Genomic DNA, 144179 nt, shown 5'->3' on the forward strand with positions numbered 1-144179 from the left:
CACCATTTTTCCTTTTTGTTGGTTCACTAGCTGCCCCAGTAAAAAGTAATAAAGTCGCTAGAATTAGTGGCCCTTGCCTGTCCATTTTAGCTCGTTAAACTGTAGAACAGAAATGTTTGTTCTTGTCATCTCGCTCTTCATGATTTTTAGCTTTCCCAACATTTCAAGTGCCTGTCCTGATCTTGATTTGCCAGGCCTTTCTTTCGGAACTGGCAACCTCAGTCCCTGAACTTCCCGAAAGTTTGGTCGAATGCTATGACAATGCACAGTCCTACTTGTTACAGCTCCAAGCACTTCTCGAGTAGCAGGTGAGTTGCCTTCACGTCTGGGGCCCTCATCCTCCAGCAACAAAACTTTCATACTTTGGGTCTATCTCATGGTGTTTTCTTGGTAAGGAGTAAGGGAGTAGCTTGCCATTATATAAACACACACACATGTATGCACACACACGTGTGTGCGTGTGTATACGCGTAATGCCCTCAATGTCGCATATACGACATAGACATATGCAAGGCGCCAAGGGGGAGGTGGGAGCAGGTAGAATGAGTCAAACGTATCTCTTATATAAACGCGATAGAAGCGTACTACATATCAGTTTTCAAAACTTCCCGCTTCGGCATGCTGTGTATCCCGGAGGCCATGTATCGTGATTACATCATTACATCCTGAAGCCAGAGCGCATATGTGGGATATGCTTGAGCAGGCTTGCTCTGTGTTTGTGGTAAGTGGAGAGCGGTGGACAGCCTTTCTGCCGGAAGCTCCTAGCTGTGACTGCTGCTGTGCCAGTTGTGTTATCCACGTGCAGCGCATCCTGTGCCGTCCTCGTATCTGATCCCGTGACCTCTGCAGCCCCTTCACTGCCTTCACATCGCCTTAGAGCTTAGTCGTACTCATGTAAGTATATCAAGCTTTTGTTTTTCGTGAACTTTTGCCGAGCGCGCGCAGGGAAGAAGCGCGTGTGGGCCGTTCTGCATTTATGTGTCCCTCCGTATGTCTCTCTGCCTGCTGTTGTACTTCCGCGCTCTGGTTGCTTTCTCTGAACTGCGCTTGGAAACAAATCAAACTGCGCATTCTTCCTGGGTGTGTGTGAACTAAAGACACACACTCTTTCGAAAGATGCATTTCCCGCGGGCAGCTTCTTTATGGGTTGCTTACGCAGACGTGCATGCATACAGAGAAAAAGAGAGCGACGTCTGCATGCTGTGTTTCTCTTTCACCTTGTTGGCCTCTTTTTCCGTAGCCGGAGCGTGGTGTTCGCCTAGCAAGTTCAGATGCTTAGAGCTCTCAAGTGTCTTGTCAGGACATCCTCGAGCAGATACGCTCCCCTTCTGGGGTCCAAAGGGCTCCCGATAAACTTCGTGTCGACCGCCTTCTATTCAGTCACTCAGGTACGGTTCGAATTTCGCATGTGTGCACGCTTTTACCGCGCTTGTATCTCGTTCGTAGACTCGTAAGGAAAACGTGCGATCGGTCCTATTTCTCCCGCATGTTTTGTCGTATGGTGTAATATTCGTTAGAAACCGAAACAGACATATGCATGGCACCGCTAACACCGCATCTTACAGACGTAAAGAAACGTGATGAAAACGCTACAAGTGTACCGCACAGTACACTTTTCTGCTTTAAGTACTACATCGTCCGTAGTCGGATTGGGCGAAGTTGTTAGCGTGTGGATGTGTGTTTTTTTAAAGAAAAGCTTTCGTGTAGATGGAAAACTAAAAGCTTTGCGTGCCTGGTGTCTTTGTAGGTGTGCCTGTACCATTAGAATAGTCCTTGGGTTGAGCAACTGAGGTAACCCAACTTCACATATGTTACGATTATGCACACTCCACGTTCACTTCAAAAGAGAATACAAAGCGTATGGCAAACAATTGAAAAAAATTAATGAAAAATTCCCGGAACTCTACTTTTCTTTTTATTTTAAATCATGCTCTACCACTTGTAATTAGGAAATTGCACACATTTTATAGGAGTTTTAAGTCTGTGGTATTTCATTTATAAATGATCTTAAAGGGATTAGAAGAATACTAAGTTAGCATGGCTATTGATAAATTACAGTTCTGGAATGGAAGTTTATTGCATACAGGAACTGGAGCAGAGACCAAAGGCTACATGGCCTAACAAAAAAAGCATGTGCTTCTGTTCCAGTGCAGCACAGCCACAAGCCTTTGTACATTCTAATACATATATTCTAATACCTTTATGTGAACACAGGAAGAAAGAAAAGTTTAGTAAATAGCATGGCATAAAACTAAGCATTTATATATATATATATATATATATATATATATATATATATATATATATATATATATATATATATATATATATATATAGGTGTAATACAACGGAGGCGTTGTCAACAGTGATATAAATATTTAATTCCCAACAGTTTCGGGAGGGGTCCTCCCTTCTTCGGGGGATAAGTTAAAACTGTTGTCGGAGTGCGGTCTTGCTTCTTGCCGCGTCGCTCTCTCGCCTTCAAGGACATTTGAGAGAGTGGGGGAGATAGATTACGAGAAAAAGAAAGAAAAGGGAAAAAGAAAAAACGAAAAAAAAAGGAGAGAGAAGAACACCGACGAAGTCAGGAAACGAGGCGAGGAAAAAAAAAAAAAAAAAACGCTAACTGTGTATGGCATGAAGTCGTGGAAGGTGTTTCTCGGTTCGCGTCGGGCGCGAACCGAGAAACACCGCCAAAATGCTAAAAGCGATGTTGCCGGCCCATTCTGTTCCCGGTCGCCTCTATCTACTCCCTAAAATACACAAAGCAGGCAATCCGGGACGTCCGATAGTATCCAGTAACAGTACATCAACAGAAAATATATCAGAATTCATTAATTCCCTGATAAAAGACATCCCACCGACTTTTCCCTCTTACCTAAAGGACACAAACCATTTCATCCGCGAAACTTCTAGTCTCAACATCCCAGCTGATAGCTTCCTGGTGACCATGGATGTCTGCTCACTGTACACTAACATACCCCACCGCGACGGAATTGGGGCTACGGTTTCTGAGTATGTGAAATTTGACTCATCGACCGGTGTAAGTGGCGAGGTACTGTCTAAACTTCTCGATCTTGTACTAAACCATAACCATTTTGAGTTTAATGGCAAGCACTTCCTTCAGGTCAGTGGCACTGCAATGGGCACAAAAATGGCCCCGAACTTTGCGAGCACCTTTATGGCATCTCTTGAAATCCCATTTCTTGAGGGGCGCGCCTTGAAACCTTTGTATTACAGAAGATTCTTGGACGACATATTCATTATATGGAACCACGATGAGGGGAGCCCTCAACAGTTCATATGGGATTTCAACGAGCTCCACCCATCAATTAAATTCACGCATAGCATTTCTAAAACTAGCATTAACTTCTTGGACGTGACTGTTTCTGTCAAAAATGAATGCCTTTCAACAAACCTTTACAGAAAGCCTACAGACCAGCAAATGTACCTACATTTCAACAGTAGCCATCCAAGACATTGCAAGACGGGTATTCCATATTGTCAGGCCTACCGGTATCGAAGAATATGCACCGATATACAGGAATTTGACAAACACGCAGAACGCCTAAAGAATTCCCTATCACAACAAAATTATCCCGAAGACATTATTGACGATGCCATACTACGTGCTCGCAACGTGAACCGGAATGACATAATTAAGGAGCCAAAAACAGTATCCAAAACAACTTCCCAAACAAATCTTGTACTAACTTACTCCTCATCGGTGCCACGAGTTAACAACATACTTTCCCGCCACTTCAACATAATTAGGCAAAGCAAACGACTGACTTCCATCTTCGCGGAGCCACCTCGCGTGGTGTACCGCAGGGATAAAAACCTGAAGGACATTCTTGTCAGAGCAAAAACAAACCCCGCCAAAATTGAGCCAGGGTGCCGCCCCTGCGGAAAAGCTCGTTGCAAGGTATGCCCACACATGGTCACAACGCGTGAATCAAAGGCAAGCTTCTCAGATTTCAAATTCAACATCACCCAAAACCTAAATTGTGACTCCAGCAATGTGATATACATGTTACATTGTAACGTCTGCGGGCAAGAATACATCGGCCAAACGGACACTCCATTTCAGCTGCGGTTTAATAATCACCGGTACCACGCCACTTCACTGCCGAAGCTACCCTTATCCAGACATCTGCGCTTACCAAACCACAGCTTTGAAAATATCAGCGTAACTCTTTTACAGTCCGGTTTCCAAAACACGCGCGCGCGCGAACAACGTGAGGCATATTTTATCTTTAAATTTAGAACATTAACAGCCGGCATCAATGAGGACCCTGGAAGACTCTCCTGCCTCCGAGAGATAAGCCAAAATGAATTTGGCAACACGGAATCATAATTGGGACCATGCCTGTTTCTTGACTGGCTCGTACGAGTGCAGTGTCGTTTACTTTCTTGCTTTTCTTTTCTCCCCTTTTTTGTTTATTTTTTTGTTTATTTGTTGTTCATGTTTTTTCACTACTTGTACAATGTAAAGTGCTTACGCTCCTCCACCACTTGGAGCCTATTCACAGGGAGCGGGCAGAGATGAAAGGCGGTATGCCGACCCATTAAGGGGACGCTTCCCTCAGGTGCCTCATTCTGCCCTCCGCGACAACAATTTTGGGTGGCCCTGCGCCCGACGCGAACCGAGAAACACCTTCCACGACTTCATGCCATACACAGTTAGCGTTTTTTTTTTTTTTTTTCCTCGCCTCGTTTCCTGACTTCGTCGGTGTTCTTCTCTCTCCTTTTTTTTTCGTTTTTTCTTTTTCCCTTTTCTTTCTTTTTCTCGTAATCTATCTCCCCCACTCTCTCAAATGTCCTTGAAGGCGAGAGAGCGACGCGGCAAGAAGCAAGACCGCACTCCGACATCAGTTTTAACTCATCCCCCGAAGAAGGGAGGACCCCTCCCGAAACTGTTGGGAATTAAATATTTATATCACTGTTGACAACGCCTCCGTTGTATTACACCTATTACCCAAGAAGAACTGGCCCATTGAACCATATCTACACTTATATATATATATATATATATATATATATATATATATATATATATATATATATAATATTGCACAGCATAAAATGTTGTAAAGGTATATCAGAGGCACACTAACAAGAAAGTAATGTTATCCATATTTGTAAATTACCCTTCCACAGTGCTAAAAAGTGCCACTGTTATTACTGCTAAAAGGCACTTGTTAGAGCCAGAAAAGGTGCAGATAGGAAGGAGACTGCAAAGTTCGTGCACAAGCTCATTGTGACATCGTGTGCTTTATAACTTTTCCTCTACCGCCGCCAAATAGAGCAATGTAAACCATTCATGGCTACAATCGTTAAATTGCGTTTAGTTGCAGTCCTTGACACTGGATCTATAGCTCCCTTAGCAACAGCCATGAGTGGTCGTTACATGCATCGCTTAGTGGTAGATGCAGGCGGCAGATGCTTTATCCTCTTGTTTCTTCTGTTTTCCCTTACCTCCTCCTCTGTGGTGTCGAACTGCACTCCATTATGGGCTGCAGGTGGTTTCTTAACAATAACACCCTCCACTAGATGGCCACGCTGGTTGTGTTGTGCCTTTCTGCCTCGCCTTTCTCATCATTGCTGCATCCGCTGATGCCTGCACAGGAAACATATGACTGGTTTAATGCAAGCCACATGGGAATAGAAGCACAATTCAAAGGAAGTATTTTGATGACTTCTTGTTAGAAGACAGCTCTGTTAAGTTCGCTCAGAAACGGAAAGTGACATTTTTGTCTGTGCGGACTTAGATGATGGTAACGAGTGCCACACACAGAAGCATTCTTCAGGTGTTCGTTTCACTCAATTTTGGAAATAAAGCAGCGGTAACATCTTGCAGGTTGGTGACCCATCTTGCTGACTGACGTGCTGAGCAAGGGGTGAAACTTACTGAATAAGAAAATTGTGGTATAGATTGTTCAGAAAAAAAAAAGACTTGAAAAATTTCTGGCAAATATAATACAGTTTTTATCACTTTTTCACAGTTGAGAGAGGGTTAGAGCTGTCTGCTAGCATCTAGCTAATTCACATTTGTAAAAATCGACTACATTCTGTTATAAAGGAGCCACAAATTGAACACAGTAAGTTTAAGGAACTTTTGCTGAGCCGATGCGGCACAAATATGAAAAAAATGCTTTAACATCCATGACATCGCACTGACATACTGCTGTAGAGGCTATGGCATGGAAGTAACAGAAATTGTTACTTTGCCCTTCATTTTCTCTTCTAATAACCAATGCATTATCATGACATTAAGAACAACAGTGTTTTCAAATTGTACTTCAGGAGTCTGGGCATATTTAGTGTGTCTCATTAGTGCTCATGTGGTGCTGCCCTGATGCTCTGTCTGCTTAAGTTTGAGAGGTCGTTAACAGTAGGGCGGTTGGTTTCCGAGGCCTGAACACACACTACGTTACGTAAACATAGGAGATGTCCATGAGTGGAGTTTCAATGCTGTTTGCTATGCTGCTGTGTCATCTGTTGTGCTGCTTGCCTGCATAATATTGACACTGTTACAATGGAGGGTGCAGAAAAATTGTGCACCATCCTTGTATCTATCCTGCACCTTTTGAAATGAATGATGTGGCTCAATGGGGGTGGGGGGTGGGGGTGGGCTATTGCTGCACTGCTCTGGAACCACTGAAAGGATGCAGCAACTCGTGTAGCAGGTGGTCCAGACAAATTGACTCAGCCTATAATTTGATACAACAGCTTTCCGTCATCCATTTTAGTTTAGTTTCTAAGGGGTTACTTGGTTATGACATTGTGACGCAGTAGATGGTCACGTGTGAACAGAATGTGAGAAGGGCTAGGGTGCCCACCTGCACCAATAATGTCACGTGTGAACAGTAGATTGTGACATTTTGGCATGTGCTCAGATTTGCTTGGAGGTCAGTTATGTTGCTATATCAGACTGTGTGATGAGTAGCAGCAGCCAGAGTGAGAGTCAACGTCATTGTGATATCCTGTTTCCATGTGACCATGTTCTGTGTCATGACCTCGCAATGCACAAATTTTGGGAAAACAAGGTCAAAACCCATTTTTGAGGGGCTGTATTGAAGGTATCCAGAGGCTTGCCAGTATATATTATTTCTAGGTTTTCGTGGTCCAGTACCTGCATGTAGTACAACAAATAGTCGAAAATGTCATGTCAGTAACCCTTTTAACTAGTTGCATTGACAACATCAAGTGTTTGCAATCATTTCCTGTAATTCTGGAGCTACAACCTTCACTTTTTGGATATTTGAATGTAATTATATCTGGTGAGACTTTGAGTTTCTGCATGAAAAACAAAGATGTAATATTTACACATGTAAGGTGTAGCCCAATGCAACTGCATCTAAGTGCCTGTCTTTTAACATATACTGCCAGCATTGGAGACACTTTGCAGCTAAAAAATTAGGAGAAGAAAAACAAATGCTACTACTGTTGTATGTTGATATCAGTGTGTACACCAGGGCCAGCCAAGTTCAGCCATGGCGAGAGCAAACGCTCTGTACATATCATAAAATTTTTTTACTCTATGTCTTTGGTGATATTATATTTTGTGTAGTGTGTGGTCTCGGTAGAAAACCTTAAAACCCTGGGCTGTGAGAGCTTCATCATGTAAAGATTTCACAGGAAAGTGTGAGCTTTAGACAAGTAAATATGGTTCTGCATAGGGTCAGAGAGAGCGGCTTATTTGCAGAAAGGCAGAAGTTGGCCTAGCTATAGGTTATCCTGTCTTGCTACTCTGCACTTGGGAAGCGGGACATGGAGAAAAAGGAATGAGTACTTAGTACTGTAATCAACGAGAAACATGCTGCAGCTACCATGCATGTTTAGTTTCAGGGTTGTGCTAATGTGTTCAGCCTATGACATTTCTGTAATGCCAAGCAAAGGTAAAGAAGCAAGAACTCTGAATTTTTAATGTGTATTCTGCTGGAAAAGTTCTTGGGAGTAGTGTCTGAGCCTGCACCAGACACTTTTTATCTTTTCCATAAAACACGATTTATAGCTGTCTTCAAGAGGCTCTGCAACAGTGGTACTGGCATTTTTGCTCTAATTCTGTTCCCAACATGGCAAAGTGTTAATATAAAAACAGCAATAAAAAGTTGTGCATGCAGCAATTTATTCAATCGGCAAGTTGCAGGGTTGGAGAAAATAACAGGATATCCTCATCTCACCTTTCGGCAGCTTTCATTCTCACATTTTAAACTTTGTCACATTTCACCATGCATCAAAGCAAAACATTGCAAGACATACAGAGGCACCTGAATTCCTTGAACGCTATTTCTTATGAATGTAGCTCATCTCTCTGTCATTACAAAGACATCGTTTATTTTTTTCATGCTGCACCAATTTATGACTGATGAAAGCATCCATTTAAATACTGTGGGAAAGCACAATTAGATCTGAATGAAATAGCCAAACAGAGGAAGTTATGACAGTTGTTGCATAAGTTCAGCTCATCTATGTGCCTAATTTAAAGAAGTACAGTCGCACTCAATATGACTTGTGGCACGGGAACGCGTGGCCTCATGAGTTCAAAGATTGCGCATGGGTTCAGCTTGTTTTCATCTCAGCAACTAAATAATATTTTCTTATTTGGAATCATCCCCGAGTGCAAGAACAGCATTTAGTTATGGAAATAAGGGCTAGTGGAAGCCATGGGCAGTCTTTGAACTCGCGAGGCCACGCGCTCCCGTGTTGCAAGTCATATTGAGCGTGACTGTACATTCTATGTGCCTAATATAAAGAAGTAGGTAGTCATTATAGTTCACTAAGCAGCAAAAGAAGGTGGTAAGTGTGAAAAGGAAAGTGGGAAAACAACACTATCTTGATTTTGTGTTACTGGAGTCAAGAAGGGGAGTAGCAAAGAAAGACATGAAAGTTGCAGTACACTGGCGAAGTTTACTTTACATCAGTGCTTGCTAAGCATGCAGTATCCAGACACTTAAGGAGATGTTGCACGTACAATGCTAGATTTTTCTTGCTTTACTATATTGTTTACTGTAGATTACGTGGGTGACTCATTATATTGTCTCTTTTGTAGTAGCCTACTCGTGCAGCAAATGACTACTTAAGTTCTTAAGTTATTTGTTTGGTTGAAAGGAAAAGAAAAAGCTTAATTTTTTTACCATGTTCCTGAAATGCAAAGTGCATGCATCTGTCAGGTGTGCAATGTTATAGTGCTTGTTTAACCAGACTTAGCTTAATAGCTTTCTGGCTACACCTACAGTCAGGTTTTGTGCATTACTGGCACCGTCGTTATCATCGTAATGTTTTTTTTTAGCTTATGTATTTGCCTTCCATCTGGGCACACAGTGCTGTTGTACAACAGTTCCCATTATTTTGTCTTAGTTATTGCCGTTGTTCTATTTTTGACTCCACGTTCTTTTTGCTTGATATTCATGGGAAACTTCCTAGGCAGGTTGTTGCTAATGGCTCTCATTTTGCTTCTTATATTTCAGAACAAAATGGCCAAGATGGAGGTGGCAAAACGAGTCCAAGGAATGCAGGACAGTGTGTGGTGAGTTTCTAAGCAGCTGTTTTTTTAAGATGTAATAATGGAAGGCCCTTTGGCAATGGCACAGTTCAGAAAGAGCAGCTTTGGGAAATGTAGAGAGAGATGATCTATCATGGAATGATGAAAGGGTTGGAGCATTAATATAGTACTGAAGCAGCTGAATTTTGCATTTGTCATATCCAATACTTATTCCTGTGTCCAACCGTGGCTGAACCTTATCTTGCAGTAATTTTCCAGGTATTATTGGTAGAAAGATGAGAGCAGTGTAGGAACAAATGAATCAAATAGTGAATCATTCAGTCAAGATATAAACACCACTCATCAAGCTGGAGTGGTGTTTTGTTTGATGACTTGTTTTTTTTTTTTTAAAGGTAAACTGCAATGAAATTTACCTTTGGCTAAATTGCTTTTAAAGCAGTAATATGTACAGTGAAACAATATTGCAATAGATGCAAGGCTTGCGATTATCAAATTTTTAACACGAAAGTGTTTTATGCTGGAGTCCACCAAGATTTTCATGACGTGTTTCCATCACGGAAATACGTCATCAAATGAACGCCACCAAATGGCAAAGAAAAAAAACTATAAGAAAAAGTTCCGCTGACAGGAGTCGAACTCATGATCTCTCGGTCCGCAATGATGGCTGGCAGGCGTTTAGCCCACTGCGCTGCGAAAGACATAACGGAGGCTACATGAACGCACCTTTTATCTTTCACACTTTCCTCTCGCAGTGCTCTTGCATGTATGGATGCTATGAGCGTCCTCTTTATAACGGGGTTGTGACATGTGTGCCACCAGCCTCGAAAAACAAAACAAAAAAACTCGCCGTTGCTGCGACTGTCCCATTCGGCGCGTTTCCAATAAAAGTGTAATTTCGTTTAACACACAACGAGGTGTGGCTTCTACCCAAGCCTCGCTCATAGCGTCCATCCATATCGAAAAATAGGTCTCTGACGCTCGCCTGGCTGTCACACCGCGTTCCCCGCTCGCCCTGTGAGAATTAACTGCCAGGCTAGAGGGAAGACACAATGCGCGTAGCGTTTCTCTTCGCGTTTCACAGCGCTTCGGAGGAGTGCATACCGAGTATCAGCGTTTATTATGTGCTTGTTGATGCCATATTTGCGCGGGATTCACCATATGCGGTGTCTACGTCTATGTTAAGAACTTCAGCTACCGCAAGGGTTAAATCATGAACACGAGCGTTAGTCGTCGGTACGGAGATGTGCCACTAGGCGTCAACGTGAGTGCGTCCACATCAGGCGGTACTACATCTGCCAAATAACAATAGGCATTATACAAGCTCTGATATACCAGTGCACTAAAGCATTCAACTACTTCTGTGACGACACGTTTACGTTTCGTGTTATACCGATTCCTATGACAGAGGGATCAACCATCTTTTTGTTGTTGCTGGGGGTGGAGGAGGGAAGAAGGGGAGATGAAGAGACAAGGGATGGCCAGAGACCTTGCAGTCTACGTAGGGCCCCCTTTCAAGTTGAGAAAATCCCCACAGGTAGCCGAGCACCAGACTGGGGGACATCTCTACCATTAGAAAATCTATTGGTGTCCCAGTAGTACGAGGATTTGATTTGAGCATCTTCTTCACACAAGATGGATGTTCTACCTGAAAGGGACGCTAAAGAGAAACAATGAATTGGTTTAGATTGATAAAGTGTGCTCGGAGAACTCTTGTGTAGTTTATTTCACCACCATAGGTTTGTTATTAGAGGAGAAAACCAAGTTCAAAGTTTCATTTTTAAATTTCGGGCCGAACATTGTGATTCGTGACGTAAAAGACTTCAAAGAGCATTTAACGTATTTTGGCGCCACTGGCTCGACGAAATTTCCTCAAACTCGTTATGTCAAGTCTCTGGCCCCCTCAGAGGACAATGTAGTTCGATTTAACCGATTAGGAACTACGTAGGCCCAATCAGGCGCATTCAAAAATATGTGACGTCACGGCAAATGGTGCGGGAATTCCAAAGTGGCGTCGCCGCCTGTATTTTCTTTTTGAGCATTTTCTCGCTTATTAAGCGTCTTCGCGCAGAAAGCGAGGTGTTTTTGGTATCGTGGAAGACTACTTTTTTTTTTTTTTGCTCTTTAGTGTCCCTTGAAGGCCAACACTAGTTCTCTTATTAAAAGCTCTTAAGTAGAACCTAAAGTGATGATGCGTACACCTGGTGGTTAGCAAGTGCGGTGCAAAGGCGGCCAATAGCCGTGCATAAGTTACGCTGTTTGTGAGTGTTCCAGGTTCTGCATCATTTTTGGCAAGTGGTAATGGCAGTGCTTTTTATAGGTTCATTTTAAGAATTGTCTGTTTTTGCTAGCTTTTTGTGATGGGTCCATTCATATTTTAATCACAAAATATTAAACAAAGGCTGCACTATACAGTGTGTCCAAGTTGACTCAGCCCAAGCTAAATTAAAAAAGGGGCAGTGAGATTGTACAGGGATAGGACCAACAGTGTTTTCTTAGCCAGCTCTTTGCACAAACTGGCAATGTTTTCTTTTAGCATTGATTACTTGATTAGTTATGTGTAATTACTCTGAATTGCTAATTACATAGTTGCCCAAGCTGGTATGTCGAGTTGTGCATAACGGCCAATCGTTTCATGCTTGCTACATCTTTCTCAGTTGGGTGATTCCATGTAAGATCAAACAAACGATGGCTGGTCAACCTCTTAAATTTATTTCAAAATTTTATATATTATTGCCTGATGAGTGGAAAGAAGATATCCGCAATTTGTTTTGCCGCCAAAGATTTTTTCGAAGCTCAGGAAATCAATAATGACAAAGAGGTGGAGTGGAGCGCTCATCCGCTCTGCTGTTTTGGCCAACTTTCATTATGAATTGCGCAAAATATATTAAAGTTAGGTAGCTGAAATTTATTTAACTAAATATATGCATGTTTTTGCTTCTGCTCAGGTATTTTTATTTTTTATGTGTAGTGTAGATGTTTTTATAAAAAACCGCAAAATTGGCCCAGGAAACGTTATTTTCTTTACTTTGAAGGTCTTTATCTAAAAAAAGCCTTGTAGTAAAGCAACAAAAATTCCGCATTACGTTCTTCGCATGCTTATCTACCAAACTGCCGAATCTTATATAACGTTTCAGTAAAGAGATATGATAGGGCTAAGTTCAAGAAAACACCGAACAATGGAAACTTCTGACAACAGTTAAAAAAGAACCCCATTTTTTACATTTCTTAAACTTTGTCCACTTATTCTCCTCCACATCAGCTTTCACAATCATTAAAAACATGTTGCATAATGTCGTTCCACTAATAGTTACGGCCCCTCCAATAAGACCCTTAGGCAAGGATTGGCAATTCCGACTTCTTGCCCAGCAAGTGTATAAAATGCAGGCAGGATTGAACTTTTTTTTTATTAAAAGGCCAGCAAGTACCGAAAAAGGTGTCGCCGGCACTGAAGACGTTAATTTTGAAATTATTTGGTCACTGCAGCGGCCACAAGCGCGGGGCTACCGAGCAGGCGCGCGCGCACCCGAGATGCTCGTTGTAAGAGACGGCACAGTGAGAGCTCGTTTTCACGTCCTCAGACCTATTGAGTTCAAAACAGCAACACCTCTCGGGTGACTTGAATGCACGTGCACTGGGGCTTCGCTATTCTCTCCGCCCTCTGTTCACATCACAGCTAGGCGCTGATAACACGGCAGAGATGGAAGCAAGATGAAAACTATAAGGGAACTATGAGCACTCGCTTCACGCACGCTGCTGCCAAAGAAACTGCGCTGCGCCAGTTGCGATCAGTGGAAAGCATGAACGTGGCGCTCCAGTGGCAAAGCAAAATATGGAATGTCAAAGGAAAGAAAAGCAAAACTATCGGTAACCAGACACGCTTGCCTATCTTAGATGTCGGCAGCAGACGGCCTGAACTGGCCGCGCGTTCGGTTCACACTTCATTCGGCGTGGATAGTTCTTGTGCTTAGCTCTTGCTCTACTCCTCCTGTGCGTCTCATGGCAAGAAAGTATAGCTCTGAATGAGTGTATTGTGGAGACTACCTTTCGAAGCACAAGAAGCTTAAAGGAGTACTGACACGAATTTAAGAAAATTTAGGATTGTTGCTCTAAATAAAAATACTGGTGTCGAGAAACCTAAAACAACTATTGTGGTGCCTGGGAATGCATCGTATATATTTTAATTAGCGCCACCTTAAAAAGACACTTTCGGTTTCGATATCGAGGGGGTGGCTTCTCAGTGACTTTTCATAGCCGTGTGACGTCACAGGCATAGAGTTTCCTACAATACTTACTAGAGGGAACTCTGGCGCTAGTGTCTATGGGAGCTGCAACGCATGACGTTTCAGCCAGCATGGGAATGATGGGTAGTACACAAATTTGTCTAAACTTCGTACTTTCGGCTCCGTTTGGCTCCGCGTCGGCTGCGTCCGCTTTGTTGCAAAACAAAGTTCAGCAAAAGTCAGCAGTTTCACTTCGCCACTTTAACTTCTTTAGGCTAAACGACTCAAATCTGGTCACGAAGTTCACAACGATCCATTCTTTAACCGAAAGAAAACCAAAACACAGCAATAAACAAAGCCACAAGTACGTTTGAAGCCGCAAGCATGAAGACTAGGCAAATTTGTGTACTACCCATCATTCCCATGGTAGCTGAACGATCGCAGCGCCAGAGTCCCCTCTAGTTAATTTTAGGAAACTCTATGGTCACAGGGATACAGAAATTCGCAACGTACTAGCGGTAAATCCGCCATCTGCTCGTGTTGCACATAAACAACGATGAGTGAATTGTCGTCCAGTGTCCCCGACAGTGATTTCTATGATTTATCTATAGTCTGCATGCAGGACGCAGAACTCGCAAACTCGGGGAAACTGTCTTGACTTGTCGGGATAATGTCCTTGCAGTGGGGCTGGCTTGCAGATGATCAGCGACGAGTTGTCCACTACCTGAACTTGCATTCATATGCTGCAAGTTCAGGTAGTGGACAACACTTGGCGGTGTATTGTAGGTCGTGTGCTAATTGCAAGCCACTCTTTGAGGAAACAAAAGTGTTGGGGCGTGCCAGAGAAAAAAGGGCACGTGGAATATTGGAAGCGTCTGTGATCTTGAGGCTTCGTCCAGATAAGTGCGTGAGTGAACCCTCTGTTTATCTACACAAAAGAGAGCTTGAATTTTTAGGGTAGGCGAATGGCCTTGAATATAGTGTGTGATACTGTCGCGAGTGCTTGTGCGCATCTGTGTTGTCAGAAGTGGAACTTTGATGTTTTCAATAAATTCACTTGTTAGTCTGCACCCATGTGCCTGTACATTCATTTGACATAAAATATTGGCTTATATTTTTGATTACATGCCATGCATGTTGAAGGTCATCTGACACCCATCATTCTATGGTATTCCTTACTTTTTCCATATGCCAGGGTGGAGTTCATTCAGCTTGCTCTGGAAACAAAGCCCATTAATCTGGGTCAAGGGTTCCCGGACTTCCCTCCACCAGACTTTGTGGTTAAAGCCCTCCAGGAAGCCGCATCAGGCAACTTGCTTCACCAGTACACACGAGGATATGTGAGTAGTCAATGCTACGGCAGCCTCTATTATATATTTTTTTTTCATACTTTACATGGTCATATTGTTATCATTGCATTCTGAAATGTGGTCAGTTAGTATACTAGTGTTCAACCCCTAAATTAGTGGTATAACATATTCCTCCAAACTTGGTACATCTTTTCCTGATACCCGGAACTGGACTGATACCATGCATCAGCCTTGATCGGCAAATTATTACTGTTTCTAACGAGTGCACTTGTTGGCGGATTTGACTTTGCTAGCTTAAAAGAATTCATACTCAAATAGGAGGTTGCGTGGCATAAGTGGATAGCTCATACATTTTTTGTCTTATCTTTGATGTATGTCAGCTGATATGCAGTGATGTAAAAAGAGTAAGGTAGGACTGCTTTATTTCCAAGCATTGTTTTGAATGCTCATTACCTCTTTGGCACGAGGATATACCATTATCATCTTCCACTAGTGGTGGAATAATGGCAAAGCTCGATCACATCTGGGAGCATCCGCTTCTGCAGCATAGAGCTTCAAAAGTTTCATCATGTGAATGTTGAAACAAGACGGAAGTTCTGGGGAAGACGGAGGCTTGAAGTGATAAAAATCGTTCAACATGTGAACGTCACTGGAGCCAATGTTTCAACAAGTGGATTTGTCTTTGTCAAGGCAGCAGTTTGCTGCCCTGACTAAGGCAAGTCATTTTGTTGAAATGTTGGCTCCAGCAGAATTCTCTCTTTAATGATTTTTTATTCATATGGACGTGCAATTTTAAACGGCTATAGTGAGTTGGTGTGACATTTCTAGGATCAGGAGCGAAAAACTTCTCAGTAAAAAACTACACCAACGAAAGAAACACAACGATAAATATCTGTAGCCCATGTGTCATGAATAGAAATATTTCACAACAAAATAAATGCCTGCACCTAAAGTCTCCAGAATGTGCCCTCCATGGCAAATACAAATTTCTGCTCTGTTAATGCATGACCTTTTTGAATGATTATATATGTATCTGTGTTGAGTCGCAAAAGCCACTACACATTGATATTTTTAACTCGAGAGCCTTGGCCTAAGTGCGAATTATGCTTTTCCATAAACCTGGTATCCTGGGCGCTTTTGTCCCCCTAGCACAGTTGTGTGATGCACTAAGTCAGGGCTACTTGTTGAGTTGAATGAGCCAACACAATCCACATTTAGAAAGAGGAGGGGAGGGGCACCAGCTGGCTCCTTGATGATATTAAAGCTCTGCCAGTCATCGTGGCAGTTGTGGAACATCCATTATGTGTAGGTGTGACATGGTGTGCTATCTCGAGGAAAGACAGCTGGCCAATAAAAGTTGTAGCGAGGATAGATAGTCCACTGAGACACATAGATCTTAACATTCAGCATTCCTTTTCGTGCAGGGTCATCTGCGGCTGGTCAATGCATTGGCCAAGATGTACTCCCGGCTGACAGGTCGCCAAATTGACCCTCAGAAGGAGGTGCTGGTTACTGTGGGTGCTTATGAGGCGCTCTACACCACCATATTGGGTCTTGTCAACCCTGGAGAGGAGGTAAGTTATGTGTTGCCTAAATAGCCTTTCTCTTCTAAGCGTTGTGACTGCATGAATCTCATTTCTGTGGGGCAGAGCTGCAAGAAGAATGTCCACTGAAATTTTGATGTCTAAACTGGATAACACTAAGGCAGACTTAAAAAAAGATTCAAGACACTACTCTTTGGTTGTGTTATAGAAATTTGCCATGTACATAATGAGCACTGATATAACAAATTATTTAATGTAAATAAGTAGTGCTCAAGCTAACAACTTTGAGCTGTTGCCACTGTGTGCTTATAAATTGCAATAAATGTTGGCTATAACGATGTTAGCTTCTACTGCTGCATATATAACAGGGGCTGCTCCACTGGAGCCATCCATGTTCGTGGGCGAAAAATATTGTGCAAAGTCAATTAGTAAAGGTGGGCTTGGTACAATTTGAGTTTGAACCCAATTCAACTAATAAATTCCTTTTAAGAGAATACGTTTATTTTTTCACCTTCAAAGCATTGCATATGTGCCGCATTACTTGTAACGGTCATATAAACAAATAAATAAATAAAACTAATTACCTAATGTTGCAAAGCTGATATCACCGATAGAGGTTGAAGGGACTTGCACCCACCCAGAACATGTCATCTGATATTGGCGTAACTGGAAAGAATATGAATTGTAATATAATCATTAATGCTTTTCCTGAGTTAGGGTAAGTAGAAACTAATTTTAAGTTGCCACATATCACAGAAAAATACCACTATGTTGTGCCATCATGCAAAAAGCCTTGGTACTGTATGACGCAGGCATTCAAAATACTTTACCTAGTTGGCTTTTACTTAGTGCCACCATAATTAGCACTTAATATTGCAGTCTTTACATTAATAGGCATTAGTGCTTTATTCTGCATATTACGTGATGAAAACTCTCATGCTGAAAACCAGCACTTCCTCTGTGGCAACGAGTGAAATAGCAAGCTGTGGTGTCCATCATCATAGTTGCTTTAGGTCCCTTTAACGTGTTTTGAATGGTTCTTAAAGAAAAGGCAGAGGTGGGAGATAGGCTGTAGGAGTATACAGTATCTAAGCTGTCTCTTGTAATACCATTAAGTGTTTGTGAAGCTAAGCATCTAAAGCTGACCTTCCATTGTTTGCCATGCAGGTGATCATCATTGAGCCCTTCTTCGACTGCTACGAGCCCATGACCCTGATGGCCGGAGGAGTTCCTGTCTTCATACCTCTTCGCCCTGTGAGGCATTTATCTCGGAACTATCCTTTAGCAATAACTCTCATAGGCTTTTGACTTTCTTGGATTTGCGCAGTGTCAGCGCTGATGTCTGTCATAATGTGCTAAACGCTATATAAGTTAGCAGTGGTGTTATGTGTAGTACCAGAGTCATTCAATTCTCTTTATGGTCACGAAACTGCACCGTCACGCTATGGGCGAGCTTCATACGCTGTTCGAAAATGCCGCAACGAGCCGCCGCTGCGCCACAGAGGCGATCGTCTGTGCCGTCCACGTATTGAAAGACTCACGCAGTGCGAGACAAGCTGCTGGATATGATATGTTTAAGTTAGCAGAAACGTTGTCTCAGTACTAGAATGTCTAACAGATGTGGCGTGCCGCGGTGCCGTTCCGGCTACAAGGGAACCAAAACGGTGTAGTTATTTTCTTTACCATTAGACAAGCAGCAGTGCAAGAAATGGAAGCGGCCCATACCGCGGCAGGAAAGTGGCAATTTTAACTTTGAATCAAAGTATACATGTGTGTGTGCGAACCATTTTGACGCCTCGGACATTGTCCCTGTGTATGACTTTAACATCAGTGGCGACTCCGTGTCCCTGAAGCATGACAAACCAACGCTGAAGGCTGACGCCGTTCCTTTGTATCTCACGAAGTGCAAACCTTGATCTCGCTCATCGACAATGTGACCACCATGCAAACGACCACGTGAGTCGTCGTGTGAAGAGCTCCGAGCATCGCCAACACCCTGTTTTGACTGCACCATAACCACACGAATGGGCATGTAACAGCTCGTATTTTCGCCTATGTTTACAACTGGCACCACTGGCACTTTGCTGCGAATGCACGGTATTTAACTTGGGCATGTAACAGCTCGTATTTTCGCCTATGTTTACAACTGGCACCACTGGCACTTTGCTGCGAATGCACGGTATTTAACTTGATGGAAATGTTAAAACGCTGTACTTATCGTAGTGTCGTAGTGTTGAGGCGAAAGGAGCTTGCGAGGCCGTGGCGGTTGCATTTCGATGGGGGCGAAATGCAACAACACCAGTGTGCTGAGAATTAGGTACATGTAAAAGGACCCTAGGTGGCAAAAACCATTCAGAAGTCCTTCGCTACGGCGTTCGTAATTATATCTTGGTATTCTTTCGTTAATCTCGAAATTTTTGTATTTTTTCGGCTGATACCACCACGAGCTGCATGTTTTGAGGTGGTTTTTTCCTCCCGGGTGCTCATTTTAAAACAGCAAACGCATTCAGGAATGTAGCTATGCATGCTGAGTGCTAAAAGTAAAAGTGTGAAAGCAAAGCGACCGTTGTCGAAGTTTAGAAAGCTAAAACACCAAGGCTGTCCCACACACAACCCCAGCGATAGCAGTGTTTGCATCGCCTCTCAAGCACAGCTGCGCCTCTGGCGGCGGCCGCTGGCTCCATATGAAACTGACGCGGCAGTTTCGTGACCATAACAAGCATTGAATGACTCTTGTAGTACCTATTAGACAGCAATTATGGGTGGTGAACTGTGTACCTATACATGTGCCTTCCATGTCACAAACAGTCACATGAGTTATTAGACTGTATGCATGAGGTCATGTTCCATGTCTCATTTAGTCGATGCACATAATGTAGTCATGCTCAGTATGACTCTCAACGTGGGATCGCATGGCCTCACAAGTTCGAAGATTGTGCATGGCTTTGACTTGCCCTCATTTCCACAACTAAATGATATTTTCTTATTTGGCATCATCCCTAAGTTAGAGTACAGCGTTTAGTTTGGGAAACGAGGGCTAGTGAAAGCCGTGGGCAATCTTGGAGCTCATGAGGCCATGCAGTCCCATGATGCAGATCATATTGAGTGCGACTGAACATTGCATGCACTCGTTAATTCGAATTCCACGGGAACGCTGAGCAATTTCGAATTAAACAAAATTCGAAATAATGAAAGTGAGCAAAAATGGGTGGATTTCGGGGGTGGGGGCACGAAAAATATTTATTGGCCAAAAAAGTCGGTGATGACCATCTGCTTCTTTTCTCTGCGCACCGGCTCAAGTAGCCGGTGCGCAGCAACAGGCTGCGCACCAGCTACTTGAGCGATAATGTCCTCATCAGTCAGGGCACCACACACCGATGCACCGGTGTCAACTTCAACATAATCGGCAAAACGTACGCCCCGAAGAGTGTCGCGCAATGCCACTGGCATGAGCTCCTCAGCCCCGTCCACGTCGACGTCACAACTATCCTGTGCACTTCCAGCTGCAAATCCACTGTGGCGGAAACAGCTTGCGATTGTGGTCGCGGTACAGTGTACTAGAAGGGGAAGTGTGTCGTGCGGCGCCGGAAAGAGGGTCCTTCTTGCGATGACCGCTCCGCGCGCCACCAAAGGGCGCTGCTGGCCACAGGAGCGCTACGCTCGCCGCGGTGATACCTCTGCGAGTGGTTTGTGTGGCTGTTTTTTGTATCGTTCAGAGTTGTCGCCGCGCAAGTGCGGCTGTTTATGCGATTAATAACCACTGCAACGCCACCTCATCAGGAAATCTAGCCCTTCCACACAGGCGGCAGCAGTTTTCTCGCTAAAACGAGCGTGTACAAAAAGCACCCGATTACAATTTGTTCTCGCCAGTCGAGCCTGTCTTTTTTTTTTTTAATTCAGGAATACTATCAAGTAGTGACATACCTTCAAGTGGTATTGGATGAATTTTAACGCATTAACTCATAGAGCTTAAACATCTCTATTTAATGCATATGACTGTGTTCGGTAATGCATGTTTTATATCTTTTATATTGCTTTGCATGCTAAACAGTTGGGAAGCTTCATGCGGATGCATCTGCGTGTTGCTTCTACTTTTGCGACTGGTCGCGCGCAAGGAAAGACACCGACAGACAAACATAATTCTGAACTTTATTTCTAATTCAAAAATTTTTTCATCCCAGCTGTTCCTTTCGATTAAACCAAAATATCTTCACGAGACACAAACTTATCGAAAGAATAATATCGTGGTTTCCCACGTAGAAACCCAGAAATTATCAGTTACTACTAACCCCACCTGTCAAGAAAGCAGCTCAATTACATCGCCTCAGCTTCAGGTGTTTCGCCTGTTGTCTCTTAGAGCTGCGCTCCTTGTTCAATGACTTAGCATAGAATCGAAAACGAAGAAGTACATAAAATTTCGCTATACTTAGTGTCAGCTCTTTGTGATGTGTGTCACACCCTGGCTTTGGCAGGTCAACACTTTGGAGGAACATGGCAAAGTCTTGCATGCTTTCTGCGTTCATTTTCTTTGAACTGAAGAAAACGGTAAACGACTCTTCTAAAGAGCTCACAAGACCGGAAAGCCCAGAAGATGAGTATAGCAGACCGCCATAATCACAATGTGTAATGAAGTCATTATTGGTATTTGAATGGCCCTGCTCTTTGCTCACTGTCAAGAGCCCATTACATGTACTACAAGCAGTTTTTCTGGCAACTTTCCTAGCAACATAGCCTGCAACATAATGTATTAGGCGGCTTGAGCTGTGGTGAGTGACACACCTGCTATGATCTTCAGGTGGAAGAAAATCCAAAACAGCTTCAACGTCATCGAGCTTCCCATCATCAACAAGGCAGTCAAGTGCATTTATGGGGTTTGGCTTATCCTGGCTTGACCTGGTATTGCAGTGGCCAACTAGTGAATTGATCACTTCAGGACTGCAGTTTCCTGTTTTTGGTGGCTGTGCTACACCGTAAAAGGCCAGTGCATTCACAGTGACCAAAAATTGGGTAGGTGTCGGGCATTGTCGCACAATCCCAAACAAGTTTTCCAACTTGTCCTGACTCAGCCTACAGGTTAGAAGATAACGGAAACTGCACTGTGAGCTAAGGTACTCTGCAATATCCAGAGTTGAGCGAATGGTAACCCGTAGGCCGTCATTTTTTTTTTCATTCCCGTAGACAAGCGCAGAAACCACCGCCACTTCTTCACTCAACTACAGCACAATGCGGCGAGAAGTACGGGCGACGAAGCACTGGTCCCGCGTAAACAGCACCACGGCCGCTACATAAAAAAAAAAAAAAAACAGGTGCGGCCTGCTGCGTGGCGCCGAAACGGCGTCCGGGGCCTAGTTCTCCTTGCGCCCGCTCTGGCGCCACCACACCGGTCCAGCTGTTCACGGAGAAGCGCTTCGACAGCCGCGTTTGTACGCGCGACACTTACTCCAATCAGGCCGTAGATTACGCGTTTTATAGCTGCACATTACAGGTTGACTATTGAAGTCGTTATTAGAAATGCCGATTACCCCACATATGTGAACAGTTTGCCCTAGGACTACCAATATTTGTAGAGTGGACCTCAGTACTCTTCATGAAGGTTGCCCGCTTTACTCACCTGAAATTAAAGGAAGTTCTCGTTATTACGAATTATGCTGAGTATATTTACGTGTTTCTTCAAGACGAAGTAGTGAGTTATGCAGGCGCTCAGGAGGGTGGCCGCCTTTTCTCCCGAAATTTGACTTTTCCTCTGGCTCTCTATAACAAGCGCGGCAGGTTAGTAAAGGTGCATGACATGAAATCAGTAGCACATAAAGAAACGGCGGCAAAATAAGATACACAGAACTGACAAGCGCTTGTTCTGTGTACGTTTCTTCCTTTTGTCTCCCGTTTTTTTTTTTTTTTTTTTCTTGCGCAAGATCTAATGTGGTTTGGCAGGCCTGATCTACAGGAAAGCTACGTTCTGTGCTCGGTTCTGAGGCCGACTGTGGAACGCACGCTTCGATCTCGTCTTTCACAGGGTGCGAGGAACTTTTGATCTTAGGGCTTTCTCCTGAGCTTTCACAATCACCTGCCCCAACTATTGCGTCATCAGCTGCATTCATTCGCCAGCGTTTTCTGGGCTGCGCGTTCTTTTTTTTTGCATGTAGTGCGGATAACCGGGAAACACAGTCGGGACTACAGTCGGAAGCAAAATCCTAATCTTCGTGTTCTTTTTATAGTCATCCTCAGTGAAATGTAATGAACATACCAGCGACCTGTCGCTTGGCTCCCACATACTTGCTTTTTCTGATGGCCCTTGGCGAGAAATATTCTTCAGCCACGCTTCGCGACGCTGCAGATCGCTAGGGAATTCGTGGTACTTCATAGTAGCGTCTCTTCTCGCGTTTGAATTGCACAGCGGCACACAACAGCTTCGCGGCATTTCACCGCTGGAAAAAACCGTCCGCCACAGACGCGCACGCCAAATAAACGCACTCAGGCGCAAGAAACATGAGGAAAGCTACTCACACACACAATCACACAAAAAAGCACACGAACAACGCATAAATTCCGAGTCGACCACATTGTAGCACCACGGCCGCTGCATAATGGTAGCACGAACTGGCCTCTGCTTTGCGGACCGCGCTAGTGGCGTCCTCACCAAAAACTGCGGCCGCAACTGTGAACTCGACCGGGACGCGCTTGCCCATTGACGGCGACGCGACGCAGCAGGCCGCACCTGTTTTTTTTTTTATGTAGCGGCCGTGACAGCACAAACTGGCAATGCAACACGTGCTAACACACACGCTCCTCTGGCTCGCAGCGCCCCTAGCGTCCCCAAGCTGTACCAAAGCTGCTTCATCGCTGCGAGGGCCCCCTCACCTCCATTGTAACGCGCCGCGCACGGCACACTTCCCCTTCTAGTACACTGTAGTCGCGGTCACCTGTTCCCATGCGCGCACCAACATGTGCATGGCAGCGAGCAGCGTAATGCCGAAGTCCTTCCTGTCGCCCGCGCACAAAATCATTCTCTCCAGCATGTGACGCCTATAAAAGCACTTGATGTTCCTTATCACACCCTGGTCCATTGGCTGTAGGGCCGCAGTCGTATTTGCTGGAAGGAACACTAACTTTGTTGCTCTCAGCTCAACGTCGACTTTGTGCGCCGAACAGTTGTCGACGACAAGAAGAACGCGTCTGCCGCCCAGTTCCATTCGCCTGTCGAATTTCAGTAGCCACTTCCTGAATAGGTCACCTGTCATCCAGGCTTTCTTGTTTGCGGCGTACTCCGTCGGCAGTGACCGAATGTTTTTGAAACACCGTGGCTTGAGTGCTTTGCCAATCACAAAGAGGGGGACCTTTTCCGAACCGGTCATATTTGCGGCGACCAGAACAGTGACACGCTCTTTGCTGCGCTTGCCGCCGGCACAGCTGTCTCCCTTGTAGGTGATCGTCTTGTCTGGCTGCAACTTGAAAAATAACGCTGTCTCGTCAGCGTTAAACACATCCTGTGGTGAGTAGCTCTCCAAGTACTGCTGCAGGGTGTCGCTTCTCCAAGTAGCGCATGTTTCGGCGTCCACTTCCTTTGCCTCGCCGGATAACGTGCGGAATACGAGATTGTGCCGCTCCCTGAAACGATGAAACCATCCCTCGGAGGCGACAAAGTCTTCAATGTCCAAGCGCAGGGCGAAATCGGCTGCCTTGGCCATGATGATAGGGCCGCTCAATGCGATACTCTGGGCTCTCATTTCTTTAACCCAGATAATCAAAGCTGACTCCAGTTCCGGGAACTTCGCTGTCCTTAGCCTTTTTCGACTGGCGCCAAAATCCTCGGCTTCATGCAGTAGTTTCCCCGCGGCATCTTGCAACTTCGATGCGGAATAAGATGGCTTGACGGCGTGAACGAACAACGTGCTCGAGGAACAAAGTGATGCTGCCGGGTGCGGCCTAGGACTGCTAGGACTACTCCGCCGACTCCTCAGCGTCCCGCGGGTCCCGCGTATACAAGTCGCGCCAGGCGCTGAGATAGCGGGAGGGCTACGGAAAAAAAAAAAAAAAAATTGCTCCCTGGATTTCGGAGGCCATACTTTGCTCGTCCTTTGCTCGGAGGCCACTTGAAGCTCGAAAAAACCGGTCGTGCCACCTATCGTTCGGCCGTAAAAGCTTCCACTAGTGTTTGACGATGATGACGCTCGGCGGCGCGCGCTTCGAATTATCCGTAGAGGCGGCAATTTCTGTTCAAATTAACGAATCGTTTTACACATGGTCTCCTATGCACTGCGGACCGGACTGCGGCGACCATTTCGAATTATCCAAAATTTCGAATTAATGAGGTGTGAATTAACGAGCTTTCACTGTACATTCAAACCTCATTATAACAAAGTCACATCTGCCACGAAAGTAACTTCGTTATATCCGGAAATTCGTTATAAACGTTCATTTATTTATTTGTAGTACTGTTTCTATTTGTAGTACTGTTTCTATGACAAGACTATTCTTCATTTAGTTCGTTATAACCGATAATTCGTTATATCAGTGTTTGTTATATCGAGGTTTGAGTGTATTTATTAGTTCATAAGAACGGACTTTTGCTCTAGTTGGACTGAAACTGGAGAAACACAGTTCTTAAAGGAACCATGCAACACCTTCATAAGTGATTGTATACAGTCGATCCCGGATATATCGAACTCGAAGGGGACCGCGAAATAGTTCAATATACAGTAAAACCTCGGTGATACAAATCTCGCGGGTTTACCAAAAATATTCGTATCATCCGAAATTCGTATCACCAGAAAACATGGAAAATAAGTATGCGACAAAAGCGTGTTGGCATACGTTTCGATTTAGTGTTTCTCAGGGCCGCAGCGACGTCATGAACAGCTCTGAATTATTGCCAGTAGTTTTTAGACGTCAACGATCATACTTGTACTCATAAATATACGGTGCATGCGCGTGTGTGTAACCAGATGTGTTGTGACCCGTGATCGCTAGTAGCCCCTTCCTAATCTTACTACGCTGTTCTACATGACACAAGAGTACTGTGGCGAATGTGACTTAAGAAGCGCTTTGCACACGATAGGTAGAGGCCAAGCTCCTTCGCCAAGACCGTCCGCTTTGTCTCTTGGGGTCTTCGTCCTCCTTTCTTGGGACTTCATGACGGACCCGCAACCCAAGTTTCAATATTGTTTCAGAGAACGTCTGATTGCGGGGACATGGCTTGCATCGACGTGGTAGGCACGTGTTAACACAGTACAAAGACGCTGCTGCCTCGAGCACAGGAGCACGCTTCAACACGTCGCGAAGAAAAAATCGCGAGGTCAACGTCATCTGTAATCTAAACGCGAAGGCGCATTAAGGCCTCAAAGGTTCGCGCGCACTATCTCTGAGGCAACGACGCACCATGCGTGACTGCCGCGTCTTCCGCGACAGCGCGGGCAGCACCTATTCGTTCCTTTGCGCTAGCGTACATTCGTATCAAACGTCGCGGGATGCAAATCGGTTCGCAACAACCGTGCTCCAATACATTGCAGGCTAATGGGCCTTGACCAGGACCACAGAAAAATTCGCATCGCCCCGAAATTCGTACGAGCCGTGATCGTATCACCGAGGTTTTACTGTATTGATAATTCGAAATACGAAATATGCGCATTTAAGGCTTTAATTAAAGCACTGCAGGCCTCGACACAGTTTTCTGAAATCGTAAAAAGCGCGAACATGACAATTCGCTCACATATGCTAAAGAACAAGGCGAGAACTTCTTTTGCAAGTTAGCGCACTTTATTTCGCATGAAAAAAGTCCATCAACTTGTCTTGCTTCTTGCGCGCCGTGCATTCATCAAGTCATCATCAATATCATTGAAGCTTTCCAAATAAGTAAATTCAGCACCTTCCGCCACAACAGCGGTGATCGACGCTGAACGCTGATGCGAGCTCTGTAGCTCGGTAAAGGGTTTAGCGGTGGCAGCGGTGGCTGGCATCTTCAAGCCGCACGGGTCCATTTCCGCAACACCTGCAGCACCGGCAACGTCAGCTATGATCTTGGCAACGATGCAGTCAGAAAGGGCTACGTCGTTATCAGCACCGATGAAGTCACTCGCTGTGCTCCCGTCCGATGCGGCGCCTGGAAACGCTAATAAGTCGCAAAATTCACTGATGCACCATATGCCGTAGTGGGCGGTCATGACGCGCCCAAAGTTGTCACCTGGCACCAAGGCCTGTAAGGAAACAGTGCGCGACGGAGCTTTACTTGACGTCGTTCCAAGAACCGGTCATCATTTTTATCGCTACGAGCGGGACAATGTTTAGTTCAAATTCCGAATGACGATTTATCAAGAACGAAGCGCGAAGTACACATTCCGCAAGAGACAACACTGCACGAAGAAACATTTCTCCACCGTCGACATGTTGGCGATACCGATGGCACTTGTGGCTTTGCAGAAGGCAGCCGAGGCAGCCGTTATTTTGACGAGAAATGCGAAAAAAAGCGTAGCCTCTGAGATCTGCGTCTTAAAACGAAAAACACTAAAAATACGTCACGAGATTGCGGATCTCGAAGGCCATGCTTTGCGGGCCCGCATGCCATCGTGCGCGAACAGACAAGGGAATGCAAACATTACAACAAGGCTGCCAAGTCACTTCGAATTCTCATTTTGGTGCCCTCGGCAATCAGCCTCTTTGAAAAACACTAGCCCGTGCATTAAAACCTGCAGACCACGCGCCAAATATACCGATGAACTGACATGCGCTGCGCAACAAACTAGAGCAACGCAATTTCGTCACCTGCACGCGACGAGGGATTGGAACTTATAAGAACGCGGCCGAAAAATGATCTGTAGTTGTTAGGAAAAATGCACTTTCTGGGCTTCGGCGCGGGGCAGCGTTCGATATAGCGGATGTTTCGCTGTGCGGGAGTTCGATATATGTGCACACCAGCCCCATACTTTTGCATGGGAAATTCAAGGGGATTTCTCAACTGTTCGATATAGCCAATAATTCGATATATCCGAGTTCGATATATCCAGGATCGACTGTAATCACCTTTATATTGAGTTCTATTGCATCACAAATCTCGTGGTGCGAAAGTTTTTCGAATCTGTCAAGTAGATGTGGACTTATAGAATGAGCTAAGAACTTGCTCCTTTCATCGCCATAAGTGCGCTGGAAGCTACACAGGGGGCAATGATTGTTTCCAATCTTAAAAAGTAATTGTTAAATCACAAAATACTAAAAATCATAATTGATTATAAATAATTATTACATATCTGAGCTAAAGAAAAGAAAAAGTACTAGGAACAAGACCAGGCCTCTTGTCTTCATCTCGTTCCTAGCGTTGTTCTTTCTTCAAGTTGAGTGATGTACCAACTAGCCAAACTGAACACGCTAATACCATTATTACATGTAATTTCTTACGTACAAGTGTGCTTGGGATGCCGAGTTTCTGTCATGTTACACCAAAACAATTCCACCAAAATTTTACTTTGACTTTTTTGTTCTTTACTAAATAGGATGCCAGTTGCTTATATAGTGGTTTCAGTCCTTGTTAGGGCTGGTATTTTGCAGCAATGCCTTTTCCAATGCTTATGCCCTTTCGTGTTTATTTTACCTTGGCCAGCAGTCAGAGCGGCAGTCCGCCCGTGTAGTCAATTGAATCAGCCGGTTATGAGCTGTGAATGAAAGACTAGCACAGAATTGAGCATAATGCATTGCTACAATATACCGGCCTAGTGAACTTCTCATGCGATTTGTTCTTTTCTAATATGGAGTTGGGAAGTTTTGCTTGGTTCTGTCTTTTTAAAGGCAGTGTCTTTGGCGACTTCATATAGATGTGTGGTTTGTGATATCTAAGTATCTGATTTCGACTTTCTGATTTGAGACCTTAGAGTGCATGTAGGACAACAAAAAAGGCATCAAAATGAATCTTGGAACAAAAAGGATGACCAAGTTAACGTTAACATAGGGCTATATACAAAACAGTGGAATACGTACTTGACACAATAGGGCCGAAATCTAAGCTGTGCACGTCTAGAGCTGGAACAAGAACCGGGACCGCAAGCATGGCTTTATACTCAGCTAAGAATATGGGCTCATCCCGAAGGGTGTGTAGTCTAGGATAAAATAAACGGCTCTATCTAAGAGTAAGGTAGTGCTAAAGCAGGCAACTCAGCAGTGGTTGACATTGAAGGAAGACAAGGTCTTCTGGGGTAGTGTCTCTTCACTCCCAAATAACAAGATGGAACAAAAACCACTTGGTACACTTGTACACTAATGCACCTGAGAACTTTGTCCTTCCATTTAAACCACTATTTGCTTACCTTTTGCTTGGCACTTTTTGGTCTGTTAATGGCGGATGTTTTTATTTTGAAGGAAAAACATTGCTTTCTTTATTGCAGTTTTTTTTTATTGGGGGGGGGGATGTTTGGGAAAGCAACCTCTGCTGTGTAATTGCCTATTTCCTTGTGCTTTCAGAGAAAGCAAGGGCAAATTTCTAGTGCTGACTGGGTGCTAGATCCAAAGGAGTTGGCTTCGAAGTTTACCTCCAAGACGAAGATGATTATTGTCAACACGCCTCACAACCCAATTGGGAAGGTCAGCCACTTTCTGTATACCTCATAACATAATACATCTTATGCAGCGATTGGTGTTCAGTGTTCTATTATGAGATTCATTTGGAGGGCTTTTGTATTAGTCATTTAAAAAAGATTGCAAAACAGAGCAGCTAGGTTTGTCTTGGGCTTGTAGGGAAGAAAAGAAAGTGTCACCCGTATGAAATACAAGTTTGTCTGGGAGCACCTTGCTTGCTGATGATGGAAATGGGATCTTACCCAAGTTCTTCATCCCAGAAAGTGTACAATGCCACATCATTTAGCTGCCTCATAAGGCTCATGGTTACTTCTTTGAGACTAGAATTTCGAAGTACTAGTTACATATTGGAAGTTGTCACCTTCAGCTGGTGTATTCTTGCATTGTGAGGTTTCTATTAGACAGAAATGAAATTATCGTGTTTTTCTGGCTTTATGAATGGTGAGTGAGGGCAAATGTTTATTGTACAGCTTTGTTATTGCCTTATCACAAATCAATTTCAGTGTTGTGCTAGTTTACGGTTCTGTAACCCACACTGCTCAAGTCCTAGGCATGAAATCAGTGAGCATGACACCAAACTTATCTGTTATACCTCTTTCTCAAGACATCTTTTTTTGTCAAGTCATCTTATCAGAACAGACGCAATATCTGATAATATTGATTGGGCAGGTTTTTTCTAGGGAGGAATTGGAAATGATTGCAGAGCTTTGCAAGAAGCACAATGTGATCTGTGTCATGGATGAGGTTTACGAATGGATAATTTACGAGGGTGCCAAGCATATCAGAATGAGTAAGTATGTGTACCTGTGACTTCATTTTATTCAATATGATGAGCTGCATTGATTCAGTGGCTACAACATCCTGCTGTTAATCATTACAAGGGCTTGAACTCAACTGCTGACTGCAGCAGCCTATTCTGATCAGAGTAAAAGGTGAAATCATTTACAAGCGTTTGTGAGTATCAGAGGACCTTAGGTGGCGGCCTAGACTTATACTCACCAGATGAATTTTTGGACGTGAACAGGCCCACAAAATGTCTGAATAATTTGGCAGTCTGAAACAATGAATTTCACTGGTAAACTCAACTTTGTTGATCTTTATTATGCCAGCATAGTGCAAAATTTATTTACAGACTCTCTGTCAGTGTTATGCTTCACTAAAACAATATCTGCTGGAAATTTGATGACTGCTGGTACAGTTTGTGTTAATCTTTTGTGAGGTGTTCACTCATCGTGCCTAATGTGAAGATACCTATTGTACATGTGACCTCGACTTTGTGACACTGCACAATTTGAAGTGCCTTCAATTAGCCAATTGTGAAGCAATGTCTACCAAGGCATCCAGCTCAGCAGGTGCATAGAAGAAAACTAGTGTGCTCTGGCATACGTACCAGTGGTTTTGGAAATTACGATATGGATTGGTCAGCACTGTCATTGCAGGCTCACTATGAGACCAGTGACTGATGCAGGCACGTAGTTTTTAAAAAAGTAGGCATGTGGTACGCAGAGTGCCCCCTCTCATGAATATAAGAGGAAATGGAACATTAAGCAGGCGACCATCTTTATAAAGCCCAGAAGAGCAAATGTAAATTTTTTTTAATTCTTTGTGATAACGCAGATATGTATACTTATCATTTCCTTAACTAAATATTTGCAATAACGCTGTTACTGAGAATGCTTTCATGATCAAGAAATTATCCACTACCTAACAGGCCCGTTTGCTACGTAAAACTACTTGCTGCATAGTTGGCGACAGCATTGCAAACAAGGGAGCCAGCGATTTTCATGTTTTTGGCATGCAATTATAAATTCCCTGTAAGGGCCCCTCTAAGTTTTCGTGAAGACTGCAACACTTTTTGAGCGTGGTCAGAAAATCTTGCCAACTTGTGGTCATGGCTACTGTGAACATGTGAGCCAAATATTATTACACTGCATGTAGTAGGAAACTCACAATTTCGTGTCCAAAACATCCAAAAATTGCTTCTTCTCTCCTTCAAAATTTTCTCCTTCGCTATGCAACTAGTAGGAGTAAGCACCAGCAACTGGTATTGGCAGATTTTGTGATTGCAAGAATATTTTCAGTGATACTATTATTGCTTACTTTTAGCTAAATGAAAGTGTGTCTGCAATCTCAAAAACAAGTGTTTCATCTCAGCTTTGCTGTTCCAGTCTCAGTCAGCAGTAATCTGCTCAATGTTTCATTTTCTCCTACAATCATGTGAGGCTTTGTCCAGTGTATTACATGGGTGTACTACACTGCATGCTTGAGTCGCTATGCATATGTACTAGGTGTAGTACTTACCTATGCATACTGTTGCCTTCTAGACCACATGCATTCCTGCCCGTGTGTGCTAGCTCTCTTCTACATGCCTTGCATCGGTCGTTCCTCGCAAGCTAGACGTTGCTTTGTGTGGAGCTAATTAGTGGCACTTCATGATTCACAATCTGGATTTGGCTACTGTCTGTCAGTCAAGCTGGTGCAGCACAAAGCCTGTCTGCACAATGTACTCGTGTATGTTAGCAAGACTGGAGTGCACAAGATCGTACTTGCGTTTCAGCCTTGTTGTACACATATGTATCAAACTTTGTGCTATAGGTACTGCACTTGTGCATATAGCACAAAGCGATAATCTACCATATAGTGTAGTGTGTAGTGAAGAGGAGGAAGAAGCCACGCTCGATCTTCTGTTGCTGTGCGCGTGATCTGCGTTCCTGTTGGACTGGCGCTACTTCGACTGCACAAGTCGTCAGTACTTTGTTAATAAACCGTCATACGACATCTGGTGGAGGTTGCTGCAATCCCTGACCTCAACCTGGAACTTCACAACTGAACATTGCCCGCTGCTTCAACCGCTGCGATGACCAACATTGCCACCAGTCAGCCCGACACCGCCGCGGCTTCCAGCTCCAGCGGCGCCATTCAGCGGTACCGTGACCCTCCTATCTTTAGCGGAACCGGTGAGGCTGACGTGGAAGATTGGCTTTCCACCTATGAGCACGTCAGTGAGACCAACAACTGGGATGACCCGGCCAAACTCCGTGTCGTCATCTTCTATATTTCTGACGTCGCCAACCTCTGGTTTCACAACCACGAGCGTGAGTTACATACCTGGTCTGATTTCAAGACAGCGATTGCAGAAGTCTTCGGCCGCCCGACTTTACGAAAGCTGCGCGCTGAACAACGTCTACGCCAGCGTGCTCAACAGCCCGATGAGACGTATACAAGCAACATCGAGGATGTCGTAAACATTTGCTCCCGCGTCAATGCCTCCATGAGCGAAGAGGAGAAAGTGAAGCATATCCTCAAAGGCATCGAGGACGAGGCATTTCAGATGCTTCTTGCATGGAACCCTGCTTCTGTCGCGGACGTCGTAACTCTTTGCCAGAGTTTCGATGAGCTGCGTCGACAAAGGGCCCTTGCACACAGCGCTGTCGCAGCTGCTGAACCACTCTCGAGCCTCACGCTAGCCTCCCACCCGTCGCCTGCTGCATCGCTCTCTAGCCAAATCAGTCTTTATTCGGGAGGAGGTGGCGCGCCAGCTCTCTATGCTGCCTCTGAGCGATCGATCCCTACAACCTGACGCATCGTTGGCTACTCCTATCAGGAGGGCTATCCGCGAGCAACTTGCCAAATCGGTACCTTTGACCCAGCCATGTTTGCCTGTTGCTGCACCTCTGACCTATGCCGCGGCCGCCGCGCGACCTCCGCCGCCGACATTCGCCTACACTGAAGCAATGCACCTGCGAACAGCCCAGCCTCCTGTGCCTCCTCCAATGCCAACTCGAAGTCAATATGCTCAGAACCCCTGGCGCACAAGCGACAACCGGCCCATATGCTTCGCTTGCGGTTTCGCCGGCCATGTGGCGCGCTTCTGCAACCGTCGCATGTCACCTGTTCATCAAGCTGCTGCAACGCCCGGATACGGCTACCCACACGCTACTGGCGACCATGGCACGCGTCTCAGCTCCGACTTTTCGCCGCCTCCACGACAACCTTTCAGCAACCATCGCTCCCCGTCACCCCATCGTCGCTCGCCTTCACCCTTACGTAGTCGGCAGTCCCTTAGCGAGGGAAACTAGTTGCTGCAGTTCCGCAGGCACGAACTGCCAGCTTCGCGACTTCTACAAGGCCTGCACAGTCACCACGCAATTTACTCGACGTCATAGTAGAAGGAACTGCCGCAACTGCGCTTATTGACACTGGGGCTGCGATTTCAGTCATAGACGAGAACTTTATTCGAAAACTACGCAAGGTCACAACGCCGTTCTCCGGCATGCTACTGCGCACCGCAAGTACGCAGCCCGTAGCACCGGTTGCTGCATGTACCGTGAGGGTGGTTATTAACGGCACGCTCTATATCGTCGAATGCCTTGTGCTCTCTTCATGCTCACACGACATCATCCTCGGCTGGGACTTCTTGTCTCAGCATCGCGCCATCATCGACTGTGCCCGGGTCGAGGTGGCGCTCTTCCCGTTCTCTGATGCCGCATTGCCTGACCTTTCTAAAAGTAGAGCCCAAAAGCTCACTGTTGTGTCCGACACGGACATACCACCCGCAGTGTCAGTGCTTGTGCCCGTCTCTTGCTCCACCGCGCCGGATGCTACCGTCCTTTTTATGCCATCGCCTATTTTTCTGCATCGCAGGGCTCTCCCTCTCCCGTTTGCCATCCTCACTACTGCATCTGGATTATCGGCTATGCTTGTGTGCAATCCGTTTCATCACCCCGTCACCTTGCTTCGAGGAGAATCTCTTGGTCGTGTTCATCCTATCGATCCGTTTCACATCATCGAGACTTTGGATGACACGCCTTGTTATGAGCTCGACGCCCTTACTTCTCCAGTTCAGCGCACGTCTTCTGCATCATCATCAACTTCTCCTTCATCAGACATCTTTGATTCTGTCTTGGATGCCGACCTGCCACCTCCGTACCGCATGCAAGTCCTCGCGCTTCTGCAGAATTTTTGCGCATCGTTTGATTGCGATCAACCGCGCTTGGGCCGTACGGCGAACGTCAGTCACAGCGTCCACACAGGTACTCATCCTCCATTACGACAGCGACCATACCGTGTGTCGGCTGCCGAGCGTAAGGTGATTAACGAGCAAGTCGATGAAATGCTGCAGCGTGGCGTCATTCGGCCTTCCCACAGTCCTTGGGCGTCACCCGTGGTGCTGGTTCGCAAGAAGGACGGGTCAATACGCTTCTGTGTGGATTACCGTCGGCTAAATAAGATCACTCGTAAAGACGTCTACCCGCTGCCTCGCATAGATGGCGCACTCAACTGCTTGCAAGGAGCGGAGTACTACTCTTCTTTAGATCTTCGCTCTGGCTATTGGCAAGTGCCGAAGGCTGAAGGTGACTGCGAGAAGACGGCTTTTGTGACGCCCAATGGCTTATATGAATTTACCGTAATGCCTTTTGGGCTCTGCAATGCGCCCGCTACTTTCGAGCGCATGATGGACACCATCCTTCGTAACTACAAGTGGAAAACGTGTCTGTGCTATCTTGACGACATCGTCGTGTTTTCATCAGATTTTCCGATGCACCTTGTTCGCTTGCGTGAGATACTGACCTGCCTCACCACTGCCGGCCTCCAGCTCAACATCAAAAAGTGCCGTTTCGCCGCCCGCAAGCTAACCATATTGGGACACGTTGTATCGAAGGATGGTGTGCTTCCTGACCCAGCCAAGCTTCGCGCCGTCACCGAGTTTCCCAAGCCCACAAGCCTTAAGCATACCTGCCAAGTCTCCCGGATTACCCGGGAGACTCCCGGATTTTGAATGTTTCTCCCGGTTGTACGGATCATAAGAAAATCTCCCGGAAATCCAGTTTTGCCCCGCGCGTCCAGTGCTTTGTCTGGCCACATGAGCAAAGTTGTCTAGCCACGTAGTAGAAAGGATTCTTCTTTTTTTTTTAACGATGGTAGAAAGGTTCAACTCAGTTTCATTGCGCATGAAGTAGCTGTGCACTTCGCGCCGCAGTGCTGCCAACGCAAGCGCGTCATAGCGCTGCCGCCGCGTCTTGCCGGTGATGCGCTTCTGAGTTTGGCCCGAGGAATTCAATTGCTTGCGCTTCGGAGAGGCACGTGGGGCCCGCAGAGCTTCAGCCTTGATACGCTTAACTGTTCGCTCGCTCACTGCGGTGAGCTCGGTGACAGTCCGGCACACTGCATTTGCAGACGAGTCACGCTGACGGCACCTCACTCCAGCGTAGACATTGCAGATAACTTACTTGGTCTGTTTTGATAGCCAGTTTCTGTCACATTTAGTGTACAGCTTCTTCGGAGAACGAGACGGCGAGTTTGCGGCCGCACACGGTTCAGTCGACATCGCGGACACCATGTTTACTGAGAGAGCAGGCGTGAGGAAAACGTGTTGGTGTCCGAAAAATAAAAAAGACAGAAACAAAATTGAAGTTTACAATAACTTTTTTTCACAAACGGCTTCCCATACTTGTTCTATTTGTGTAATGAAGAAATCGTTATTTATTCGAGCTAGGTAACTTTTCGAATTAGAAAATGTAGGTACTACTTCTTGGCGCGCGCATGCAGGCACTTTGGCTCTGTAGCTTCAACAGTGCTTTTACTCGCACGTGAAACAGACGATGCGTAAGCAATGTTATCAGTTTGGACTCTGTAGAGGTCAGCGGCCACCGCAAAATCCCGCTGACAGTGTCCATATAATTTGCTATCGCAGTACCCCCCCCCCCCTGCGGTCGGCATACTTTATCCCGCCCCCTCCCGCGGTCGACATATTTTATACCCCCCCCCCCCCCCGCCCTTGTTGAGTAGATCTCCCGGATTCCGTTTCTCCAAACTTGGCAGGTATGCTTAAGGCGCTCTGCAGCTTTGTAGGCCTCTGCTCGTATTTCCGGCGCTTTGTACGTAATTTTGCAACCATCATAGCACCACTGACGAATTTGCTTATGGCCAGTAACGGCATGTCTGCTTGGTCAACCTCGTGCGACGAAGCCTTCAAGCAACTACGTCGCCTACTTACTTCACCGCCTATCCTTCGACATTACGACCCCACAGCACCTACGGAGATCCATACCGACGCTAGCGGCATCGGACTTGGTGCAGTCCTAGCTCAGCGGAAAGACGGCTACGACGAGTACGTCGTCGCCTATGCCAGTCGCACTTTGAAAAAGGCCGAAGCGAACTATTCTGTGACAGAAAAGGAGTGTTTGGCCATAATTTGGGCTCTCGGCAAATTCCGTCCATACATATATGGTCGTGCTTTTGACGTTGTTACCGACCACCACGCCCTTTGCTGGCTTTCTTCGCTGAAAGATCCGTCGGGTCGCCTCGGCCGATGGGCGCTTCGCCTACAAGAGTATGACATTCGCGTTGTCTACAGAACGGGCAGGAAGTACTCTGACGCCGATGCGCTATCTCAATCGCCGGTACCTTCCGATGTAGCTTCCCTACAGCATAGTCTACAGCATACCACCCGCAAACGAACGGCTTGACGGAGAGGTTGAACCGCACACTCGGTGACATGATCACTATGTACGTCGTAGCGGATCACAGTAACTGGGACACTGTTTTGCCATTTGTCACTTACGCGTATAATACTGCCTCACAAGCTACCACAGGCTTTTCGCCGTTTTTCCGTACGGACGAGAGCCCTCTTGTACCATGGACACAATGCTTCCATACCGGCCCGACGCTTCCGAATGTACGCCAGTGTCTGAAGCGGCGACATACGCGGAGGACTGTCGGCAGCTCGCTCGTAAACTTACAACCGCCGCTCAAGGTCGCGAAAAACTGCGACATGACAACGACGTGTCTGCGCCAGACTTCCCGACTGGTTCTCTCGTTTGGTTGTGGATCCCACCTCATAGCCCTGGGCTTTCAAACAAGTTTCTTCCACGCTACGATGGCCCCTACCGCATCAAAGGCCGCACGTCCCCTGTCAACTACATAGTTGAACCCTTGACACCACCCCACAACCTCAGACATCGCGGTCGTGACACGGTTCATGTCAGCAGACTTAAGCCATACTATGACCCCTTGATGCTGCCTACGCCTTGAGACGCCAGGATGGCTCATCTTCTCTCCCGGGGGCAATTGTAGTGAAGAGGAGGAAGAAGCCACGCTCGATCGTCTGTTGCTGTGCGCGTGATCTGCGTTCCTGTTGGACTGGCGCTACTTCGACTGCACAAGTCGTCAGTACTTTGTTAATAAACCGTCATACGACAAGTGCTGTGACTGCCACCAGGTGCCATGCTGAGCCTTGTTGTTGCTGAGATGCACTGATGCACTGACAGCTGTGTGCTCTGATTGGTCTATGTGGGTGACACACCTCCAAGCATTTGCACACCTGAACTGGAAATAGTGGCCAACATATTGTAAAGAAAAAGTTAAAGAAATGGTCAAAGCCATGACTCATACCGATGTCATTTTTAGGCAGGGCCTTGCCATCTTGCCATCTTCCCTGTGTAGCCTCCATTGGACTAGAGGAACGTGAAAGGAGAGCGAAAGCCATGCAGCAGTGCAATAGCAATCTCTGGAAGTTTATCCACAGCCATCCACCACGGCGTCCCCCTAGACAGCATTGTTTCACGATGTTACCTCGGGAATAATTTGTAAATCAGTGAAGAAACTGCTACTGTCTCAAATGCTTCTGTGGAATGCTTCTGCTAATCTACAGGGTGTTCTTTTTAGACAGTACAGATTTTTAATAAAAGTTCTATGACAGTAAGGCTCCTGTCGTTTTTGCACACAAACTCTACGTCGAGGCGGAAATGCTTTGCCCCTGCTGAAATGACGCTGTTGTGACTAACTTACAAAAACTCGTTCATTAACTTTTTCATTATTGTCTTGAGGGAGGTCGTTTATATTAGAAAGTCGGAGTGCGTGCCAATTTATGGCATAACCATTTTTTATTAATTGCAAAAGTTGCATGTAATTCGAGATATTTATTCATCATCAAATTTTAAGGGCGATACTGAAACTGACGGCACCTGGCGTGCAGGAAATGCGGCCTTTCTGTTACATAAGACCGGAACTGCACGTGACAAGGAAGTGACTAGGTTTGAATCAAGGCGCGCCAAAGCAGAACCTGGTCAAGAAAATTGGCAGTCATTCTGAAATACACGAGTAGACAGCTTAATCTTTGGGTGCGATCTGTGATGCTTATCTGTTTCTTTCATAAACTATAAACAGGTGCGAAAACCTATTTCACATGTCTTCAAGAAGACGTGCTGCAGTGGCTGCTCCTGAGTTTTAAGTTTCACAGATAAAGAAAATGTCGATATTGCGCTTTTTTTGCACACAGCTCAAAAGAAACAGATAAGGACCAAACACCACATGCAAAGGTAAGGCGATCCACTGGCGAAAGTGAGATGAGTTGCTGCTTTTCAAGAAAAGATACAGCCATGAAGCGCCTTCATTCAAATTCTGTCACTTCCTTGTCGCGGGTAGTTCCGGTCTGACGTAACAGAGTCATGATGTTTCGTGCACGCCGGGCGGATATCGCCCTTGAAATTCGATGATGAATATCTCGAATTATGTGCTACTTTTGTGATTTATAAAAAAGGGATACGCCATAAATTATTATGCACAACAACTTTCTAATATAAACAACTGCTGCCAAGTCGATAATTTAAAAGGTAATGAGCAAGTTTTTGTTAATTATTCACAACAGTGTCATTTCAACTGGGCAAAAGTATTTCAGCCTCTACGTGGAGCTTGTGTGCGAAAAAAACAGAAGCCTTACTGTCATAAGGTTATTATTAAAATCTGTACTGTCGGAAAAAAACACCCTGTATAAAAGCCACATAGAATAGGTTGGTTGTACTCTTGCTCCAGAGACCCCTCAGTAAGCCGACAACAAGGATATGATCTGTTATAGAATATCGTTCTCTGAAGCCAGACGGTTCCAATCGCCATTGTTAATGCGATAGCGTTAGAGAGCTTGTTTCGCAGAAATGCCGCCGTCGGTGTCTGCGTCGCTACGTCGCTTGTGAGCAAAAAATCGTCCGTGACCGAAAAATCGAGAAAGATGCAAATAAAATAAACAATAAAAATCTTTGGTCCCATTGAGGATCGAACCCGGGCCATTAGCGTGGCAAGCAGGTGTCCTACCACAAGGCCACAATGTTACTTGCAACTGCTTCGGGAAAAAAACAGTACATATAAATGCCATGTAGTGGAAGGAGTCTCCTTAACGCATTTTGTTCGGCAGGTGTCACAACGAAAATGAGCCCATTCAGCGATTTGTAGGCGCATTGGCGAGGCCATCAAACTACATTTTTTGCGCGACGCTATGCTTCGAAAAAAGCCGGGATAGTGCAGCCATCGCTGCTAAAAACACACGAACTTTCAAAGAGCTCCAAAAATGGACAACTATGTCCATCTAGCGGAAAACATGTCAAGCCAACGTCTCCTTTTATGGCCTCCGAGATGGCGGGCACGCGGTGTCCCCGCCATCTCGGAGGCCATGCTCCTTTCTAGAGGAGGCGTTGATCAAGCAAACAGCAAACATTAGATAATGTGCTGTCATCTGTGAGGCATTGTGAGAAATATGTCTCGACTCTAGCACAGGGAAGTGCTTTAGATCGAAAACCTGTACCAGTGCCTGTACCATTACTATAGGTACATAGCGCGCGCATGTGTCTATGTGCGTGTTTGTGTAACAACACACATTAATAAGTATGCATTTAGTGGTTGAAGTGCGCACTGGGGGCCGGATTTCGCTGTCACGTTCAACTCTTAAAGGCAAAGCTTAAGGGTCCACCAATTTTTTTACATTCATTATATATGGCAATTTATTTTGCTTCAGACACCCTTCCAGGAATGTGGGAAAGAACCATTACCATTGGTAGTGCAGGGAAGACATTCAGCATCACTGGTTGGAAGGTTGGTCCACACATACTGTGCCCTTTCATAACATATCCAGCTTGTTATTTGTTGTTCATTTGCAAGCTCACATATTCTTCAGCTGGTCATAGTGGAGAGAACACTATGTTTACCTTACATGAACTAGAGCATCATATACGCACAACCATAATGTGCTTTCACGGTCCTGGATGTTACCTTTGTATTGCTAGTATATGGCCAGCGGTTTCATAAAGACCTTTTGGTTACAATGGTCCATAAATGTTAAAGGTACACTAAAGGCAAATATTAAGTCAATGTTGATTGTTGAAATAACTGTCCAGAAACCTCTTAGTGCTACTTTTGTGCCAAGGAAGTGCTTATTTTGAAATAAAATCATGTTTTAGTGGTTTGCATCGAGTTAGCGCACTTCAAATCACCCATCTGAAAGTGGTCTTTCTCATGTCACTGTTGCCGTGCCCAATGTTGCCCACCTTTACTGTGCGGTGGCGTGCACTGGCGGCGTGCACCATTCGGGCATCCGGCAACATCACATGCATGCGCCATTTTGTCGAACTTTCTGTCAGAGCAACTTTCACAAGCGCGCAAAACACACACGGCAGTACGCGATACCGAAACTACCACTGAGACGCGACCGCGTGAGCAAAGCAGGGCGCCGGGTGAAGCGCAGTTCGGCGAAAACGGAACCTTTGAACCACGCGCGCCGTTCCCCATGGCAACGCCAAAGAGGTTCTTTTTTCCGTGAATCAAACAGAAACGAACAAGCATCATTTTATTACGTCTGTTGATGCACGGAAGGTTCTCTTTTTTTTATTGCAGCTAGTTTGATTACGAGTGATTAATTGTAGTCGGACTCTCTCACGTCACCAGGATTATTTCCAAAATGTCCCACTCGTGGCGCTCATCGTGGGATACATTTAGCTTAATTTCTCGCTAAGTAGGGCACTGCTGTTGATAATATTGCTGTTTTAGACGTCATACATTGAGCTTTCACTCTGACATAAATTGCTATTTGCCTTTAGTGTCCCTTTAAGACAGGTGGTTGTAAATCAAGCATGTTGTAAGATTTACTAATACTCCAGCAGAATATTTTGTGTTGTGATTGTGTACGTCAAACAATTTCACAAGACAAAAGGCTGCTGTAGCCACTTCATGAGGGTGGGAGGGGAGTGGTACTGGCAACATTGCCATTATAGTAACAGCATCTCTGCCATTGTCTCCTTTCCCCTTTCTTTTCAGTGCAACCCAGTTTTAACATTTATAGATTTTAAAAACTGGAATGTCAGTAGCACTTGAATATTGTTATAAATGGGTTCAACTGTAGTTACTTCCACACGTTCTGCAGTGTTGCCTGCCAAGTATGAAATTAGGTAGTTTTTTTTTTGTGACTTGGTGTCTTGAGGTTGCAGCACCTGCAATGTGTACGCAGGTTGGATGGGCCTATGGTCCTCAGCACTTGCTGAAAGGGCTGCAGCTCATTCACCAGAACTGCATCTACACTCTCAGCACACTTCTCCAGGTAGGTTGACAGTTCCATATTTCTCTCTGGGCAGGTGAAAAGTTGAGATGTGCATATTTTAAGCACATACAATAGCAGCATAAAAAAGAAAGAAAGAGCGAGTGACAAAAATGTAGTCAATATATGCATGTCATGCTGTTCTAGGTTCCTGACCCCCTCTCATGCTTACTGTAGAGGCCCTGCTTTCTTGCTTCCATAGCCTGCTGCCATCTGCTTACGTTTGCAATATTATCAAAAAGTGGCTGATTTTTTTTAGCCTGTTTACGACTGTAATATCAACACCAATCATTCTGATTTTTAAATTTGTGTTCAGTTTGGTGCAAGACTGATTTTCACAAGAGTGCGATTGCTGATTGATTTTTCATGTTGTAATTTATCAGAACCATATGATTATTGGGCCTGTGCTGCATCCTTGTTTACATCGAAAGCTCATGAATGGGGTGGGTCCTCCTGGATGTACTATATGCAGCCAACCACAAAAGTGTACGAGACAAGGGTTCCTGAAAAACCTGGATCTCCGTTCTCTTAAAGGGGCTCTGCAACACTTTTCCAAGTAATCATCTAATGGCTTCATTAAATGAGCTTGTTGCCTCATGAATCAACTGCCGCAAAAATTTTTAGAATCCGTCAAGTACAAGCAGAGTCACAGGGATTGGCTGCACGCTTTGAGTGCTTTTTCCCTCTCTCTTAGTACCAGCGAGCACGCTCAAAGCTACGGAGGTAGAGGAGTGACAAGGGGACAAGAAGAGGCGTCTCTTCGTCAGCGCGCGTCATGACCTTGAGTACTTTCTTTTCATTTTTCCTTCGAACGCACGGCTTGTTTTCAGTGTGATCGCGAGCAGCAACGGTAACTATGCAGCTTGCCATGATGAAATCAGCCAACGGCCATGGACTTGGGTATATGGCACAGTGATTTGGGTGTATGGCATCATTTGTGGAGAGGAGAGGGAACGATTTCTAGCTAGCTTTGAGGATTAATTGTAAATTCCAGGCTGCATGCTGCGCTGTAATGTTTGGCTCGTATGTTCTCAGGAGCCTGGACTACTGATCAGCAGCGTGTTCTGACCATGCTGAAAAAGTGTTGCAAGGTCCCTTTAAGGCATGCAACTATTTGAGGCTATGTGCGTATGTGAATTTGAGGCTATGTGCCTGTGCTTCATGAGAGTTCAGGTTTTTCACAATTCCCATGTCCCATAAACTCTTAATGTCCAACTGTACCAGACATCTTTTCGGATGCTTTGATTAGGCTGGACACTATCTGAGTGACTGCTTGTTCTCAGCGAATATACTATGCTTTAGGCTGACTGTTTCTGGTTAGTTTTCTTTATCGCTACCACTGTTCTGCATCAGTTTTGTAGCGTTAGCTACACTTGCCTAGCCGGAGCCGATTTCGCGTGGAGGGTCATGAGCCGTGCTGCGCATGCGCGAGGATCAGTGATGTCACACAGCTGGGTCACCGGAGCTGGCATCTAACGTGCTGTCCAACACTGCCGCGCGTGGCTCGCCGCTGCTGGTCTGTGCGTTCGGGAGCAGTGGCATCGTAGGTGCGGCAGACACGCTGGCACCGGCACGCGCGCAGACTCCACCAATGCCGCGCGCGGCTCGCCGCTGCTGGTCTGCGCCGCATTCGAGAAGAGTGACGTCTTAGCCATAGACACAGTGGCGCCGGCGCGCGCGCACCTATTCGCCTTCGCTGTGCAGTCGCCGTCTGACACTGCGCTGGGGCCGCTTGATAGCGCCTCTGACCGGCATTTGCAGGTGGGTAACGCCATGGAGAAAGAGAGTGCAAATGCTGCTCGACGGCGCAGAAGAGCCAAGAAGCTTATCTCATCGGATCCCGAAGTAGTTGCCTGGCAATTAGCGGTTCAGCGTACGAAAAATGAACAGAAGAGGCTAATAATCCTAGACAATCTGGAAAGCTAAAAATAATCAGCTGAACCTTTGCGAACGCTACGTATATCCTGGCATAGCCGAGCTAAGCCACTGCAAATTATTTTTTCTTTCTCATTCACTTCATTATCACGAAGGAGCAGCTGTTGGAGCAATACTGATCATATAGAATTATAGATGTTTAGGTAAAAGGCATGAGAACGACAACAACACATAAAAGAAAGACACACATACAAGGTGCCTTGTGTGTTCCTTTCTCATATGTGTTATTGTTCTCATGCCTTTTACCAAAAAAAAGAAGTCAGTTTCGCTGCAAAGGCGAAGCAATGAATGCGATAGCAACAAATTGGAATGTCATACGAAAAAAGGCTAGCAACTCAACAAACACAGCCGCTGCAGCAAGCAAAGTGACCTTTGTGCGGTCTATGGCTTCAATGCAAGCTTTGTGGTGAAAGCACAACACGTACAAACCTCCCCCCTCAAGAGATAAGCACGCGACCATGGGCGACACGCCCTATAGGTCAAAGTACAGGATGGAGGCACGCATCCCAACTCTAATGAAAGACAAACGTGGCGACGACCTATAAAGTGCACCCTTTGCGCCAACTCGCAGGTGATAGTGGACAAGCCTCTGGCACGCTGAAGCACCTCAGAGCTCTGCGTACCGCCAGCAGTAAAGGGTGTATATAAACAGCTCGCCACTAGTATGCTGGAGAATGTATGCTGTGTGGCGGAGTGGTTTAACACATCACGCCGCGAAGCAAGGAGTCACAGGTTTGAATCCCCAGTCGCGTGCTTTCGAAAAATTTTCTGAACTATTTTTCTTTGCGGTGCTTTATATATATATATATATATATATATAGTATATATACACACACACACACACACACACACACACACACACCTATACATCTACAGAGTGGCACGACGGCAAAGAGCCGCCAAGCATGTCCATATAATTGATATGCACTACAAAACATGCCCAGATCTTCATCCTAAAAATGATAGACTTCATATGCATGTCGTGCTGATGCATTGGCTCTTGTCTTTTTGTTTAATGTGCTCCAAATATGAAAAGTAACTTCTGCGATTGGCCGCGAGATCGAGCGGAGTTGCCCCCTAGCGGCTTCTGGCTGAACCGCGCCTAGTGTGGAATGCTCTATGCGTCGTCTGCTAGCCCCGTTGTGTTTGCATGTGCGCGTATGTCATGCAGATCCTCAAAAGGCGGTTTGTTCCATTGTGTTAGTGCAACTTTAACAGCACGTACGTATGCCTAACACGATGTAAAGAAGCATTCGGCCTTGATCGGCTGTATATGTACTGTAATAAGATCAGAGAATGCACTTGTTGAGAGTGCTGTGTGTGGTCGTCGTACCCTCCGTTCACGAGAGTCATATCAGTGCAGGCGCCGCTCTGTGGTTCAAGCGCATTGCAAAGTGTTCTTGGCATTGCCCTAAAGATGAGAAGTATTAAATCTCATGTGAATATAGCCTTCTAGCGGCGCTGTGGTAAAAAAAAAAAAAAGGCTCGCATGTTTGAGCGTTGTGGTTAGGTGTTGTTTATACGAGCTTTAGTTGTGTACGGTCCTGGTCTCACTAGAGAGAAATATTTCTGTTAAGTTACGTCTGACACTTCGGTACTTAAATTGTCCCCTAGAAAGAACAGAAAATGAAATGACACGGAAATCGCAAAACTGAGTTGCCTTGGGCAATTTTAACTTGTGGCAAAATTTATACAAAAACACCTGTGTACTTAGATTAAGGTGCGCGTTAAAGAGTGCTGATGGTCAAAATTAATCCAAACGGCATAGTTTACATTTATGTCGTAGTAATTTCACGCGAAGCCACACCTTTTTTTCTTTACACTATCTTGAGCGTTTGTGTTGCGTTGTTTAGATTGACGGAAGGCAGCGGACATTATTCGTATGGAAAAACGTACTTTGGTCCCGTTAAATAACCGGACCTTTGTTCCATTACTGTCGTGCAAGTAATCAATCGAAGAAATTTCCGTGCTGTACAGTTACCTTTGTGTACTGTTACTGGAATAAAAACAAGCGTGTGTGTGTTAAACGTCTCCGTAACGCCAAAGCGCTGTCAGCCACGTAGCTTTCCTCAGTAAATCCTATAAACTGTCCTACATTTCATGGAAAACTGAATAAGAAATGTGAATGAATATTTGAGCACGCAGTGCACAAAGTGCTATTTCAACTCATCGTGCAGGAATACGGGCTTTCTTTTTGTTGAGGGGCATCTCAATGAACAAGAAGTAAATAGTTAATTCAGTCGCGCTATGCAGCAGTGCGTAGTAGGTGGAAAACAAGCTAAACATGTACAAATAAAACAACAAGAAAACATCACCCATTGCGAAAACGCTGACTGTCGCCGAAGGCGAGCTACCCGTTCGTTGGCAGAATGCGCTTCTCTCACAAGTAATTGTAACGTTTGGTGCGCTTCGTGCATTAATTCGGGAATGAAGACCACAAAGCTGCAGTCAACGCATTTTGTTTGCCGGAAATCGGGTCACATCACTCACAACGAAGTGCTGTTGTGCACGTTTGTATACGCGCCGACAACCGCCTATCCACACTAGCGTGGCGACGGTGCTGCCACCTGTAGCCCAATCTCGCGGCGAATAGCCTGTGAGGTGAATCAAGGCTCTGCAGAATTCACATGCAATATTAATGGCCATGTGCTTTGAGTGTTAGAGCGATTTGCTCTCACACTGCATAATGGCATTGTAAAAAATATAGGCCAGATTTGAATAAAACTTGAAAAGCAATTTGATGTCATCATTAGTATAAGTATCTGGGCCAAAATTCATTATTCTCAGTCTACATTTGGAGAAGTTGCAGCTGGTATAAATGCTAAGTCACTATGCTTGTTCAGGAGAGCTTATTTAAACGTTTGAGAATTTAATGATATAGCATAAAGGCTAAACTTTTTTATGGTGTAATAATACAGCTAAAACTCGATCTAGCAAAACCAGATTTTACGTAGTTCCCAACCTAAGAAAGAAATTTGCATTTCTCGGCAGGTACTCGTGAGGTTCAATGTTGTCGTCAACCCAAAATAACGAAACTAATTTGAAACAAAAACCGATTCAGTTAAATTTTTTCTGAAATGAATTAGTAAGAAGAAGCGCTAATTATTTTCTATTTTTTACACAGATGGCTTTTTTTTTTTAAGTGCGGTCACCAACGCTATTGTGTTAAAACATCTGTCACCCATAGTCACTAGGCTGATTTTATTTTGACAAGGCTACACTCCACTGACATGCACGGAACAGTGGACTCAACGGTCGCGCTGTTACATACCAGATGGTACTACGGGTGCCGGCGGTTTATTGTTCCTGTCAATGCTCCTGCAGGAACACTACTGTGTGCTTTCGTTATTTCATTAATTATTTGACAGATGACACTGATCGTCTCCTCGCAACTCTCTTGCTCACCCTACTCGCATAATCACTGCATTCGTTCTCCCTGTCTTTGCATTTCGGCTGCGTATCATATTTCACATGACTGTCTACCTGGCCTGCATTGCCTGGACTACATATGTGAGCTTCAATGTTCGGTACACCTGAAAAGACTTTTCACACGAGCATGCGTGGATTAGCAGTAAAAACAATACTGTGGTAGATTTTGGGTGTCTCTATGTTACAATTTGAGGTTTCGAAGGACTGTAAAACCCATTTCTCGATTTTACAAACTTCCCGATTTAACAAAGTAATTTGAGCGTGGTGACGACTTCGTTAAATCGAGTTTCAACTGTATGTGTATAAGTTCGATAAATTTAGTCAGAATTTGAAAATTTTTTATAGTAACCTCATTTGGATGCCATTTTTTAGTCCTTGAAAAACGTGACAGGCCCTTGAAATTCGTTGAATATTCTTGAATTTTCTCCTTTGAAACCAGTACAAAGCCTGTTCGTTTAAGGAAAGCCCACTGTGTAACTGTGCAGTTTTATTTTTTTATGTTGCTTTTTTTTTTAATGAGGAAGAGGCTACCTTTTCGGTTTTTCATCCTACCTAAACAATTCTTAACCCTGCTGTAGTAGCCCTGTGGCCATGGTATTATGCTGCAGAGCTTGAGATTGCGGGTTCAACATCAGCTGCAGTGGTTGCATGTTGAGGAGGACAAAATGCAAAAACACTTGTGTACCTGGTGCATCATAGAAACTTCAAGTGATCAAAACCCAGTCTGAAGTAACAATTCTGAAGTAAAAATTCTAAAATGTGATGCTTTATGGTTGTTTTGAAGAACTGTAATTTTAGTTTTGACAGGTCTGCTGAATATATTTTAGCTATTTTTTCAGCAATATGGGCAGGGCATGCTCTCTACTCACAAAAGATTGAAACCGTTCCCATGGCTTGCTCCACTTCTTAGGCCAGTATTTTTCACAAAGACCCATGTTTTTTTCGGCTGTACAAAGGGCATTCATATGGCTCATACTATTGCCATGAAGGAGCAGACATTATGTGATGAGGCTTAAGTGGCAGTTCACTCTTTTTAACACGAAAGTGTTTTATGCCGGGGTCCACCACGGCTCCACTGACGTATTTCCGCCACGGATATGACGTTGTAAAATATAAAGACTAACAGTGGGCAAAGAAAAAAACCAGAAGAAAAAGTTCCGTTACCGGGAATCGAACCTACGACCCCTCACTCGGCAGCGTGCAGCGCGAAACGATTCGGCCACGGACAGCACGTCCTTCGCAATGCTAACGGCGAGCTATTTATATAGTACACCATTTGCCGGTGGCGGTACTCGGAGATCGGTGTTACAGCGTGTTTTCGTTATCACTAGCGAGATGGCGCGAAGGGCTCGAAGAGCGCGCTTTAAAAGTCGCCGCTATTGCGACAAGCGCCCGCCTCTACAGGGTGTGGTCGCTCATGCGTGTGCTTATCTTGTGATCGCGGTGGTTCGTACGTCTTGAGTTGAGAGCACAAAGGTCACTTGGCTCACTGCAGCGGCCGCTTTTGCGAAAGGAGCGCAGTGCTCACGCAGAAATAAGTTACAAATGTGACAGTTTGCTCTCATCCTGTGTATGTTCGTTCCGTGCGTCCTTTCTGCTTGAGCAACGCGTTGCAAGTGTCGAGCTGCTTGCCATTCTTCGCGTGACATTACAATTTGTTGCTGTAGCATTCATTCCTTCGCCCTTGGGGCGAAAGAATGCACAACAAATGCTCAACTACGTCTGTGAAGACACCTTTCGCTTTCGTGTTATACCGATTCCTATGACAGAGGGATCAGCCATGTTTTTTTTTTACATATTCTCCCTCCAAGGCCTTGCACTTTTGTTATGTGTAGACAAGCCACTGCACACCATCATTGTAGCACACCTGATTTTGATAGTTCAGGAAGAGCTCCGCTTTATTTATCACTCCCGCATCATCCCAGAAAATCAACGTGCAAAAATTACTCTTTATGCGAGCATGTTCGAAAAATTGGGCATCTGAGGAACCACCGTTTGCTGTGGGTGCCTAAAAAAAGTGCCGTCCGTAGGTAGCCGCCATGTAGTGCATTATGTAGTCCTGTGATCTTCCTTGGTTAACTCTGATGCACTTACATTTTATTTGTTCAGCCTAACCTTATTGTATGGTCTGGTCTAGGTTTGCCTGATCGTACCAAACTCAACCTAAAAGCATGTGTCGAAACACAAAGTGATTTAACTAGTATAAGAGTTGATTAAGCATTACCACATTAGTGGAAATGTATTTTGTTCCCTGATCGAAAAATAGCAGCAAGGACCTTGGCTCTCAAAGAAAATGTAACCAGCATTTCCACATTGAAAATACTTGCTGTGCGTGTGAATGCTCATGGCTGTTTGCAGTTTACCTGTATTTAGGTTTCTTTGGAGAGCTTATGAAAAACGACCAAGAATCAGATGGAAAGCATTCATTTTAGTGTTCTCTTTTCTTGTGGCTGTGCACACTTTTTCAGGAAGCGATAGCAGTGGGCTTAGAAAAGGAAATGGAACGAATAGAGGACCCTGAGGGATACTGGAACAGTCTCTCAAGCTCCCTGCAAAAGAAACGAGATTTCATCTGCAGCTTTCTCAACTCTGTTGGTATGACGCCCACAGTGCCTGAGGGAGGCTATTTTTTGGTCTGCGACTTCTCTAAGCTGGGTAAGATGAATACCTTCATTAAATGCGCTGAAGCGTTGAATGAGAATGCCTGTATTACGGTGCAGGCTCTGTCCTTTTGCTTATATCCGTTAAAAATCTGAGCGTTTGGGGACATTAAGAAGGGATTGGCATATTTGTTATCCATACTTTGTTTTATACCCCATGACAGGACTATTTGAGGATTGGGTGATAACTGGATTTATAGGCTTACACAGTAGTCGTGTTTATGCAAAGAGGACAAAAAAATAGAGGCTTAAGCCTAAAACTGGAAGAACAAGATGCAATATAATTTTAAAATATTCATCTGAAAGCATGGTAAGAAAAAGTACTAGTGAGAATTGTTAGAAGCAAAAAAAAGGCTTAGTAATATGACACATAACAGCTTACAAGAGCACCTGGAAGCTTTACCATGTCTCAAACATATTTTTAAAACTTTTTAAGTTTATTTCATGCCTATGGAAGGTGGTTGCAAAAGTTAAAATGCATTGAGCAGTGAAAAGCAGAAAATCTAGTTACTTTATTTATGATAAATGACATAAGTATGCCTGTTTTGTCAACAGTCATAACTCTCTACTGCAGTGAAGAAATTAGTAAAGAGTTTGGTTGTATTTAGTGCTGTGTGTTAAGCAAGAAGTGAGAGTGGCAGATGAGTTTTGTGGTGCCCCACAATGTGGAGTGAAGTTCATGAAAGGGAAACTTATCCACCCTACTGCAGCACAAAGCTACAAAGAAACCAGTGCAGGTTTCTCTGAAAGGAAGCCTCGCATTTGTGTAAAAATTTGTCCTGGTCCAGAAATCGAGCCCTGCACCAATGCCTTTCCGGTGCGGTCACTCTACTATCCAAGCTTAGCAGGAGTCTAGTGTATGCAACGCAACATCTGATTAATAACTCGAAGCACAGATATGGATTACTGTAAATCTGTCTTGTAGAAGCCCACTAAGTGGAGTAGGGTTCATGAAATTGTACACTGTACGCGTTTCCTTGGCTTGTATGGAAAACTCGTGTTGGATTCCTTTGAGGCTTTGTACTCAAAGCGTGGACACAAATTATGGCAAATAATTTTTTAGAAGCCCACAAACTGAAGTAAGGTCTAAGGAATTAAGAACTGTATGCACTATAACCCACTGATGCTTGTTTTTCGGTCACATGATTGATTTTGTTTAGTTTTTTTTTCATCTGCGTATTGTTTCTTTCTCAAGTATGGTTATTTTTTTTAGACTGTGCACAACAATGGGAGAAGCTAGCGAAGCATGTTTTCTTTGAATAAAGTCTGCTGATAGTCGGTGCTTATGCAGTGCTACTGGTTTGTCCTTCATTAGATAGTGCACTGTGGTTGCAAGATGATTATGTTTTTGAGCAGTGATTCCTAATTCATTAAAAGATGGGATGCCTGCATTCAGTGTTTGTATGGGTATTGACACATTTCTAGGTTTAAATATTTCTTGTGTAACCTTATTTATTGGCCTGGTGTGCGACCGATGGCGGCGCGGCGAACGGCGCCTCTATGACGTCCGAGCGGGGATTCGCGCAGTTTCGTCTGCTGCGTATAGGCCCAGCGCCGTGTTGAAACCACCATTGTTGTAAATCTCAACAAAAAAGCACTTCATTTGGTTATCTTGCGTATGGTGGCTACTGACGCTGTTCGAACAACCGTTGGTTAGCTTTTAACGTTCATTTAGAACTACAGCTCTTTCTTTCGTAGAACTGCGGCCACTTGTCTCCGCGGCAAGTACTGCGCAATGGTGAAGTACTGCTATGTGCCTCAGTGTACTTCGTCCGCTCGTGAAAAAGGCTTTAGCCTTCACAACTATCCTAAGGACCCAAAGCTGAAGAAGGAGTGGATAGTCAAGCTCAGAATGGGACAACGCGCCACGCCTTCATCGACCGTGTGCAGCAAGCACTTCACGGACAGGATTTCTGCTACCAGGGGCGTAGCCAAGGGGGGGGGGGGGGGGGTTGGGGGGGTCAAACCCCCCTCGAAATTTTTCAATTTTTCTTGCGCATGTATACACGCACACATACAAACGCACGCACGAACATACATAAAGTATGGTTGAACCCCCCCCCCCCCCACCCCCGAAAAAAATTTCTGGCTACGCCCCTGTCTGCTACCCACCGTATGCGCCACTCTTAGGTAGGCTTGTGACCACGTTTAAGCGCCTCGCCAATACTTAAGGCGCTTATTGCGCGCAGGCTATAAGCATAGGCGACTTACACCAGGTGCGGTGCCGTCCCACAACCTGCCGCGAAGGCCCCTATAGACAAGAAGCGGACGGCGCGACCTCCGAATCGCCTCGCAGGTAAGCGCGCCTCGTGAGCTCAGCTGAGCGGCGCAGGATATCTGAGACTACGGCTGCATTTGGATGGTGTACATACGTGTTTTACTTATGAAGGCAAGCGCGCGCCTAGCGGACTGCTTACCATAAAGTCATAAACGAAACCTGTTGCCGCTGTTTAGTGCACATTCTCTAAAAGTTTTCACCTGAGGCAGCGCAGACATTTTTTTAAAAGCGGAGCTCTTTAAGCGTTTCGTTAGGCTGCGTGGCGCGAAACTCGACCGAGCTTGCCTTTGCCACGCTCATCTCTGTGGCCCTGTGCATGTTATAATCAGCGATTAACTATTTGTTATACTCTAATACCCATGCGACAGTCCTGTGTGGTATTAATATGTACTACGTAATATCGTTGTCACTGAACCAACGTTACGAGACAAACGTGCGATCATGGGCATGGGCAGGGGGATGTGCAACAAGGCGGCACTTGCGCACTTGTTTGCAGGACGAGAGCTCCGACAGTGATGCGATCTCCGTTGACGGCTTCGACCGCGCATTCAACAACAAACTCGCGTCGTACACCGCCTCGCCCTCGATGAGGCACCGCGACCTTTCACAAGCTTTATCTACATACTTGTAGATGCTGGAGAACGGCACGCTTATTGAAATATCGGAAGAATATCGGAAGAAACACCCAAACTAACGAGTATCGTACGGCCGAAACAAGATAACGAGCGAGAACACTCACACATAATTTCACTTTTTTACCAGCAATGCGGTCGGTGGCATCGTCGCACTCATCGGCCATCCGGGGGATTTCTTGGCCCTGTCGATTGGGCCGCAACTAAAACAAGTTCAAGATTACACTCGAAAACATTTATTGCAGGCGTTAGTTGACCGTCGCGAGGCTGTTCGTTCGACAAAGTTCTCACCTGAAGCAGACGATCAGCATACAGGAGCAGCGGCTGCTGCAGCGCGGTTGGGAGCGGAGTCCCCGCTCTGACGTCACACGCGAGAGGGCGCCTCTCCAAGATCTCGAGGCCAATTGCAGACAAAACTTTTTTCTTGCTTTTGTTTGCCGTTTCTTTCACTAAATTAATTTGTATTCATCTACCACAGCGATAGCATGGCACTTAGATTCCAAGAATTTCAGTTATGTGGACTCACGAAATGACCAGGCAAAGCATGCCCAAATAAGGAGCACTGATTATGCAAAGAAAATCCAGAAACAAGTGGAACGACAAGTGCGTTTACATACTGATACAAGCTGTGCAACATTCTGCATGAAGTGCATGGTTTCTATTCATATATCCTGGTCCTTAAAATGTTTTTATGTGGGCCGCCTTGATGGTACAGTGGTTACGGTGTTTGGCTGCTGACCTGAAAGTCACGGTTTTGATCCCAGCTGCGGCGGTCGCCTTTCAATGGAGGCAGGGGTTCAACAGCTGCGCCAATTGCGCCAATTTGATACAATTCTTTATATTTGTGCCAAGCTGAGCCAAAACCATGAAATTTGTTGAAATTGCGCCACGCTGAGCTTCAAAATTTTCTCAGTTGCGCAAATTTTAGGGAGAAATGGAGGCCGTGTTGGTCATCTGAAGTGTGGGCATCATCCAATACCGGCGCGCAGACCCTACCCCACCCCCCCCTTTGCGAAAGAAAAGAAAAAAATCACAGTTTCACTTCAAGGACGAAGCATAGAATGCAATAGCAACAAATTGTACTGTTACACGAAGTGAGGCTGGCAGTAAACTCTTTTGTATCCGATCTCGCGTAACTCTACAAGACGTCGGTGGAAGAGAATACAGCCACTCCAGGGAAAGATGCTCTTTCTGCAGTGTCTTCGCATTGAGAGTGCAGCACATAGAAAGGTATACGAGCCGCCCACTGATGGCTGCTGAGATAGCACACACCAGCGATCGTGACCACGCCCTTAGAATTAAAGTTCAAAGTTGCTGCTCGAGCGACACCCCCCTCTCGCGTCTTTTCATGCTCGTTCAAGATGGGTGGGGCGTCTCCTCTCTGCTTCGACGCCTCCCGAGTGGAGCGGTGTTAGCGCATGAGCCCTCTGAGCGACAGAGATGGGCTGGCTCATTTCATCTCTGCTTCAGCCGCGTTCGTCACCCGCACTCGTGCGCTTTTACCCGCGGTAGAACATACTACGCGCGGGGGGATGCTATCAATTCGGACTTTATACGGAATATGACGGCAAAAACCCGCCGAGTGTGTTCATATAATTGCTATCGATATAAAAAAGGACAGTGGTTCTCAAATTTCCTGATGCTTGTTTTATTGCATGCAGGACGCTTTTCAAGCCACTTTTGCCACAGTACACTGGTGTCCTGCGGGATAGCGTACTGAGATTTAGAAGGGGCTATTAGTACTAGCTGGATTCAGAGCCTGAATGTCCAACGAGACGGAATGTACAACGAGACTGAATGTCCAATGGGTCACGTGACCGGCGAGACTGAATGTCCAACGAGACGGAATGTCCAACCGAGACGGAATGTCCATCGAGACTGAATGTCCAACGAGACAATGTCCAACCGAGACGGAATGTACAACGAGACGGAATGTCCAACGAGATGGAATGTACAACCGAGACGGAATGTACAACCGAGACGGAATGTCCAACGAGACGGAATGTCCAATTTAGAAGAGATAAACGTGTCCTCGTTTGAAATTTCTCAGACAACTGATTCATTGGGTTAAGATAGCCTAACGAAAGATAGCATTTTTTTGTGTGTGTTTTCCAAATATTGACTGTCTGTGGCGTCGGGCGTCGTATTTTTGTTTCCGTATTCGCTTTCCTGCATTTACCATAATTTCAAATTTTGTTAGTTTTATTTCTATTTTGTATTTTTAGTTTTCATATGTATATTGAATATGTTACTTTAATGCTTCATTTTGGTTGTTTGCATACTTTGCTGTTCCTGTTTATCTTTGTCATAAATCGGACATCACAGCCCCTTAAAAGATTACGAGAGAGGGCGCTCCCTCGTCCACTCTGTGCGGTATCTATCTGCGTTTAATCCCTGAGAGCGTTACCAGCGCCACTCGTAGCTAAGGCGGCGAGTGTGAAACACTATTTTTGCCAGAAAGCGTCACGAGGCAGGACGAATCCCTTGCTATGTAAGTGCGAAAACTCAGTTATTTGTTAGAAAACCAACAGCCAATTAAGCCAAATAAAACATTGGGGACATTATTTGTTGCTTTTTTTTAACTTCGATGTAATAATTATAACCCATATGCAAAGGAATCCAAGCAGACGAAAAAACACCCTTTCCATCGGTGGGATCCGAACCCGCAACCTTATAATTACGGCGGCGATTTGCGCTTGCTAACAATCCCAGGGATCAAGCTCACGTAAATACCCAACAAAGTGGACGAGGGAGCGCCCTCCATCGTAGCTTAATTGTTAGAGCATCAGACGCGTAATGCGAAAGTTGTGGGTTTGAAACCCACTGAAAGAAAGTGTGCTTTTTCGTCCCATTTAAGTCCTTTCAATTTAGGTCATATTCATTACACCACAGTTAAAAAGATCCACAAATAACGTACCTATGCTTTCCTTAGCTTGATTGTTGGCTTTCTGCGAGCCCCTAGAACAATTCTTCTTTCCTCTTAAAGAATGCGGGTCGAAGAAGCTAGGGAGGAACTTTTCCTTTAAAATTACATTCTTTGGTTTTACGCGCCAGAACCACGAAATGATTATGAATCATGCTGAGTGTGGGATATTAGTTTTAGTTTTGACTACCTTGATGAAAACATGTCATGGCATTTCGGCTAGAGAACCGCGGGCCGGTATAGGAAAGACTAGGCCATTAAAGAGGTGGTGTCACCAAATTTTGAGGCTATAAAAAGCCTGCTGTAGGCTTTCTCTGTAAACAAGGACGCTCAGCACGAAGTATTGCACGCAGCAAACGTTTAGAATATATTTTAATTCACTTCCAAAGTCTGTATAAATACTCATTCTCGCGATCGAGACCCATCGCTAGCGCGTCTGACACCGACGTCACTGTGTAGGAAGCGTAACGAAAGTTTTAGTGACGTCACACCACATTAGAGTGACGTGCAATGAGCGGTGACCTACACCTCCGCTGCACCGGGCCAGTCAAGAGAGCATCAGGCCATCCGCTGCGAAGTGCTCATTTTTTCTGAGCTTATTGCCGAAGTAGCCAATCTTGCTCGCGTTTTGCAGTGCTTCGCGTGAATAATTTTTTATTACAACACATAGCATACAGGTAATCGTTGGCGACAATAAAACCGTTTTTATGATGTTTAAAATAATTTGAGGACTTTTCAGAACCGGCCTGAACACGAGCTTTTCTATTACTCTTCCAATGATGTCGATATTAGTGCTGTGAAGCTCAAGTGAAAAAAAAACTGGGTCGGGAACAGACTTGTACGCATTACAGTGAAAGAGCGTCAGCGATTACAATTACCTTTTTAAAAAAACTAACGGATTACCGAGAAAAAACTGAAAGCTAATCGATTACTCAACAAGGTGAGGTACCGGGCTTTTTGGTTTTGCATAATTGTTAACCCTTTGATGCCCACTGTTGCTCTGGGGCAACAACCACAACAATATTTTTTTCAGCAAACGCATCCTGTTGTGTGATACTGCTGGCGCCATCTGTGAAAAGAGACAAAGTCTACCAAGCGTCCTAAGCTTCAAACGAATACACACAGATGATAGCAACGCCTGTTTTTTAGTGCTTTGTTCGAGCGTCTGAGAGGTCGCAACGCAAGCTCCACACACGTCAGTAAATTTATTCTACTACAACGGAACGGGACGCTACTACGAGATATGTTCGACTTAAAATTGCGCATAAGGCGTTGTAGAACCTTTATGAACAGGCTGAATGGTGTGGGCGCATGTTACGCGTTAGAAATATTCCCGCCAAAAGCGCTGTTGCTCACGAGCAACATTGGGCATTTGCGGAGGTGCAAGCAGATATAGGGTTATACGCTTGTTGTGTTTCTCTGCTTGACTGTATGTAAAACCAGGCAATAACATAATCTTATTTCTACGAAATACGATAAGTGATAGTTATAAGTCAATATTCTTTTTTCTTTCATGTATAGATGGTGATGTCAAAATAAAAAAATGGCTGACAGATCAAGAAATACCGGAGCTAATCTTCCTTCCGGATGGTGAATTGTCCGATGTTGATTTGGGAGGGACCCAGATGACCCCGAATATGAATCTAGAGATGATGAAAAATTGATTGATTCCTGTCCGCTTGAAGTTGTGCTAAATCTTCGCGATGAGCATCCGTGAGAAGAAGACGACGGAGGAATGCCAAGTAACCCTGTTGAAGCTGTTCCGTGAACATCCCGCCACTCGGCTGCGCAGCGCAGAAAAATGAAAGAAAGCGCTCGCTGAAAATGGACCAAAAAGACCTTATGGTTGATGACACAGCCTGAAAGGAGGAGCTTCCCCACCACCCGACGATGTGCTAAGTCCATACCAGTACTTTTGTGCCTTATTTGATGAAGAGATGGTAGACACACTGTGCAATCAATAAAATCTGTATTTTACCCAGAAGAATGGCACCTGCGCAAACAACATCAAGGAGAAGATGAGGAAATATCTTTTCATATTAGTGATTTCGGGGACAGTCAGGGTGCCTCATTTCTGGATGTTCTGGCAGTGTGGAACAAGTGGATGTGAGATATGAGGGCATGAACCACTGGCCACAGTACGGCGTAAAAGAGAACCGATACGAGTTCTGCAAGTTCGGCTGCACGTTTGTGTACTGCGCTAAGTGCAACATGCACTTGTGCCTCCTTCCAAGCCGCAACTGCTTCAAGGCATTCGATGTGAAGTAGTGCCTCAAGTGCCCAATGTTGCTCAGGAGCAACACCTCATTACTCACCTATAAATAAACATAATTTTTTTCTGACAACGTAATTGACATGGTGTGACCTTTCTTTATGCATGCCAGAGTTTTCTTCATGTTTTGCATTGAAACAAAATTTTGGGCATCAAAGGGTTAAAGTGTGGTAAAGTTACAGGTACATATTTTTAGGGAGGACGCACATAACAAAAGCATGAAAAGCGCAAACTTTCAACTCGATTTGTTGAAAAGGCATCAAGTTATATGAACACGAGCAAACGGGTGCAAAAGGGAGCTCTTTAAATATTTTAAATGCAAAGCATTTCTTAGCGAACCTCTGGCACTTTGAGCGTTTCTATCTACGTATCTATCTATCTATCTATCTATCTATCTAGCCGCCTACGTCTGGGTGCTCTCATGATCGCCTCCTTAACTTGGTCTAGACCAAAATTTGCATGGTAGGGTAAGAGGATTTGACGAATATGACTGTCGGGTCATGACATGAATAACGTTAAAATCCTGTCGCGTACGTCGTCAAACCCTTTCCACTAGACACGTGTGGCACATACCCGTTTACCACGGGCCGCGGTGTACGGGTATGCGCCACAGGTGATTGACAGTTTATATCTTTCCTGGAACGGCGACAACAGACATTGGTAACTTAAATGCTAGAACGTTAAGGAAAACCAATGTCGGCAGCGTTGACTCAAAGAATGGAAAGAATGAAAATTAGGATCCCAGCAGGAATCGAACCCAAGCATTCTGCGTGGCAATCAGGTATTCTACCACTGAGCCACGCCAGGTCTATAAACTGGTTTGGGAAAACAGCCTATGCAGGCGTAGTGTCGGTGCAACGTCAATTGTGGTTGTGGTGCTGGCTATCTAATTTTACAAGAAAGCAATAGACACTACAAGATACTCCTACGATGTGTACTTTACGATACAGGCGTCATATCAGATTAACGTCTGTAGCTCCAGTGTTGGCTCCGCTTTTATAGCAGTATAATAAACATTACGTTTGTATTCCTATGATTCAGGAAGCTATATTGAAGTATTGCTTGACCCCGGAGGTATACATTAACGAAAGTTACATATGATATCCACATCACCGTACGGTAAAGTGCACTTCGTCCACCAGAACGACGCAGTGTCCTCTTCATTTCTTACGAGGTTGGGCGATGGCCTCATGCTGACCGAGGATGATGCCAGATTGCTTGATAGCCGCCTTGTAGAATAGGCTACGTAGGCCCAGGTAGTCTACGAATACGACAACCACCATCCACTGATGTTGGTCTACGTAGCACTATCCAGGCCTACCAGCCTCCCTCACCAACACGAAGGGTGGCTTCAGGTTCCGACATGTCGCCGGCTCTGTCGACAGACAATTTGTCGACGAAATGACCGAGGCATCCACGAATTCCAACAGCTCTACTATACCACATACTTCACTACACATGGACCATTCGTCACCACGATCACGACCGGATCCTGTAATAGGTCATGACCAGCTGCTGGTGCTCGCTGATCACGGTGATGATGCCCTTGTTCAAGAACTGTCAAGAACTTCTTGCACACATGCACACGGGTTCGTGAAACGCTCGTGCGTTCTCGGGACACGTATAAGCACTACATATCAGCTTACCGCTTCTGGTGTTGGTAATACCCACGTTGCCATATATATATATATATATATATATATATATATATATATATATATATATATGTGTGTGTGTGTGTGTGTGTGTGTGTGCGCGCACACAATTTATACAAATCTTTAGCGTCATTTTGTACGTGTCGCTAAGTAAAAAAAGTTACGCCACATTCACCTACCCGCCGCATGCTTCTCATAACGACGACTCCCACGGTACGTGGGATCTGCCGAATTTTTTTTTGCGTCTTGTTTCCTATTTTATTCCCTCGTGTCTTTGCGCTTTCTCTCTCTCTCTCTCTATATATATATATATATATATATATATATATATATATAGACCGGTCCTCCGGTCGAAACCGTTGGCAAATAAAATTAAGACAACCGCTTAGTTGTGTCTCTTCTCTTCCCAAGTACGTTTGGCCCATTGGAAAAGCTTATTCAAATATATATATATATATATATATATATATCCTTGCCGTGCGTAATACGCAGTCTCAGCGCACGTCCTATCACGACGAAACGAATTTTCACGCACGTCGCAAATGTTAGGGCACATTCGGAAAATTTTCACAGCAAATATTGGGATGTGTGGAACGAAAACGGAAAAGTGAAATTTGTGACCGGGATGGAATGTCCAACGAGACGGAATGTCCAACCGAGACTGAATGTCCAACGAGACTGTATGTCCAACGAGACTGAATGTCCAACCGAGACGGAATGTCCAACGAGACTGTATGTCCAACGAGACTGAATGTCCAACCGAGACGGAATGTCCAACGAGACGAAATGTCCAACGAGACTGAATGTCCAACCGAGACGGAATGTCCAACGAGACTGTATGTCCAACGAGACTGAATGTCCAACCGAGACGGAATGTCCAACGAGACTGTATGTCCAACGAGACTGAATGTCCAACCGAGACGGAATGTCCAACGAGACGAAATGTCCAACGAGACTGAATGTCCACTATTGGACATTCAGTCTCGTTGTACATTGCGTCTCGTTGGACATTCAGGCCGCAAGCGTACTAGCTGTCAGGGACACAGCACATTTTGTTCCTTCATTACTCATTCGTGTACGTGCCGTGTAATTACGAGTACTTGTATGATCGCCGACACCTAAAAAATTATTGCCAATCATTTGGAGCTGCTGTGTATGGCGTTTCTGCGGCCTTGAGAAACGAATAGACAAAAACGTACACCAGTTTTCTTTTTTCACCACCCCCACTTGCTCCTGCTTTACGAATCTCCCGAATTTCGAGGTTGCCAGGTTCGCAGGTCCACATTAGCATTTGCAGTGCCTGTCGAATTATTTTACAGGCCCTGCAAATGCTAATGTGGAATTATTCATTGTTCGCACTGTAGGATGGCTCAACACACTGCTTTTATTGAAATAGCAGTGTTCACATGCACTGTGCACAAGTTAGCTGATTTTTAATGGTTTGTACGTATTTTTGTTTTCTTTTCTAAAGGTAAGCCTTCTTTGTTATACTGCTCCAAATTTGGGATTTCCTGCTAAAAAATTCAGGCTTTTTCTTGTGACGTGCTCCAGATTTGGATTTTTGTGCTCCAAAAGCAACATTTTGCTGCTCTAAAAATTGCTCCAAATCCTATTTCAGCCGTTCCAACCCTGTGGAGGCAAAATGCTAGAGGCCCACGTACTTAGATTTGGGTGCACATTAAAGAACTCCAGATGGTTTAGATGGTTTAAATTTCTGGAGCCCTTCACTACAGCATGCCTCATAATCATAATCATGGTTTTGGCATGTAAAACCTCGGCAGTTATTATAATATTTATGTTTTTATGCATTGTTTGAAAGATAGCTCATTAGCAAAAAGAAAAATATAGGAAAAGTCAGAAACTTATCGTGATGTTTGATTATGACACTATCTTAAAGGGGACCTGCAACACTTTTCCAAGTAACAATCGAATGGCTTCATTAAAAGAGTTTATTGCCTCACAAGTCTACCGCCGAAAAAAAATTTCTGGAATCCGTCAAGTACGAGCGGAGTTGCATGCTTTAATTGCTTTCTCTCTTCTCTCGTCCCAATGAACGCACTGGAAGCTAAGCAGGGAGGGACGGCACGGGGGAAAGAAGTTATGCCGCGCGCGTCATGACCTTGAGCACTTTTTTTTTCCCCCTTCGAGCGCACGATTTACTTTCAGTGCGATTGCGAGCGCGGGCACGTGGCGACCTCTCGCAGCGGCCACGGTACCTATGCAGCTCAAGATGTTCAGATCAGCCAATGGGCATGAATTTGGGTATATGGCATCGTTTGTATAAAGAAGAGGGAACCATTTCTAGCTGACTTTGAGAATTGATGTGCTGCGCTATAATGTATGGCCCAAAGACTTAAAGGTGAACATTTGACAGCGTTCTGTCTGGTTGGGAAGAAAATGCCATTGAAAAAGTTACACCAACCAACGAATTATAAAAGTAAAAACTTCTTTTACTTTAAAAAACCAGACGTTTCGGATCCAACTCGGATCCTTCCTCAGGGGTGACTGTGGGGCGCCAGAGAGCAACAGAGTTTAAAAAGGAAGGAAAGAGCCTTCCTCTCTTTAGGTCGGGGTTCACGCTTGGTTTGAATGACGTGCCGTAGTCCATTGAAATACACACTTGGCAGCGCACCTGCAGACCGGTTCACGTTGCCGGGTGTTGCCTGAATGTGCCAGGATTCCACAAAAAGTCGTTTGAGATAATTTGCCTCGAAGTCGACGACGCAGGAGTTGTCAAAGGCGATGCGGTGGTCGTTCACCTCGCTATGCTCAGCTAGCGCACTCCTTTGTCTGTCGAACTTGCGGACGTCGTTTCTGTGTTGTCGCAACCTTTCTGGGAAGTTCTTCGTTTCCCCCACGTATGAAGCGCCACAATCTGCACAAGGAATAGAATAAATCACTCCTTGCGCTTTTTCCTTGGGCAGTCTGTCTTTTGGGCATGGGAAGAAGCGGCCAAGTGTGGAAGTTGGCCTGTGCGCGACTTTTATGCCCTGCTCCGACAAAACACGTGTGAGCGCTTCGCTGGTGCCCTTAACATAGGGAATGCAGACGCGGACAGGCCTGTGAAGCGACGAGTCAGAGTCCTCTTGAAGGGGTCTGCGGGGGCGGGCGTGGCGGCATGCAACCCTCTCAATGAAAGCTTTGGAGTAGCCGTTCTTTAGAAGGTCGCATCTGATCTTCCGTTCTTCATCCATCCACTTATCATCCGACGAACAAACCCTTCGTGCACGTGTGAGTAGTGAGGATACCACCGCTGATTTATGGTGGAAAGGGTGGTTGGAGCCAGCGTCGAGGTAGCGACCGGTGTGGGTTGGCTTTCGGTATACCGAGAATTGCAGCAAACCACCCATCTTTTCCACGAGGACATCGATGAATGGCAAGTAGTTGTTTTTTTCCCGTTCCACGGTGAACTGGATGGCCGGCTCAATAGAGTTTAGATGGGCTGTGAAGGCGTCTACGGCAGAAGTTTTTAGGATACAGAAACAGTCGTCGACATACCGCAAAAATATTTTTGGGGTGATGCCGGCCGTCTGCAGTGCTCTTCCCTCCACTGCCTCCATCACGAGGTTTGCTGCCATTACAGACACAGATGCCCCCATTGCAGTACCAGTTAGCTGTTTGTAGTATTCTTCGTTGACGGAGAAGTACGTGTTGCTGAGACAAAAGTTCAAAAGGCGGCTCAGCTCGTCGACGCTCAGGCCTGTTCTTGCCTCGAGGTTTTCGTCACACTCCAGCACTTCACGCGCTGTGGTCACTGCTAATTGGACAGGTATGCTTGTGAAGAGGGAGACTACGTCGAATGACACGAGGCATTCGTCTTTGCAAATCGGTATCGGGGAAGAAGCTCAACAAAATGGCTGCTATTTTTCACGTGCGTCGGCGTGTTTTCCACGAGAGGGGCCAGAATCCTGTGTAAGGAGCTCGACAGGGCTCGAAGTGGCGAAGATGTGAAATCCACAATCGGCCTCAAGGGAACACCGGGCTTGTGGGTCTTGGGAAGCCCGTAGAATCCGGGAGCACTACCGTTTCTGCACATCAAACGAAGGTGCAGAGCTCTGGCATCCGGGTGTTTCACGAATACGTCTCCTAGGAGCTTGTTGAGGTCTCTCTGTACCTGCGCTGTAGGGTCCTTCTTAAGTTTGCTCTAAGTGCCACTAACAAGGTGGTCTTGGACCTTGCGGTTGTAGTCTCGCCGGTCAAGGACGACAGTAGCATTCCCTTTGTCCGCAGGCAAGATGACAATTGTGGGGTCCTCGCGCAGCTCTCGTAGGGCTCGGTTTTCCTCCGGGAACAGATTTTCACATGTTCTCAGGAGCCTCAACTACTGAACGGCAGCATTTTCTGACCATGCTGAAAAAGCGTTGCAGGGCCTTAGGTGAACATTTTGGCAGCTCATTCTTGAAAAGGGCTACAAATCTAAATGAATGCTGCCCGAAAATTTAACCATGAGAGAGAAGCTAATAAACACAAGTATATGCACAAAATCTTTTTGTGTGTTGTGTGTGTGTGAGCGAGAGAGAAAGAGATAAAGACCTAAAATGTCAATAAGCCCCAAGGTATTGCAACCTTAACATGTGGAACTGGTTGTTTTGACCCAGGTAAGAGCGGTGATGTGCATTCTGTACACCACTTGAACAGTACTATTTGTAAGGAGAGAAGTTAGTGTAAGGTGATTGTTAAATGTTTTTATTTCTTATCTCCTTCATCAAATAATTGAAAAATGTGCACTGCTGAGCAAGTTACCCTCAGGGTGACTTTCTCAAGTTTGAACTCTCTGTGTGCAGACAAGCATGTAATATTTATTTGTCTCCTTCAAGCATCAACACTGAAGTTGGAAGGTAATGAGCCAAAGGATTACCTTTTTGCAAAGTGGCTGTCTAGAACGAAGGTCAGTATGTTGCATCATTATTTCTTTCTAACAATTTCTTTCTGTGTTAACCTACATGCTCTCATTGCCACATTCCTGAGAATTATAAGGAATTTTAATTGGTGTAGTTCAGTATTTTTCAATTTTAATGTGAAAAATCTTCAATTTTCTTACCTTAAAGGGGTCATGAATAACTTTTCCAAGTAATGATCTAATGACCTCAGTATCGGAGTTTACTGCCTCCTGAATCGATTGTCGCAAAAATTTCTCGAATCCGTCAAGAATTAGCGGAGTTACGGAGTTTGGGCACACGCTCTCAGCGCTTTCTCTCTTTTCTCGTGCCAACGAGCGCACTGGAAGCTACACGGGGAGGGATGGCACGGGGGAAAGAAGTTACGTCAGCGCGCGTCATGAAACGCGATCGCTCTCCCGCTGTGATTCGCGTGCGCGAGCGCGGCTACCGTGTACTGAGGAGTGCGGCGCCGGCAAGTGGCGGCACCCCGTGGCAAGAAACGCATCTGATCCGAACGCCGCTCTCGATTTACGTCGGCTATCGGCCAATGAGGATGCTATGTTTTTTGCGACGCGGCGATGCAGATTGAGACGTCAATCGACAGACGCCCCGCCCACCGACGACAGTGAGAACCGGCCTCTGTTTGAAAAGAGGGCGCCTGCGAAAACGGCAACTTTACGTTCCGCTTGTAGCCTTTACGCGGCGCGCACGACTGCAATATTTGGCTGAGCAGTTCATAGCCGTATCAGCTTTCCGCAGGATGTGTTTTTTCAACAAGCCCAAGGGGTGCTTCATGACCCCTTTAAAGGTGTGCTGGTACAAAAATTCTTGTATCTGACATATAATTTTGTTAAATTTATATGTCTGTATTGGATACTCATCGACCCATAGCTGTGCTATTAAGCCTCAATTCTCCGTGAGCACAACAAATAATTATTACCATAACTATTATCCAATGTATTTCAAAATGTGCTTAGGGTAGTGCTGCTTCAGATGTGAGAAAGTAGACTTGTCAAATTATAGAAACTTGTGGTGATCTTATGGTAGTAGTAGAAGCCACTGACATGTAATTGTAAACACACATTATGGTCGTGCTGCCAAACTGAGTCCATTTTGAGCACTTTATGGGACAAGAGGGAACAGCATATCCCTTACGTGTTTCAGTAATAACACAAAATTAGAATGGACAGTTTGACAGCTTTAAGCTGCTGTTGTATGGCCCCCAAGCAATCACACCAGACTGTTTGGTGGGCTCATAAATTGTTTGTGTTACCATGCAATGACCGCTCCTGCTTTCAGTGACTTGACTTTCCGTTTTTGTGCCTGAAGTCATATTGCGCTTTATGTGCATTTTGAACAGGTTGCGTAAAAAGTGCTGTAATGAATTATTCGTGGTGCTCTCAAGGAATTGAGGCTTCATGCTGCAGTTATGGTAGACAATAGACATGCATTAAAGTGGGGCACAACATTTTCGTGTCGGTACTCCTTTAACGATTGTACTACTATAATAAAATTACTGTGATGTGTAACAAATAGCTATAATCTCTTTAAAGCAGTCACATTAACATGCACTCCAAAAAGCAGTGCATCTTTGCGGCATATTGTTTGTTGACAAGGGCCTTTCTATACATAGTGAAAATCGGAGGTTGTGGTCATATGGTGTCACAAATACACATTAGCATGGCGCTGTGGTCACAAGCCACACTCACTGTAATTTTTCTTACATTTGATACAAGATCAGCTTGGTACTTTGCTGCTACTTCTCCCACAATGTACAACATCCTTCTCACCTTCTGTTGCCTGTTATTCTGCCTGAAGCTTTTGGTAAGGTGAACACAGTGTGGCTTTGACCACTGTCAGTGGTCAAAGCCATCAGTGGTATCACGTCACCACAACCCCCAATTTTCGTGATGTGTTAGAACCTCTGGTCAATAGCCTGCAACTTCGCTACATTCAACACGCTTGTAAATTTTTGCAACCAGATGCTTAACCAAGCACAACCAGATGCTTAATCACACCTGGTTGTGCATTAACCCTTTCAGCCCTAGATTTTTTATTTTGGTTGGAGACTTTTTTTTGTGCGTGTTTTCCTAATAGGTCGGATCTCAGAAGACCACAAACGAAAAATTGAGCCAGTGGTGCAAGTATTAATGGATTTACAGACATGGCATCAAATTAGGTCATCAGGCCTCAGCAGTTGTAAAATGAGAAAAATGGCTTCTCTTTTCCTGCTACTCACTAGAGCATACAAAATGTGAACCGCGTCTCATTTTTCAGTGTAATACTGATTGAAACAGCTTCGGTACGTCTCATACCTCCACTATGCCTCATACCTCCACTATGGAGACAGTAACTAACAAAGCTAGAAAAAAAAAAAGTCTCCTTTAATGCTTATGGGATGTGCCACTGGTGCTCATAGTATATTCTCATATTTTAATTTCCTATTGACAAATTTAGGAAAAAAAAACTTCGGGCTGAACTTTTCAAGTTGCATCAAAGTTGGTGTGTTACAGGAATTGCAAAATTAGCAAAGGGACAGACATTAACTAGTGCCAGTCTGTGTCTATGTCCCCCCTTTCTTTTTTCTCTTGCCTATGCTGTGCCACATCATTTCTTCAGCATTATAAACGAATTTGCCCAGCAACAACTCTTACTGTGTGCTCGAGGCACCTTAATTAAAATCCAGCATTACGTAATCATCGTGTCTGTTGTATGACATGAAATTGCATACTTCTGTGAATTCAGCTTAGTTATGCATCCGAATGTTCAGTTATTCTGCACAATGTATATTAACTACATGAAATTGTCACTATGTGCATTGCAAGACCCAGCCATGTGCTGTATAGTAAAAAATGACTTCTTTTCCAGAAGCTGCAGGGGATTCCTCCCAGTGCCTTCTATGGTGCAAACAACAAACATCTTGCTCAAGACTTGATAAGATTTTGTTTTATCAAGGTATGTGCCAAAGGAATGAATAGTGCATGCATGCATTTTCTCTTTGTGCAGGTAAGCACTGATGAATCGTTGGATATGGAATGCTGCTGCAGCTAATGTTTCAGCAAGAGGACTTGGGCAGCAACTGCCCTTTTTAGCAGCATTTTTATTCATGTTTTGCTCACTCTCGCCCAACTGCAAAAGTGGAGAAGAGTAAGCTCACGTGCAAAGAAGGAGATGAGAGGACTATTGGGGATAGAAAGTGGTGTGACAAAGGGACGATAGGTGTTGCACAGTAAGTGTGGAACAAAATGGTGGAGAAGGGTACAAAGGTTGAATACTGGTTATGGTCTCTTTCAAGGGTAGGCTTGGCACTGAGCCATACCTTTGCTGAGCTTGCAGAAAATAGTGCCATTTGTTCTCTTCCCAAGAACCACCTCACAGAGTGTGCAGCAACTGAAAATAACAATTTCGCGGGAAACGCGGTAAAAAAAAAACCTTTTGGGAGAAAAGGCTCAAGTATGCATGGTCGTAGTTGTGTTAGATGCAAGAAATCTCTTTGAAGTTTTTTTTATTATTGGCTGAACTGTATTGAACTTGTGAATGAGACAAGACTCCTATATTTCATGTATCTGGGAGAGCAGAAGTTTGACTGAAGTATATAAAACTTGAGTTTATTGTAATTGTGACCTGCCACATTGTAATGCTGTGCCACTGCTTACAATAGCTTTTTTTTGCAGTGTCCACGCGGTGCTCATTTAATCTAACATTCATTGGTCACCTTGTTTTGCCAGTGTATTGCTTGTGACACAGTGAACATCCCAGAATGTCAATAACATTATTTACATTATGCTCTGCTGGTATAGATACCTAAAGCCGTATTTATTATTGAAATTTCTCTTCCTCTGTGAAGACAACCGTATAGATTTCGATCTTCACTTGACACATGGCAACTTTTCTTTTTTTCCTTTTCTAGGATGATTCAACTCTTCAGAAGGCTGCAGACATATTGTCAGCGTTATAGGCAATCTCCTGAGTAGTGCATCATTTGAGGCATAGGCCATGACTAGTAGCATAGCATTTGGTGGATTTCGTTCCTGTAATTCACCATATTCAAGCAACTTCCATTATTTTGGCCCTGGTGAGGTATATGTAATTGATTCAAATTATCCGAAATCGGAAGAGGAAGTTGGCTGTACTATGGTGTTTCAGATAGTAAAATGTCATTGATATTTTTGTATTATGGGTTGCATGTTTTACTATTGTTAGTGCCATGGTGCTGATACTTGCTGATGCTGCCTAGCAACGTTGAGACGGTTGCATAAAATAGTCATAGGGAGGCTGCACCAGGGAAGTGATGATGCACTTATTCATTATTAGAATCTGCTGTGAACAAGAGACGCAGCAGCAGGATTTGTCAACTTTCTGGCATGGTGTTGGAAAGCTGAATCAGACCATTCCACAAGTGGATTTTCTTTACTCAAAGCTTTATACACAGATATCGCAGCCTATTTTTCTGGTCTCCTACCAATGACTGCATTCATACTGCTGAGTCCATCAAACTCAGAGTGTCACAGGTGCAAAGGTTTTATATTCACGTTGTTGCAGGCTTGTGGAATATCTGTTGTGACGATGTGCTCAGCAGTTCTAAGCTTGGGGGTGAGAGGCGGCAGCCAAGGAAAGGCCAGTGAGGGCATACTCCATTGATGTATGCTCGTAACATGCCTCAAGCCCAGAAGGAACAAGTGCAGTTTACGCAGGAGAGTAGCTCTAGGGCACTGTGTCTCACCATATTTTTGCTAAGAGAGCAGTTGTCCAAGATCAAGCTTGGCAAACAGCTGTCATAATTTACGAGGTGGAGAGGAGATGCAAGAAAGCACGTCTATCCCCGCAGTGTGTAGCAGTTAATGAAACAAGCAAAACCGGACCATTATGCCAAGATAGAGCACAGATAACAGTACCAAATAAACTTTTACTCTCATGAACCACCCTTGCCCCATAATGCCATTGCCTGCCAAAAACAAGTGCTCTGTAGCAACATAATGCTAAGCCGCTACTCTACTGAATGTTCCAAGTTTTCAGCTGTTAGGGTATCTTGCTGACTCACCTTTTTTTTTTGACTGGACCTCGTACATAATGACTTGCACAATTCTGAGCCACTTGGAGAGGAGAGCATGGTGCAAGAAATGCTGGAAGCGTGACTCCAACTGAAAAATGCGATATTCTTCTACTGCAGTGCGCGCACTTCCAAAGTCTACAGCAACCCAAGCGCTCACAAGGCTTTGACGCAATTTGCATAGTGCAGGCTTCTACAGCACTGTTCACCCATGAAGAAAGCCATGTGGCAGGTCAGGAGGGGAGATTCTGAGCATGTTCTAATGTAAAACAAGATCACAAATTGGTTCTAACTGGAGATTTCAACCTGCAAAATATCAACTGGCGCACTTTTTCTTCGTATTCAGTTCGTAGTGCTGAAAATGTTATGGCTGACCTAGCATTTAACTTCGATCTCCTACAAGTTAAAGAATTCATAGGAATTCAAAATGTGCGGGATGAGAAGATAGCGTGTGCTGCTTTTAACCCTTCGACGCTCTATGTACACAATTGTGTACATCACTTGTTTTTGCCATTTGTAACGACTAGGGGCTAGGAGAGAGCAAGATACATTGAGCTTTAGATGAAATGAACCACCTGCATAATAAATTTGTCTTCATTTTACTTCATTTTGCAGTGTACTGTTGTATATGATCAGTTTGCTGAAGGCACTACGCAGTTCGACGTGCCCCTACCCGCAAGCCACGTCAAAAGTATAATTTTTCTTTGCTCCAAATGGACATACTCGAAAATCAATTGGCACTATATTTCTGGTGTAAGATTCCATTCTGTTAACGCAAATACGGAGCATGAATGACATCAAAATAAATAGGTATTTAGTTACAATTGAATTACTATAACACGCCTAAATTAATGCATTAAGACATTATTTTTCTTGCAATAGAATATCGAGTGCCTTGAAATAATGTTTTATCGATTTGACGCATTTACAGACAGTTCTTCATAGATGGTGTCTGAAAGGGTTAATGGTTATTTTAAGCGTGTATATACAAGTGATAATGGCTGTCTGCCATGCTTTTCTACAAAACTGCCTTCCCTTCCTGACCTTTTTATTTCGGAACAAGGCATTCTAAATTTACTGTTAAAAGCTTTATATGCTGCTTTTAACCGTTTGACACGCTATGTACACAATTGTGTACATCACTTGTTTTTGCCATTTGTAACGACTAGGGGCTAAGAGAGAGCAAGATACATTGAGTTTTAGATGAAATGAACCTCCTGCATAATAAAGTTGTCTTCATTTTGCAGTGTACTGTTGTATATGTCATATGACATAATTATATGTGATCTGGTCACTAAAACCAATATTGGAAAACAAAAGCTTACAGAAAAAATGCTGTTAGATTCGTCTGCAATACATATGACCGCACTTCAATCACTAACCTCATATCTCAAAGCAGCCTACCTGCTATAACTGATAGAAATCGTGTATGTCCTCTAAAATTCTTTTTCAAACTAATAAAAGGTCACTACAGCGTTGACACGTATCACCTTCTCGCGTATGCAGCAGGTTACGCTACCAGGCACGGACACTCACTGGCTGTAACTCATTCACTAACCCGTGTCAACTATTTCTAGTATTCTTTCTTTCTAAGAACAATAGTGGCTTGGAACAAACTGCCCGATAAAAACTGTGACACAGGATTCTCTATCACAATTTGAATCACAACTTCAGTACGAAGCGTTCTTTTGCTCTGGCTAAGATCGTTCGTGTGTTTTTCTTTTTTTCCTTCATCCTAACTGATTGTTTGAATAGAATATTGTTGGAATAACGCTTGCCTTTTTGTTTTGTTCAAAGCAAGTCTGTGAAGAAACTAGACTGTTTTTCTTGTTATTTTTTTGTTTTATCCACCTACATGTACCACACTGCCGAGGTCTTGTATAAGATTGCAGTATCTCTTAAAGAAATAAATAAATAAATAAAGCATTCAATGTCTACTCGCGCTGGGTTTCAAGGTAGTTTAGTCAATTTTTAGCTCGCTTCTTAACTATTGCTTCGATTGAAAATTCATTGAAAAATTACTTCAGTATTGAAACTATATAAAATCGTGTTGAAAACAAAAACAAAGGCGATATATCTGTTTATTGATTAAAAGCTAATTGGTCTTTAAATGAGTTTTCGAGGAGTGTGCCTTGCATAGCAGTTTGGATTCAAATGTACATCCATTTAGTACAATGTCTAATGACCCTTCAAGCCTTTTGTCAAGTTTAGTGTTTCTTAGTAGGTTAGTAAGCCTCCTACAACCTTAACATGTCAAGGATATAAAAATTAACAATTTTGAGAATACACACACTTGGCTGCTTGCTCCTTCAGTCTGCTTACTTTGAATTCTTCACACCTCAATAACTTGTTAAAGGAGTTTGGCTGGGATTTGTAATTTGTGGCCTCCTGGAGCTGGGGTGGACACAAAAATGAGGCCATGGCTCCATAAGCATGCACATCAGTGCAAGCATGAAACAGCTGAAGCTTTTAATATAAACAACATTCTAGAACATGTGAGCATTAAGTTTTTCTTAAAAGAGCTCATGGTACATGTGTGTTTCACACAGTTGGTCTTCTTTGAAAGGATTAAACAATATTCTCAGAATATATGCAGCCTTATGCAAGCACTGCTCAAACTGTTTTTTATAATACTATAACATATAAATGAAGCATGTATACATAATACATACACAATATCCACAGTATTGGCTTAGTGGTTATATCATTCAGCTGCTGAGCTTGAGGTCACAGGTTAGCTGTACTCCGATGGAAGTGAAATGCAAAAACACTATTCAGGTGCATGATAAAGAGCCTCAGCTTAAATTGCACAATCCTCTGTGCAGTTTCGGGATGCTAAACCACATATTTCCTTTTTAATTATATATGCTATGCACCGGATTACTTCGTTAAGCCCAGGATTTCTCAGGGTCAAAAATGATCACTGCGGGATACAGAAGTCATCTGTATATTTTATTCAGCCACAAAATGACAAAATAGGAACACTTCAAGTCAACATTGAGCAGGGTGAGCTCCACAGGTAGCTCAAGACATGAAAGTTTACTTGATAACAGCACCTCAGGCATATATATATAATTCAATAAAAATAAACTACTAGAAATGTACACATTTTGATGTTGAGTTATAAAATGTGATCCCATTCCTTGTGCCGCCTAGGTGATACCCAGAAGTGAAAATGTACGATCACTAATACCTGTGACACCAAACAATAGGGAATTTTCGAATAGGGGCCCCAAAAGTTTGGGGCCCCAACGCCCTTTGCGTGTGCTCGCTTTGGGTCAGGCAGGAGCTAAGAGTTTTCTAATAGGGTCTGCGGCGCTTTGGACACCCCCCTATTCTAAGTCACTCTAGCCCGGGCCAAGAGCCGTCGCTTCAGTGGGTGCCGTCATGTTTGCTTGACGAAAAGCTTTTGGGGCAAGCTTTGGGGCTCCCGCTAACCTAAAAAAAGCATCCCCAATACAAAACCCAAACGCTGTTTGGGTCTCGCACATGCGCAGTGGCCTCGACACTATTTCTTTGGGGCCCCATTCAAAAACTCCCTATTAAGTGAAGTGGATTGTATGCTGCCACTGTTTCTTTCTTTACACACACAAACACACACACACACACAATAAAGAGGGGGGGAGTTCCTGCAACACTTTTAGAGCATGGCTAATCTATCTAGCCTCAAGGTCAGGTTCTCATGAACACCTCAGCCAAATGTTCCTTTGCATGTGGCAGGGAATTTGTTAGTTTTTGTGCTTGCTGTCATGTACGTATTCTTGAGCAAACATGTTTCTTATTATCCAGATTTCATTACGTGTTTTGCAGAACATATAATTGAGAAGTCTCTTGATAGATTAGGCAGCATCGTCTGATGGTAGAGAGGACAAAAATACCACTGTACCAATACTATGGCCTTCATTATTGGGCACTGTAATGAGCTAGTCTTGGTGGTTATGCCGATACCGAAGTTCAGTGCAATGGTGGGCTGAGCAACATTGAATCACTCCACTTTGGCACAGCTTCAAGTGTAGTGGGAATTAAAGAGGCCAATAGCTGCATTAAAATATATATATATATATTTGCAAACGCCTGATGCATTCTACATCCTCGAAAAGTGTTGCAAGGTGTCTTTAAAGACATTATGGGCAATTAGTTTAGTACTATTTCAAGTGTTGTAAAGATGATCGTGCTGACAGACAAAATGCGACGAACTACATTCTTGTTGCAACAAGCAGGGGTGAGACAGCTGCGCATATTGCGCATTTTTGATACGATTCCGTTTTCCTGCGCCAAGCTGCTCCAAAAGCATAAAAATTGCAAAAATTGCGCCGAACTGCGCCGAAACGGCCCCACAATCAAGAATTTTCAAGCCCGCGTCACTTTCAGCGTGGGAAAACGTAACTTTAGAAGCAGCGCCAGGTATACGTTCGCAGAACACGTTAACGCGCACAAGCGTGTCCTTCTACGCGCCTTTGTAATAGAGGCTTCCATAGTGCTGTGGTAATCTCCTCTGAGCGGTTGTAAATATGTGTAGTGTCCGAGCGGTAACGACGTAGTGTCCGAGGGGTAAGGTTTCTCGGCGCTCGCGACGCATTTTTGAAGGCGGTCCCTCACGAGGTGGCAGCGAACGGTGGCGCAACGCGCTTTTGTTATCACCTATTAAAAGCGTGCGGTACACTTGGCGCTACGCCACCCGCGCAGCCGAGCAGATAGCTGAAGGCGCTTTATTTTAGGCAGTTTTCGAATAGCGTACGTTAAGTTAGCGTTAGCGTTTGCGGCCCGCTATTTCCGTCACTTAACGGGAGCCCGCAAGCGGTTAGCGTACGACGCATGCGCAGTTGTGCGAAAAGCCAACGCAAAGCTTTGCGTACGCTATTCGAAAGCTTCCCGAGGGTTCGCCCTTCAGGGAGGGCAAATATTAATCGCAGCGCCCCTCCTTCCGATTAAGTCAAAGTATGGGCGGTATCGACTTTGCCCCCCCCCCCCCTTCGTGCGCACGCCTATGGGGGTGGTCATACTGGCGCGTTCGCGTGCTAGTCGGAATCATTCATTGACCGTTCAAAGACGTACTGCTATGTGACTATACAATTCTTGTGCAATCAGTTTTTATTGCGATAGCAATTATATGGACAGTCTCGAGGGGTTCTTGCCGTTCTTGCCGTCGCCGTCATGTCCTTCGGTATGAAGTCCAAATTGATAAGATCCCCCCGCGAATTGTATGTTCTACAGCAGGTAAAAGCACGCGAGCAGAGGCGACGTACACGGCCGAAGCAAACGAGCCGTCCCATTGCCGTCGCTCAGAGGCTGCATGCGATAACATCACCCCGCTCGGAAGGCTTGCCGTCGAAGCAGACAGGAAACGCCCCGCCCGTTTTTAACAAGCCTTAAAAGACACGAAGACGCGAGGGGGGGGGGGGGAGGGGAGTGTCGCGCGAGGAGCAACTTTGAACTTTGCGCGGTCGCGATCACTGGCGCGCGCGCTATCTCTAAAGCCATCACAGCGGGGCTGGTACGTGCTGCGCTCTCAAAGCAAAGTGACTATGCGGAGAACATAGCGGCCGTATTTTCTTACACCATCGTTTTATAGTTACGCGAGATCGGATACAAAACAGTTAGCTGCCAGCCTTACTTTGTGTAACACTACAATTTGTTGCTATCGCATTCATTGTTTCGCCCTTGCGGTGAAACTGTGACTTTTTTTATTATTTGAGAAGTGTGATGTTTTTTCTTTTCTTATTTTCAAATGTAAAGTGAACCTACTTGGAAAAACTTTTTTTTATCTATTTCATATGTTGTTACCAAGGTTATATAAATTGCGTGGTTTGTAAAAAGGTAGTGTAGTTCATACCTGGCAATAATCTGTTAAAAAAAGCTTTCTCCAAAGGCTCTTTGAATGTTATGTGTATTCTAAGCCGATTAAAATATGTGGTTGTTCCTCCAAGTTACTACAAATTTGTTTTTTCAAGCTCCAAAAACGACATAATAAATGCCGCTAACTGCTCCCAAACAAGGTTCTCCTGCTCCTAAATTGAAATTTTGCTGCTCCCAAAACTGCTCCCAAATCGATTTCAGCCGTCTCACCCCTGAACAAGTCATGCTACAGATGCACTACTTGAGGTTACTTTGCTTTGACTGCCATTGTGTGTGGTGAACCAGTACGCCATCATGTTATCTGTTTCGGTTTTCAGACCAATGAGATGAGTGACTCCAGTTGATCATTAAGCAAAAATATAAGGGCAACCTTCCGAGTAAAAAAATTTTAAAAATATGTTAAGTGCAAATATGATTCTGCTCCGCTTTGCCAGTTTATTAAAGAATGGTGGTTTTTAATTGACTTTGCTTATTTAGTTCCTTTTGCAGGTAAAGGTGTGTCCTGCATTGTTGTGATAAAAATTTGGATGTTTGTTTATGAAAGGTTAATTCTAACAGTACATGTCTCGAACAAAATGAAGCAAATAATTAAGACTGCGAAGATATGCGATCCAGGGGGTGGGTGCACCTTTGCTTATCTCGTAACTGATACCACTGACCTTAGGCAGATATTTCACAGCTACCTCTTCACTTAAAACTGTAGTTTTGCCACCAAAAGTAGCAAACAGGTCTAGCATGCCTGCTGATTAAGCAAGAACTGGCAGAACAAAAAAAGAAGTGGCCTCTGTAATAACACTCGCAGTGATGCTAACTTTTATATCACAGCAACATTTTACTTGACAGTGCCTACAGCCTGGAATGCAGAACTTTGCCAAAAACAAGTATGCTCTATCATGCTTCCAACGCTTTTTTCCTGCATTAGGCACTACACTAAAGATGCACTGCACTGAACATTCAAATGCGCGATTTATGCACATGGTCAGTACCAAAGCTGAAGGTCATTTTTGGTCACAAGATCGTCTGCACTCCCCTGTTGGGCAAAAATACGCCATTGAGCAGTAGAAGTAGATGGGGTGTAGCCAACTCGTGACTGCATTATCACAGTGAATGCTTATGTGAATGATTTGCAAGACCACGTTTACTGAGAGCATCATTTCCTTTAAATGTTAATAAAAGAGAAAGGCTGGCATCCACCACAAGTTAAATAAGGCCAACTTTTCATGCCAAGAAAAGGAAAGCATGATTAGTGTGGCGTTGTACTGTGCCTGGGATGATTCCCACAGAACTAGCTTAACTACTTGCACGTTTAAAGGCACTTGTCAGTTGTTTCAAATGGCTATATCCATTCTAAGGTTAAACAGTGCAAAGACAAAACATTGTTCTAAGACAAAGCTAAAGAACAAAAGGTATGATTGCCTTTCTGCACTTTGGGTAACTGGGGAAGTTTTCTCGATACCAGTTGTGGCTAAAGAAAGAGACAGCCACTTGGTTGGACCAGTTCCAGGCCATCATGAGCCACCAGGTAGTGTTGGGCTGGCCTAAGACTACGCTCAGTGCACAGTAGATTGCAAGCTCGGCCATGTAGTGAGGACAGGAGACATATGCAAACATGCCACCTTGGGGAATCTTGTGATTCAGTGTGACCACGTTTCCTGCAAATAGAGAATGAAAAAGTGTACAATGCTGTTGACATATGTGAAGGAAGCTGCTGTGCAAGTTCGAAAATAATACAACATGCCCACGAGCTGCCAATAAGCCTTTTTTAATTGCCTTTGGCAAGCCATCATAACCCAACACCCGACTATGGTGTCCAGAGCCTGTGTAGATTTCCCATTTCCCCAAGGGGAAACTGTGCACAAAAGGAATCTCATTAATATTGTGTCTAGCAAAGAAAAACGAGCCCTTAAAAGTCATTTCCTTGCCTACAAAAGAAATCTGTCATAAAAAATTTAGAAGTTTGTGCAAGGTTGATTCCAGCATTATACTAAATGTCTAGAACAAAATGCTATCAATAATTGGTAGAACTGGTATTTAAGTAATTGGTACAATTGGTATGTGGCGCATGGAGGGGGAGTGTAGTACTCTCCTGACCCCGTGTAACTGACGCCTCTGGTGGTGTAATTAGTGCTGCTACGATTATTATGGCTAAAGAGTCAACCAGATGAAAGCTATAGTCGGGTACAACTTTAGAAAAAAGCGGCATTTGCACTTCAAAGGCGGATGCACACGCGCTTCCACGTCACGAGCCGGACGGCCGGTGACTCCGCTCAAGGAGAAGAAGCGGGACTATTTCTTTGCCACGGAGGCAATCGGCTGCAGCGCTTCGGTCATATGGGCGGGGCCTCTCCTTTTTTCTAAAGTTGTACCCGACTATAGTGTCAAGTAGCTTGCCAAGACACAAGCAATAGATCCTGTACATATAAAGTTGCCTGTAACTGCATCACCCAAATTACCATTATCCTCTATGACTGGCATTATTATGACTTCTGAACGGTCTCCCTCGGTAATGAATGCATGAGATGCATGCTCCATTATGATGAAGAGATGTGTATGATGTATGTCCCATTATGATGAAGAGATATTTAAAAATCCTACGACGATGCTTCATGACGTCCATCCTAACAGAGCCTGCAAAACAGTGATGCAAGATGCAGCTTGAACAAGGCAAAGGGTTACCATCTGTGTTAGCTTGGTTGCTGAGGTGTTGCGCCGCTACGCTTGAGAATTTGGGTTTGATTTGTGGCCACATTTCAGTGGGGGCAAAATGCAAACACGCCCCTCTAACTAGATTTAGAGAACATCAAAGAACCCAGGTGGTTTAGGGTCCCCCACTATGGCTTACCTCACAATCATACCTTGATTTTGGCAAAACTGTGTTGTTGAACTCTACCCGAACTAAACCTGAACCGAAAAATATCCTTTGTGCATTCAGAACAAAGTGGTTCAAATAGCTTTGGGCAAGAGGACAATGTGCCACCACCTGCCACTGCATTTGGTACCACCCTGTCTTACTATTGTCCTTTATCTGTTCCCTTATTTCATGCATTTTTTTAAAGATGAGTCTTTCTTGGGGAACTTAAATGCAGAAATTTTGGTCTGTCTGTCTGTCTGTCTGTCACCCGATTCAGCCACCCGGCCAACGTTGAACCACTTGCTTACCGCCCACCCAGCTTGAACTGGTACGGCTGTTCATACTTGTGAACGTTGTCGATCAAAAAGTAAATATTACGCATACCTGAGGCGCAACATCACTAGGTAAGTATTAGATGGTGTGTTCCTTTAATAGAAAATACACAGACACGTAATTCTAAAGACCCTAGTTTCTTAAGCTGCACTGAAAATATGGCTGCGCTGAAGATCCGACGCACCGACAAAAGCCCTCTGCCACGGAGGAAGGAAAGAACTTTCCTCCTCCGTGCCCTCTGCACAAGTTCGTTTCCCGACCTATTGCCAGATAGCGCCCATATCTCATGCAGCGTAGAGTTACTGCATATGCTACTTTTAGGTAGCAGAGTTGCGCATCTGTGTTCCAAACGCCGCTAGCAGCCATGCGTTGTGGAGAAGCTGACGCTGGGGCCAAGTTTTGTATTTCTAGATGGCGCCGCTGCAGCGAACTGGATGGACACTAGTCATTCACATTAAAGTTAATCACCGGTCTTCAACATGCCAAACATGTCGACCGGTGACCCGGTAGGCATGTCGCCTGCAAAAACGAAGTGAGTCTTCGCGACGTAGCCATGGTTGCTAGCCAGACCTATGTGCAACTCTGCTACCCAAGGCAGCATATACAGTAACTCTAACGCAGCGCTCCTCTATCGTCTTTCGACGACATTTGCAGCGAAGCACGCAGATACGCGGCCAATTTTTTGCTTATGCATGTTTTATTATTTTCAGCATCACTTGTGAGTTATCAATCTATAGAAGTGGAACACAAAACTATACATACTTTTACTACAAATTGAAGTTGCTATGTAGCTGACAAACTTGCAAAAGTATTCTCTGTTTAAAACTATCAAATTGATACCTATTTCCACTGAAGTTATATCTCCTAAGAAGTTTAATCTATAACAAAACTACTTTAAAGGCGTCCGAACCACCCCTCGGGCTTGGTGAAAAACGTTCTTTGAACAGCAAACACCGCTATGAGCAGCTCAGCCAAATGTGATCGTGCATGGCACGTAGAGTTCACAAGTGGAGCGTGAAGTTGCTACTTTGTCAAGCACCCTCTCTTCACACAGAAGCCCATCCTCACAGTCTTCGAAGCTGCCGGTGGCTGCTAGAATTCATCATTTAGCAGATTGCCGCTATTGGCCGACAGGTGACATAAATCAAGAGCGGTGTTCGCCAGTGCTGTGCTCTATAGTGTGCTAAAATTACACAGTAGCAACATTAGCATGCACCAGAATCACACTCAGTGGGCGAACACGTTTTATGATGCGCACTCAAGTTCAGATGCACGCTGACATAAATTCTTGTCCTTTCATCATTGTCTCCTGTGTAGCCTCCAACGCGCTCGTCGGGAGGAAAGAAAAGAGAACGCACTCTAGGCGTGCGACGAATCCCCTCTTGTTCTTGACGTATTCGACACATTTTTGCAGCAATCGATTCATGAGGCAATGAACTCATGATACTAAGGTCATGCAATCATTACTTTTAAATGTGATTCAGGACCCCTTTAAAGATATCAGTCCCCATTACATTCAGAAATGTGGGTTGGCCTTGCAGTATAATTCTGTGGCATTAGTGTGTGGCAAATAAGATACTTTTAAGTAGAGCTGTGCGAATAGCAAAATTTTGGGTGCGAAGCAAATATTAAAGTTTAAGTGCGAATCTACTATTTTTCAAATATTTCTTAAATATTTTTCGAACACTTCGAAGTGAAATTACTGAAAAAAAGGTTGCAGAGGATCCCTAAGCATATTCTTATGAGATAGCAACATGAAAACGTTTCTTTTGGCCAGGTTGGTGAAGCGCTGGAGGGTTGATGCTCTCTAGTTGTCTAATCAAGACTGAGGCCATGCAGAGGCCGAATTGCATTTATTTACATGATTTGGTGCAACCAATGTGGTGTCGACAGCAGCAAATGCTGCGTATCGGCGGCGATTCAGTGATTCGTGTGTGCATCGTTTACGTGCGTGCACGCACTGTTAGGAATGGGGTTTTCGTGACGATGAAAGCCAGGAGGCTGGCGAGCCGATGTAGCCGAAGATCGGACTTATCGCTGAGGAGCAGAGCAGGGAGGCCAAACGTTTATGAAACACAGTAACAACGTTTATAGCAGGAATAGCAGGTTATAGCAGGTTATCGCAGGTTATAGCAGGACAGAGCCTGCCAGCACGACCAAGTCGGCTGGGGCGTCTCACTAACAACGGACCAGGCCGGTCTTAAATAGGGGACCAGTCCATTGTTGACAGGGTGGCTCTTTGGTCCCAGGTGTTGACGTCCCCTTATGGTGCTGAACAGCCTTTTAGGTAGCAGGTGTTGATCAGCCTTTCCATCGTCCTCAGGAATGCTGCTTTCCGTAGCTGAGTAGCTTGGAAAAACGACTGGCGTCGGTTGACGGGACCGGCTGGGCGAAGACGCCGTTTTCCGGGATTGCAGACAAAGCATGCAGGGGTTGATCCCTGCTTCCAGGTGGCAGGTGCTGGCCCTTTTCTTGGACGCAGGGCAGACGCTGACCGCGATGCCGTGAACTTCCAACGAAGTGCACGTGTTTATTCGTTTCCCCGTTCGGTCAGGTGCTCTGGCACAACAGCACGCATCGGCGAAAGCCGGACGGGTCGTCCGCTCTTCCGCCACAGTATTTGTGATCCGCGTCATCGTTTCCAAACGCTCCATGCGAAAGAGCCGTAATCTATTCCGCGCTTTGCTGATATCAGCGGTGCTCATCACGAGACGCAAATTTGCAATCGGCGCAAATTTGCAATCAGCCCCCCCTTGGTCACGTAAGAGGGGGCCCGGGGCGCAAAATCTGCCCCATACATTGACCTCCCTAGTTACTAAGAGGGGGGGGGGGGGGCAAAATCTGCCTTGTACCTTGACTTAGTTGGGGGGGGGGGGGGCACTGCGGTGAACCTCCGTCCCCCCTGATGGTGAACCCTGCGCACGCCTATGCCTTTGAGGGCAGTAAAAAAATGCATGGTCTTTTTTTAACTACCTGACTTTTCAGATTTTCATGATCCCTAAGAAGTAGAAAATACTGTCTGTAGACTGCATAATGTTATATCTGGGAGTACATCAGATAAAATTGGTAACTGAAACAAATGTCAATCTGTGTTATGTACTACAATTAGCAGCCAAATGGATGCTTGTAATAAAGTTCCAAATACCTTTATTGTCTTTCCTTAAGGAGGCCATACGAATGTGAGAGTCAAACTGCACACAGAAAGCCCAAAGGAAAATAACTGTGCCAATGATGTGATGTGCTGAGATATCTGAAAGAGAGAATGTTGGCACAGTAGAACCTGCAAGGAAAAAGTGGACTTATTACTGCTCACTGAGTTGCCATCTGCAGTAGCACAATATAAACAGTTTGATGTAATGAAGAAATTACACTGCACGAAAATGAGTCTGCTCAGCTACAATTAACTGGATTGATGGTTTAGATGCCAATCCCTTGCCACGGATTCTGAGAATATCTACTGAAATTTTCAGGCAATGCATGGTATTTTGCTGTATCCTTTTTTGTTATTAGTAGGTGCCACTGCCACCACAACTGCGATTGCAGTAATATGTGTCTATAGATGGCTGTGGACTTTTGTACTGGATTAGCCACAGTATCAGAATCTGCAAACTTATGTACACGTGATGGACTAGCAGCTGCCTAGTTGCCAATCAGCAAGGCAACGCAACATATGACAACTGTCGGTTCATTCCAGGAGTACAGAGCAGAAGCAGTCTGTTACAAAGCCCACAAATCCTGCAACAACCCTTGCACAATTTTGCTATGTCTATAAATGATGGCTTCATTAATTTTCCAAAGCAACACAAGCACTATGAGTAAAATTGTAGTGGAGGTCTGTCTTTGGATCATTTTTGACGACCTAGATTCCATAGCATGCGCCAAAAGAGTGGTCAATGAGTGTTTCTGGATTCTGCCCTCATCTGAATGTCACCACTAGAACTGGAGCTGATGATCACACCTACAAATGTTGAGCTGGTGACAGTGAGGTCAATAATTGCAAAGTACTATTTGCTATCACGTACTATACTAGAGCAGGCCAGGAAAAACTATGTATAATTGCATTAATGCGTTCTCCTGGCTACTCAAAAAGTAGAGAGCATTATGAATTGTCATCAACGTACTTGGAGCAGGATTTCCACGTCCTCTCATTCTGTGAACTGTATGCTTTGTAATAAGCTATTCGTCACAGCAAGCTGTGAAGAATGAGTCTATGATAAGTCAAAATTATCCTACAAGGTTTCTATAATGTGCCATGGTTTCACACACACATGGATGGTTTGAAGGCACTCAAGAGTTCGTAGAAAGTTTGTCTGGTCAGGTAACATGATGAAGTTGCAGTCACTGACCAAACATGGTGAAAAAAACATGCAAAGACATTTTGGTACTTATGCGCGTCCCAAAACATCTGACAATTTTTTAAAAGCATTAGCTAATACTATTGTACATTAGCAAGCACTTGTACAAACTAATGTTAGTTACTCGTGTATTATTTTTCTCACATAACTTGCATTAGGCTGTGTTGTAATTATGGATGTGGCAAACTCCACTAATGTTGTATAATGGCAACTTATGTGCAAATTCTCGTATTTTATTAACCCTGATAAATTTTCCTTTTTGTGCTATTTTTTCTGCAACCCAATCTCCTGCCTAAGGCCACAAGGCCCGGAGGGTAACAAAATAATAACAATTGCAACACTAAACATGGCATGTTAGATTTAGCATTACATTTTTTGTTCTTGACAAATGTTACAGAATAAACAGCCTGTCAAGGCCATGCATACACCTCAAAAAGGCAATAAACACATTCAGTCGAAAACTTGCCAGGCATCAAGTACTTTTTGCAAGCTAGCTGGTTCATAGTGAAGTTGTTAATGTACTGTGTACTGCATCACCTTTCCAAGCAATCATCGAATGACTTCATTATTGGAGTTTATTGCCTCATGAATCGATTGCCACAGAAAATTTTCGAGTCCATCCAGCACGAGTGGAGTTACAGGTAGTATTTGTCGCATGCTTTAAGGGTACATGCTTTAAGAGTCCTATACGCCCCATGCATTTTTGGCCATTTTGAGGTACAGTATTCTCAGTGACTACAAGGGATATCCACATAATGCATCTATCATTTTCTTCCAAATTTTGCGCTCTTTTAAGTGAAGCAGATTTATTCAAATTTGACTAATATTAGAATTTTGGTGACTTTTTTACCACTAGAACCTAAATGATGATGATGAGTTAACTAGCATCTTTGAAAATTTGTAACACAAAAACTATAAAGTGCATAATTTCAATTCTTTAGTAGTTGTATGCATTTATGCAGAATACAAGAAAAAAATAATCAACTGGTTATCTATGAGTACGTAGGAAATAATGGTACCTAAGTAATAAAAAACATGGTTTTGAGATAATCGAGTTTAAAGTTATAAAACAGCTGAAAAGTGAACATACTTTGCCACAAACACCGTTCAACTGTTTTATTTAGTAGCTACAAGCTTGGCAACCATTGTGAAAGTCAATTTTTCACTTTGGAGCGTCTCGTCTTGCTTGCCTTGCTTCTTTTGTGAGCTGTTGTGCAGCTCTATACACAATGTATCGTCGATTGTGGTCAACTTTTTCCAGCAAATTAACTGTATTTTGGCCACGCTTCAATAATTAATTCAGAATTTTGGGTTGTGCGATACTGCCGTCATTAAACGAAAGAACATCCAATGTTGCAATCCTTAGGACTCTGAAGCCTAAAGACGGCAAAGACTCTGCGACGCAATTCCCATTAGCTCAGCACTTGCACTGCACACCTTGCACGTGCAATTCGGTCTAATTACATTACAAATAATATTCATGTCCATTAGAGCATACCGGTTGTCACCCTGCCTGCGATTTGCCTCAAAGGACGATGACGAGGCTGAGAAGTTCAACGATTGAAGAGCTTGCTGGTTCAGTGTTCAGCACCTCAGTACGTCACCGGCATTTATTCACATTTACAAGAGAACTGTATTGGTTGCCATGAAGTAGACCTTTTTCAAGCAATCCCAGAACCCCCAGCGGGCGCGGGAAGCACTATGGGAAATGTGTGTACGGCGAGCCCGCCGGCTGTTCCGTCGCTCGCTGTTCGTTGGCGCCGTGGGAGCACCAAACGAAAAAAACACGTCGCCGCTGGTTGATTATTATTAATCCTAAATACTACACATGTCTGAACGGACCTGCATGTATCTCTACACATGAAATGCGAAAGGAATGATGCAGTCAGTATTACTGATTGGATGTATAGTGGATGTAGCAGTAAAGCGGCATGCGAGTTATCACGTGCCGATACATGCACTCAAAAGGTGCTATCGTGAGCAATGTGAGCTGGAACACCGAATTCGTATTTATTCAATGATTACTAGTTGACAAGCCGTTACGGCATTTAATGCCTTATATAGCGTATCGTGATCGGGTTTAACCAAACTGTAGAGAGGTGTTATAGTGTCCAGGTATACAGATGATTATTTGAATTTAATTGACAAGTCAGGCACTGTACAAAGCAGTGAGCACATTCTAAACGTGTTTAAAGAAAAAGGGATGGAACTAGAATTTACTTGCGAGATGCCTTGCTCTGATAATTCGCAGTTTCTTGATACACGCTTTTAAGTTTCACTGCGGAGCATGTTTGCGGGCAGTATAGCCCGCGTTCAGCGAAATAGGTGTTTAATTCGGCGTCGGCTCATTCAAATATTGTTAATGCTTAGGTGCGAGGAAACCAGCGAAACTCAAAAACAAGGACGAAGAAGAAGGCACATTCAAGTACACACCATCGCCGGACTTACAACCAATTTATTAACGCATCCACGTATATTTATACACCTCTTCCCGCGCACGCTACAACATGAAGCCTATCATCCACCCGCTAATCGTGGATGCGTTATACGTGGATGCGTTAATAAATTGGTTGTAAGTCCGGCGATGGTGTGTGCTTGAATGTGCCTTCTTCTTCGTCCTTGTTTTTGAGTTTCGCTGGTTTCCTCGCACCTAAGCATGAACATGAACCAACCGGCCCAGCTTTTCACGCTTCTGAAATATTGTTAAACAAGGAATTGTGATGTCATGATTACGTACAGCATTGGAAAAAAACTTGCGCACATAAGATGAGCAGTAGTTTCCAGCTGCAATGTGATCACAGAGGCGGGATATCCTGCGTATCGTTGTATCGGTTTGCGAAAAATCTGTTAGCATGGCAAAAAAAGATTAACACGGACGTCCTCCATCCGTAAATAATGAAGAAATTAGAAATATTGCAGTTATTCCACATACGTATAAGAAAGTCGCATGGCCTGAAGGACGTAGGGAAGCCATGTGGGGTGAATGTTGTGTTTGCCGCCCTAAATAAGCTTAGTCGCATTAAAGTCGCAGGAGTGCGGTGGGCAAAGAAAAATGCGGTCAGAGGCATGCCAAATGTTTTGTAAATTGTATACAAGTTAACCGCAAATTTATCTTTCTTGTGTCCACATGTACATCGGCCAGACTAGTCATGTATTAATACGCGCCTCAACGAGCATCGAAATTCATTTAATGGAGCCGTCTCATCTCGCATTGCTATGTCGGTCATGAAAATGTAATCCCATCTTCGAAAGCACAGTAATTTTGTACCATCAAGGTAATCAGAAAATGCGAGAAATTTCGGAGACATATCATGTCACAAATAACGCCCCACTTTATGTCAGTCAACCTTCTTAGTCGTTACAAGACAAGGAATTCGACCTTATTAATCGACTGTAAACACGTGCCTTGGTTTGACTTTTTGTGACTCTTTATGACACGCGCGACGTCCTCCCATTTTTGTATATATGCTTTCTTTCACGCGTGCAACAAACTTTCAGTTGTGTGTGAGCGCTGGTTTGTGCATTTCCTTCCTTGTACTGCTCCTTTCTTTTTTCGCTCTAAGTATTATTCCAACCTGTAGTTATAGCACCAACGAAGGTTAGTAGGCACTTATCGTTCGTTACATATATGCTGCGAGCGACGCAATGAATGTATCTCATTTCCCCAAATGCTGACTACACTTTCTAGTGTACTATTTAAATATCAGAACCTCACACTGTACTCGTCAACAGTGTCGATGGACATTGATTCCAAATGCATCCGCGAATCATAGACTGCTCCTGCACTTCATAGGCAACCGAGTTGTATTTTTTTTAAATTTCTGCCGTAAGGCGCACTGGAGCAAAAAAAATAAATAAATAAATGGCGACGCTTCTGAGCCGCTCAACTGGTCCAACAGTGAGAGAGATGGAAATCATCGAGAGGCCGTCGCAGCTAAATAGTGAAGTTCGTAATTGAATTGCGCAGTAACATGTCGCACCTTGACAAATTCACTGCGTCTAAGAAGTCCTGGCACGGCGCAAGTGGAAAGCTACAGCGCGAGGCCCGCGCGCTCGTCGCGGCGGCTGCTGCGGCGTACACACATTTCCCATGAGCGCTTGTGCACCCGTTGGTGGCGCCCGTGTGCTTGAAAAGGGTCTATTAACACTTGCTGAAGACCTTATTTACCCTCAGCATCTCAACTTATCGACAGGCACGGCAGACACAAGGTGTAATGAAGCTAGGAGCTGAAAGTGTTCGAACAGACGTGCTCTGAAGAACAAGTGCGAATAAAAAGGCGCACAGCGTCTTCAAACTGCCTTAGAAGTTATACCCGACCATTTCCTATACACAGCTGACTCCAGACAAGCATTTTGGCTTTCGCACATGTTTTTTTTTTTCTTTAGAAACATGGACTGTATGCACGGAGCGCATACAAGGGGCTTACAAGGGGCATACAAGTGTCCTAGGATGCATGTTCACTCACTACTTGCCTTCGGAAAAACTGGTTTCCAGCCACAAAAAATACTTTTTAAGAAAAGCACGAATGTGGCAAATATGCACAAAGAGACACCCTTCCCAAATTGCAAAGAAAAAAAAAGTGATTTTTTTTTTTTTTTCAAATTTTGCCCTACCCTGTGCCCTTAAGTGCTTCTTCTCTCCTTTCATCCTGACGAGTGTGCTCAAAGCTACACAGGGGGGGAGGACAAAGGGGCAAGAAGCTATGTCAGCACGCGTCATGACCTAGAGCACTATCTCTTCTTTTTTTCTTTGAACGCACCAGCTCACATTTACTGTGGTCATGAGCATGTTAGTGCCACTACTGCGAGCATGTGACGGCACCCCGTGGCAGCAGTGGTAACTATGCAGCACAAGAATGCTCAAATCAGCCAATACCCGTGTGTTCCCACCTATGACTTAGTCGGTCCCTCCGATGGCGTAATTTGCCAGGAGCAAGCAATTTCTAGCTGTGTTTGAAACATAATTGTAAGTTCTTTGCCGCGTGCAGAGCTATTATATTTGGCTCGCGTGTTCACAGGAGCCTCGACTGCCGATCATAAGTGCTTTCTGACCATGTTCAGAAAAGTGTTGCAGGGCCTTATAAGCTGTGGAACAAAGGAGACACAATAGGAAAGAGTGCAGACTACCAACAGCTTTATTTTTCAGAGCACCACGAACCCAATAGTGTAAAGGCAGGGTACTACTGTGCCACATGGAGAGAGACTGTCATACTTGCTCTATGCTGAACCAAGAAAGGAAGGCACAGTGTACAAAGAAACATGCAAATGTGTTAGCAAATATGTGTTGGGAGGAGTGCACTAAATCCCATTGTCCCGTGGACTGGTGTGCTAAAATTTGGACACATGAGCACAGCTTACTGGTGCAGAGCAAAACAGGTGGCCACCTAGACTTCTACTGCAGGAGCTATGGATGCTTGTCACAATTTTAAAAAGGTGGTGTCACGGCAATAACCAGAGATGACAGAGAAACTATCAAAGCCTCCTTTATAAAGCGAGTGGTGACAAGTGTGCAAGTGTGCCATCACTCACACTGACAGGGAGATTGCCTCACTCAAAGGGCACGTTTGATCAGAGCACAAAGTTTAGATTTGAATATGCCTTAGTGCTTATATTTTATTTGCCTCTGGTTCTAGAAAATTTTTTATGCTTCATTGTTTCTAAAACCATGTTTGGGTTACTTGTTGTAGGGGTTACATTTTCTGATTTCACTAATTTAGTTTAATGTCACTGGCAAGGTTCTTATCAACACTACAATTAAGAAAACACATGAGAGTCTCTGGTATAAAAGGTTCATGTGATATGCAGCTGGCCTTGATGCAGACAAAATATGTACTATGTATAAATGATGAAAATAATTTTTGTAAACATGACAGGCTCCCTCCAGGAGGTGTAATTGTATCCTACCTTTATACTACGTAGCTTCCTGGCAGTCTGAAAAAAATCACAGCATGTCCACGTGGTGAATGATGATGAGTGGGGCGAAGTGAACTCGCGCTGCAGCACGGTGAAGGCATTGGCGCGAGCGTGGTCCTTCTTGATGGAAGATATTGTGACTAGATTGTTTGAGAAACACAATCTGTCGCACACACCGCAACTATGGCTGAAACTGTTATCAAGGAAGTCCCGCTGGAAGCGCGCGTCGGCGCCTTCGGGCAGAGCCCGCCTGATGCGTTTTGCAGCCACTTCACGTGCTCGCACAGCCTCGGGCCTTGACTGCCAATACGCGCGCTTTCACGCCGCTTCACAGTCCTTCACATTTTGAAGATCCGATTCGCACCGCAGCCGTGCAACTTGTCGAGCAGCTTCGGCCTCGCAGGCTCGAACAGCGGGGTCTTCTCGACGCAGCCGTGCAGCTTATCGAGCAGCTTCGGCCTCGCGGGCTCGAACGGCGGGGTCTTCTCGTCGCAGCCGTGCAGCTTGTAGAGCAGCTTCAGCTTCGCGGTGTCGCATAAAAACAGTCGTTGTACGTCTTCGTTGAATGTAAACTGTCTTTAATATAAACAGTAACAAAGGCAAAACGCACTCTAAAAACTGCTTCGCCGAGGAATACAAAAAGGCTGGGCACCGTTCAAGTGAAAAACCCAGCCTGTCGGCTTGGTCCTCTCTTTGCAACTGGTTCGTACATCCCCACTCTCACGAGTCGCAGCCCAAAAGGGGAGCCCCCTCTCCCTCTCCTCTCCCGCGAGTCGCCGCCCCTCAGTGTCATCAATCTGCCAATGTCACTTTCGTTATCTACGGCACTGCTTTGATGTTGTGACCACCCGGAGCGAGGAAGAAGAGGGAGAGCGGGAAAAGGCGAAGTTACAACACTGCCCCGCCGAATGGGCTTGCTCATTCTACAGTTCCGCCATTTCCAGCGGGTACAGTCGCTGTACGGGGCGCCTTACATGCTTGCCCTGCGGCGTCCTGACTTCACAAGATCGTATTGCTCCGTCTCGGCCGGGAAACAGCGAAACAATGACACCGGCTCTCCACAGTAAGCGCGGGAGATTCTCTTGTACGAGCACCACGTCTCCGACCCTCGGCTCCTTCCCCTTTGCCTGCTTCGTTGCATACGCCGAGCGCAGCTGTTTCAGATATTCGCTGTGCCAGACCTGCCCGAATGCGTTGAGCATCCGCTTTCTGTTTTTCCACAGCGCTCGCAAAGAATTGGCGTCTGGTTCGAGCGCTCGGTCACCAGCCGCTGGCAAAGCAGTTAGACGCTTCCCGGTCAGGAAGCTGGCCGGTGTAAGGGGGGGCCCGTCGTTGGGGTCGTCGTGCACGTGGGTGAGGGGCCTAGAATTTATGACCGCTTCCACTTCTGTTAGGACGGTCGACAGCTCAATGAAGCCGAGACATCGGCGTCCAATTACTTTCTTGAGCGCCGTTTTTACACTGCGAACCAGTCGCTCGTAGAAGCCTCCCCACCATGGAGCGTGCTCGACAATGAATTTCCACTCTATGTTACAATGGGCGAAATAAGCCAATGTGTCCGGGTGCCGCAGGGTCTTCCAAAGAACAGCGAGTTCTTTCGACGCGCGTTTGAAAGCTAGGGCGTTATCGGAGTAAACTATTTTGCACAGCCCTCTACGCGCCACAAATCGACGGAAAGCACTCAAGAAACTCTCAGTTGTCATGTCCAACACGAGTTCAAGATGAACGACTCTAGTCACCGCGCACGTGAAAAGTACAATGTACGCTTTCACTTGCACTGCCCTCTCCTTGACATAGAGGGGGCCGGCAAAGTCAACACCGATCACTTCGAAGGGCTCTGCCTTAGTTGTTCGGTCAGGTGGAAGAAGTCCTGTCACTGCATCCATGCTCGTCGCACTGAAACGTTTGCACACAACACATGACCGCACAACACTTCTCACTAACTGGCGTCCGTGCACAATCCAGTACTTTTCGCGCAGTTGCACGAGAGTGTCTCTGGCGCCTGAGTGAAGAAGCTGTCGGTGGGCCCGTTGCACTATCAGTTGCGTGTAGTGATGTTGTTTTGGGAGCAGGACTGGGTGTCTTTCGTCTTCTGTCATGTTCGACGAACAGAGCCGCCCGCGTATCCTCAAGAGACCTCTGTCGTCGGTCCAGAGCTTGAAGTCCTTCAAAGGGGAGTTTCGAGGTAATGTTCGTCCACCTGCGCAGCAATCAAGTTCAGAAGAAAATGCCGAGCTTTGCGCCCTTTTTAACCAGTAGACGTGGGCACGACCTATCTCTGCTGCTGTCAGTGGCCCCGAGGTCCTTTCCTTCGTTTTAATGTTCCTTATGAATCGGAAAATCCAGCTCGTCACTCGCTCCACCTTTGCAGCAGAACTAAATCTTGTAAGATCTAGCAAATCGTCATTGTCGATGCTCGTAGCAAGCACTTCAACCTGTTTTCGTTGTTCAGATTCTTCCGGAGTGAAGTGAGTAGCTTGCGGTTCGATCGGCCACGTTTCTGCTGCCTGTGGCAGCCACGACGGTCCATTCCACCACAGTGTGTTGGACGTCAGACTTTGGCCTGAAAGTCCCCTAGTCAAGAGATCTGCAGGGTTCTCCTTTCCGGGGCAATGTTGCCAGGCGGAAATCTCAGTGTTTTGTTGAATTTCCAAAACCCGATTTCGGACAAATTCTTTCCACCGTGACGCTTCACCCCGGATCCAGTTTAGAGCGATCGTGGAATCTGTCCACAGGTAGAAATCGTCAACTGGGAAGTCGAGATTCGTTCTCACAAACTGGTAGAGTCGTGATGCAACCAATGATGCCATGAGCTCCAGTCTTGCCAGGGTTATCTGTTTGAGCGGAGCGACTCGACATTTCGCTAACACAAGTGTACAGCTGCGTGCTCCTGTGTCATCCTCGGTGCAGAGATAGACGGCAGCGCCATAGGCCTTTGGGCTAGCATCTGCAAAAATATGCAGAGTACGACGCGCCGGCTTCCCATCGATGTTAGCGTCGTATGTTCGAGGTATCTTGATCTGACGGACAGACATGAGCTCTTCGCACCAGTTCGTCCAGTCGTTGAGGAGGTGTTCTGGCAGTGGTTGATCCCATGACAAGTTTTCTTTCCAGATTTCTTCAAAGAGAGCCTTTGCTCTTACCGTATATGGAGAAAAAAATCCCAGAGGGTCATAAAGGCGTGCCGTAGTTTGCAGTACAAAGCGTTTCGTGTTTGCTTGCACCTTCGAGAATTCGATCACAGAGTCTGGGAGAAGAGTTAAATAATCTCCGATCGGCTCCCACGCGAGACCAAGCACCTTCAGTGGGTTTGTCGTTTGCCCCAACGGTCGTTCGGCGGTGGGGTCTTCATAAGCGAATATTGTCCTCAGCTGGTCGCTATTGGACGCCCACTTGTGGAGGCGCATGGACGCTTTTTCAAAGATGAAATTAGCCTCTTCGTAGATCTTCGTGGCTTCCTCTTCATTTTCTGCTCCACACAGCAGGTCGTCCACGTAATAGACTGCTGCAGAATGGCCACTGTTTCGGGAAGATCATGTTTCATCGTTGCGAAATGATGTTGAAGCGTTGCGGCTAAAAAGAAAGGGCTCGATGTTGTCCCGAATGGGACTCTTGCCATCCTAAAAACTTCTACTTCGGGAAGTGGCCTGCTAATGTCAGGTTTTTCGCTGAACCACAGAAACCTTAATGCATCTCGGTCACTGGAATTGACTGCAATTTGCAGAAATGCCTTTTGCACGTCACTAACGAGTGCAACTCTGTGGCGTCGGAAGTTCAGCAGCACTCGTAGGAGGTCAGGATTTAGGTTAGGCCCGCTTTCCAAATTTTCGTTGAGAGATTTCGCTCCCACGCTGTGGGAAGACGCGTCAAAAACGATCCGCAGCTTCGTAGTCGTACTGCTTTCGCGGAGTACTGGCTGATGTGGCATGTAATAAATGCGCTGGCCGTCGTTATGGGTTTCGTCGCGCACACTTTCGGCTACGCCTTCAGCCAGTAACCGTCTCACTTCATTGTCGTATTCTTGTAGTAAGCTAGGTGCCTTTACCAGCCGTTTTGTCAGCTGACGGAAGCGTCTCTCTGCTACAGCGCAGTTGTCTGCAAGTTCAACCTCGTTTTTCCATGGTAGTCGGATTTCGTAGCGTCCGTTCACTTCTTTTATATTGCCCGAAAATTCCTTCATTAGGCGCTCATCCGCTGCTGTTTCTGGAAGGTCGGACACTCCAATACTCTCTAGCTCCCAAAATGCCTTCAAGATCGGCGCTGTTTCTTGATCTGTAACAGTCGTCCTCAATACGATCGCCTGAGAGCAGTTAATTCCGTTGCAGGCAGTCGATATTTTCCCTTGTACTGCCCATCCGAAGACTGTCTCGAACGCTGTCAAAGCGCTGGTGAGCCTTTTCACCTTCCCAGTGAGGAAGTCCCAGAAATGGTCGGAGCCAATCAACACATCGATGGTAGGACTTACACTCTGTTGGGAAAGGTCACCCACTGGCAATGAGAGCTCGAGCAGAATTGTCTTCACTTCGTCGGTGGGGCAAGGAATTAACCGCTGGCATATTGAAGGCGTTTCGAGTGCTTCGATCTTGAGCACTCTACCGTCATCAGCACTGACAAGGCACACTTCAACTCTGCGGAAAGTGCGTTGGCTGTGGGTTCCGCCTAGAACGCCGACAGAGAGTATTTCGGTACCCAGCAGTTTGCATCCGAGTGTTCTGGAGCATGCTTCGGTAATAAATGTCCGTTGGCTACCGCTGTCAAATAGTACCCTCGAGCCGCGTTTCGTCTTCGTTCCCTTGATCACGGCCGTTACAGTGGGCATCAAGACGGTTCGGTTTGATGGAACCCCTTCATCTTCCGAGGCATGCAATGTGATGTTCCCTGCGCTCGTTTGTTCCGAATGCCTTGTCTGCGCGACATTGTTAAATGCAGGGTCACACATGGTTGTTGCATGCCTTCGTTGGCAGTTCTTACATCTTACTTTTACTTTGCACTTCTTTGAAAGATGTCCATGCTTCGTGCAACAAAAACATCTGCCCTTCGCCGTGAGGATAGCCTTCTTCTCCTTCAAGTCTAAAGTGGCGTTACACTCTTGGCTATCGTGCGTTCGTGAATTGCACAGCTTGCATTCCATGCTCGATGTCAGACCATGCAATGCTGCCGCCGACGAAGTGCGAGCGTCATCCCGTTGCCGGGTCTTCGTGTATGATTTTAGAGGTGGCTTACCGCTTGCTTCGTCCGGCCGGTCCTCCTGGGTGCGTTCTCGGCTCTGTAGCTCCAGCTCGAAGAAACGGAGCAGATGACGGAGCGTCGGTTGATGCGATGATCCCGAAGGCGACGACGTAGCTGAGGCAGCGCCATCGTCAGATGTCGCAGCTCCATCTCTCTCTCCCTCCTCCGTCCGTGCTCGATGGTAGTTGAGCACCAACTCCCTTGGCAGTGCTCGCAGGAGCACCGGGTACAGCATGGCCTCGTATGACTCCTCTCCAACACCCAAGGCCTTTAAACCACGAATGTGCACTTGGATGGAATCAAGCATGCGCCGCAAATCGCGCACATTTCTTGCGGAATTCACTGGACGTGTGTCGATCAGGCCTTGCATGTGATCTTGCACTAAGGCGGAGGAGTCCCCGAAGCGCTTCTGAAGGATGTCGATGGCATCTGCGTAGCACTGCGAAGTTGCCTGAAGACCGGCAATCGCTGCGGCAGCTTCCCCAGTGAGCAGCGATTTCAAGTAATTGAATCTGTCGGTGTTGCTCAGTTCGGGGTTCTTGTTAATGGCAATATCATATTGCTCCCAAAAGGGTTGCCAGTTCCTCCTCCTGCCGTCGAACTTCAATAATTCCAACTTGGGAAGCTTCATTCTTTGATTTCGAACGGCTGAGGTCTCCTGAGTCGTCGGTTCCTTTTGGGCACATTTCCGTCGATATTCAAGTCTCCCGACGTACGCCGCTACCTTATCACTGTATTCGAGAACAGTCTCGAATTCGGCTTCTGCGTCTTCCTCTCTGAGGTGAGGCTCTATCGCATTGTCTGCGTCCTTGAGTTGCCGCTCGGCTAACCGCAGACGTTCTATGAGAACACTCACCTCTTCGAGGTCGATGGCAGAAGTGCTGCTCAGGATCTTGTCTGCGTCGTTGGTGAAGCGCGTCACTTGCGACCTGATCACTTTCCTCTTTTTCTTTAGGATCTCCATAGTCCGAGGAATCGTTGCCAGGAACAGTCGATGCTGGTCGATAGATGTTTAGTCCATTCCCGGGTTTCTGCACCAACACTTATGTCGCATAAAAACAGTCGTTGTACGTCTTCGTTGAATGTAAACTGTCTTTAATATAAACAGTAACAAAGGCAAAACGCACTCTAAAAACTGCTTCGCCGAGGAATACAAAAAGGCTGGGCACCGTTCAAGTGAAAAACCCAGCCTGTCGGCTTGGTCCTCTCTTTGCAACTGGTTCGTACATCCCCACTCTCACGAGTCGCAGCCCAAAAGGGGAGCCCCCTCTCCCTCTCCTCTCCCGCGAGTCGCCGCCCCTCAGTGTCATCAATCTGCCAATGTCACTTTCGTTATCTACGGCACTGCTTTGATGTTGCGACCACCCGGAGCGAGGAAGAAGAGGGAGAGCGGGAAAAGGCGAAGTTACAACACGCGGGCTTGAACGGCGGAATCTGCTTCGCGGTGTCAACAGGCAGCTTCGGCCTCGCGGGCTCTCACTTCAGGATTCTGTCTGCGAGCGCGCGCTGCCGCCGCCTTCCATGCCCTCCATTCCGCAGCCTTGTCTTCCACCTGGCAACTCCGAGCTAAAGAGAAAGCGTGCCAAGAGGAAGCCTCATGGCACGTTACTTTTGAAATGTTGTCTTCTGGTGTCGTTGACAACACGAAACGCAGTAAAGAAGAAAGAACGCCACACAGGCGAACACACACGAAACGCAGTAAAGAAGAAAGAACGCCACACAGGCGAACACACACGAGAGTGTCACTCGTCAACGTCATCTTCTTCTTCTACTGCATACCAGAACGCGCGCAGTAAAGAAGAAAGAATGCCACACAGGCGAACACGCACGAGAGTCTCACTCGTCAATGTCGTCTTCTTCTTCTACTGCATACCAGAACGCGCGCTTCTCACGAACTAGAGGTGGCTACTACAAACAAACCTACAAACGGAGGATGGACAGACCCACGGCATAAGGAGCTTTGCCCCTAAAATGGAACAGTCAGTAGACGGCACTCTTTCCTGTAGTGTCTCCTTTTCTCACACCTTACGGTGATTGTTTCCCACAGTGCATTAACAATTGCCAGTCATGCTAGGCTCACACTCAGTACTCATTCTTTCTTTCTTTTGCGGCTTCTCAAGGTCGTATTTTTGCACAACAAATTAACAGATTAGCTATGAACAGACAAGTGTTCAACAAGCCTTTCAATACTGCACAAGTCATCCAATGTATGTAGTCATACAAATTTTCACATGCCTGGGAGCTTGTCATTACCAGACACTGCACATGGCCACTTTTCTGCCTATGGCTTGGCAGCAAACCTACAAAGTAGAGATCAATAGTTTAGCAATTACCTGAACTGATTGGTGCATTTGCCAGTATGGTGAGCTGCACTCCAAAATAGAAGAAATAACCCATGAGGTAATGCCACATGTGCATGCGCACATTAGAGTAGATTGACACAAACATGCACTCGTAGCAGCGTCGATACACCTGACATGTCTCTAGCACTTGGACTAGGAGGATGCTGGTTGCTGACACTGTAAGAGAGGGGAATAGAGATAAAATAAAGGTGAAGAAAATGGACTGTTCACTGTCACAGTTTTGATGCAATAAGTTACCCTAGCAACGTGCCAAGACAGGCATGCATGGAACACATGACAACTCATAAGTACTACATATGTCGATTAAGTTGCTTGGCAGTAGACTACGTGGTGAGACGTGAAAAAATTTTGTGCTCAAGCAGTTGGGTAATGCACACATGCGCAACATGAAGTGCAAGTTTGCAACTTTGGGAGGTTAGTGAGTCGTAATCAAGTGAACAGCATGACTTCTTAGTGATGCACACATTATTACACTAATAATGCTCACTTTTACCACACAACATCAATTTTGTTGCAGTGACTGTGAACAACATGCATATGCTGATTTATTCCATACACCTTGGCTGATTTCAAGCATGCACTTATATATGTGTGTAAAACCTGACAGGCTTTAAACTTCGTAGTGCTAGTACTTCCACTAAGCAATTGACGAGTTTAAGTTTCAAAAGGTTATCACACAGTTCCACTTCGAAGAATTGTTCTAGCATGTCTGTGCTCAGAGATATCCGGCTGCAAAATTTAATTGTGGTTCGCGTGATTAAGCATGCAAGGCAGTGAGGATGGGCGCAATGTTCCTGCCTGATGTGACAAACAGTAATTCCTTGGTATTGCCAGCCAGTAGTAAAAGGGCAACCATTATCATCTTTGCCTATGCCTTTGATTGTCAGATTAAATGCTTCATGCAACTGCTGCAGCACATCAGGGAGGAGCTTTGTGCTGGTCCACACTGTCTTCCATGCGTAATCATCGAAACTGCAATTAAACTTTGCAGCCGGTTATCTCGGAGGACAAACGTGCTAGAAAGATTCCGCCAAGTGGAACTGTGCACAAATACGACTGCCTCCAACTTTTCAATACAAACATGCCCGCTTATTGCAGCTAAAAAGTTAATTATTAAATCTTAGCTAATTGGCCAGATGACAGCAATAACTATCATCTCACTTTGTGTCCCCCTGGATATGCAACTTATTTGCAAAGGTGGTCTTCACATACCTCCCAAAGCTGAATTTTAAGAAAACCATAAAGCTTAATTTTGAACACCTGTTATAGTGAAATGCACCTCTCACCACAGTAGTAGCATATGGCACTAAGCTTAGTTTCACTGCACAAAATCAGTATTTTATAGTGCCATCACCTCACATGGAGCACACTTTGGCTTTATTGTGAACAAAACAAGCAAATAATGGTCACAAACGTGGTATTAAACTCAAATGATTGCAAAATGCTACTTCTGTTCAACACTTGAATGGAAATAGGCTAGTGGATAGACTCGAGATGTTACTTGAGCCTATACAACAATACAAGATATTGTATGATCAAGCATGTATGTATAACTAAATGATACAGTGAAGATGAATTCTGCTTACCAGTCGTAGCTGGCCTCGGCTCAAAGAAATTGACCAGTTTAATGACTGTGCCTGGCAGTGGCAAACCAAAAACATATGACTGCACCATAATTAAAGTAAAGGAGGTAAAGATGACAACTCCAAACTGATAGAAGTGTTTGAACCATCTGTAAAGACATAAAATTAGGGCACTCTTCAAAAACATATTCCATGAATGTAAGTAGAAAATGAGCGGCCTGTAGTAGGTGGCCACCGATCTTTTTAATTAAGTACGCTGCCTGAAAACATGGTATGTCAAGGCACGTCAAGGAGATAAAAATAGAGAAACTGTTTTCCCTCTCCCACTCTTCAAAGTCACGGTTATCAAACCAAGGAGGTCCCTGAGAGGGTGCAATGGAAGACCTCATTAATTTTGATCGGCTATTGTGTGCTCTGCTTCAGAATGGACAGTGTACAGGTTAGCCTTGTCTAGAACAAACAGAAGCAGCTTGATGGACTTAAAATTTATGACAAGTCGTATTTGATATGCCAGTACTAGCTTACAAAAAAAAAAAGAAGAAAACAGCTTTACATTAAAAGGACAGGGTGGGCTAGTTGGTAGTGCATAACTCGTAACAGTAGCGCAAAAAATCACACAGACGATGACAGAGCAAGACGGTACACAGCGCTAACTAACAACTCAGTGTTTATTACAGGTAAGTACATATATAAGCACATGACACTGCGCGAAAAGAAAAAGAAGGGGGCAAGGGAACACACAAGGCAATCAACCAAGCATATCACACAAGCGGCTGACGCGACAAAAAAAGCACTTCCTTTTCTGATAGACAGATTGAAGGGCAACTTACCGCGTCTCTATGTTTTATCTCTGCCGCTTCAATAATTTCCCGCGTTAGCTGGTCCGAATTTCTAGCTATTGAATATGCACGGTTGAACAGTGGCTTGCAACCGCAACGCGCACAATGCGCAGCGAGATGGCCTGACAAGGCGAGATTTCCCACATTGTACCTGTGGTTGTTAGATGAGGGTTACCGTTGCATGTGTCGTCCGCTGTAACAGTTAGCATGCTGAAAAAAGCCAAGGAAGTTGACTGTAATACCGGTGGCCATGTGACGCATGAAAGAAAGAAGGTTGTTGTCTTGCCCTACCTTCAGAATATTAATCACAATCTGATGAAAACTGCAAAGTGTGTCGGTTTTGATGTTGCGCTATCTGCTCCTTTGAAGCTGTCGAGCTTGTGCACTAGAGTTAACACGGGTGTGTACAAGCCATGCGGGTGCAACAAGAAGCACCGCAAACCGTTTGTCTCCTGTGTAGAGGGAGTAGTATATTCTATTCCGCTCACGTGTGGCAAAGAATATGTGGGCCACACAGGCAGATGCATGAATGATCGTCTGCGGGAACACAGGTACAATGTGGGAAATCTCGCCTTGTCAGGCCACCTCGCTGTGCATTGTGCGCGTTGCGGTTGCAAGCCACTGTTCAACCGTGCGCATTCACTAGCTAGAAATTCGGACCAACTAATGCGCGAAATTATTGAAGCGGCAGAGATAAAACTCGGAGATGCAGTAAGTTGCCCTTCAATCTGTCTATCAGAAAAGGAAATGCTATTTTTGTCGAGTCAGCCGCTTGTGTGATATGCTTGGTTGATTGCCTTCTGTGTTCCCTCGCCTCTCTCTTTCTCTTTTCATGCAGTGTCATGTGCATATATATGCGCTCATCTGCAATAAACACTGAGTTGTTAGTTAACGCTGTGTCCCGTCTTGCTCCATCGTTGTTTGTGTGATTTTTTGCACTACTGTTCCGAGACAGCTTTACATTAGTTGAGATGTCACGTACATACTACTCTGCATAGCGCTTGAGCAGACCTGTCAGAGTGCATTATAGAGTGCTGCAAGAAAAAAAGCTTGAATTATTTATTGCCACAGACATACATGCGTCTGTAAAACAGAACTGAGGCTAGAAATTAGCGCAGCATGGACTACAACGCGCTTGTCAATTTCAAGTGCACCAAAAAAATATATATATATTTTCGATGCACCATGGTCCGTGTGTACCCGCAGGCGTACTTTTCGGCGTGGAACGGGTCATTCGCCGGTCTGCGCCGATTTCACCTCTGAGGAAAAGGCGGAATGACTCCGAAAAATCCGTCGCCCAAAGCGTTTCTTCTCGCGACTTTGCACTGATATTAACAGAAAAAGGGAGAAAATGAATAAAATAAAAAACACCTACGCATAAACAAAATAAAATCGTTTTCTGATCTATGTTCACAAAAATGCTTAAATAATCCTTCCTCTCAATGGCAATCGCACAGTACATTTACGGCGAGGTGTACGCTTTGGCACAACGCACTGTACCTTTTAGGAATTGAAATTCCTTTGAGGAGACGAGTTTTCTTGTTTGTTTCAGCCACTTTGCCGTAGAGCATCGCCGCCGTCAGCAGCCCAGGAGCAGCATCTTTCTTGCCGAAGTAGCAGCAACTGGCGAGGAGCATTGCAGTTGTAACAAGAGTCCAGAATATGTCCAGAGGATTGAAAATGTCCGTAAGTGCGTAGAACATCTTTCACCGTTGATGTTCTTGCTGGCGTACAGCGAACGCTTAGACGGATCGGAGCAGACTGTCGTCAGTGCGCTGTCGTGAGTGCGAAACAGGACCCACGGGACCTCCCGGCGATGCGTTGCAACGTTTCCTCCTCCTCCACCATGCCCCCGAACAGGAAACTCCGCTCCGCTGACCGCGAGCGGCCTCCGGACACACAACGCTAAGTGGTGATAAGCACTAATAACATGTTCACAGTGAATCCATAAGGCACGCAGCGCGCTGGTACTTACGGCACACGACCACTGGCAAAGGGCTCATAAAAAAACGGCACACTTGTTGCGCTTGCCGCCAGTACCGCCAGCGTCCAGTCGCATTTGGCTACAGTTTCGTTCGGCTAGGGTTGGCTGCTTCGGTTGAAACCAGAAATGAAACTAGCTGAAACGCGCGCAGTACAAAAGCGATACCATGGGCGATACGCAGAAAGGCGGAGTTCGAGTGTTATCGAAATAAGCTGAGACGCTGGCTTGCAAACAGAGGTGTAGGGTGCCTGTATGTTCCCCCGGGGTGAGGAGAACATTTTGCACCTAGCATGTGCTAACACGTCTTTCCTGCAGTCTTTCATAGCGCGGTGAGCGTCGGCGCATTCTCTCTACAATAGAAACTCGGCAGGCACTCGAAACCAGGAATCCATACTCAGGTTACCCCTGTAATATTGAGTGGTTATGGAAGCGGACCGGCAAATATTATATAGTTCTGAAAAATCTCTAAAGACTATTAACTACTTACTCAACAGAAAGTATCATAGGATTAAACTACTGGTGATGAGCAAGTAAGTCGCAGTCGCCTGTTGATTGACTGATCTCGATAATGAGCCGTGCTTAATCACCACTCGCCCTACCACGTTGCCTACAGCGAACACCTTGCCCACACAACTACACAGACGTGCATGCACAGGATGTTTCATAAAGGGCGACTTCGGCATCGAAGCGCGCGCGGGCCGTGCCGTGAACTGCAGTGCCGTTGTTTCACGGAATAAGAACGCTTTCTACAAATAGCTGGCGGCACACGAAAAGACGTAAGCTTGCAGATTGCACGATAGCTTGATGTACCGACCCAAACGGCGACGCACGGGAAGGGAAACGTAGAAGCCAACGTTGCCGTGTTCTGGCCCAAATTCGAACTTTATACTATGCAAGGTGGATTCCAATTCAGCCAGTAATTTATTTTAAGGTTTCCGGCCGATGAGAGCATAGAGTTTCCTACAATACTTACTAGAGGGAACTCTGGCGCTAGTGTCTATGGGAGCTGCAACGCATGACGTACGCTTGAGCCAGAATGGGAATGATGGGTAGTACGCAAATTTGTCTAAACTTCATTCTTTCGGCTCCGTTTGGCTGCGTGTCGGCTGCATACGCTTTGTAGCAAGACGAGGTTCAGCAAAGGTCAGCACTTCCACTTCACCACTTTAACTTTTTTAGGCTCGCCAAATCAAACCTGGTCACGAAGTTCATAACGGTCGATTCTTTTATCCGAAACGAACGCCGAAACACAGCAATAAACAAAGCCACAAGTACGTTTGAAGCCGCAAGCACGAAGACTAGGCAAATTTGTGTACTACCCATCATTCCCATGGTAGGGTTATAGGGTGGCTACCCATGGTAGCCCATGGTAGCTGAACGATCGCACCGCCAGAGTCCCCTCTAGTTAATTTTAGGGAAATCTATGGATGAGAGGACGCATCCCTGCCAAACAGCGCCAACTAGCCCATATTGCGAGATTACATTATCATGTCAAGTACAAGTTTCTAACTATTGTACAAGAGTTAGAAAACTCATATACTTAGTAAAGTTACAAGTTTTTGTAAGACGGTAATCTTTTACGTGATGGTTCATTGCATTAATTACAGTGACCTATGCAAATATGCGCTTGAAGCCTTGACCAGACCGTCGTCTTTTTACAAAAGAAACTGTATTACAATTTGTTCCAATTGACTTCTAGAAGAGTTCGCGGAGGATGCTTAAGTTCTGATACTATACAACGTACAGTCAGGATTTACCAACAATTCCACCCGCTTCAGTGGCCCGAGGGATACTGTGAGAAAGCATGGTGACACAGCGTCCTGCGGTGTCTCGGTTTTGCTTTTTCGACCGAGGCAAAAGTTCATGTTGAAGAACTCGCGAAAATTAAGTACGATACTTTCCTTTACCGCGAATTTCGTAAAGCACAAAGTAGGTTTTGGACACAAAGGACCAGTCGGTGACTAAACTGTGTCTTTTATTAACCACCCACGAACCAGGAGCCTGACGATACTGGACCATAAAGCGCGACAGCAAGGAGGTACATCACTACATAAATCAAACGCGTAGGCTATACTGAAAGCACGAATGTCATAACAATACTTATTTTCAACAGTAATTGTTTAAAAAAAGAATGCGTGGGATATTTAAGCACCTTGTGTTTCCAGTACTGTAACTAATGCACTAGGGGAAGCCTTCGCTCAATTAAAAATATGAGGTGTATCCTATAGGAAATGTTAGGTGGCCTGGGGTATTATAAATAAACATGCATGCATGTGTGCATATATCGATTTCAGTAAACATGGTACAACTGCTCCAGCTTAGAGACTTAAACTTTCGTGTTCGAAAATGTGTGACTGGTTACTACTCCAAAACGTTGAATTGCTGCTCGAAAGTATTGTTTTAGCTGCTCCAGAAGCTGCGCCGAAGTGGCTTCGGCCAGTCACATCACTGAGGCATTTTCGAAATTTGAACATTCGTGTGAACTTCCAGGAGGCCTCCTGGTTAGAGCGATCGAGCGCCCCGCGGATAAGTGTTGGTTCCGCGTTCGAACTCCGGATTTCGAATCGAACTCCGAACTCCGGTTCGAACTCCGGCGCGTTTGTCAAACTTCGTCCACCAGGAAGCTTTCCTCTCTGAGGAGTCCACATTTATATCAAGCTTGTTGCTCTGTGCTTGAAACAGGTAACTTGCGATTTCCCTGCTACACTTCATGCTGCTTGGGCTGAAATTTCCATTGCCAAGCCTGGTGTGACGAAAGCGGTGACGTCAAAATTGTGGTGCATATCACAAAGCAGAGTGCACAGGCCTGGTATCTGGGAGGTATTAGTTTGACCCGTTTAGTACGTTCGGCTTCTGAGCGTGGGGTCGCAGGTCCGAAACTCGCTACCGCCAACGCTTTCCATGTCGAATTTATTTAGTGTTTTGACAACGAATACGCGGATAACACCTACCTGGTGCGCCAGCGCAGCAGCAACTTTTTCCCTTTCACCCGCCCTGCTTTGTCGAGGTGCGCACGTGACGTGGCGTTGCAGCCAGCGGAAGTTTAGGTGCCGTAATTCGCAGCTGCGAATGTCAGCTCTTTCGCTCTTTATCTAAATCGAGAGAGCGAATTGATATTGATAGGCTGCATAAAGTCGAGACATGCTCACTCAACGGTGGGTGACTGTTTGCATAAAGCGCGAGACACACGGCATGATTTCGCGTCCGATCCGACGCGCATGTGCGATAGCCAGAATAGGGAAGTTTCGTTGTACCGGGCCGCCGGATCGGACGTCCGGCGCGTTTGTCAAACTCGGCAGATTTCTGTCATTCGTCCGGTTCGGCGATCTCGTCGTCGTATCCAGGACTTAAAGTCTCCCTTCATCGGAGGGGGGGGGGGCTCATAGAGCGGCGACCTACATATTATATATATATATATATATATATATATATATATATATATATATATATATATTGTGAGCGCTGACTATGTACTTCATCTTCATCGGTACAGAAACCATTGTAATCATCATCTGCGTTCTGTCACGCGGGCTGCGCCGCTTTGGGCGCTTTGGGCTCACGCCGTTCCTACATTGAAATATAACCTTTCGATTACCGTACCGGTGGGAGGAGGAGAGCGGACAGGCGAAGTGGCTGTGTTGCCCGGAACAAGGCCGTGAAGTTCCTCTCTGGCAATGGTGCGGATCAGGGCTCGCAATTCATGTTCTCCAGCAAAGCGAGCGTCATAGGAGGCGTGTGGAAGGCGCATGGAATACAGCACGTCCAGGCGTTGGCATGTGGTGATGATGTCCTGAACTGTATTTGGGCTCTGAATGACAAAAGTATTGAAGGCTACAGATTTGACGCCTTTCAGTATGTGACGGATGCGAACGGCCTCCGTCATGTCACTTTGGGCACCGCGACAGTTATATATATATATATATATATATATATATATATATATATATATATATATATATATATATATATATATATATATATATGTGTGTGTGTGTGTGTGTGTGTGTGTGTGTGTGTGTGTGTGTGTGTGTGTGTCAATTTCGTCACAACACTCACAGGCCACAGAATTAGATTGTGTTTGGTACAATCACAGTGTAGTGAAGCCAACTGTCTAAAATTAAACGAATGCTTATGAATATTACACAAAGAAATATATCATTCAGAGTGTGTTTCACGTGTTTGCTCAATGTGCCGACCCAATAAACCACTGAAAAGAGGAAATTTTAGAAATAATTTTTCAAAAATAATTTGGGGTGTCAAAGGATAACGATATGCGAACTCAAACCAAATAAGCCTAGCTGCAAAGCAGAACATTCGTTCGCTGACTGCACTGAGAACCTGAGGCATGAGAATGCTATAGTTTATTTTAACACGAAAGTGGTTTATGCCGAGGTCCACCAAGACTTCCATTACATCACGGAAATACATCAGCAAAATGAACGCCATCAGATGGTAAGGAAAAACAACTATCAGATAAAGTTTCGTTGGCAGGAGTCGAGCCCATGACCTTTCGGTCTTCGACGATGGCTGGTGGGCGTTCAGCCCACTGAGCTACCGCGGAACGCATACCGGAGGCTACATGAACGCGCCTTTTATCTTTCATATTTTCCTCTCACAGTGCTCTTGGATGGATGGATGGATGCTATGAGCGTCCCCTTTATAACGGGGCGGTAACATGTGTGCCACCAGGCTCGAAAAAAAAAAAAAAAAAGGCACGAATCTCTATGAAGTGAATGATGACGAGTGGGCGAAGCTCGAGATCTGGGCATCGTATGGGTGAGTAACCGTATACGTTGCCAGAGCGTTGCCCCATATAATGTAAATTGAGTGACATAAAGTGACAAAGAGTCGACGACAAGGCTAGGTCCAAAGGTCCATAATGTCTATGTTGAAGTCGCCGACTAGTACAAAGGGTTTGTGCTTGTAGGTGCTTTATACTGTTTCGTCACAATTATGATTGATGTTCGTCTATTGTAAACCTTTTTTTTATTCACAGACACACATATTTTTCGACTACAGCAACGGTTTTCTATATACCGTTACAGCAGACAGTGAGAGTCGACGACAAAGCTAGGTCTTAAGGTCCATAATGTGTACGTTGATGTTGCCGACTAGCATAAAGGGTTTGTGCTTGTAGGTGTTTTATATTGTTTCGTCACAATTATGAGTGATATTAGTCTATTATTAAACGTATTGTTAAAACCACGCATCTCCAAGAAGTGAATCATGGCGAGTGGGTGAGTAGGTGTGTAAGCACGGACAACGCCACACGGACGGACATGCCTGTGCTTCGCCCCTAAAAACTTCGTTGCCACCGCAATTAGCTCCGGCAACGCGCCGTTGCTATGGCCAACCCATTAGGAGCGTTTCCAGTAATAGAAGTGTAATTTCGTCAAAGCTTTCACACACCGCGAGGTGGGAGAGTCTGGCGAATGGGCGGGGCAGTGACTTCGCGGCGCGGCGATGACGCCATTCACGTCACCGCCACGCCTCCGCTGTTACGTACGCGCTGTTCATTCGTGAAATCTAGCGCTGCTAAACAAATTGCGAAAGCAAAATTGTGCAAGCACATTGTTATACAAGTTTAGTGAAGAATATGGAGAGAATTAGACGTGTCCAAATAATCGAGAAGCTGAGCTTTGTACGCCGATTCGAGTCCACGACGTTCTACGATACGCGCTGTGCTTTTACAGCGCAGCTCTTAGGCGCCTGTTCCTGCGTTGTTCGGCATCGCCGTTGGCGTCGTCGGCGTAACCGATAGAGGGAACGAGGACGAAAGACATCGAACGCGGAGTCTGTCGTTATCATGAGCTACTGGCCTCTAACATCGCTTTCTTCCTCCGTAATGCGTGCTCGCCCTTCGGTCGGAGCTTGTGCGCATGCAGGGTTGGCGGGTGCGCTGCGGCTGTCTCGCTTGTCGTGACGAGGATGTCGTTGTCAGCGTTTCGCTTGGTTCGCGACGCCTGCAATGCACAGAGTGGTGTGCGTAGCACTCGAGCACTGGCAGTTTCTGTGGCAATATGCAACAAATGTTCCAATGCGGATAGCCAGAACTTCAAACACAGTTGGCGTTGCCTCAACACAAAGCTGCGCTCAGAATTCGCATGAGGGAGTATCGTAATCATCGGTGACTTTTCGTGCTATGAAGACCTGTGGGTTCGCGTGTATTTTGGTTTGTGTTCTTGATTAATTTTTTTGAAGCTTAGGTTCAATAATAACGACGCTTGGTAATGTTTCTGACGCTGAAGATGTTTTGTACGGTTCGGCTGGCGCTTGTCTGTACAGTGATCTCGTGAGATGCTTTTCGACCCTGCGATGATGTTCGCTCCGAAGTTGGAGTTGACCTGTTGAGTGTACTGTACTGTTGAGTGTACTGTTGAGTGTATTTTCACCCGTGACAATATATATAACATTGATTTCTTTATTTGCTTCGGGAGCGGAGTACCGGCGAGTACGCAAGATCACTAAAGTCAGAAATCGGATCTCCCATGCTCGCGCTTTCAACAGTATTGGGGCGTTCATGCAAGCAGAATTCGCACTGTTGAATGTCATGGTCATTAAAACATTGCTTTTAGGGCGAACGCCTTAGATGCCTCATGAAACGCGCGAATTGACTGGATTCCCGAGGCTTCGGCGCCAACACAAGTGAGGCAAAAAAAAATCATCATGATGACGTCACCATGACGTCGTAGATGGCTCAAATTTGTGACGTGTCAACGACGTCATACTGACGTCGGATTACGTTACGTCATCTGATATTGCCATCACATGACATCGGCGCTTTGCACAGCCTCTGTGATCGGCCCACCAATCACGGAGGCAATGCAAGACCCGGGGAGGTGCAGAAAGCTTGCAAAGCCTCCGACCTTGGAGGCAGTAAAAATCGTGTGATGACTTCACTAGGACGTCATGGATAGCTAGAATTTGTGACGTCACAATGACATCATGTTGACGTCAGCTTACGTTACGTCATCTGATAACGCCATCACATGACATCAGCACTTTGCACAGCCTCCGTGAACGGTGGGCCGATCACGAAGGCAGTCCAAATCGTAGAAGTCATGTGATGACGTCATCGTGTGAAGTCACGTTATTCGATGTCATCATGACGTCACAAGCTTTGGTCTATGGTGACGTCATTACGTGATGATTTTTCACATCCCTCGCGTTGACGCCGCTGACGCGGGACGCGGACGCCGGCGGTCAATTTTCGTGTTTGCTGAGGCATCTAAGGTTTTCGCCAGAGCATGTGCAGAGCCCCTAGAAGGCGAGTATTAAATGAAAACAATAATTCGTTATGCTGGTCTGTGATAGCGGACACTCTGTTGGTTTACTTTAGAAAATCATTTTTCTGCTCAACTTCTTCACGCTCTGTACTTCCTAATCACGAAATTTCATCGAGCACATGAAGGCCCCTTGCTATAGTAGAAGGGCTTCCTGCACGAGCAGAGACATCGTGCACTATACGTGCATGACTAAAAAGCGCAAGGCACATGCATTCACTTAGCACAGAGGCATGGATTAATTTACATGCGCGAATTAAGCGTGAAACTGGTAGCATGTACACAAGCGGCAACACAGCGGTAAATGACACCATAGGCTGACAGTCACAGAAACGCAGACCACATGACGTACAACACATGCCAGATAACCGCCGCAGCTGACGCGCGGCGGCACTAACCTGCGATATCGAAATAAATCTTCCCTTCACAACATCACGGTAACATCCCAAGCTCGTGCTCAGAACGCGCAATAAATTATGTAAGCGCAACACATCACGCTTGACACTTATAGCGTGATCGCTGCAAAATTTCAATCTGCCCAAGCGTTCGAAACGCGAACCATAAAACTCCTTTTTTTTCAGCCTGACAAAACGATTTTTAAAGTTTGTGTGCCTGAAAGGACCCCATTGCACAACAAATAATAAAGAGAGAGAGAATAAGAATAAAAGAAAGGCGGGGAGGTTAACCAGGGCTGAGCCCCAGTAGGCTACCCTGCACTGGGGAAGGGGGAAGGGGGAAGGAAAGTTAGAGAGGAGGAGAGAAAAGTCACTCTTTCAGCCGACGTAACAGTTCCGCGTTTGACATCACAAACGGCGAATCAGCCCGGTATCCTTGAGAAAACGCAACAGCGCTTTCGTTGCCTTTCAGAACTGTGATGTGAAGTTTGTGTTAATGGTACGCCCTGTTTACAAAACCAGTAATATTCAAGCGAAATACTCAAGTACGTATCACGCATAACACGGAGCAGTCGGTCCGGGCCCATTTGCTGCGTCTGATGTTTCTAATCCAAAGGCGTCGTCGCTTCTTTTCCTTGGGAAGCCTAAAAAGGCCGAAACCCTGCGCGCCGCTGTTTGAGCAGCGAACCGCGCTAGAACAGCCCATCGCACGAAACAAATTCACGCTTGAATGCGAGGAGCAGTCGCCATGAATACGAGCGCGAGACCGTCGCGGCTCCGCCCACTGATCTCTAGTGGCTTTGCCAGACTCCGCTCCGTGCTGCCCCCACTGCCGCCCAGCGCCGCCGGCGAGGAGAGACGGTTTACGTCACGAGAAGAGGGCTGCGCTGGGGCGGAGCGCGGAGAGCGGCGAGATGAAAGAATCGCCAAACTCTCCCGAAGGGTATATATGGCTCTGGAGTCTCGTAAAGCCTCGCTCATAGCATCTATTCATATTGAAAGGTAGCTCTCCGACGCTCGCCGGGCCCTGGCTGTCGCACTGCGTTCCCCGCTCGCCCTGTGAGAATTAACGGCCAGGCTAGAGGGAAGACACGACGCTCCTCGCGTTTCTCTTCGCGTTTCACGACGCTTTGAAGGAGTGCATATCGAGTATCAGTGTTTACTATGTGCTTGTTGATGCCATCTTTGCGCGGGATTCACCATGTGCGGTGTCCAGCTATTCGCCGCGAGATCGGGCTAGAGGTGGCAGCACCGTCGCCGCGCTAGTGTGGATAGGCGGTTGTCGGCGCGTATACAAACGCACACAACAGCGCTTCGTTGTGAGCGATTTGACCCGATTTCCGGCAAACAAATTGCGTTGACTGCAGCTTTCTGGTAATATGTGCGCTCTTCATACCCGAATTAATGCACGAAGCGCACCGAACGTTCCTATTACTTGTGAGAAGCGCATTCTGCCAACGAACGGGGTTGCTCGCCTTCGGCAACAGTCGGCGTTTTCGCAATGAATGACGTTTTCTTGTTTTATTTGTACATGTTCAACTTGTGTTCTATCTACTACGCACTGCTGTAGAGCGACTGAATTAAGTATTTACTTGTTGATCTGGATACCCCGCAACAAAAAGAAAGCCCGTTTTCCTGCACGATGAGTTCAAATAGCACTTGGTACACTGCGTGCTCAAATATTCATCCGAATTTCCTATTCACTTCTCAAATGTAGGACAGTTGATAGGTTTACTGAGAAAAGCTATGTGGCTGACAGCGCTTTAACGCTACAGAAGCGTTTAACACGCACACGCCTATTTTTTATTCCAGTAACAGTACACAAAGGTAACTGTACAGCACGGAACTTTCTTCGATTGATTACTTGCATGACAGTAATGGAACAAAGGCCAGGTTATTTCACAGGACCAAAGTATGTTTTTTCACGCAAATAATGTCCGCTGCTTTCCGTCAATCTATTACAACGCAACACAAACGCTCAAGATAATGTAAAGAAAAAAAAAGATGTGGCTTCGCGTCAAATAACTACGACATAAATGTAAAGTACGCCACTTATATTAATTTTGACTATCAGTGCTCTTTAACGCGTACCTTAATATAAGTACATGGGTGTTTTTGCATAAATTTCGCCACAAGTTAAAATTGCGCAAGAAAACTCAGTTTCGCGATTTCCGTGTCATTCTATTTTCTGTTCTTTTTAGGGAACAATTTAAGTACCGAAGTGTCGGACGTGACTACACAGGAATATTTGTGTAGTGGGACCAGGACCATACACATCTCAAGCTCGTTGCGTAACCTATAAACGACAGTCCCGAAGTTATACATCTAACCACAGCGCGCAAGTGCATGAGAGCCTTTTTTTACCACCTAGCCGATAAAATGCTATATTCACATGAGATTTAATGCTTTAGGACAACGCCAAGTGCACTTTGCAATACGCTTAAACCACAGAACGGTACCTACACTGATATGACTCTCGTGAACGGAGGGTACGACGACCACACACAGCACTCCCTACAAGTGCACTCACTGATCTTATTACAGTACATATACAGCCGACCAAGGCCAAATGCTTCTTTACATCGTGTTAGGCTTACGTACGAGCTGTTAAAGTTGCACTAGCGCACGGAACAAACCGCCTTTTGAGGTCCTGCATGACGTACGCGCACATGCAAACACAACGTGGCTAGCAGACGACGTAGGGAGCAATCCACACAAGGCGCGGTTCAGTCAGGAGCCGCCAGGTGGCGACTCCGCTCGATCTCGCGGCCAATATCTTGCCAACGTCAGCTACCACAAGGGTTAAATCATGATAATGGGCGTTAGTCCACGGTACGGAGATGTGCTACTAGGCGTTAGCGTGGGTGCGTCCACATCAAGCGGTGCTATATCTGCCAAACAACAACAGACATTATACAAGCTCTCATATACCAATGCACTATAAACAACCAACCACGTTTAACTTTCATGTTATACCGATTCCTATGACGGAGGGATCAGTTATCTTTTTACACGTACTTACCTAAAAAGTGGCAAAATACATGCATCTTTCGCATTGCAACAGACTCGTAATACACAACTAAACGAATGAGTATTGACTGTTGATCAAAAGAGACGAAGGCGAACCTTCACTGATTGACGAACAGGTAGCCTCACGCACAGCTGCCTCGTTGAAAAGTGTGTTGTGCCAAGAAGCTCAGTCGAACATGGTGGTGACCCATGGTGTGCAGCGTCTTGGGCAATTGCATCCAGCAGTACGATGAAACCTGTTGCTTTTTTTTTTTTTGATGCCCCATCAACCGAATAATTGCCATTAAATCATTATTCAAAAGATTGTAGAGCTATAATTCACCTGCACAAAGCACTAGTGCATAAAAAAAAAAAAACTCCAGTGCTTGTCAAGTGGGTGCCGCAGTGCTACACTTGACCTGCCGAGGGGGGGCCGAGCCCCTCCTGGAAAATTGGAGGGGGGGCGCCCCCCCCCCTGACTTTACGCCCTGGTCGTATCACCACAGCCAATGGTAGCGCAGGAAACGCGTGACATACGACGCTGGAGCAGGTGGTCAGTTCCTCGCCGCTCCGATCGCCATTTTCCTGTATCGCCGCTCACTGCGGCGTGAAAAAGATTGGCTACAATTTATTTTCGAGGAAAATGAAGTGTTGTTAGTTCCGGCCAATGTTCTTGTTTGGGGTACAAATTCCAGTTCAGGTTAGGATCGAGAGCCTGCTGAGACATCCTTCGTAGCTCGGATTTCTCATCTACCGACCATAAAAGATGCGCTCCCTTATTCAATCAGAGAGGGGAATATGGTGCACTCTCCACACTTCTAAATGTTTACGTTTCTGGACTTACCCGCCACGGTGGTCTTGTGGTTATGGTGCTCGACTGCGGACCTGAAGTTCGCGGCGGCCGCATACTCACGAAGGCGAAAATGCTTGAGGCCCGTGTACAGAAGCGTAGCCAGATATTTTTTTCGACAGGGGGGGGGGGGGGGGTTCAACCATCCTTTTTGTATGTTCGTGCGTGCGTTTGTATGTGTGCATGTATATATGCACATGCAAAATCGAAAAATTTCGGGGGGGGGGGTTCAACCCCCCAACCCGCCCCCCTGGCTACGCCCCTGCCCGTGTACTTAGATTTAGGTACACGTTAAAGAACCCCAGGTGGTCGAAATTTCCGGAGCCCTCCACTACGGCGTCCCTCATAATCATGTCGTGGTTTTGGGACGTTAAACTTCAACAATTATTAATTACTTTTCTGGACTTCAGTCACGTACGTAACTATACATGAGAATGTTGGGGATTCGAAATGGCATAAACCAAACGTGTGAGTGCATGGGACGCATGGAACGGTGATAAAGGAGCAGCAGTATAGTCGTCTTCCTTAATCCGCTTTAAACCAGGTGACATCTACAAAATATTATTTCAGTAAAACTGGTTTTATGTACCTGTGACAAAAAGTTTGTCAATATTAAATGATGAAATAATGACCAAACTTTCTTAACTTGTCAGCACACGTGAAGTCTCAAATTGTCAATTCTTTTAAATTTCAATAAGAGTCATTGGCACAAGATAAGTTTTGAAAACTTTCTAGGTTGAAAATCTGCCTTATTCTAATTAGTCTAATCGTAGTTGTTTTTAAGCATGACATCATGACATGCTTTTAGCTCCCGTTGTCGACGACCTTCAAGTGAACTTTAGCCAAAAGCTGGATCACTCAAACGAGAACATCCGGGCAACCAGTCAAAAGTTAAAAAAAAATGCGGTCTCTGGCCCCCAACCGTTCTCGTGATCACACGTTGTATGATTCTTGTGCAGTATTCTTGATTCCATGTGCCATTCATGATTCTGCTGCTAGCATAAATGTTCCAGCACTGATGCTTCTCGAGCTCCGTCCTGTAGAAGCAGGAATCCCAGGATGTGAAGTGTCGGAACCCGAGGAATCATGACGTCGCCTACCTTTACTTGCGGCTTTGATACCTGTTGCGGTTGTCGGCCTCTCGGGCGCTTTCTTGGCGCCTTAGAATCCGACCTTTCTGGCGCGCACGTCAGTCCACATGCTTCCAAATATATGTTCTGTCAGTCGATTTCTGCAGAGCGTCTTGCTGCTGGCCTGTGGACACTCCCGCAGTTAAGATTGTAAGGTCGTCTGCGTTTATCGCATAACCAATCCCTTCTTTTAAAGACGATAGTCTTTCTTGAGATACTTAAACGGAGAAAATTTGGTCTGTCTTTCTGTCTGTCTGTCTTCCTTTTTGTCGGCACGTCACTCGATTCAGCCACTCGGCCAAAGTTGAACCCACGGAGCAAGAATTCTTGAGGAGGCGAAACTGCGCTCGCTCGGGCGCCCTAATAAAGTCACGAAATCGGGCACAGCGCTCCCGCGCCCTCTGTCGTGAGACCGCCAGCGGAGAAGGAAAAATGCGCGCGTCCCTCTCACCGCGCTCTCCGACGAAGCTCGTCGGTTCAAGGCCATTCCGTGGCCATTCGTCACCGATTCGCCGTTCGCGCCCGAATGGATGTGTTTTAACGCGACAGCGTTAACGAGCCCGTTTCGCAGAAATACCGGTGTCGGCGTCGGTGTCGGTGAGGCTAGCAATTGAGAAGGCGATGCGCACAGGGCCCGATTACGCTATCGCGTTCTACTCTCAAAGGCGAAGCTCAAGCGCACTCCAAGTTTTTGCGGTAAATTAACGAGAAAAATGGCGTCACATACAGGAAAATTACCAGCGTGATATATTTTGTACAACGTGAAATCTATAATTTTTGATAACGTCAACTCAATGAGTTAGGTATAATTTATTTCAACGAATGATGGGACTTACCCTATATGCCATCAATTCAGATTTAGGTTGTTGCGGCGGCCGCATTTAGATGGAGGCGAAATGCTAAACGCCCGTGTGCTTACATTTAGGTGCACGTTACAAAACCCCAGGTGGTTGAAATTTCACATTGTCTTTTCTTTTTTTTTTTGAGAACAGCAGACAAGTATCTGGGACAGCGCGCGGAAAGATTGAGGGCACGGCGTCTAAAAACAACACAGGCCGTTTCGGTTTGTCAAGGAGACCTTCGCCACCAAGTTCTCCATAATAGCGCCGCCTGTCTATGTCACTGTCCGAGAAGTGCTTCTCGCAAACGTAGTCACGAGGCGTCAGCTGTCGGTCATTTCTTGGTATGGCGCGAGCCCACGCTTCCAACCTCACTGGGTCTCTAAGAACTTTGAAAGTAATTACCTTCTTCTTGCAGGACGCGTACCCACTGCTGCAGTTCGGCACGACACGTTTCCGCCCCATCCTGAAGTAGCACTGGTCGAAATCTGCAAAGCACTCTCCTTTTTCGCGGCGTGAAAAGCGCGCGCAAACATCGAGGAGTCGGCTCCGCCGGCGCAACGCGCGGAAGCCACTGAGAGCGCTAAAGAGAAAAAAAAACAGCAAATCGCCAAGGGAACTTTCCCTCCCAAGGCCACCTACGCATGCGCGCAGAACATGCGAGCGAGGAGCGAGGGGCGTGTGCATGCGGCGGCAGACGTCGTCTGCTCATGGGCCGCTACTAGCAGTTCGTTTCAAGCGCTGTACGGCCTATAATTCGGGCAATATCGATTAGTAACTGCAGCTAAAGTATCTGTCACATCTACCTATTGATGTTACAGACAGAAATCTTAGAAATTTTATAATGTATGAGGCGCTATCACGATTTTTATGCGTCGCGCCCATAGAAGAGCATGTAAAAGATGGGAACAGGCCGAAAGCGTCATCTGTCGTGCTTCGGCGTAACCGCATTCCGCCGTGACGCTATCGCGCCGCCCTCGCGCGCTGCCGCGGCCGAGAGATTCCCCTCCTCAAATACTTCTTTCTCCGTGGTTGAACCACTTGCCCAAGGGCCAGCCATCTTGAACGGCTGATTGGGTTCATACTTGTGTACATTGTCGATCAAAAAGCAAACATTACGCATATTTGAGGCGCAACATCACTAGGTAAGTATTAGGTGGTGTGTTCCTTTAATAGAAAATGCATACATACGTAATTATAAAGACCTTAGTTTCTTAAGCTGCGCTAAAAATGCGACTGCGCTGAAACTTGCCTTCCTCCATGCCCTCTGCACGAGCTCATTGTTGTGTTTCGGTTTCGGTTCTGTATTGCACTGTACGAATAACATGGGGCGCCGCTTTGGCATTCCTGTTTTACCCAGGAGACGTGTAATTAAAAAAGAAGTCACAGTTTCGCCGCAAGGGCGAAGCAATGAATGCGATAGCAAGAAACTAATGCTATACGAAGTGAGGCTCGCCAATGGATACTCTCAGTTTGAACAGCGCTCCTGTTGCAAAGGCGGCCGAAGCAGCGAAGGAAACTAGCGTGCTTCAAGTGTCGAGCTGTGACACTTGATAGTTCGCGCTCATCTTCTGTTTGTTCGTTTAGCGGCGTCCCTTGAGCTCGAGTGACTTTCATACGCTCCGTAACATGAGCGCGGACATCACGGTGAAAGCGTGAAACATCCCTCTTCCCCTCAGCACGAGAAAACCGCGCGAGCAGACAGCGGAAGGGCAAGGCTCTCCCTGCGCAAACATAAGAAGAAGCGAGCGAGCTCGCCGACGCGCTCCTCGCGCCATCTCGCTGGTAATGAAGAAACGCTTATAAGCGCCTGCCGTCTCCGAGTCCGTCCAGCGCTAAAGGGTGTGTATATGACGCTCGCCGTTAGCTACGTGGAGGATCAGCGTTTCGTGGCGTACTGGCTAGCGCCACTCGCTGCGGAGCAAGAGGTCCCTGGTTCGATTCCGCGCTTCGGAAGCATTTCTTCTGAATTATTTTTCTTTGGGGCTTTTATATATATATACATACTTATACATATACGGTGCATGACGGCGGCGACGGCGACGGCAAAATTCAGCCGAGACTGTCCATATAATTGCTATCGCAATAATAGTGTGTGGAGAGTACTCGTTGAGTGCGGACGTTTCTTCTGCTTCAGCGCTTCGCGCCAAACCGCATGTTCGGGCTGGCTGGCGTCCCCGCCGGTCGCGTTGGTCACCGCCGGTCTTCGCCTGCTGCTGCGCCGGGACTACTAGCCCGCAACACAGCACTCATGTTTCCCGACGTATTACCTGATGGCGTCCATATCTCACGCAGCCCCTCTTCTATCGTCTTTAGACGACATTTGCAGCGAAGCACGCAGATACGCGGCCAATTTTTTGTTGGGTTCTTTGAGTAGCAAGCTCATCGTCAGATTGAATAGCATTGGCTAAATTACGGAACCTTGTTGCGTGCCCTTCGGCGGTATTTCGACCTTCTCGGAGCGTAAGTTGCCGATTCTCACCGTGGCTGTCGTCCCTTTCAACAGAGCTCTTATGTAATTACACACTTTCTCCGCGGTTATATTAAGATGTCGCAGTGTGGCTTCGGGTGACACGTTTTCAAAAGCCCCTTTCTCGTCTGGTGCGGGAATGGCTCTCCAGTTGTGCGTGTCCAGTTTACGTCTTGCTTGGGCAGATAGGCTCAAAATCTAAACGTGGTGTTTGGGACGCGTCCCCTATCTTCGACATATCCAATCATTCGGTTGTGCACCATCTGCTCGTAAAGGTTTCCAGCACAAGAAGTGAGAGATATAGGTCGCAAGTTCTGAACATTGATGGGCTTGTTTGGTTTCGGAATATGGTTACCTCAGCCAGTGGCGTAGCCAGGAATTTTGATCGGGGGGGGGGGGCTCACGTTGCAGCGCGACCTCCTCACATGAATTTTTAGAACGACCAAGTATATGAATAACATTTATTTATTTATTTATTTATTTACTTATTTATTTATTTATTATATCCTCAAAGGTCCCGGATCGGACTTTACATGAGGGGTGGGTGTCATAAAATGGCGGTATCGATGAAGGTGTATGTTAGGATGTGGTTGAGTCTGCTTGATGATGATATGTGGTGTTTATTGGCGCAAGGGCCAAGAGATGGCCAAAGAGCGCCAGTTCATGGGACAAAGGATGAGAACAATGGTTGCGCTAAGTAGCTGTATAAGGGCTTTAAAATTCCTCGCGCTAAAGGCGGGTAAAACATATATATATATATACATTAAAATCATGAGAGTGACGTGAAATATGTGTAGTGGAATGAATGACAAGTGGTCGCAAGAATAAAACTGAAGATATGACATCAGCACGAATGCCTCGTCAATGCCCTTGAGCCCAAGGGCCGCGAGGCAAGTGCTATCTTTAATGTATTCCCCGCAGCAGCGACCTCCGCTTAGAGGCCGTGCTACGGTTCACCTTGATATATGACATGAAAACTCTGTACATCGTTTAAAAAAGCAGACAGTGACTGATATGTAAAAAGCGGGTCCCTACCGATGAACATTGAAGGATGAAGTGGAAATTGCTGTCGGTAGGGTAATGAAAAGTGTTTTTTTCTTATAGCATCGAGTTCCTTGCACTGGATGAGGACGTGAAGGACAGTGAGTGGCTGCCCACATCTATCACACAAAGGTGGTTCGCCACCGGACAGAAGGTGTGTGTGTGTACTGTATGTGTGACCGATCCTAAGTCTGCAGAGTGTAACTTCTGTGTGGCGTGATTTTGATATTGGCGGCCAATTACCTAGATGCGGTTTGACAACGTGTAGCTTATTTCGTGTATGCATATCCCATGTGGTCTGCCAAAAGGCTCTGAGCTTTCTTTTCAGGAAGTGTTTTAAGTCTAGTGGGGGAATACCTAAGGATCTATTGTGACTGTTTTCGTGGGCGGATGCTGCTAGCTGGTCCGCCAACACGTTGCCTTGAATCTCGCGGTGCCCTGGCACCCAGCACACTACGACATGTTGTTCGAGTGCGTAGATCGTGCTTAAGCGAGAATACAGCGAGACAAAGACGGGGTTTCTGTGTCTTTTCAGAGTTTTTAAAGCTTTTACCACGCTTAGAGAATCTGTGTAAATCACTGCCTTTTGTAGTTTCAATTGTTGAATGTGTTTAACGGCCGCAAGTATCGCGTAAGCTTCTGCCGTGAAGATACTTGATTCAGGGTGTAGAATACCGGAATCCGTAAAGAATGGCCCAACGGCTGCGTAAGACACAGAAGTATTGGACTTTGAGGCGTCTGTAAAGAATTCTGCACAAGTGTATTTGTGTTGTAGTTCAAGGAAGTATGTACGGATATGTGCAATAGGCGCGTGTTTCGTTACTTCCATGAAAGAAAGATCGCAGTCGATAAGCTGCCACCGCCACGGCGGTAGTTGTGCAGCGGGAGCCAATAGACAGTGTTCGGAAAGTGGCACACCCGTTTCCTCAGCTAAGCCCCTCACACGAAGTGAGTAGGGCTGTCGCACCGAAGGACGGTGGTCGAAAAGGGCAGAACTAGATATATCATTAATTGTGGGGTGTGAGGGGTGTTCGTTGTCTGCGTTCACTTTGAGATAGTATAGAAACGACATGTAAGATCGCTGCAGGTGGAGCGCCCACTCGTTCGATTCGACGTAGAGGCTTTCCACGGGGCTGGTGCGAAAAGCACCCGTAGAAATACGAATGCCCTAGTGGTGGACAGGGTCAAGCATCTTCAACGCGCTTGGTGTCGCAGACTGATAAATTATCGCCCCATAATCTAGACGCGTGCGTATGAGGCTTTTATAGAGATTCAACAGGCACTTCTTGTCACTACCCCACGTAGTGCGTGACAATACCTTTAGAATGTTCATGGTTTTTATGCACTTGTTCTTTATATACTTTATGTGTGATATGAAGGTAAGTTTCGCGTCTAGAATTACGCCGAGGAATTTATACTCCGTTTTCACAGGTAGCCGCTGACCATGCAGATCAATGTCTGGATCGGGATGTAGGCCTCTCTTTCTTGAGAATAATACGCAAGTACTTTTTTGCGGGTTAAGGCTGAACCTGTTCTCGTCTGCCCATTTGGTTACCTTGTTTAAACCAAGTTGCACCTGCCGCTCGCACATTGAAAGGTTGCAAGATTTATAACCGATCTGCACGTCGTCGACATATGTGCAATAAAGCATATTCCGTGGAATACACAGACGTAGGGAATTCATTTTTATAATAAAAAGTGTGCAACTCAGGACACCACCTTGCGGCACTCCAGTTTCCTGGACAAATGTTCGGGACAAGACATTACCCACTCGAACACGGAACGTGCGATTGGACAAATAGCTTTCGATTATGGTCAGCATCTTTCCTCGGACACCTAAGTGGGATAGGTCTCTTAATATTCCAAATCGCCATGTGGTGTCGTAGGCCTTTTCCATATCGAGGAACACCGAAAGGAAGAATTGCTTGTGAACAAAAGCGTCGCGAATTTGTGCCTCGATACGGATAAGGTGGTCAGAGGTAGATCTACCCTCTCGAAAACCGCACTGGTATGGGTCAAGTGATTTGCTGGCTTCGAGGAAATGTAGGAGCCGCCGATTTATCATTTTTTCAAAAACCTTGCACAGACAACTTGTTAGGGCTATTGGCCTGTAACTGGAAACTAAGGATGGGTCCTTACCCTGCTTCAGAATCGGAATTATGATGGCTTCTTTCCAGGCCGAGGGGATCTCGCCGGAAAACCAAACAGCATTGTACAGGGAAAGGAGGGTTTTTTGGGTTTCAGAAGGCAGGTGTTTCAACATTTCATATACAACACGGTCGGAACCTGGGGCGGATTTATTGCATGAGTTCAGCGATGCCTGTAGCTCAGCTAAGCCGAAAGGTTCATTGTATGCTTCCTCGTGTTTTGTGGATTTGCGCTCTAGTTTCTGTTGTTCGATTTTAAGTGCGAATGCACTTTATAAGCGACCCTGAATCCGCCGTCCCATAGCAACGGCGCGAGGAAAGGAGAGAAGCGTCTGTAGCAACGGCGCAGCGACGTCACACCCCACGTGACTGCGCGCGCTCCGCCTCCTCACCGCGGTTTGCGCGGGCGCGCGCCGGCTCCGCACCGCTCTTCTAGGTGGCATTGGGTGCAGTGCTTCGCCGCTCCTTCTCTCGCCGTTCGCTCTCTCTCCTCCCTGCGCCCCACTCTCCCGTCCGCTGGCTGGGCGCCTCTCGAAATGTGTGCTCGAGGCGCCGCTGTGAAACGCCAACGGCGACCACAAGGCTGAGATTATGGACGTCAGGTACAATGACAACACAAACAGGTGCTGATGAATGTGTAAATAAATGGTTACGGTACAAATCCTCGTCTCGTCATTAATTTACGCCATTAAAATTACTGCGCTGTGTACTCTCGGCGCAAGAAACGCATTCGCATTTCCTCACGATTCCCTTCGGGGAGGTGTTTGCTTTGTGTCGTTGGAAAGCTTCCGTGTAGTGTGACGAGCTCGAAACCTGTTCGAAGTGTGCACCTAGGAAGTTCGCCTGGTCTTCCAAGCTGTCACCTTGTGCGTTTACTAGGGGAAGTGAATGCGCTTGTGGGCCTGCTACCCTACTAACCATGTTCCAGACTTTAGCCTCCTGTGTATATGAGTTAATTCCCGATAAAAATTTCTGCCAACTTTGTCTTCTTGCCTGTCGGCGAGTTCTCCTGCCTTGTGACTTTATGTTTTTAAAACTGTCCAGATTCTCGGCTGTCGGCGAGCCCCGAAGCAGCCTCCATGCTTTATTTTGTTTTTTGCGCGCGTTTCGACACTCAGTGTTCCACCATGGCACACGTCGTTTGCCGGGCAGTCCAGCTGTTTGTGGGATACACTTCATTGCGGCATCAATCAAAAAAACTGTAAAGTAGTCTACAGCTTCATCTATGCTCAAAGCATGCATGTTGGTCCAACTTAAGAGAGCCATTTTACGAAACTGTTCCCAATCGGCTTTGTCAATTTGCCATTTGGGAACCTGTGGAGGACATCCATTAACTATTGGGGTGCTCAGAACTATAGGAAAATGGTCACTTCCATAGGGATTATTAATGACTTTCCATGTTAGAAGGGGCAGAAGTGATGGAGATGTGATGCTGAGGTCTATGGACGAGTAGGTATTGTTCGCAAGGCTATAGTATGTTGGCTCTTTTTTATTCAAGAAACACGTGCCAGAAGAGAAAAGGAACTGTTCAATTAGACGACCTCGCGCATCGCAGCGGGAGTCACCCCATAGACAGCTATGCGCATTAAAGTCCCCAAGTACAAGGTAAGGTTCAGGGAGCTCATCTATTAAAGACTGAAATTCATGTTTTTGCAGCTGGTAATGTGGAGGTATATATAGAGAGCAAATGGTGACGAGTTTGTTCAAAAGAACCGCTCGAACAGCCACTGCCTCAAGGGAAGTTCGAAGAGATAAATGTGTGCATGCTACTCTTTGATTAACTATAACCGCTACACCCCCGGATGGCGCGACGGCATCATCCCGGTCCTTCCGGAAAATAATGTAGCTGCGTAGAAAGTTCGTGTGTTTGGATTTTAAGTGTGTTTCTTGTACACACAGCACCTTTGGTGTATGTTTGTGTAAGAGTTCTTGGACATCGTCGAGATTTCTAAGCAGTCCTCTCACGTTCCATTGTATAATTTGTGCTTCCATATTGGATGTCAGGTAGTGCTGTGTGTACGAGAAGGAAGTGGGTGTTGTTTAGGTCGAAATTTAGAGCTCAAGCAGCAGGGCCGTCGTCGGGCCCCATTATCGGCTTTTTGGTTTTCTTAGCGCGCTCCAGGGAGCTACGCCGCTCTTTCGGTACCAGAGGCACCGGAGTTGTGTCCATTGCCTCGTTTGAGGCACTGGACGCCCGCGTATGCGAGCTGCTGGCTTGTTTGTCCGACCTCGCCTGGCGAGGCGTGGTCGTGAGACCCGACGACCCTGGAGTCGCCGGGATCTCTGGCTTGGCAGGTGGGGACTTCGCCTGGTGTGACGAAGTCTTGGACGCCACCGAGCCGGAGGGCGATGTGCTCTCCTTGGCCTCTACGGTGCCGGAGCTTGTAGTGGCCGCCGGTGTGGTCAGATTCAGAGTAGGCGGGGCAGCCTTCGCTGCTCCCACCATGGGGGCGGGTGGCGTTTGCCTCGGCACGCTGCGAGTGGTCCGGGCAAACGCGATAGGCCGTTGTGGTGCTGCCCCCCGTCGCACCACTTCGGCAAAAGATGTTCTTGCTGGAAATGACGATGAAACTCGCTGTCGTGCTTCTCGGAACGTTATGTTTTCTTTTACTTTTATCGTGAGTATTTCTTTCTCTTTCTTCCAGGCCGGGCAGGCCCTGGAGTACGCAGGGTGATCACCTTCACAGTTCGCGCAGTGAGTCCCATCACCAGCGCAGTCATCAACAGAATGACCCGTTGTTCCGCATTTTGCACAGGTGAGCTGCCCTCGGCAGCTTTGAGACGCGTGACCAAATCTTTGACATTTAAAGCATCGCCGCGGGTTTGGTATGAAAGGTCGTACAGCAAGCTTGACGTAGCCGGTTTCAATGTTTTCGGGTAGTGTGCTGGAGGCAAAAGTAAGTATCAAATGCTTGGTCAGTATTTCGGTGTTGTCGCGCCTTATCTTGATCCTTTGGACATGAGTGACATTTGAATCTTTCCATCCATCTAGTAGTTCTTCCTCGCTGAGGCCAATGAGGTCCTCATCGGACACTACACCTTTGACAGTGTTCATGGTCCTGTGCGCGCTCACAGAGACGGGGATGTTTCCAAACGCGACTAGATGTGACAAATTAATGTACTGTTCCTTGTCTTTTAATTCGAGGAGTAGGTCCCCGCTTGCCATCCTTGTGGCCTTATATCCCGTTCCTATGGTGTCTTTCAAGCACTTAGCAACAAGAAAAGGTGAAATGGCTCTAGCTTTTTCAGATGTTTGTTCACAGTGAACCACGTGGTATTTCGGAAAATTGTCATTGTTTTTGGGCCAGAAGAATTGGGATGCATCGGTGCGTACCCTTTTTGGGGCACGATCGGTGGAAGAGGGGTTCGAGGGTCCCATGGAAAAAGTCGCTTGTTCGGCAACGGCGCCTACCACCCACCACGGAGCCCAACAGGGGGACGTGGCAGAACATACGAAAAGTCTGCGCAACGCCAGCAGTACGCCGTCACTATAACCTAATATGGTCTACCCAAGGTTGGGAGCCACACACGGTTAACCCTTGCCGCCAGGAAAAATCGGAAGTAACGAGAAGGGAGAAGTAGACAGGAAAGTTTAAAAGTGAGAGAGAAAGACGAAGATGAGGCGAGAGAGAGAGACAGGAAAAGGCGACTGCCGGTTTCCCCTGGGTGGGTCAGCCCAGGGGTGCCGTCTACGTGAAGCCGGGGCCAAAGGGGTGTGTTACCTCTGCCGGGGGGCCTTAAAGGTCCAATCACCCAGCGTCGGCTCAACCCCCAGGATCCCCTTTTCCCCGGACACGGCAAAGCCACGCACGGCTAGGCGTGGGAGGGGTCGAAACCCCCCGTTAGCTCGGGTCCGTGGTGTCGCTACACACCAAACGCCTACTTGCGCAGACGCCCCTGCGGGGATGGTTGAGTCTGCTTCCTGGATGGCATTTTTGAAGCGCGCAAAATCGCGGATGACTGCTGCTTCGTTCGGAAGGTCATTCCAGTCTCGGGCGGTGCGCAAAAAGAAGGGCTGCTGAAATGAGATGGTGTGGGCACGTGGCGGAATCACAGCATTTGGATGACTTGTGCGATGACCTTGATGGACCGGCTGGATGAGGTGGTTGTCACGTGGGGTTGAATAAAAGAATCTGTGAAAAAGGCAGAGACGTGCAATACGACGACGAAGAGCGAGGGTAGAAAGATTTAACTGGGATTTGAGGGCGGAGACGCTCGAGTAGCGGGAATAATCTGAAACAATGAATCTGGTTGCTCGGTTCTGTACTGACTCAAGTATTTCGATATGATTAGTTTGGCGGGGGTCAAAAACAGCAGATGCATACTCAAGTTTTGGTGTGACAATGGTTTTATAAGCGAGTAGTTTAACGGAAGGTGGTGCCATGGAAATGTCACGGCGTATGTACCCGAGAGCGCGGTTAGCGGAGTGAATTATGTGATTTATATGGTCGCCCCAAGATAGGTCACTCGAAAGATGGACACCCAGTTATTTAATCTAGTCAGCAGCAGCTATATCACAGTTGTTGATTGTGTAAGTAGCCGGCGTGTGGTTTCGGCTACGATGGAAAGAAATTAGTAATGTTTTTGTCACATTAAGGGACATCAACCAGGTGGTACACCACTGCTGAATGCGTGAGAGGTCATGCTGTAGAGGGGAGACATCGGTGGGGTTATTTATATGGCGGTAGAGGACACAATCATCAGCAAAAAGACGGATGTTAGATTCAACGGAAAGCGGAATATCGTTAATGTATATTAGGAATATAAGAGACCCTAGGACGGTACCCTGGGGCACGCCGGACAAGACATGGGAGAGGTCGGAGGAGTGATCATTAACATGCACGAATTGTTTACGGTTTGTTAGGAATGCTTTAATCCAGTTAAAAACATGCCGATGAAGGCTTAGACGCAAGGTTTTTAGAAGGAGACGGGAGTGGGGTACCTTATCGAAGGCTTTTTCAAAATCTAAGAACAGTGTGTCAATTGGGATGTTACGGTCCATATGAAGCTGAATGTCGTGCAGGAATAATGTTAGTTGGGTCTCGCATGAGTGAGCTTTACGAAAGCCATGTTGGTTTGGGTGAAAGAAGTTTACGGATGATAAAAATGTAGCAACATGAGAAAAGATGACGTGTTCCATGATCTTTGAACAAACACTAGTGAGCGAGATTGGTCGGTAATTACCTGCAAATGAGCGGTCACCTTTCTTGAAGACCGGAATGACCTTCCCAACTCTCCAGTCTAATGGGACTTCACCTGTGTCGAGTGACTGCTGAAAAATGATTGGCAATATGGAACTGCATACATGTTTAGTATTTTTCAGAATTTTGGCGTTTATGCCATCTATACGGCATGACGAAGAGTTCTTTAATTGGTTAATAACTTTTACGATTCCCTGTGAATTGAATTCAATCTTTGGCATTGACGGAAAAGCAAAATGCGGAAAATCAGGAAGTTCGTTGTTAGGTTCGTTAGTAAAGACGGAACAAAATGCAGAGTTGACGGATGGAACGTCAAAATCGGCAACGGGGGATCCACAAGTGTCACAAAGAGAGACTGTGGTTTTGTCGTCGGGTTTCATAATTTTCCAAAAAAGGCGTGGGTATGTACATGTATTACCATGTTACATACATTGTTACTGGTATTACCATTAACATGTATTACCAGTGACAATTTGTATTAGATGCTGCAAATCACTTCTTGAATGCTGCCCTCTGTTAAGAACTAGTAAGAAATGTGTTTTTTTCGTAAAAATATTATGTTGGCATGCCCGCAAAACCTTTCCTAGAATAACTGTCATCAATCTTTTCAATATTTTTTTTGTGTGTGTGTGTAACAGGTAGGGCAAATATCACGTAAACTTCGGAACTGCATCAGTTTTGAACTGAAGAAGCGCCTGATAACAAAAAAAAAATGAAGTCCACAAAATAACCAGGACGAGATCAAATATTTTAATGTAGATTGTTTACGCAAAATGTTCATCTTTTTGCACAAATGGTGCGGCTAGGGAAAAGCAAGAATGGGAAAGTACACCTCGAATACTGGCAAAACATGTCACCGGAAACAGTGCGCAGTATGCTTACGCAAAACTTCACAAATGTACATTTAAATATGCAATCAATAAACGGAACTAAGCAATGATCACTATACATAATGCCCAACTGATATGTCCTTGGGCCAAGCTGCTGTCTCGGGCGCACCATGTGGACAGAACTATAAAGGAAGAGCGCAGAAATAACGAAACAAACTATTTCAAAACTGTTTTAAAAGTGCGAACCACTATTGTGCACTCAATATAAAAGGAAGGTTGCCGCTTCTAGTTCAAAAAGCAATGAAGAACAAAAACGACAAATGAAAGTAACAAACAATGCTGCTAGTATGGTTTCCCAATAGTTGAATTTGTTTGGTAACGCCGCGTATGCTGACCTCTCAGTGAACAAGGCGAAGCTGTCGATTGGCTGGTAATGTCCACCTGATGCCCGTATTCTTATGTTTATATTAGGTCACAGTGTTAACTGCTAAAAGGTACAAAATCCTCACGGCTTTAAAAGGTGATGAACAATAATATTGCGTCAGAATTACGGGCTCATTGACCTGAACTCTGGAACAGCAGTGTCTTTTCCTTTCGTTTGCGCTGATTTTTGTCCTGCTCGGTATCAAAGGACAACGTTGACCCGGCGAGGAAGCTTAGCGAAACGGTCAATGACTTCCGACACGCTGATGTCGACATTTCTGTAGGCGTACAGAAGTGCCTGGCCAATCATGCGTTCCTCAGACATCGTAAAGCGTAAGTAGTTCTTAAGTAACCTCATAAGTAACCTCTTAAGTAACCTCTTAAGTAACGTTCTCTCTGCGCTAGCAGTGGTGACTAGAATCAGGAGTAGCTTGTACACATTCGCATAGAACCTGCTGTCACAATGAGAGAGGGCATCGGTTCCAGTACCGGGGCGCTGGTTTGCTGCTTCGTTCGCCCACTTTGTCCACCATAGTCGCAGTTCTCCAAAACCAGCCCTCGTTCCGACGTCATGCGCAAAAACGGTCAGGAGTTTTGCTGCTCCTTTCCGCTCCCGATCATCTTGCGTTGATGGTATTGCGGATGGTACAATTATTGAAAAGTCCTTTAGAAGTGCCCTGTGCTTTTAGAACCGTTGGTTTAACTGGTCCATGAACGGAATGAACAGGGTTCTGCGAAAATATTCTTCCGCGCTTTCGAATGCATTGCTCCCAAGGTTTTGCTTCCGGACACCGGCTCGACGGCTGGTGATCTCCACATATTTTTCTGCCAATGCCTGCACTTGTGGAAATATTTTTGAGGAAGAAGCATTCGTGTTCTTGCGGTCACTTTCAATTGTCTGCTGTACCACTTCTATGTCTTTAATGGCAGCGCTCATGCCGGTCCCGGAGCAGAACTCCCGGACCGAGTCATGGCCGTTCGAGTTCGCGGCGTCCGAAGCAAGCCGGTCACCAGGACCCGGACCTACCTGACAAGGTGAGCTTCGCAGATGCGGTTAAGGGCACGCCGAGACGTGAGGCTAAGGGAGCTACTGCCTCGGAACCTAGCAATAAGAGGGACCCCAGAGACGTGGCATTAGAAGCAGTACAGCGCGAAAACGCGCACTTACGCATGGTAGTGCAACAATTAACACAAGAAATCCGCGAGATTAAGCTGTCGATGGCGCACTCATCTATACCTAAGCCTACTTCTCTCCAAACTCCCGTCGCGAACGGTAACGACAGAGATGCGCCGCCCGCAAAGAAACGTGCGGCAGCCAGCTCCGAACCTGAACGGCACGACAAGCTCGAAGCCACAGTAAGAGATTGCCGCAAAGAACAAGTCACAGTATGTGAATGGCGGAAAGAACAAGAAGAAATGAGGAAGCTGCTCGCTGACATTCAAAGTGCGATCCGCAACATCGGCGTTGCGGTCAACAACCTCACTGCCCGCACAGACAGGGTTGAATCCCATATAGACAGAATCGAGACTCACATAGGCCTTCACCCAGGCACGTCGATGATGCCTACTGCGGGCCCTAACGTCATTCACAATAGCGCTATCTCTGATAGCGCACACGCACAGCACTACGATGGCCCGCCCCACTAACGGGCTCGTGGTGTGGCAGTGGAACTGTCGGGGCTTCACTAAGAAGCAACCACTGCTGCAACAATACGTCCGACACGCGCAACCCAAGCCTGACGTTATAATGATACAGGAAACAGTAGGTACCATACCAAAGATTCCAGGTTTCACTACATACGCCTCGCCGATTCCCGTTGATCGTGGACTTGCAATTTTAACGCGGAAAGGGATTGTAGTTCAAGAACACTCCGTACGCGGCACACATGCGGAACATATGCTCGTAGAGCTCCTTCCCAACAGGACACGCAAGTGCAGTGTATTTCTCCTCAACGTGTATAGTAATCCGGCTCACTCGCGGAGTCGCTTCCACTCCCTCTTTCGGGGTGCGCTGGCCTTGGCGGGTGTACAGCCCTTTATGGTGGGAGGAGACTTTAATGCCCCGAACGAAGCTTGGGGCTATGGCTACACTACAGCCAAAGGCCGACGCCTGTGGCAGGACTTGCATGATGCAGAGCTGACGCTTATTACCGATCCCACGGCGCCGACCCGCACGGGCACATCAACAGCACGGGATACGACGCCGGACCTGACAGCGGTCCGAAACATTCCTCAAGCACAGTGGCGCAATACCTTTGAAGATCTCGGTAGCGACCATATGATTATAGAAACACGACTTCCTCTGGCGGGTACACCTCCTTCCCACAAGCAATTCAAGTGGACGGACTGGGACAAATTCCGGAAGCATCGAGCTGAACAACGAGATGAGGAGGCCATCGATGACATCGAGGTATGGATGGAAACCCTCAATGGCGACGTGAACAGGGCGACACAGACGGTCGCGCCCGAAGTCCAGGTTGAGAAGATCGACAGCCGACTAGCCCACCTCTGGGAAGCCAAGACATCACTACACGCAAGATGGAAGAAGCAACGGCACAACCGAAAGCTTCGTAAGAAGATCGCACAGATCAATCGTCAGCTTGAAGAGCATTGCCGGACCTTAAACCGCCAGCAGTAGTACGACATCTGCAACGCAGTCGACGGGCAGCTGCACAATGGCAGCACGTGGCGTCTCCTCCGTCATCTCTTGGGGGAAACGCAGAGCAAGTCGGCCCAGCGTTCCAACTTGCAGCGCCTTTTGCACAAGGAACGGGCTACCGCTACTGATCGACAGATCGTGACACGCCTGCTGGACAAGTACTTCCCTCGACGAGCCGATGTTCAGCACGGCGATTACACTGGTGAGCCAAATGCGACGCTGGATGAAGAATTTCATGAATCAGAGATCCGCGCAGCGCTCCACCACCTTAATGGCAAATCAGCACCTGGTCCCGACAAGGTCACAAATAAGACTCTACGAAACCTCGATGATGTGTCGATCAGCGCTCTTACGGCATACATCAACAACTGCTGGCGAGAGGGTCGCCTCCCAGAGGCCTGGAAACGATCTAAGGCAGTGCTGATACCGAAGCCAGGCAAGCCGTCTAGCCTCGATCACCTGCGGCCCATTTCGCTCACATCCTGCGTTGGCAAGGTGATGGAGCACGCGTTCCTCACCCGTATCAACAGCCACCTCGAGGACACTGGAGCCTACCCGCCCACTATGGTAGGCTTCCGATCCCACCTCTCCACACAAGACATCATGCTTCAGCTCTACCATCAGATCATAAACGACCCAACTAGTGGCACCCTAGCCATCCTCGGCCTGGACCTGGAAAAGGCGTTCGACAATGTAGCACATGCAGCAATCTTGCGCCGAATTAACAAGCTCAACCTGGGCGAGCGAAGCTACAACTACATCAGAGACTTCCTGTCGCGCCGCACAGTCACCCTCACAGTTGACACCATGACATCCGACGAACATACCCTAGGAAGCGCCGGCACTCCTCAAGGGTCGGTAATATCCCCGCTCCTTTTCAACCTCGTGATGATGGGTCTCCCGGTCCGCCTTGGCGAGATTGACGGCCTCCATCACGCCTTGTATGCAGACGACATCACCCTGTGGGTCGACAAGGGAAGTGACGGGCAGATAGAATGTACCTTACGAGAAGCAGTCTCTGCAGTAGAGGACTACCTCCGAGACACGGGCCTCCGAATATCGCCACTCAAGTCGGAGCTGCTAATCTACCGCCCGCGCCGCCGGTCCAGGCCTACCGGTGAACCGCGTCAATGTGAATTAATACAGTTGTATACGCAGGACGGCTCCTGCATTCCCCAAGTTCCGAAGATACGGGTCCTCGGCATGCATATAGCAGCCAACGGGTCAAACGGCGAAACTATCCGCAAGATCGAAGGCAAGGTTACAGCGGCCACCCGCCTTATCAAACGAATTACAAACAAGCACACGGGGTTGAAGGAGGACAGCGTCATGCGCCTCATACACTCATTCGTAATCAGTCATGTTACTTATGTGGCTGCCTTCCACAACTGGACTGTCACTGAAAGGGAGAAACTCAATACCCTTATACGCAAGACATACAAGATCGCCCTCGGCCTGCCGGAGTCCACGAGTACCACTCGTCTGCTACAGCTGGGGGTGTACAACACGCTTGAGGAAATAGCGGATGCGCAAAGAGTCTCGCAACTCGAACGCATGTCCCTGACAGCCACGGGTCGGTACATCCTGCAGAAGCTCGGCCTGAATTACCACGTCCAACACGGTCAGAAACAAGCCATTCCACACGACATCGGCGATACGCTAATAGTTGCCCCTCTTCCTCGAAATATGCACCCCGAACATAACGGGGGCCGACGCCAGGCTCGTGCAAAGACACTGCTTCGCTCCTTCGGTGGGGAGAGGACTGCGCGATTCGTGGACGCGGCAGAATACGCAAACAAACACCGGTTCACGGCGGTAGTCGTAGATGTTAATTCCCGGCTTACGCACGCGTGTAGTGTCAGCACGAAATACCCTGACACAGCGGAAGAGGTTGCGATTGCGCTTGCGCTTACCGACCCCATCTGCGAAGCTGTTCTTAGCGACTCACAAACCGCAGTCCGTAACTACGCGCGGGGGCGCATTTCCCCAGAAGCTCTCCAGATCCTAAGGAAGGCTGGTCGACAGCATTTCAACAGCACCGCTATCCTATGGTTCCCAGCACACGTCACCATCCCCACCGACGAGGGTCCCCCTAATTCGAACGAGGTGGCACACCGCTATGCGCGAGAAATGACCCGCCGCGCAGAGTCGGATACCGCCCCGTCGAGTTCGGACCTCTTGCTTCAAAACACGCGAGAACGCTTGGTCAGGTACAACGACATCACCAAGCACTACCAGTTAGGCAGGCGGATATTGCCCCCACCTCACCCCAAGCTAAAACGACGCCAGGCAGTCGTCTGGCGACAGCTTCAAACACACACGTTCCCCAGTCCGGTGCGATTGCGGCACATTTTCCCTGCCCAGTACCCGAATGCTACTTGTAAATTATGCCAGACAACCAGAGCGACGCTCTCACACATGTTATGGGAGTGTCCTGTCACAGCAGCTCAGATGGCAGTAGCTCCGGATGCTCTCGCGTCGAAGTGGGCAGCCGCACTGCGCAGCTCCAACTTCAAGACACAAGAATGGGCAGTCCAGCGGGCCCGCGAGGCGGCGTTGAGGCAAGGCCTCGAAGTCCCCTCATGGGAGACCTGAGCCCGGGTTATTAAACATCGCCGGACTTTCAATAAAGTTGTTTCCATCCATCCATACTCCTCGTCTGCAGCTTCTTTGACAGTGGCAAAGTCAGTGCTAACACGTGCTCTGTCACATGCAGGCTTACAAGGAACGCTGGTGCCAACATTAGACTGTTTGCCTGCACTGGACTTTCGCCATTTCCGCTAAGCTTAATCCCCTCTAGTGCTGCGATCAACGGCTCAAAGAGGCTCACAAATGAAAGCACTGCATCGTGCTTCTCGGTCCAGCGCGTTTCGCATAGTCCCAAAAGGCGCTGCCTTGTAGACTCAGGACAGCTCAAACGTATCATTTTTCGCAAAACGTGTTTACGGAAAAAGACTGACGTCGCCTTCAGAGTCACAGAACAGTTTCGAATGTCTGTGATGGAGCAAGCCGCACACACAACTAGATTAAGGTAGTGACACGCGCAGTGAGTACATAGAGTGCGGCTGGATATTTCTCACGAACAGCAGCTTGAACACCATTCGTTTTGTCGGCCATCGAACTTGCACCATCGTAGCCTTGACCACGGAGATGCTGCACGTTAATTCCCATTTCTATAAGGCGCCTTATGATGGTGTCGGCGAGGGCCCGGCCATTTGGTCGTGAATTGGCACAAAGCCTAAGAACACATCTTCGATTCCGTTCGCATCCTTATTAAGGTACCTTGCACAAACAGTAAGCTGCTCGATACCGGCAACATCCGTCGTTTCATTAGCAAGTACGGAGAAGCAGCCTGCAGCGTTTACTTCTGCGACTAGGCTTTCCTTGATGATTGCAGCAGAGATTTCTATAATGTGGTTTTGTACATCTGGACTAAAATATGAGGCCTTACTTGGGCAACTTTCCAAATGCTTTTTTAAATCTGTGTCGCCACAATCCGCGCTCATGCAAAGCAGCTCTCTGAAGTTGCTTGTATTTGTAGAGGAGGCTGTGCTTGAATCCATGGGACCACTGTCTCTATATGTCCACGGAGAGCCACACCTTGCCGCCCGCAAAAGAGAACTGTCTCAACTATAGGCTGTAACTTCCTTCGGGTCTCTCTTATTTTAATTAGCCTGCCATGGTCCGGTTGATCAACAACACTGGGCACACATCCTGAGAAGGTTTGAAGAAAACTATCGGCTACCAGATGAGCGTCAGTGTGATATTTAGTGACTTCATGTGCACCGAAGACTTCGAGGGCGTGCTTCCACTTTTGAAATGGCTTGGATACGAGGGCCTTAGTGCGCGCATGTTGGCCCTTGCCAATCTCAGTTCTGCTAAAAAGGACACATACTCGGCAAAACGCACCCTCTTGAAGCGCTGAGTAGCTAAGCCATCGGTACCTGTCCAGCCAAGCCACGTAAACTGCGTTTCTGCTTAAAATCGTTCATAGACTTAAACATATAGCATGGCGGAGGAATCTAAGGAGAAGCTAGCAGTTGATGTTTTGTGTCATCTACTTTTGAGCCATCTGTGTAGAGCCCGATATCAAACTTGCTTCTAACATTTTGAGGGTCAGAAAAAGATAAATAATTAAATAAATGATAATCAGGCTGAAGCCCAATAAATCCCACCACCCGGGTGACGCCGCTGGTTGGTGGTGTATGAGAGCACGGGGGGGGGCTGAAGCCCCATAAGCCCCCCCCCCCTGGCTACGCCCCTGACCTCAGCGTGTTTCCATTCTGGGGGTACTTTACCCTTTTCCCAGCAGTCGTGGACATATTTTAACGCGACAGCGTTAAAGATCTCGTTTTGCAGAAATTCTGGGGACAGCGTCGGCGTTCTTGGTTGTGATCGAAAAATCTGCGTTGGCCGTGACCGAAAAATTGAGAAAGCTGCAAATAAAATAAATAATAAAAATCTTTGGTTCGAGTGAGAATCGAACCCAGGCCTTTCGCGTGGCAAGCAGGTCGTTTTGCGTGGCAAACAAAGCCACAACATTGCTTGAAGCAGCTTCGAAAAAAACACTATATGAATGACTTGTAGTGGGACCTAGGAATCTCCTTAACGCATGCAATATTGCGTGGCAGAAGCGTAGAATCGCGCCAGGCGTCAAAACATGTGAATTTCGCAACGAGTGGATGTTTTAAAGGCCCACCCTTTACAAAGTGCTCAGTCATATTTAATCATCATCATAAGCAAAAACATCAGCAAAATGAGCAGCTGCGTAGGTTCGCGTGTTGCCTTACGGACGCGTAGTGGGCCCTTCGCTGGTTCGCGAAAGGAAGAATTAATGGCACAGTGGGCACTGCGCAACTGTACTTGTAGTAGACATTATAGGATAGTTTAAAACGGCCAATGTTGAGCGCACAGACGTTCGTTTCCTTTCGGCACGGTTGAGGCATGCACCGAGGACCGAAGGCAGGCTAGCAGTTGAGAAGGCGATGAGCACAGGGAACGATATCGCTATCGCGTTCTACTATATTGAAGGCGAAGCTCAAGCGTCCTCCAAGTTTTTAGATGCGAAGCAGCTTTTGCTCGGGGCTGTGTCCGTAGTTCCATTGGCGACCGTCCTCTTTCGGCTACCTAGTGTCGTGTGTTAGGTTCGAATGTTAAGAACTGTCACTGAAATAATTGTTTCAATGACACAGTCAACGAAACCGTGTGGTGGAAAAACATTCCTTCATTATTTCTAAAAATAAGTTAAAGAAAGAAAGTACAATGAAGAAAGGGAAAAAACCGGTATCTATACAAAAAGGATAAATAGGAGTCCAAATTTACAAAAATTAAAGTCCCGCAAAATTAGCAGAGTTCCTCTCACGGTTCTGGTAGAGGGAGACGTCGGGGTGCTGTGGCGATGCTGCGGCGAGACGTCGGAGATGTAGGCGTCGGTAGGGCAGGAGCGAAGAGGGCCGGTTCTTCCTGGAGACTCGGTCAACGGGTAAATGGAGAGCTTGCCAAGTTCACCCGGGAGACCATTACCACAGCGAAGTGGTACAGCAGGCGCCGTCCTTGCGGGTTGAAGAGGTTGCCATCGAGTCTGCTGGCTCGGGTCCGGAATCCAACTGCCTTGAGACCACCTCGAACAGTCGGCAACGAAGGCAACACACGTCTTCCTTCGACGTTTCAAAAGCAAGCCACCTCGTCTTCCTCTTCCTTCTCCGCCTTCCCCCGTCCACAGCATTTCCTTTGTGCGCTCTTCTTTTTCCTTGCTTTGATTCACTTCACGTGCTTTCGGTTTCGACGTCTCACCGATATAAAGAAACACTGCACTTGAAGTCCAACAGTTACAGTCCAATACTCATCACAGAAAGCCCCCCCAAGAGAAGTTTTTTTTTTTAGGAAAAAAAACGTTGCGAAAAGTGATGGGAACAAAAGCAGCCAAACTAATAGGACAGGGGTTAAGTCCTACTCAAATAATCGGCCCCAACATTTTCTGAGCCTTTTATGTATTCAACACGAAAAGAATACTCTTGAAGGGTAAGGCTCCATCGCAGAACTCTGCTATTTAAATGCTTTGCTTGCGTCAGGTACAACAAAGGCTGGTGATCAGTTTGTATCACAAAGGCGGTTCCATAGAGGAAAATGTGAAATTTTTTCCACCGCCCATACCAGAGCAAGGCATTCGCGTTCAATCGCAGAGTAGCGGGTTTCACGGGGAGCTAATTGCCTGCTAGCATACGAAATTGGATGCAAGACACCCTCATGTTCCTGCATTAGCACTGCGCCAAGTCCCGTGTCAGATGCATCAGTACGAAGTACAAACTCCATCTTAAGGTCTGGCGCTCTAATGACGGGCTTAGTGCACATCGCATGCTTGAGGTCTACGAAGGCCGCTTCTCTTTCTGGAGTCCAGGTCACCCGATTGGCTTCTCCCTTCTTGAGCATGTCAACCAGAGGCTGCGCCTTCTCAGCGTAGCGTGGAACAAAGTCACGATAATAGCCTGCTAGACCGAGGAACGAGCGCACTTGTTTCTTTGTCTGAGGCTTAGGTGCTTGAAGGATTTTTTCAATCGTTTCTTCGTTCGGTTGAATCTTTCCTTCGCCGAGACGATGGCCGAGGAAAGTGATGGTGGTTGCTCCGATCTCGCATTTTTGTGGCTTCACTTTGAGACCTGCGCCCCTAATCCTATCAAAAAGACGTTGGAGCGTCTGCAGGTGCTCGACCCACGTCAATGTTGCGACGAGGACATCGTCGATGTAGTGCACTACGTTGGGAAGCCCTGTCAAGAGTCGTCGCATAAGTCGGGTAAACACTGCTGATGCCGTTTTTATTCCGAATGGCATGAATAAAAATTGGTAATGACCAGACTGTGTAGAAAACGCCGTTTTAGGCTTGGAACTCTCTTCCAAGGGCACCTGCCAATATCCTTTCGTCAGGTCAAGTTTTGAAAAATATTTCTTATTTCCCACCTCCGTGAACATGATGTCGGTTCTTGGGATCGGCTCAGCGTCCGCAACGAGCACACTGTTGATGCGGCGGAAGTCGATGCATGCTCGATATGACTTGTCTGGCTTCTTGACCAGAACAAGTGGAGAGTTGTATGGTGATTCCGTGGGTTCGATTATGCCGAGCTTGAGCATATCGGCCACTTCCTTCTCGACGGCATCCTTCATGGCGAAAGGTAAAGGGTATTGCGGCGTATTTACCGGCTCCGTTGTCGTTAATTCAAGACGACATTGCAACAAGTTTGTCTTGCCCGGGACGTCAGAAAAAATATCCTGGTAATCTTCCAGGAGATGTTGAAGTTCTTGAAGCTGGTCTGTACTGAGAGCAGATGATTTCCGAATGCTCTCAATCCCGGAAGTTTTCTCCACAGTGAAACTTGGTACAGGATTGTCGGTCACGTCTTCTTCTACCACAACGAACGATGAGGCCTGTGCAGGTACGTTCGGTTGGCGTTCCTCATATTTTTTCAACATATTAATATGAAACAGCTTCTTCGTGTGGCCGACGTCAATCCAGTAGTCGAAGTCATTCTTCTGGGCTGTCACTACAAAAGGTCCTTTCCAGTGCATAAGAAGTTTGTTGTGGCTCGTTGGAAGAAGAACCAAAGCTCGGTCACCCACCTTAAGACGACGGCGACCACTCTTTCTATCGTAATACTTCTTCTGTAGTCGCTGAGCCTTTTCGAGTCCTCTGTGAGCTATCTGCAAAGTTTGAAAGAGACGCTCTTTGAGGTCGAGGACGTAACCATAGACGGTTTTAGTCTCTTCATCGATCTCGTTCTTGGTCCAGATCTCTTTAAGTAGCGTCAGTGGACCTCGTACTTGGTGGCCATAGATTAGCTCGAAAGGCGAGAAACCAAGACTGGTTTGTGGAACCTCTCTGTAGGCAAACAACAGAGGAGCTATGTACCGGTCCCATGACTTAGGTTGTTCCTGGCAAAGTTTACGGAGCATCTCTTTGATTGTTCCGTTAAACCGTTCAACCAATCCATTGCACATGGGATGGTACGGAGTGGAACTCAGGTGTTTGATCTGAAGTAGACTGTTTACCTCTTTCATTAACTCCGAGGTAAAACATGACGCCTGATCACATAGAATTTCCTTCGGAAATCCTATGCGTGAAAAGATTTCCACAAGCCCTTCGGCTACAGTTGCTGAGTCAATAGCTGGCAGTGGTATCGCGTCAGGATACCGAGTGGCAAAATCCACCAGCGTGAGAATATACCTGTTGCCTTTTTGTGAAGTTGGGGAGAGTGGTCCGATGATATCAACCGCCACTCTCTCAAATGGCGTGTCTATGAGCGGCATACGGCCAAGCGGCGCTTTGCTCAATTTTCCTTTCGGGAACGTCCGTTGGCACGCGTCACACGACTTCACGTACCTCTTGATGTCTTCCTGAACACCAGGCCAATAGAACGCGCTCAGTACTCTTTCGGTAGTGTTCTTGATGCCTTGGTGTCCGGAGAGCGGGTTTTCGTGGGCTAGCTCAAGAACTTGCGCACGGAGCGTTTTCGGTACCACCGCTTGTTCAATCGTTTTGCCAGGACAAAACTGGTAGGAGCGGTACAGTAGATCGCCACGTACGTAGAATGAGCAGGATGATGATCCCTTGCCTTTGAAGGTTTTGCCCACCTTAGCTCGGCAAACTTCCAAGCTCTTGTCATTCTTCTGCTCCTGTTGAAATGTCTCTCGTGAGACGCGAATGAGGTGCATTACCTCCTCTTGTCTCTTCCCCACGGCCTTTGCGAGAACCACCGCGGGCCTTGAGTGGAGATCCTCCGTTTTGCTCCCTTTTACGTTCTGAGCTGGGCATACGGGAGTGGACAAGGTCTTCTTCCAGTTTTTATCTGGGTTCGAGTGGTCCCGAGAACCTGGCACATTTCCGATTATGACATCGTAGAGAGGGTTGTCCAGGCATTTTGCAACAATGGCGCCTGAAAAGTATGGCGACGAGATGAGTACGTCGGCTTCCAGGGCCTCAGTGGTACTACCGTCAGCCAACAGTAAGGTTGCCATTGTACCCGTCAATGCATTATCTGGCACCAGAGAGCGTCGTACGACTACGCTGTTGCTGCCTGTGTCACGTAGAACAGATACAGGCTTCTCAAACATTACTCCTTGCATGACTGGCATGTCGTGGCTGTTTAAACTTGGGCTTCGAGAAGCGCTTGTACCTCGCTCTTTATCTCGTAGCCTGGAGTCTTGACTTCTGTTGAAGGAGCGACTTCTCATGGAGACACAACCGGCGACTTCTTTTGTGCCTCAGCCCTTGCGTCTGCAGTCTTGCACATTATGCCCAGTCTTCCGGCAATACGTACAGTATTGTTGCTTGGAGCGCATACGGCAGTCGGATGTTTTGTGCCCATATCTGTCACAAACGAAACATCGGACTTGCGTCTTGCCAGAACTACTTCCTTCTTTCTCTTTTGCAGCACCTTCTTCCGGCCTTTCCTTGAACACCAAGAGATTCTTGTGCCCTTGTGCTTCCATATAGTGATCTGCGGCTTCAGCGATTTCATCAAGGGTTTGATAGTTTCTCTCTCGAAGAAACAATGTCAGACGTCGGTGGCAATTCTGAAGCAGTTGCTCGCTAACGATTATGTCTCGTACCGCTTCAAACGTCTTTCCTCGGTTGGCCATTTCCATCCAACGGTCGAAGAAACTCAAAAGCCTCGTGGCATACTGCTTCGCTGTCTCCTCATCTTGGGGCTTGCTCAGCCGGAACTTTTCCCTGTAATCCTCAGCTGTGCACCGGAAGCGTTGAAGTAATGCCTTCTTAGCCTTGTCATAGTCCACTGATTCTTCAGGGGACAAGTGACCAAAAACTTTCAAGGCCTCACCATCCAAACACAAGCTGAGTGCGGTGGCCCACTTGTCTAGCGGCCATCCCTGACCGGTAGCGACGGATTCAAACCGTTTAAGGTATGCGTCGAGATCATCGCGATCCTCCTTGAAGACGGGGATCAAACTGTGGGGGTTAATCATCATCGGTGACTCGTTTCTTTCCTGTCGAGCACCAGCATCTCGTTCCTGGCTATTTCCAGCCTCGGCCAATTTGACCCGCAATGCTAGGACTCGCTCTTCTAGCTCCAGGCGTTCCTTCGTAGCCTCTCGCTCTGCTTGCCTATCGGCCCGTGCTTTCTCAGACTGTTCGTCCACCCAGGCTTTTAGTTCTGCGCCCTGCAGACCCATGCTCTGACCCAACGTTACAAACTCTGCCGAAGACATTCCGAACCCCTTCAATTCATGCACGCTTTACCACACGGTTTCGTCCTGTCGTAGCGGACGCCAATCTGTCGCGTGTTAGGTTCGAATGTTAAGAACTGTCACTGAAATAATTGTTTCAATGACACAGTCAACGAAACCGTGTGGTGGAAAAACATTCCTTCATTATTTCTAAAAATAAGTTAAAGAAAGAAAGTACAATGAAGAAAGGGAAAAAAAACCGGTATCTATACAAAAAGGATAAATAGGAGTCCAAATTTACAAAAATTAAAGTCCCGCAAAATTAGCAGAGTTCCTCTCAGGGTTCTGGTAGAGGGAGACGTCGGGGTGCTGTGGCGATGCTGCGGCGAGACGTCGGAGATGTAGGCGTCGGTAGGGCAGGAGCGAAGAGGGCCGGAGACTCGGTCAACGGGTAAATGGAGAGCTTGCCAAGTTCACCCGGGAGACCATTACCACAGCGAAGTGGTACAGCAGGCGCCGTCCTTGCGGGTTGAAGAGGTTGCCATCGAGTCTGCTGGCTCGGGTCCGGAACCCAACTGCCTCGAACAGTCGGCAACGAAGGCAACACACGTCTTCCTTCGACGTTCCAAAAGTAGAGTAGAGTAGAGTAGAGTAGAGCCTGGAAGCTATGGCTCATACCCACACTGGGGGATTGGCCAAGAACCGGTTAGTTTTTAAAGGAAAAATTGAAATTAAAGTTCAAACTTTGTTTAATTAATACGAAAGAAGTATAAATGAATTAGAGTTAAAATTATACTACTAATAATAATATAGAATAGAATTGAATCAATAAAACCGATAATTTTGGGGAAAAATAGAAATAATATTTTGGAAAGGTAAATTTTACAATCTAAATCTTTTTGAACCTTTAAGAAACTCCTGCAATGCATCAGCAATCTTCCCGTCACTGTGACCCAGAGAAAAAGCCCCGAAAGACAGTACATTTTGTTCATTTAATTCTAATCTAAGCAGACGGAAAACAACACCTAAGGTATTTTTGCGCAAGGTAGAGTACCTCTTGCAGGAAATGAGAAAGTGCTTCGTTGTCTCATGTATCCCGCAAAAAGGACAATTAGGCGATGCTGCCAGACCAGCTCTGTGTAGATAAAAATTTAGATAGGGAGTTTGACAACGTAGTCTTGTGATTGCGACTTCTATTGCTCGTGATTGACATACTTTACTATTCCACTGATGATTTAAATGCTGGAATTCTAATATGGTCGTTAATGACGGTGCGGAAAATTCTAACATCATTTTCCTCCTAAATCTAGCACCTGTAATGAATTTGGATGCGGGCAATACCTGAATTACCGGGCCATTCAATGATGACCTGGCTAGCGCGTCTGCCATTTCATTCATAAATATGCCCTTATGCCCAGGAACCCACACTAGTTTGATGAACTTTATGTGCAGTGGAACTAATGATTTGAACGCATCCAAAACATACGAGTCCTCGTTTGCAGTGAGGGAGGAACATACTGATAGTGAGTCCGTCAAAATTATTGCGGAGCTTATTGATGCTTCTAATTTACGTAAGGCTAGACTTATGGCTAAAAATTCTGCTACAAAGATGGGCACAAAATCTGGAAGGCAAAGTGAAAACGACCAGTCTAGACTAGGAGAGAAAATCCCAATTCCACATTTTTCTTCATTTTGGGAAGCATCCGTCGCTATCACTGTCTTAATTGGCATATGCTCCAGGTAATCACTTAATATATCGTTTAATAGTCAGTATGACATTAGTTTTGCATTTTTTGGAAAAATGTCATCAAACTGTATTTTAATAGAGTTGTTACTATTACTGATTATACACAGATCATTAATTTGAACGTTTATTTTGTCAAGAAGGCTTTCTATAACTAAAATTTGGGGCTTATGAAATCGCGGTCAATATAATCCAAAATACAAGTCAGGACGTGCAATAAAAACTGTTTCGGAACGTCTAACGGAGGATTCATACAGCCTTAGAAATGCCTGTACTGCTAACAATTTATACCGGGTAGCAAGTGAGGGGAGTCTAGCTTCCATATACAGGACCTTTATTGCAACAAATTTAGGAAGACCTAGGCATAATCTCAAAGCTTGTCTCTCGAGAACTACAAGAGGATGAAGCTTATAAGCAGCAGCCCCAGCGTATAATATGCACCCGAATTCGAGCACTGGACGAACATACATGCAGTATATTGATATAAGTATATGTCTCCTCATACCTAATCGGCAATGACTGATCTTCCTTAATAGTCCGACTGCTCGAACACCCTTTGTTGCGATGTTTTCAATATGCGCCTTCCACGTCATAGATCGGTCATATATGACACCGAGATATTTTACTTTCTCTACTTGTGGAATAGGCTCAAGATGATAGGAAAGTGACATGTGGATAGGGTCTTTTAATGGAAATGTTAGCACGGCGCATTTACTGACATTCAAATGTAGATGTATACTATCAAGCCAGCTTTCTAGTGCTGACAAGTATGACTGTAATATTTGGAACAGTTCGTAAATGTCACCTGCTGATGAAAAAAATGCGATGTCATCAGCATATACATAAGTGTGGACATCGTCATGTAGAGGGATAGAACTCATTAGGATATTAAATAATACTGGGGAAAGGACTGCGCCTTGCGGGACACCTCTAGTTTGAGCGTAAATAGAAGACGAGATGCCGTTTTGGAAGCAATAGAATGTTCTATTTCTTAAGAATTCCGCAATCCACGCCTGAATATATTTTGGAAAGTTAAGGTTGTGAAGCCGATTGATTAAAACGATGTGTTCAACCAAGCCACCTCGTCTTCCTCTTCCTTCTCCGCCTTCCCCCGTCCACAGCATTTCCTTTGTGCGCTCTTCTTTTTCCTTGCTTTGATTCACTTCACGTGCTTTCGGTTTCGACGTCTCACCGATATAAAGAAACACTGCACTTCAAGTCCAACAGTTACAGTCCAATACTCATCACACCTAGCATAGCCATCTGAGCGCCAGCTCGCGCCAAGGAGAAGTCTTCTTCCTTTTGCTCTTCGACCGCCTTGATGGTGATACATGCAGAGCACTCTAGGGGCCCGGGCTGCCGTATGCTGTCCTAACTTGGCGTAACAAAGACAAAACCATGCGTGCTGGCACGCGCTAGCGCGTTCGGGCCTGTGTAAGGGGCTGGGTAAGACGCTGTGGCCTATCCCCCTTACACTCTCTCAGCAATCATGTGATGGCGTCGGGGAACGAGATTCTACAGACGCGCGATGAAACCGCGTGGCGTGCTCCAACAAGAATTCGGGACAAGTAACAGCAACATCAACTACAGTGGATTCATGGTGTGCTCCACTTGCAAGGATGCGTTAACATCGGGCAGGGTGCACGCGTGATGAACGGAACTTTAAGTCGACCCATGCGCTGCTTCGCATCCCCACATGGTTCCCTTTAGTTGGAGGTGGTGTAATTTTTAATGTCTAGATTCCCGTGTGTCCTGTTGCTTATGCTGTCGTAGACCGGCGCCATGTTGCGGGTGAGCTTGCTGAGGTCCCTCTTCAGCTCAGCTACCGTGAAGGATCAATCCAACTCTTATGTTTGTGTTGCCTTGATACTCGCCAAAGTGCGAATGTACTGTTATGTCCCGCAGCGTACCAAGGAACTTCTCCTTCTCTTCTTTGATAATGTCATCCCCTAACCCCGGTTGGTTGTGTATGAGTCTGCACTTTCTATTTTGCGGCGCTCTTGGTCTCTTTCTTGGTTAGGAGAGTCTCGAATACTACCTGGCGCTTAGGGTCCCTTGAAGAATCGCTACATATTTCAAACCAGTTATTTCTTTCGAGTTTGTCAGAGTGCTCTAACGCCTCCTTGAGCAGCTTAGAGATTCGAATTTTGAGTTTGCGGCTGCACTTGTGGCGTTGCCAGCGTTTCGCGAGTCCCCACCGCGCCTCTCACAGGTGGAGTAAGTGGGGGTGTCTCGTTACAGACGGATTGCCCTTTCCACCCGGCAGCGGAGCAGGAACGATTTGCGCCTTCACACAGGAAAGAGGAAGAAGACAAAGTGAGTGGCAGCAGAATGGTTGAGCATGAAGCACAGCAGCCAAAATCGTTCGCAGTAGATGGTTTGCAGGACCTGCTTGAGGGTATGGTCGGGCCAACCGTGGCCACGCTGATCATGCACCCTTTCGACATCACCAGGACGCGAATGCAGGTATACAAGCCTCTCAAATGCAAGTTCTCAGCATGCGGCAAGTTTTGCAGCAGAGTACAGTAGGTGGCATGGATACTGCGAGAGAATAAGTGGCCTTGCAGGGGCAATCGGCGCTGCTTGCGCCTTGAGTGCCCTCCACGATTCAAACGCCACTCCCGAATGGGCCGCAGGTGCAGGGCGAGCTTCTGCGGCGAGGCTTCTACGTGGTCATGTACCAAAGAACGTTCCAGTCTCTGCGCATGATGGCACATACCGATGGTCCCTGGAGTGTCTATCGAGGCCTCATGCCCAGTATAGCCTACCGACAGGTCACGCACGGACTACGCCTTGGAGTCTTCCAGGTAAAGATCTTTCTTTCTTTTTCTTTCTTTCTTTCTTTCTTTCTTTCTTTCTTTCTTTCTTTCTTTCTTTCTTTCTTTCTTTCTTTCTTTCTTTCTTTCTTTCTTTCTTTCTTTCTTTCTTTCTTTCTTTCTTTCTTTCTTTCTTTCTTTCTTTCTTTCTTTCTTTGCTGTTTTTCGGACATACGAAGCCCTGTACGGAGCTTCAGTTCAGGTTTAAAAAGATCGTTTTTTTACTCATTCTTTATTGAAATACTTTGAAATGTCCATTCAAAGCGTAGTTCAGCCTGTTACAATGGGTCATCTGCAGATTCGAATATTGCTTTAAACCATGCATGCGTATGCCAACTGACTCTTGCCAAATGTCACTTTATTGCGAAAGCAATTGCAGAGGTATGAGCGAATTTTCGCCGTCACTTTGAGGTTCCACTTAAAGTCCAAGTGCGATAACATGCTAACGCGCCCTGCCCAACAGAGTGAAAACAACAGAGTGACATTATTCCATGCAACAGTCAGGAACATGCATTTGGTCGCGTTGTCATGAAGTGCGTCGGTGTATTTTTAAACTCTGGCTAGGGTTAGCTGGGTCACCCTGTATAATCCATGGTTGAGTGACTTGAGGCGCTGTACCCGAGAATACTACAGCGTCGAGCAATTAAACGC

At 46.0% G+C, this 144179-nt stretch overlaps 3 protein-coding genes across 5 annotated transcripts in view; 2 read left to right on the plus strand and 1 right to left on the minus strand.

Annotated features, from left to right (window-relative positions):
* Window positions 1–677: 677 nt before the first annotated feature.
* On the plus strand, window positions 678–68314 carry LOC119399068 (kynurenine aminotransferase). 2 transcript variants are annotated; one of them, XM_037665886.2, is made up of 14 exons: window positions 678–894; window positions 1241–1388; window positions 9474–9532; window positions 14924–15068; window positions 16463–16612; window positions 17750–17836; window positions 29024–29143; window positions 29807–29927; window positions 39924–40000; window positions 41409–41498; window positions 49328–49514; window positions 64097–64167; window positions 67028–67114; window positions 68070–68314. In XM_037665886.2, the coding sequence occupies exons 2-14, from the start codon at window positions 1272–1274 to the stop codon at window positions 68115–68117; spliced, it is 1359 nt and encodes a 452-aa protein (XP_037521814.1). In that variant the 5' UTR covers window positions 678–894; window positions 1241–1271; the 3' UTR covers window positions 68118–68314. The 2 variants fall into 2 exon arrangements, with proteins under 2 accessions (XP_037521814.1, XP_037521820.1); XM_037665892.2 differs by lacking the exon at window positions 1241–1388 and having other exon boundaries at window positions 743–894.
* An 8005-nt stretch (window positions 68315–76319) lies between these two features.
* Window positions 76320–100531, minus strand: LOC119399081 (polyprenol reductase). 2 transcript variants are annotated; one of them, XM_049416765.1, is made up of 6 exons: window positions 100507–100531; window positions 100032–100420; window positions 97696–97841; window positions 96080–96265; window positions 81395–81529; window positions 76320–76717 (listed from the first exon to the last, which is right to left on the minus strand). In XM_049416765.1, exons 2-6 carry the CDS (start codon window positions 100232–100234, stop codon window positions 76458–76460), a joined length of 930 nt encoding a protein of 309 aa, XP_049272722.1. In that variant the 5' UTR covers window positions 100235–100420; window positions 100507–100531; the 3' UTR covers window positions 76320–76457. The 2 variants fall into 2 exon arrangements, with proteins under 2 accessions (XP_049272722.1, XP_037521826.1); XM_037665898.2 differs by lacking the exon at window positions 100507–100531 and having other exon boundaries at window positions 100032–100497.
* Window positions 100532–143046: 42515 nt separating this feature from the next.
* Window positions 143047–144179, plus strand: part of LOC119387052 (solute carrier family 25 member 35) — a 13312-nt gene continuing 12179 nt past the window's right edge. The window contains exons 1-2 of the mRNA XM_037654355.2: window positions 143047–143178; window positions 143349–143519. Coding sequence (XP_037510283.1) covers window positions 143113–143178; window positions 143349–143519 — 237 coding nt within the window. The 5' untranslated portion in view covers window positions 143047–143112. The remainder of the gene's footprint in view (window positions 143179–143348; window positions 143520–144179) is intronic.

The sequence above is a fragment of the Rhipicephalus sanguineus genome, chromosome 1, assembly GCF_013339695.2.
Source record: "Rhipicephalus sanguineus isolate Rsan-2018 chromosome 1, BIME_Rsan_1.4, whole genome shotgun sequence".
NCBI lineage: Eukaryota > Metazoa > Arthropoda > Arachnida > Ixodida > Ixodidae > Rhipicephalus > Rhipicephalus sanguineus.

Bases quoted from the DNA above. Each gene is read 5' to 3' on its own strand.
- LOC119399068 (XM_037665886.2), top strand. From the start codon at position 1,272: ATGCTTAGAGCTCTCAAGTGTCTTGTCAGGACATCCTCGAGCAGATAC. The intron at 29,144-29,806 runs GTCAGCCACTTT...TTGATTGGGCAG, and splicing joins CTCACAACCCAATTGGGAAG to GTTTTTTCTAGGGAGGAATT. The intron at 29,928-39,923 runs GTAAGTATGTGT...ATTTTGCTTCAG, and splicing joins TGCCAAGCATATCAGAATGA to ACACCCTTCCAGGAATGTGG.
- LOC119399081 (XM_049416765.1), bottom strand. From the start codon at position 100,234: ATGTTCTACGCACTTACGGACATTTTCAATCCTCTGGACATATTCTGG. The intron at 97,842-100,031 runs GTACAGTGCGTT...ATGTCTTTACAG, and splicing joins GGAATTTCAATTCCTAAAAG to ATGGTTCAAACACTTCTATC. The intron at 76,718-81,394 runs GTATTTGGAACT...CTCTATTTGCAG, and splicing joins CTTAAGGAAAGACAATAAAG to GAAACGTGGTCACACTGAAT.